The sequence below is a fragment of the Sorex fumeus genome, unplaced genomic scaffold (genome assembly GCF_029834395.1).
Source record: "Sorex fumeus unplaced genomic scaffold, SorFum_2.1 ptg000021l, whole genome shotgun sequence".
NCBI classification, from domain to species: domain Eukaryota; kingdom Metazoa; phylum Chordata; class Mammalia; order Eulipotyphla; family Soricidae; genus Sorex; species Sorex fumeus.
Window position 1 is genome coordinate 1 of NW_026606078.1, and position 134,360 is coordinate 134,360.

At 59.9% G+C, this 134,360-nt stretch overlaps 1 protein-coding gene and 41 non-coding genes across 43 annotated transcripts in view; 1 reads left to right on the top strand and 41 right to left on the bottom strand.

Moving 5' to 3' along the window:
* Positions 1-220: 220 nt before the first annotated feature.
* LOC130022961 (5S ribosomal RNA) lies at positions 221-339 on the bottom strand. Its single transcript, XR_008792342.1, has one exon. It is a non-coding gene; the product is annotated as a 5S ribosomal RNA (ribosomal RNA).
* Positions 340-1,956: 1,617 nt separating this feature from the next.
* Positions 1,957-2,075, bottom strand: LOC130023059 (5S ribosomal RNA). The gene has a single exon (XR_008792376.1). It is a non-coding gene; the product is annotated as a 5S ribosomal RNA (ribosomal RNA).
* Positions 2,076-3,690: 1,615 nt separating this feature from the next.
* Positions 3,691-3,809, bottom strand: LOC130023071 (5S ribosomal RNA). The gene has a single exon (XR_008792389.1). It is a non-coding gene; the product is annotated as a 5S ribosomal RNA (ribosomal RNA).
* Positions 3,810-5,428: 1,619 nt separating this feature from the next.
* LOC130023084 (5S ribosomal RNA) lies at positions 5,429-5,547 on the bottom strand. Its single transcript, XR_008792401.1, has one exon. It is a non-coding gene; the product is annotated as a 5S ribosomal RNA (ribosomal RNA).
* Positions 5,548-7,162: 1,615 nt separating this feature from the next.
* LOC130023093 (5S ribosomal RNA) lies at positions 7,163-7,281 on the bottom strand. Its single transcript, XR_008792408.1, has one exon. It is a non-coding gene; the product is annotated as a 5S ribosomal RNA (ribosomal RNA).
* A 1,613-nt stretch (positions 7,282-8,894) lies between these two features.
* On the bottom strand, positions 8,895-9,013 carry LOC130022968 (5S ribosomal RNA). The gene has a single exon (XR_008792348.1). It is a non-coding gene; the product is annotated as a 5S ribosomal RNA (ribosomal RNA).
* A 1,613-nt stretch (positions 9,014-10,626) lies between these two features.
* LOC130022980 (5S ribosomal RNA) lies at positions 10,627-10,745 on the bottom strand. The gene has a single exon (XR_008792351.1). It is a non-coding gene; the product is annotated as a 5S ribosomal RNA (ribosomal RNA).
* Positions 10,746-12,360: 1,615 nt separating this feature from the next.
* Positions 12,361-12,479, bottom strand: LOC130022992 (5S ribosomal RNA). Its single transcript, XR_008792353.1, has one exon. It is a non-coding gene; the product is annotated as a 5S ribosomal RNA (ribosomal RNA).
* A 1,614-nt stretch (positions 12,480-14,093) lies between these two features.
* On the bottom strand, positions 14,094-14,212 carry LOC130023004 (5S ribosomal RNA). The gene has a single exon (XR_008792355.1). It is a non-coding gene; the product is annotated as a 5S ribosomal RNA (ribosomal RNA).
* A 1,613-nt stretch (positions 14,213-15,825) lies between these two features.
* Positions 15,826-15,944, bottom strand: LOC130023016 (5S ribosomal RNA). Its single transcript, XR_008792358.1, has one exon. It is a non-coding gene; the product is annotated as a 5S ribosomal RNA (ribosomal RNA).
* Positions 15,945-17,557: 1,613 nt separating this feature from the next.
* LOC130023028 (5S ribosomal RNA) lies at positions 17,558-17,676 on the bottom strand. The gene has a single exon (XR_008792360.1). It is a non-coding gene; the product is annotated as a 5S ribosomal RNA (ribosomal RNA).
* Positions 17,677-19,288: 1,612 nt separating this feature from the next.
* Positions 19,289-19,407, bottom strand: LOC130023040 (5S ribosomal RNA). Its single transcript, XR_008792364.1, has one exon. It is a non-coding gene; the product is annotated as a 5S ribosomal RNA (ribosomal RNA).
* Positions 19,408-21,020: 1,613 nt separating this feature from the next.
* On the bottom strand, positions 21,021-21,139 carry LOC130023052 (5S ribosomal RNA). Its single transcript, XR_008792371.1, has one exon. It is a non-coding gene; the product is annotated as a 5S ribosomal RNA (ribosomal RNA).
* A 1,612-nt stretch (positions 21,140-22,751) lies between these two features.
* LOC130023057 (5S ribosomal RNA) lies at positions 22,752-22,870 on the bottom strand. The gene has a single exon (XR_008792374.1). It is a non-coding gene; the product is annotated as a 5S ribosomal RNA (ribosomal RNA).
* Positions 22,871-24,483: 1,613 nt separating this feature from the next.
* On the bottom strand, positions 24,484-24,602 carry LOC130023058 (5S ribosomal RNA). The gene has a single exon (XR_008792375.1). It is a non-coding gene; the product is annotated as a 5S ribosomal RNA (ribosomal RNA).
* Positions 24,603-26,214: 1,612 nt separating this feature from the next.
* Positions 26,215-26,333, bottom strand: LOC130023060 (5S ribosomal RNA). Its single transcript, XR_008792378.1, has one exon. It is a non-coding gene; the product is annotated as a 5S ribosomal RNA (ribosomal RNA).
* A 1,613-nt stretch (positions 26,334-27,946) lies between these two features.
* On the bottom strand, positions 27,947-28,065 carry LOC130023061 (5S ribosomal RNA). Its single transcript, XR_008792379.1, has one exon. It is a non-coding gene; the product is annotated as a 5S ribosomal RNA (ribosomal RNA).
* A 1,613-nt stretch (positions 28,066-29,678) lies between these two features.
* LOC130023062 (5S ribosomal RNA) lies at positions 29,679-29,797 on the bottom strand. Its single transcript, XR_008792380.1, has one exon. It is a non-coding gene; the product is annotated as a 5S ribosomal RNA (ribosomal RNA).
* A 1,614-nt stretch (positions 29,798-31,411) lies between these two features.
* On the bottom strand, positions 31,412-31,530 carry LOC130023063 (5S ribosomal RNA). The gene has a single exon (XR_008792381.1). It is a non-coding gene; the product is annotated as a 5S ribosomal RNA (ribosomal RNA).
* Positions 31,531-33,143: 1,613 nt separating this feature from the next.
* On the bottom strand, positions 33,144-33,262 carry LOC130023064 (5S ribosomal RNA). Its single transcript, XR_008792382.1, has one exon. It is a non-coding gene; the product is annotated as a 5S ribosomal RNA (ribosomal RNA).
* A 1,613-nt stretch (positions 33,263-34,875) lies between these two features.
* Positions 34,876-34,994, bottom strand: LOC130023066 (5S ribosomal RNA). Its single transcript, XR_008792383.1, has one exon. It is a non-coding gene; the product is annotated as a 5S ribosomal RNA (ribosomal RNA).
* Positions 34,995-36,611: 1,617 nt separating this feature from the next.
* LOC130023067 (5S ribosomal RNA) lies at positions 36,612-36,730 on the bottom strand. Its single transcript, XR_008792384.1, has one exon. It is a non-coding gene; the product is annotated as a 5S ribosomal RNA (ribosomal RNA).
* A 1,613-nt stretch (positions 36,731-38,343) lies between these two features.
* On the bottom strand, positions 38,344-38,462 carry LOC130023068 (5S ribosomal RNA). Its single transcript, XR_008792385.1, has one exon. It is a non-coding gene; the product is annotated as a 5S ribosomal RNA (ribosomal RNA).
* A 1,613-nt stretch (positions 38,463-40,075) lies between these two features.
* LOC130023069 (5S ribosomal RNA) lies at positions 40,076-40,194 on the bottom strand. Its single transcript, XR_008792386.1, has one exon. It is a non-coding gene; the product is annotated as a 5S ribosomal RNA (ribosomal RNA).
* Positions 40,195-41,808: 1,614 nt separating this feature from the next.
* LOC130023070 (5S ribosomal RNA) lies at positions 41,809-41,927 on the bottom strand. Its single transcript, XR_008792387.1, has one exon. It is a non-coding gene; the product is annotated as a 5S ribosomal RNA (ribosomal RNA).
* Positions 41,928-43,540: 1,613 nt separating this feature from the next.
* LOC130023072 (5S ribosomal RNA) lies at positions 43,541-43,659 on the bottom strand. The gene has a single exon (XR_008792390.1). It is a non-coding gene; the product is annotated as a 5S ribosomal RNA (ribosomal RNA).
* Positions 43,660-45,273: 1,614 nt separating this feature from the next.
* On the bottom strand, positions 45,274-45,392 carry LOC130023073 (5S ribosomal RNA). Its single transcript, XR_008792391.1, has one exon. It is a non-coding gene; the product is annotated as a 5S ribosomal RNA (ribosomal RNA).
* A 1,613-nt stretch (positions 45,393-47,005) lies between these two features.
* LOC130023074 (5S ribosomal RNA) lies at positions 47,006-47,124 on the bottom strand. Its single transcript, XR_008792392.1, has one exon. It is a non-coding gene; the product is annotated as a 5S ribosomal RNA (ribosomal RNA).
* Positions 47,125-48,740: 1,616 nt separating this feature from the next.
* Positions 48,741-48,859, bottom strand: LOC130023075 (5S ribosomal RNA). The gene has a single exon (XR_008792393.1). It is a non-coding gene; the product is annotated as a 5S ribosomal RNA (ribosomal RNA).
* A 1,613-nt stretch (positions 48,860-50,472) lies between these two features.
* On the bottom strand, positions 50,473-50,591 carry LOC130023077 (5S ribosomal RNA). Its single transcript, XR_008792394.1, has one exon. It is a non-coding gene; the product is annotated as a 5S ribosomal RNA (ribosomal RNA).
* A 1,613-nt stretch (positions 50,592-52,204) lies between these two features.
* On the bottom strand, positions 52,205-52,323 carry LOC130023078 (5S ribosomal RNA). Its single transcript, XR_008792395.1, has one exon. It is a non-coding gene; the product is annotated as a 5S ribosomal RNA (ribosomal RNA).
* A 1,614-nt stretch (positions 52,324-53,937) lies between these two features.
* On the bottom strand, positions 53,938-54,056 carry LOC130023079 (5S ribosomal RNA). The gene has a single exon (XR_008792396.1). It is a non-coding gene; the product is annotated as a 5S ribosomal RNA (ribosomal RNA).
* A 1,614-nt stretch (positions 54,057-55,670) lies between these two features.
* Positions 55,671-55,789, bottom strand: LOC130023080 (5S ribosomal RNA). Its single transcript, XR_008792397.1, has one exon. It is a non-coding gene; the product is annotated as a 5S ribosomal RNA (ribosomal RNA).
* A 1,614-nt stretch (positions 55,790-57,403) lies between these two features.
* Positions 57,404-57,522, bottom strand: LOC130023081 (5S ribosomal RNA). Its single transcript, XR_008792398.1, has one exon. It is a non-coding gene; the product is annotated as a 5S ribosomal RNA (ribosomal RNA).
* A 1,614-nt stretch (positions 57,523-59,136) lies between these two features.
* Positions 59,137-59,255, bottom strand: LOC130023089 (5S ribosomal RNA). Its single transcript, XR_008792405.1, has one exon. It is a non-coding gene; the product is annotated as a 5S ribosomal RNA (ribosomal RNA).
* A 1,614-nt stretch (positions 59,256-60,869) lies between these two features.
* Positions 60,870-60,988, bottom strand: LOC130023083 (5S ribosomal RNA). The gene has a single exon (XR_008792400.1). It is a non-coding gene; the product is annotated as a 5S ribosomal RNA (ribosomal RNA).
* Positions 60,989-62,602: 1,614 nt separating this feature from the next.
* Positions 62,603-62,721, bottom strand: LOC130023090 (5S ribosomal RNA). Its single transcript, XR_008792406.1, has one exon. It is a non-coding gene; the product is annotated as a 5S ribosomal RNA (ribosomal RNA).
* Positions 62,722-64,334: 1,613 nt separating this feature from the next.
* LOC130023091 (5S ribosomal RNA) lies at positions 64,335-64,453 on the bottom strand. Its single transcript, XR_008792407.1, has one exon. It is a non-coding gene; the product is annotated as a 5S ribosomal RNA (ribosomal RNA).
* Positions 64,454-66,066: 1,613 nt separating this feature from the next.
* On the bottom strand, positions 66,067-66,185 carry LOC130023085 (5S ribosomal RNA). The gene has a single exon (XR_008792402.1). It is a non-coding gene; the product is annotated as a 5S ribosomal RNA (ribosomal RNA).
* Positions 66,186-67,806: 1,621 nt separating this feature from the next.
* LOC130023086 (5S ribosomal RNA) lies at positions 67,807-67,925 on the bottom strand. The gene has a single exon (XR_008792403.1). It is a non-coding gene; the product is annotated as a 5S ribosomal RNA (ribosomal RNA).
* Positions 67,926-69,542: 1,617 nt separating this feature from the next.
* Positions 69,543-69,661, bottom strand: LOC130023087 (5S ribosomal RNA). Its single transcript, XR_008792404.1, has one exon. It is a non-coding gene; the product is annotated as a 5S ribosomal RNA (ribosomal RNA).
* Positions 69,662-92,067: 22,406 nt separating this feature from the next.
* CAPN9 (calpain 9) overlaps positions 92,068-134,360 on the top strand; it is a 56,650-nt gene continuing 14,357 nt past the window's right edge. Inside the window, exons 1-12 of one of the 2 annotated variants that reach the window (XM_056113630.1) lie at positions 92,068-92,280; positions 99,802-99,871; positions 103,416-103,534; positions 104,302-104,435; positions 110,591-110,759; positions 111,934-112,017; positions 116,860-116,945; positions 120,580-120,657; positions 125,094-125,254; positions 126,763-126,920; positions 127,072-127,280; positions 133,468-133,504. In XM_056113630.1, coding sequence (XP_055969605.1) covers positions 92,068-92,280; positions 99,802-99,871; positions 103,416-103,534; positions 104,302-104,435; positions 110,591-110,759; positions 111,934-112,017; positions 116,860-116,945; positions 120,580-120,657; positions 125,094-125,254; positions 126,763-126,920; positions 127,072-127,280; positions 133,468-133,504 — 1,518 coding nt within the window. The remainder of the gene's footprint in view (positions 92,281-99,801; positions 99,872-103,415; positions 103,535-104,301; positions 104,436-110,590; positions 110,760-111,933; positions 112,018-116,859; positions 116,946-120,579; positions 120,658-125,093; positions 125,255-126,762; positions 126,921-127,071; positions 127,281-133,467; positions 133,505-134,360) is intronic. The other variant, XM_056113631.1, reaches the window with a different exon arrangement.

The window sequence follows — 134,360 nt, forward strand, 5'->3', positions numbered from 1 at the left end:
GGTGGGAGCTCAGGCCAGGCCTCAGGCAGCCCAGGCCTGGGGGCCGGGCGCAGGGGAGTGGCAGGGCACCTGGGCACCTGGGTTGTGGGGGCCCGGAGGCTATGGGCAGGACCAGGGCCAGGGGCTAGGGCCCAGCCCCCCACCCCTCCCTTCCCCGCGTCCAAAGCCAAAGGCCAGGGGGAGAAAAGTAAAGAAGCAAATGCCCCACGCCCCCACAAAAGGCCTACAGCACCCGGTATTCCCAGGCGGTCTCCCATCCAAGTACTAACCAGGCCCGACCCTGCTTAGCTTCCGAGATCAGACGAGATCGGGCGCGTTCAGGGTGGTATGGCCGTAGACGGAGGCGCGGCTCTCCCGCCGCCCTCAAGAAGTGGCCCGGCCGCCCGCGGCCAGCCCCGTCCGCCCCGCGCCCCCGCCCCCGCCCCCGCTGGCCCCGACGCCTGCCCTCCCGCACCGCACCGCGCACGGCTGCTCCGCTGCACAGCCCGCCTGCGCCCGGATCCCGGATGGGCGCACACAAGGCCACCCAGGGCGGGCGCAGGCGCGCGGCTGTGGCTGCACGGCTCCCAGTGTGTGCGCCCGCCCACCGGCCGCAGGGGCTCCCAGTGCCTGCGTGTGAGCCTGTGAGCCGCCGGAGGGCGGGACAGCCGCGCGCGCGCGCACACACCCACACGCACCCGCGCCTTAGGGACAGGGTCGGGGCGCCTCCGGTGGGGCCCCGCTGCGAGTGGCCGCGGTTCTGGGAGCAGGTGTGCGCGGCAGGGGGCGGAGCGTGGCCGTGGGGTCCGCGGCCCACGCCGGGGAGGGCCCCGGGAGCAGCTTTGCCCAGCGCCCCCGGACCCTGTCTGTCGGCCTGCCCCTGCGCGGTGCGCGGGTCCGCTTCCGCGTGGCGGACGGGTTCGTGGTGCCTTTGGCCAGGCGGGCGCCGGGGCTCTCCTGCGGGCTCTTGCCCAGGGCGCCGCCAAGGGCCGGGTGCGGGGGCGGGGCCCAGCGCCTTTGGGAATCGCAAGATGGGGGGACTCCCGTCGCGTGGGGCCAGGAGATCCGGGTGCCCCCGGCCTCAGTGCTCGCCCGACGGTGCTCTCTGCACCCGGGCTCCCACGGAGCTCGCGTGGGTGCGTGCGCGCCGGCCGGCCGGCCGGGGTGCGCCTTGGGGCCCCCCACCCCCCGCGGCTTCCGGCGGGGCTCCCCTCTGGGTCTCTCGGGAGGGTTGAATGAAGGACAGGGGACAGCTCGCCCCCGCCTCCCGGTGAGCGGGGGCGCGCGCGTTGTGTGTGTGTGTGGGGGGGGGGGCGCGCTGTGGCCTGGGGTGGGTGCAGGTGAGGGGCACGCTGGCAGGGGCGCTGGGAGCTGGGCGCGGGGGCAGCGGCCACTGGGACCGCCACCTCGGGGAGGAGCAGGGGCCGCCCGGGGCCCCCACTCAGCCCCTCACCACCGCCACCCCGCGGCCCCGCTCCCTGCACAGCCCCGCCCCCACCGCGTTCCCCCACCCTCCCCGTGAGGATGTCCCTGCGGGACGGGAGCCCCCGGGCGTACTCCTTTATGCCCCAGGAGGCCCCCCCAAGCCCCCGGGCGGCTGGCCGAGCGGCCCCGCCCCGCCCTGGCCCTCAGCAAGGCCTTGGGGCCGGCCGGCCGGCCGGGAGCCGGGGCAGGCAGGCCCTGGAGAGGGGCTGGGCGCGGGGCTGGACGGTCTTGGTGAGGAGCTGTGGGAGGGGGGCGGGGAGGGCAGTGGGCAGGGGTGGGAGCTCAGGCCAGCCTCAGGCAGCCCAGGCCTGGGGGCCGGGCGCAGGGGAGTGGCAGGGCACCTGGGCACCTGGGTTGTGGGGGCCCGGAGGCTATGGGCAGGACCAGGGCCAGGGGCTAGGGCCCAGCCCCCCACCCCTCCCTTCCCCGCGTCCAAAGCCAAAGGCCAGGGGGAGAAAAGTAAAGAAGCAAATGCCCCACGCCCCCACAAAAGGCCTACAGCACCCGGTATTCCCAGGCGGTCTCCCATCCAAGTACTAACCAGGCCCGACCCTGCTTAGCTTCCGAGATCAGACGAGATCGGGCGCGTTCAGGGTGGTATGGCCGTAGACGGAGGCGCGGCTCTCCCGCCGCCCTCAAGAAGTGGCCCGGCCGCCCGCGGCCAGCCCCGTCCGCCCGCGCCCCCGCCCCCGCCCCCGCTGGCCCCGACGCCTGCCCTCCCGCACCGCACCGCGCACGGCTGCTCCGCTGCACAGCCCGCCTGCGCCCGGATCCCGGATGGGCGCACACAAGGCCACCCAGGGCGGGCGCAGGCGCGCGGCTGTGGCTGCACGGCTCCCAGTGTGTGCGCCCGCCCACCGGCCGCAGGGGCTCCCAGTGCCTGCGTGTGAGCCTGTGAGCCGCCGGAGGCCGGGACAGCCGCGCGCGCGCGCACACACCCACACGCACCCGCGCCTTAGGGACAGGGTCGGGGCGCCTCCGGTGGGGCCCCGCTGCGAGTGGCCGCGGTTCTGGGAGCAGGTGTGCGCGGCAGGGGGCGGAGCGTGGCCGTGGGGTCCGCGGCCCACGCCGGGGAGGCCCCGGGAGCAGCTTTGCCCAGCGCCCCCGGACCCTGTCTGTCGGCCTGCCCCTGCGCGGTGCGCGGGTCCGCTTCCGCGTGGCGGACGGGTTCGTGGTGCCTTTGGCCAGGCGGGCGCCGGGGCTCTCCTGCGGGCTCTTGCCCAGGGCGCCGCCAAGGGCCGGGTGCGGGGGCGGGCCCAGCGCCTTTGGGAATCGCAAGATGGGGGACTCCCGTCGCGTGGGCCAGGAGATCCGGGTGCCCCCGGCCTCAGTGCTCGCCCGACGGTGCTCTCTGCACCCGGGCTCCCACGGAGCCTCGCGTGGGTGCGTGCGCGCCGGCCGGCCGGCCGGGGTGCGCCTTGGGGCCCCCCACACCCCCCGCGGCTTCCGGCGGGGCTCCCCTCTGGGTCTCTCGGGAGGGTTGAATGAAGGACAGGGGACAGCTCGCCCCCGCCTCCCGGTGAGCGGGGGCGCGCGCGTTGTGTGTGTGTGTGTGGGGGGGGCGCGCTGTGGGCCTGGGGTGGGTGCAGGTGAGGGGCACGCTGGCAGGGGCGCTGGGAGCTGGGCGCGGGGGCAGCGGCCACTGGGACCGCCACCTCGGGGAGGAGCAGGGGCCGCCCGGGGCCCCCACTCAGCCCCTCACCACCGCCACCCCCGCGGCCCCGCTCCCTGCACAGCCCCGCCCCCACCGCGTTCCCCCACCCTCCCCGTGAGGATGTCCCTGCGGGACGGGAGCCCCCGGCGTACTCCTTTATGCCCCAGGAGGCCCCCCCAAGCCCCCGGGCGGCTGGCCGAGCGGCCCCCGCCCCGCCCTGGCCCTCGGCAAGGCCTTGGGCCGGCCGGCCGGCCGGGAGCCGGGGCAGGCAGGCCCTGGAGAGGGGGCTGGGCGCGGGGCTGGACGGTCTTGGTGAGGAGCTGTGGGAGGGGGCGGGGAGGGCAGTGGGGCAGGGGTGGGAGCTCAGGCCAGCCTCAGGCAGCCCAGGCCTGGGGGCCGGGCGCAGGGAGTGGCAGGGCACCTGGGCACCTGGGTTGTGGGGGCCCGGAGGCTATGGGCAGGACCAGGGCCAGGGGCTAGGGCCCAGCCCCCCACCCCTCCCTTCCCCGCGTCCAAAGCCAAAGGCCAGGGGGAGAAAAGTAAAGAAGCAAATGCCCCACGCCCCCACAAAAGGCCTACAGCACCCGGTATTCCCAGGCGGTCTCCCATCCAAGTACTAACCAGGCCCGACCCTGCTTAGCTTCCGAGATCAGACGAGATCGGGCGCGTTCAGGGTGGTATGGCCGTAGACGGAGGCGCGGCTCTCCCGCCGCCCTCAAGAAGTGGCCCGGCCGCCCGCGGCCAGCCCCGTCCGCCCGCGCCCCCGCCCCCCGCCCCCGCTGGCCCCGACGCCTGCCCTCCCGCACCGCACCGCGCACGGCTGCTCCGCTGCACAGCCCGCCTGCGCCCGGATCCCGGATGGGCGCACACAAGGCCACCCAGGGCGGGCGCAGGCGCGCGGCTGTGGCTGCACGGCTCCCAGTGTGTGCGCCCGCCCACCGGCCGCAGGGGCTCCCAGTGCCTGCGTGGTGAGCCTGTGAGCCGCCGGAGGGCGGGACAGCCGCGCGCGCGCACACTCACCCACACGCACCCGCGCCTTAGGGACAGGGTCGGGGCGCCTCCGGTGGGGCCCCGCTGCGAGTGGCCGCGGTTCTGGGAGCAGGTGTGCGCGGCAGGGGGCGGAGCGTGGCCGTGGGGTCCGCGGCCCACGCCGGGGGAGGCCCCGGGAGCAGCTTTGCCCAGCGCCCCCGGACCCTGTCTGTCGGCCTGCCCCTGCGCGGTGCGCGGGTCCGCTTCCGCGTGGCGGACGGGTTCGTGGTGCCTTTGGCCAGGCGGGCGCCGGGGCTCTCCTGCGGGCTCTTGCCCAGGGCGCCGCCAAGGGCCGGGTGCGGGGGCGGGCCCAGCGCCTTTGGGAATCGCAAGATGGGGGACTCCCGTCGCGTGGGCCAGGAGATCCGGGTGCCCCCGGCCTCAGTGCTCGCCCGACGGTGCTCTCTGCACCCGGGCTCCCACGGAGCCTCGCGTGGGTGCGTGCGCGCCGGCCGGCCGGCCGGGGTGCGCCTTGGGGCCCCCCACCCCCCCGCGGCTTCCGGCGGGGCTCCCCTCTGGTCTCTCGGGAGGGTTGAATGAAGGACAGGGGACAGCTCGCCCCCGCCTCCCGGTGAGCGCGGGCGCGCGCGTTGTGTGTGTGTGGTCTGGGGGGGGGCGCGCTGTGGGCCTGGGGTGGGTGCAGGTGAGGGGGCACGCTGGCAGGGGCGCTGGGAGCTGGGCGCGGGGGGAGCGGCCACTGGGACCGCCACCTCGGGGAGGAGCAGGGGCCGCCCGGGGCCCCCACTCAGCCCCTCACCACCGCCACCCCCGCGGCCCCGCTCCCTGCACAGCCCCGCCCCCACCGCGTTCCCCCACCCTCCCCGTGAGGATGTCCCTGCGGGACGGGAGCCCCCGGCGTACTCCTTTATGCCCCAGGAGGCCCCCCCAAGCCCCCGGGCGGCTGGCCGAGCGGCCCCCGCCCCGCCCTGGCCCTCGGCAAGGCGTTGGGGCCGGCCGGCCGGCCGGGAGCCGGGGCAGGCAGGCCCTGGAGAGGGGCTGGGCGCGGGGCTGGACGGTCTTGGTGAGGAGCTGTGGGAGGGGGCGGGGAGGGCAGTGGGCAGGGGTGGGAGCTCAGGCCAGCCTCAGGCAGCCCAGGCCTGGGGGCCGGGCGCAGGGGAGTGGCAGGGCACCTGGGCACCTGGGTTGTGGGGGCCCGGAGGCTATGGGCAGGACCAGGGCCAGGGGCTAGGGCCCAGCCCCCCACCCCTCCCTTCCCCGCGTCCAAAGCCAAAGGCCAGGGGGAGAAAAGTAAAGAAGCAAATGCCCCACGCCCCCACAAAAGGCCTACAGCACCCGGTATTCCCAGGCGGTCTCCCATCCAAGTACTAACCAGGCCCGACCCTGCTTAGCTTCCGAGATCAGACGAGATCGGGCGCGTTCAGGGTGGTATGGCCGTAGACGGAGGCGCGGCTCTCCCGCCGCCCTCAAGAAGTGGCCCGGCCGCCCGCGGCCAGCCCCCGTCCGCCCGCGCCCCCGCCCCCGCCCCCGCTGGCCCCGACGCCTGCCCTCCCGCACCGCACCGCGCACGGCTGCTCCGCTGCACAGCCCGCCTGCGCCCGGATCCCGGATGGGCGCACACAAGGCCACCCAGGGCGGGCGCAGGCGCGCGGCTGTGGCTGCACGGCTCCCAGTGTGTGCGCCCGCCCACCGGCCGCAGGGGCTCCCAGTGCCTGCGTGTGAGCCTGTGAGCCGCCGGAGGCCGGGACAGCCGCGCGCGCGCGCACACACCCACACGCACCCGCGCCTTAGGGACAGGGGTCGGGGCGCCTCCGGTGGGGCCCCGCTGCGAGTGGCCGCGGTTCTGGGAGCAGGTGTGCGCGGCAGGGGGCGGAGCGTGGCCGTGGGGTCCGCGGCCCACGCCGGGGAGGCCCCGGGAGCAGCTTTGCCCAGCGCCCCCGGACCCTGTCTGTCGGCCTGCCCCTGCGCGGTGCGCGGGTCCGCTTCCGCGTGGCGGACGGGTTCGTGGTGCCTTTGGCCAGGCGGGCGCCGGGGCTCTCCTGCGGGCTCTTGCCCAGGGCGCCGCCAAGGGCCGGGTGCGGGGGCGGGCCCAGCGCCTTTGGGAATCGCAAGATGGGGGACTCCCGTCGCGTGGGCCAGGAGATCCGGGTGCCCCCGGCCTCAGTGCTCGCCCGACGGTGCTCTCTGCACCCGGGCTCCCACGGAGCCTCGCGTGGGTGCGTGCGCGCCGGCCGGCCGGCCGGGGTGCGCCTTGGGGCCCCCCACCCCCCGCGGCTTCCGGCGGGGCTCCCCTCTGGGTCTCTCGGGAGGGTTGAATGAAGGACAGGGGACAGCTCGCCCCCGCCTCCCGGTGAGCGGGGGCGCGCGCGTTGTGTGTGTGTGTGGGGGGGGGGGCGCGCTGTGGGCCTGGGGTGGGTGCAGGTGAGGGGCACGCTGGCAGGGGCGCTGGGAGCTGGGCGCGGGGGCAGCGGCCACTGGGAACGCCACCTCGGGGAGGAGCAGGGGCCGCCCGGGGCCCCCACTCAGCCCCTCACCACCGCCACCCCCGCGGCCCCGCTCCCTGCACAGCCCCGCCCCCACCGCGTTCCCCCACCCTCCCCGTGAGGATGTCCCTGCGGGACGGGAGCCCCCGGCGTACTCCTTTATGCCCCAGGAGGCCCCCCCAAGCCCCCGGGCGGCTGGCCGAGCGGCCCCGCCCCGCCCTGGCCCTCAGCAAGGCCTTGGGGCCGGCCGGCCGGCCGGGAGCCGGGGCAGGCAGGCCCTGGAGAGGGGCTGGGCGCGGGGCTGGACGGTCTTGGTGAGGAGCTGTGGGAGGGGGCGGGGAGGGCAGTGGGCAGGGGTGGGAGCTCAGGCCAGCCTCAGGCAGCCCAGGCCTGGGGGCCGGGCGCAGGGGAGTGGCAGGGCACCTGGGCACCTGGGTTGTGGGGGCCCGGAGGCTATGGGCAGGACCAGGGCCAGGGGCTAGGGCCCAGCCCCCCACCCCTCCCTTCCCCGCGTCCAAAGCCAAAGGCCAGGGGGAGAAAAGTAAAGAAGCAAATGCCCCACGCCCCCACAAAAGGCCTACAGCACCCGGTATTCCCAGGCGGTCTCCCATCCAAGTACTAACCAGGCCCGACCCTGCTTAGCTTCCGAGATCAGACGAGATCGGGCGCGTTCAGGGTGGTATGGCCGTAGACGGAGGCGCGGCTCTCCCGCCGCCCTCAAGAAGTGGCCCGGCCGCCCGCGGCCAGCCCCGTCCGCCCGCGCCCCCGCCCCCGCCCCCGCTGGCCCCGACGCCTGCCCTCCCGCACCGCACCGCGCACGGCTGCTCCGCTGCACAGCCCGCCTGCGCCCGGATCCCGGATGGGCGCACACAAGGCCACCCAGGGCGGGCGCAGGCGCGCGGCTGTGGCTGCACGGCTCCCAGTGTGTGCGCCCGCCCACCGGCCGCAGGGGCTCCCAGTGCCTGCGTGTGAGCCTGTGAGCCGCCGGAGGGCGGGACAGCCGCGCGCGCGCACACTCACCCACACGCACCCGCGCCTTAGGGACAGGGTCGGGGCGCCTCCGGTGGGGCCCCGCTGCGAGTGGCCGCGGTTCTGGGAGCAGGTGTGCGCGGCAGGGGGCGGAGCGTGGCCGTGGGGTCCGCGGCCCACGCCGGGGAGGCCCCGGGAGCAGCTTTGCCCAGCGCCCCCGGACCCTGTCTGTCGGCCTGCCCCTGCGCGGTGCGCGGGTCCGCTTCCGCGTGGCGGACGGGTTCGTGGTGCCTTTGGCCAGGCGGGCGCCGGGGCTCTCCTGCGGGCTCTTGCCCAGGGCGCCGCCAAGGGCCGGGTGCGGGGGCGGGCCCAGCGCCTTTGGGAATCGCAAGATGGGGGACTCCCGTCGCGTGGGCCAGGAGATCCGGGTGCCCCCGGCCTCAGTGCTCGCCCGACGGTGCTCTCTGCACCCGGGCTCCCACGGAGCCTCGCGTGGGTGCGTGCGCGCCGGCCGGCCGGCCGGGGTGCGCCTTGGGGCCCCCCACCCCCCGCGGCTTCCGGCGGGGCTCCCCTCTGGGTCTCTCGGGAGGGTTGAATGAAGGACAGGGGACAGCTCGCCCCCGCCTCCCGGTGAGCGCGGGCGCGCGCGTTGTGTGTGTGTGTCTGGGGGGGGGCGCGCTGTGGGCCTGGGGTGGGTGCAGGTGAGGGGCACGCTGGCAGGGGCGCTGGGAGCTGGGCGCGGGGGGAGCGGCCACTGGGACCGCCACCTCGGGGAGGAGCAGGGGCCGCCCGGGGCCCCCACTCAGCCCCTCACCACCGCCACCCCCGCGGCCCCGCTCCCTGCACAGCCCCGCCCCCACCGCGTTCCCCCACCCTCCCCGTGAGGATGTCCCTGCGGGACGGGAGCCCCCGGCGTACTCCTTTATGCCCCAGGAGGCCCCCCCAAGCCCCCGGGCGGCTGGCCGAGCGGCCCCGCCCCGCCCTGGCCCTCGGCAAGGCGTTGGGGCCGGCCGGCCGGCCGGGAGCCGGGGCAGGCAGGCCCTGGAGAGGGGCTGGGCGCGGGGCTGGACGGTCTTGGTGAGGAGCTGTGGGAGGGGGCGGGGAGGGCAGTGGGCAGGGGTGGGAGCTCAGGCCAGCCTCAGGCAGCCCAGGCCTGGGGGCCGGGCGCAGGGGAGTGGCAGGGCACCTGGGCACCTGGGTTGTGGGGGCCCGGAGGCTATGGGCAGGACCAGGGCCAGGGGCTAGGGCCCAGCCCCCCACCCCTCCCTTCCCCGCGTCCAAAGCTAAAGGCCAGGGGGAGAAAAGTAAAGAAGCAAATGCCCCACGCCCCCACAAAAGGCCTACAGCACCCGGTATTCCCAGGCGGTCTCCCATCCAAGTACTAACCAGGCCCGACCCTGCTTAGCTTCCGAGATCAGACGAGATCGGGCGCGTTCAGGGTGGTATGGCCGTAGACGGAGGCGCGGCTCTCCCGCCGCCCTCAAGAAGTGGCCCGGCCGCCCGCGGCCAGCCCCGTCCGCCCGCGCCCCCGCCCCCGCCCCCGCTGGCCCCGACGCCTGCCCTCCCGCACCGCACCGCGCACGGCTGCTCCGCTGCACAGCCCGCCTGCGCCCGGATCCCGGATGGGCGCACACAAGGCCACCCAGGGCGGGCGCAGGCGCGCGGCTGTGGCTGCACGGCTCCCAGTGTGTGCGCCCGCCCACCGGCCGCAGGGGCTCCCAGTGCCTGCGTGTGAGCCTGTGAGCCGCCGGAGGCCGGGACAGCCGCGCGCGCGCGCACACACCCACACGCACCCGCGCCTTAGGGACAGGGTCGGGGCGCCTCCGGTGGGGCCCCGCTGCGAGTGGCCGCGGTTCTGGGAGCAGGTGTGCGCGGCAGGGGGCGGAGCGTGGCCGTGGGGTCCGCGGCCCACGCCGGGGAGGCCCCGGGAGCAGCTTTGCCCAGCGCCCCCGGACCCTGTCTGTCGGCCTGCCCCTGCGCGGTGCGCGGGTCCGCTTCCGCGTGGCGGACGGGTTCGTGGTGCCTTTGGCCAGGCGGGCGCCGGGGCTCTCCTGCGGGCTCTTGCCCAGGGCGCCGCCAAGGGCCGGGTGCGGGGGCGGGCCCAGCGCCTTTGGGAATCGCAAGATGGGGGACTCCCGTCGCGTGGGCCAGGAGATCCGGGTGCCCCCGGCCTCAGTGCTCGCCCGACGGTGCTCTCTGCACCCGGGCTCCCACGGAGCCTCGCGTGGGTGCGTGCGCGCCGGCCGGCCGGCCGGGGTGCGCCTTGGGGCCCCCCACCCCCCGCGGCTTCCGGCGGGGCTCCCCTCTGGGTCTCTCGGGAGGGTTGAATGAAGGACAGGGGACAGCTCGCCCCCGCCTCCCGGTGAGCGGGGGCGCGCGCGTTGTGTGTGTGTGTGGGGGGGGGGGCGCGCTGTGGGCCTGGGGTGGGTGCAGGTGAGGGGCACGCTGGCAGGGGCGCTGGGAGCTGGGCGCGGGGGCAGCGGCCACTGGGACCGCCACCTCGGGGAGGAGCAGGGGCCGCCCGGGGCCCCCACTCAGCCCCTCACCACCGCCACCCCCGCGGCCCCGCTCCCTGCACAGCCCCGCCCCCACCGCGTTCCCCCACCCTCCCCGTGAGGATGTCCCTGCGGGACGGGAGCCCCCGGCGTACTCCTTTATGCCCCAGGAGGCCCCCCCAAGCCCCCGGGCGGCTGGCCGAGCGGCCCCGCCCCGCCCTGGCCCTCAGCAAGGCCTTGGGGCCGGCCGGCCGGCCGGGAGCCGGGGCAGGCAGGCCCTGGAGAGGGGCTGGGCGCGGGGCTGGACGGTCTTGGTGAGGAGCTGTGGGAGGGGGCGGGGAGGGCAGTGGGCAGGGGTGGGAGCTCAGGCCAGCCTCAGGCAGCCCAGGCCTGGGGGCCGGGCGCAGGGGAGTGGCAGGGCACCTGGGCACCTGGGTTGTGGGGGCCCGGAGGCTATGGGCAGGACCAGGGCCAGGGGCTAGGGCCCAGCCCCCCACCCCTCCCTTCCCCGCGTCCAAAGCCAAAGGCCAGGGGGAGAAAAGTAAAGAAGCAAATGCCCCACGCCCCCACAAAAGGCCTACAGCACCCGGTATTCCCAGGCGGTCTCCCATCCAAGTACTAACCAGGCCCGACCCTGCTTAGCTTCCGAGATCAGACGAGATCGGGCGCGTTCAGGGTGGTATGGCCGTAGACGGAGGCGCGGCTCTCCCGCCGCCCTCAAGAAGTGGCCCGGCCGCCCGCGGCCAGCCCCGTCCGCCCGCGCCCCCGCCCCCGCCCCCGCTGGCCCCGACGCCTGCCCTCCCGCACCGCACCGCGCACGGCTGCTCCGCTGCACAGCCCGCCTGCGCCCGGATCCCGGATGGGCGCACACAAGGCCACCCAGGGCGGGCGCAGGCGCGCGGCTCTGGCTGCACGGCTCCCAGTGTGTGCGCCCGCCCACCGGCCGCAGGGGCTCCCAGTGCCTGCGTGTGAGCCTGTGAGCCGCCGGAGGCCGGGACAGCCGCGCGCGCGCGCGCACACACCCACACGCACCCGCGCCTTAGGGACAGGGTCGGGGCGCCTCCGGTGGGGCCCCGCTGCGAGTGGCCGCGGTTCTGGGAGCAGGTGTGCGCGGCAGGGGGCGGAGCGTGGCCGTGGGGTCCGCGGCCCACGCCGGGGAGGCCCCGGGAGCAGCTTTGCCCAGCGCCCCCGGACCCTGTCTGTCGGCCTGCCCCTGCGCGGTGCGCGGGTCCGCTTCCGCGTGGCGGACGGGTTCGTGGTGCCTTTGGCCAGGCGGGCGCCGGGGCTCTCCTGCGGGCTCTTGCCCAGGGCGCCGCCAAGGGCCGGGTGCGGGGGCGGGCCCAGCGCCTTTGGGAATCGCAAGATGGGGGACTCCCGTCGCGTGGGCCAGGAGATCCGGGTGCCCCCGGCCTCAGTGCTCGCCCGACGGTGCTCTCTGCACCCGGGCTCCCACGGAGCCTCGCGTGGGTGCGTGCGCGCCGGCCGGCCGGCCGGGGTGCGCCTTGGGGCCCCCCACCCCCCGCGGCTTCCGGCGGGGCTCCCCTCTGGGTCTCTCGGGAGGGTTGAATGAAGGACAGGGGACAGCTCGCCCCCGCCTCCCGGTGAGCGGGGGCGCGCGCGTTGTGTGTGTGTGTGTGGGGGGGGGCGCGCTGTGGGCCTGGGGTGGGTGCAGGTGAGGGGCACGCTGGCAGGGGCGCTGGGAGCTGGGCGCGGGGGCAGCGGCCACTGGGACCGCCACCTCGGGGAGGAGCAGGGGCCGCCCGGGGCCCCCACTCAGCCCCTCACCACCGCCACCCCCGCGGCCCCGCTCCCTGCACAGCCCCGCCCCCACCGCGTTCCCCCACCCTCCCCGTGAGGATGTCCCTGCGGGACGGGAGCCCCCGGCGTACTCCTTTATGCCCCAGGAGGCCCCCCCAAGCCCCCGGGCGGCTGGCCGAGCGGCCCCGCCCCGCCCTGGCCCTCGGCAAGGCGTTGGGGCCGGCCGGCCGGCCGGGAGCCGGGGCAGGCAGGCCCTGGAGAGGGGCTGGGCGCGGGGCTGGACGGTCTTGGTGAGGAGCTGTGGGAGGGGGCGGGGAGGGCAGTGGGCAGGGGTGGGAGCTCAGGCCAGCCTCAGGCAGCCCAGGCCTGGGGGCCGGGCGCAGGGGAGTGGCAGGGCACCTGGGCACCTGGGTTGTGGGGGCCCGGAGGCTATGGGCAGGACCAGGGCCAGGGGCTAGGGCCCAGCCCCCCACCCCTCCCTTCCCCGCGTCCAAAGCCAAAGGCCAGGGGGAGAAAAGTAAAGAAGCAAATGCCCCACGCCCCCACAAAAGGCCTACAGCACCCGGTATTCCCAGGCGGTCTCCCATCCAAGTACTAACCAGGCCCGACCCTGCTTAGCTTCCGAGATCAGACGAGATCGGGCGCGTTCAGGGTGGTATGGCCGTAGACGGAGGCGCGGCTCTCCCGCCGCCCTCAAGAAGTGGCCCGGCCGCCCGCGGCCAGCCCCGTCCGCCCGCGCCCCCGCCCCCGCCCCCGCTGGCCCCGACGCCTGCCCTCCCGCACCGCACCGCGCACGGCTGCTCCGCTGCACAGCCCGCCTGCGCCCGGATCCCGGATGGGCGCACACAAGGCCACCCAGGGCGGGCGCAGGCGCGCGGCTGTGGCTGCACGGCTCCCAGTGTGTGCGCCCGCCCACCGGCCGCAGGGGCTCCCAGTGCCTGCGTGTGAGCCTGTGAGCCGCCGGAGGCCGGGACAGCCGCGCGCGCGCGCGCACACACCCACACGCACCCGCGCCTTAGGGACAGGGTCGGGGCGCCTCCGGTGGGGCCCCGCTGCGAGTGGCCGCGGTTCTGGGAGCAGGTGTGCGCGGCAGGGGGCGGAGCGTGGCCGTGGGGTCCGCGGCCCACGCCGGGGAGGCCCCGGGAGCAGCTTTGCCCAGCGCCCCCGGACCCTGTCTGTCGGCCTGCCCCTGCGCGGTGCGCGGGTCCGCTTCCGCGTGGCGGACGGGTTCGTGGTGCCTTTGGCCAGGCGGGCGCCGGGGCTCTCCTGCGGGCTCTTGCCCAGGGCGCCGCCAAGGGCCGGGTGCGGGGGCGGGCCCAGCGCCTTTGGGAATCGCAAGATGGGGGACTCCCGTCGCGTGGGCCAGGAGATCCGGGTGCCCCCGGCCTCAGTGCTCGCCCGACGGTGCTCTCTGCACCCGGGCTCCCACGGAGCCTCGCGTGGGTGCGTGCGCGCCGGCCGGCCGGCCGGGGTGCGCCTTGGGGCCCCCCACCCCCCGCGGCTTCCGGCGGGGCTCCCCTCTGGGTCTCTCGGGAGGGTTGAATGAAGGACAGGGGACAGCTCGCCCCCGCCTCCCGGTGAGCGGGGGCGCGCGCGTTGTGTGTGTGTGTGTGGGGGGGGCGCGCTGTGGGCCTGGGGTGGGTGCAGGTGAGGGGCACGCTGGCAGGGGCGCTGGGAGCTGGGCGCGGGGGCAGCGGCCACTGGGACCGCCACCTCGGGGAGGAGCAGGGGCCGCCCGGGGCCCCCACTCAGCCCCTCACCACCGCCACCCCCGCGGCCCCGCTCCCTGCACAGCCCCGCCCCCACCGCGTTCCCCCACCCTCCCCGTGAGGATGTCCCTGCGGGACGGGAGCCCCCGGCGTACTCCTTTATGCCCCAGGAGGCCCCCCCAAGCCCCCGGGCGGCTGGCCGAGCGGCCCCGCCCCGCCCTGGCCCTCAGCAAGGCCTTGGGGCCGGCCGGCCGGCCGGGAGCCGGGGCAGGCAGGCCCTGGAGAGGGGCTGGGCGCGGGGCTGGACGGTCTTGGTGAGGAGCTGTGGGAGGGGGCGGGGAGGGCAGTGGGCAGGGGTGGGAGCTCAGGCCAGCCTCAGGCAGCCCAGGCCTGGGGGCCGGGCGCAGGGGAGTGGCAGGGCACCTGGGCACCTGGGTTGTGGGGGCCCGGAGGCTATGGGCAGGACCAGGGCCAGGGGCTAGGGCCCAGCCCCCCACCCCTCCCTTCCCCGCGTCCAAAGCCAAAGGCCAGGGGGAGAAAAGTAAAGAAGCAAATGCCCCACGCCCCCACAAAAGGCCTACAGCACCCGGTATTCCCAGGCGGTCTCCCATCCAAGTACTAACCAGGCCCGACCCTGCTTAGCTTCCGAGATCAGACGAGATCGGGCGCGTTCAGGGTGGTATGGCCGTAGACGGAGGCGCGGCTCTCCCGCCGCCCTCAAGAAGTGGCCCGGCCGCCCGCGGCCAGCCCCGTCCGCCCGCGCCCCCGCCCCCGCCCCCGCTGGCCCCGACGCCTGCCCTCCCGCACCGCACCGCGCACGGCTGCTCCGCTGCACAGCCCGCCTGCGCCCGGATCCCGGATGGGCGCACACAAGGCCACCCAGGGCGGGCGCAGGCGCGCGGCTGTGGCTGCACGGCTCCCAGTGTGTGCGCCCGCCCACCGGCCGCAGGGGCTCCCAGTGCCTGCGTGTGAGCCTGTGAGCCGCCGGAGGGCGGGACAGCCGCGCGCGCGCACACTCACCCACACGCACCCGCGCCTTAGGGACAGGGTCGGGGCGCCTCCGGTGGGGCCCCGCTGCGAGTGGCCGCGGTTCTGGGAGCAGGTGTGCGCGGCAGGGGGCGGAGCGTGGCCGTGGGGTCCGCGGCCCACGCCGGGGAGGCCCCGGGAGCAGCTTTGCCCAGCGCCCCCGGACCCTGTCTGTCGGCCTGCCCCTGCGCGGTGCGCGGGTCCGCTTCCGCGTGGCGGACGGGTTCGTGGTGCCTTTGGCCAGGCGGGCGCCGGGGCTCTCCTGCGGGCTCTTGCCCAGGGCGCCGCCAAGGGCCGGGTGCGGGGGCGGGCCCAGCGCCTTTGGGAATCGCAAGATGGGGGACTCCCGTCGCGTGGGCCAGGAGATCCGGGTGCCCCCGGCCTCAGTGCTCGCCCGACGGTGCTCTCTGCACCCGGGCTCCCACGGAGCCTCGCGTGGGTGCGTGCGCGCCGGCCGGCCGGCCGGGGTGCGCCTTGGGGCCCCCCACCCCCCGCGGCTTCCGGCGGGGCTCCCCTCTGGGTCTCTCGGGAGGGTTGAATGAAGGACAGGGGACAGCTCGCCCCCGCCTCCCGGTGAGCGCGGGCGCGCGCGTTGTGTGTGTGTGTCTGGGGGGGGGCGCGCTGTGGGCCTGGGGTGGGTGCAGGTGAGGGGCACGCTGGCAGGGGCGCTGGGAGCTGGGCGCGGGGGGAGCGGCCACTGGGACCGCCACCTCGGGGAGGAGCAGGGGCCGCCCGGGGCCCCCACTCAGCCCCTCACCACCGCCACCCCCGCGGCCCCGCTCCCTGCACAGCCCCGCCCCCACCGCGTTCCCCCACCCTCCCCGTGAGGATGTCCCTGCGGGACGGGAGCCCCCGGCGTACTCCTTTATGCCCCAGGAGGCCCCCCCAAGCCCCCGGGCGGCTGGCCGAGCGGCCCCGCCCCGCCCTGGCCCTCGGCAAGGCGTTGGGGCCGGCCGGCCGGCCGGGAGCCGGGGCAGGCAGGCCCTGGAGAGGGGCTGGGCGCGGGGCTGGACGGTCTTGGTGAGGAGCTGTGGGAGGGGGCGGGGAGGGCAGTGGGCAGGGGTGGGAGCTCAGGCCAGCCTCAGGCAGCCCAGGCCTGGGGGCCGGGCGCAGGGGAGTGGCAGGGCACCTGGGCACCTGGGTTGTGGGGGCCCGGAGGCTATGGGCAGGACCAGGGCCAGGGGCTAGGGCCCAGCCCCCCACCCCTCCCTTCCCCGCGTCCAAAGCCAAAGGCCAGGGGGAGAAAAGTAAAGAAGCAAATGCCCCACGCCCCCACAAAAGGCCTACAGCACCCGGTATTCCCAGGCGGTCTCCCATCCAAGTACTAACCAGGCCCGACCCTGCTTAGCTTCCGAGATCAGACGAGATCGGGCGCGTTCAGGGTGGTATGGCCGTAGACGGAGGCGCGGCTCTCCCGCCGCCCTCAAGAAGTGGCCCGGCCGCCCGCGGCCAGCCCCGTCCGCCCGCGCCCCCGCCCCCGCCCCCGCTGGCCCCGACGCCTGCCCTCCCGCACCGCACCGCGCACGGCTGCTCCGCTGCACAGCCCGCCTGCGCCCGGATCCCGGATGGGCGCACACAAGGCCACCCAGGGCGGGCGCAGGCGCGCGGCTGTGGCTGCACGGCTCCCAGTGTGTGCGCCCGCCCACCGGCCGCAGGGGCTCCCAGTGCCTGCGTGTGAGCCTGTGAGCCGCCGGAGGGCGGGACAGCCGCGCGCGCGCGCACACACCCACACGCACCCGCGCCTTAGGGACAGGGTCGGGGCGCCTCCGGTGGGGCCCCGCTGCGAGTGGCCGCGGTTCTGGGAGCAGGTGTGCGCGGCAGGGGGCGGAGCGTGGCCGTGGGGTCCGCGGCCCACGCCGGGGAGGCCCCGGGAGCAGCTTTGCCCAGCGCCCCCGGACCCTGTCTGTCGGCCTGCCCCTGCGCGGTGCGCGGGTCCGCTTCCGCGTGGCGGACGGGTTCGTGGTGCCTTTGGCCAGGCGGGCGCCGGGGCTCTCCTGCGGGCTCTTGCCCAGGGCGCCGCCAAGGGCCGGGTGCGGGGGCGGGCCCAGCGCCTTTGGGAATCGCAAGATGGGGGACTCCCGTCGCGTGGGCCAGGAGATCCGGGTGCCCCCGGCCTCAGTGCTCGCCCGACGGTGCTCTCTGCACCCGGGCTCCCACGGAGCCTCGCGTGGGTGCGTGCGCGCCGGCCGGCCGGCCGGGGTGCGCCTTGGGGCCCCCCACCCCCCGCGGCTTCCGGCGGGGCTCCCCTCTGGGTCTCTCGGGAGGGTTGAATGAAGGACAGGGGACAGCTCGCCCCCGCCTCCCGGTGAGCGCGGGCGCGCGCGTTGTGTGTGTGTGTCTGGGGGGGGGCGCGCTGTGGGCCTGGGGTGGGTGCAGGTGAGGGGCACGCTGGCAGGGGCGCTGGGAGCTGGGCGCGGGGGGAGCGGCCACTGGGACCGCCACCTCGGGGAGGAGCAGGGGCCGCCCGGGGCCCCCACTCAGCCCCTCACCACCGCCACCCCCGCGGCCCCGCTCCCTGCACAGCCCCGCCCCCACCGCGTTCCCCCACCCTCCCCGTGAGGATGTCCCTGCGGGACGGGAGCCCCCGGCGTACTCCTTTATGCCCCAGGAGGCCCCCCCAAGCCCCCGGGCGGCTGGCCGAGCGGCCCCGCCCCGCCCTGGCCCTCGGCAAGGCGTTGGGGCCGGCCGGCCGGCCGGGAGCCGGGGCAGGCAGGCCCTGGAGAGGGGCTGGGCGCGGGGCTGGACGGTCTTGGTGAGGAGCTGTGGGAGGGGGCGGGGAGGGCAGTGGGCAGGGGTGGGAGCTCAGGCCAGCCTCAGGCAGCCCAGGCCTGGGGGCCGGGCGCAGGGGAGTGGCAGGGCACCTGGGCACCTGGGTTGTGGGGGCCCGGAGGCTATGGGCAGGACCAGGGCCAGGGGCTAGGGCCCAGCCCCCCACCCCTCCCTTCCCCGCGTCCAAAGCCAAAGGCCAGGGGGAGAAAAGTAAAGAAGCAAATGCCCCACGCCCCCACAAAAGGCCTACAGCACCCGGTATTCCCAGGCGGTCTCCCATCCAAGTACTAACCAGGCCCGACCCTGCTTAGCTTCCGAGATCAGACGAGATCGGGCGCGTTCAGGGTGGTATGGCCGTAGACGGAGGCGCGGCTCTCCCGCCGCCCTCAAGAAGTGGCCCGGCCGCCCGCGGCCAGCCCCGTCCGCCCGCGCCCCCGCCCCCGCCCCCGCTGGCCCCGACGCCTGCCCTCCCGCACCGCACCGCGCACGGCTGCTCCGCTGCACAGCCCGCCTGCGCCCGGATCCCGGATGGGCGCACACAAGGCCACCCAGGGCGGGCGCAGGCGCGCGGCTGTGGCTGCACGGCTCCCAGTGTGTGCGCCCGCCCACCGGCCGCAGGGGCTCCCAGTGCCTGCGTGTGAGCCTGTGAGCCGCCGGAGGCCGGGACAGCCGCGCGCGCGCGCACACACCCACACGCACCCGCGCCTTAGGGACAGGGTCGGGGCGCCTCCGGTGGGGCCCCGCTGCGAGTGGCCGCGGTTCTGGGAGCAGGTGTGCGCGGCAGGGGGCGGAGCGTGGCCGTGGGGTCCGCGGCCCACGCCGGGGAGGCCCCGGGAGCAGCTTTGCCCAGCGCCCCCGGACCCTGTCTGTCGGCCTGCCCCTGCGCGGTGCGCGGGTCCGCTTCCGCGTGGCGGACGGGTTCGTGGTGCCTTTGGCCAGGCGGGCGCCGGGGCTCTCCTGCGGGCTCTTGCCCAGGGCGCCGCCAAGGGCCGGGTGCGGGGGCGGGCCCAGCGCCTTTGGGAATCGCAAGATGGGGGACTCCCGTCGCGTGGGCCAGGAGATCCGGGTGCCCCCGGCCTCAGTGCTCGCCCGACGGTGCTCTCTGCACCCGGGCTCCCACGGAGCCTCGCGTGGGTGCGTGCGCGCCGGCCGGCCGGCCGGGGTGCGCCTTGGGGCCCCCCACCCCCCGCGGCTTCCGGCGGGGCTCCCCTCTGGGTCTCTCGGGAGGGTTGAATGAAGGACAGGGGACAGCTCGCCCCCGCCTCCCGGTGAGCGGGGGCGCGCGCGTTGTGTGTGTGTGTGTGGGGGGGGCGCGCTGTGGGCCTGGGGTGGGTGCAGGTGAGGGGCACGCTGGCAGGGGCGCTGGGAGCTGGGCGCGGGGGCAGCGGCCACTGGGACCGCCACCTCGGGGAGGAGCAGGGGCCGCCCGGGGCCCCCACTCAGCCCCTCACCACCGCCACCCCCGCGGCCCCGCTCCCTGCACAGCCCCGCCCCCACCGCGTTCCCCCACCCTCCCCGTGAGGATGTCCCTGCGGGACGGGAGCCCCCGGCGTACTCCTTTATGCCCCAGGAGGCCCCCCCAAGCCCCCGGGCGGCTGGCCGAGCGGCCCCGCCCCGCCCTGGCCCTCAGCAAGGCCTTGGGGCCGGCCGGCCGGCCGGGAGCCGGGGCAGGCAGGCCCTGGAGAGGGGCTGGGCGCGGGGCTGGACGGTCTTGGTGAGGAGCTGTGGGAGGGGGCGGGGAGGGCAGTGGGCAGGGGTGGGAGCTCAGGCCAGCCTCAGGCAGCCCAGGCCTGGGGGCCGGGCGCAGGGGAGTGGCAGGGCACCTGGGCACCTGGGTTGTGGGGGCCCGGAGGCTATGGGCAGGACCAGGGCCAGGGGCTAGGGCCCAGCCCCCCACCCCTCCCTTCCCCGCGTCCAAAGCCAAAGGCCAGGGGGAGAAAAGTAAAGAAGCAAATGCCCCACGCCCCCACAAAAGGCCTACAGCACCCGGTATTCCCAGGCGGTCTCCCATCCAAGTACTAACCAGGCCCGACCCTGCTTAGCTTCCGAGATCAGACGAGATCGGGCGCGTTCAGGGTGGTATGGCCGTAGACGGAGGCGCGGCTCTCCCGCCGCCCTCAAGAAGTGGCCCGGCCGCCCGCGGCCAGCCCCGTCCGCCCGCGCCCCCGCCCCCGCCCCCGCTGGCCCCGACGCCTGCCCTCCCGCACCGCACCGCGCACGGCTGCTCCGCTGCACAGCCCGCCTGCGCCCGGATCCCGGATGGGCGCACACAAGGCCACCCAGGGCGGGCGCAGGCGCGCGGCTGTGGCTGCACGGCTCCCAGTGTGTGCGCCCGCCCACCGGCCGCAGGGGCTCCCAGTGCCTGCGTGTGAGCCTGTGAGCCGCCGGAGGGCGGGACAGCCGCGCGCGCGCACACTCACCCACACGCACCCGCGCCTTAGGGACAGGGTCGGGGCGCCTCCGGTGGGGCCCCGCTGCGAGTGGCCGCGGTTCTGGGAGCAGGTGTGCGCGGCAGGGGGCGGAGCGTGGCCGTGGGGTCCGCGGCCCACGCCGGGGAGGCCCCGGGAGCAGCTTTGCCCAGCGCCCCCGGACCCTGTCTGTCGGCCTGCCCCTGCGCGGTGCGCGGGTCCGCTTCCGCGTGGCGGACGGGTTCGTGGTGCCTTTGGCCAGGCGGGCGCCGGGGCTCTCCTGCGGGCTCTTGCCCAGGGCGCCGCCAAGGGCCGGGTGCGGGGGCGGGCCCAGCGCCTTTGGGAATCGCAAGATGGGGGACTCCCGTCGCGTGGGCCAGGAGATCCGGGTGCCCCCGGCCTCAGTGCTCGCCCGACGGTGCTCTCTGCACCCGGGCTCCCACGGAGCCTCGCGTGGGTGCGTGCGCGCCGGCCGGCCGGCCGGGGTGCGCCTTGGGGCCCCCCACCCCCCGCGGCTTCCGGCGGGGCTCCCCTCTGGGTCTCTCGGGAGGGTTGAATGAAGGACAGGGGACAGCTCGCCCCCGCCTCCCGGTGAGCGCGGGCGCGCGCGTTGTGTGTGTGTGTCTGGGGGGGGGCGCGCTGTGGGCCTGGGGTGGGTGCAGGTGAGGGGCACGCTGGCAGGGGCGCTGGGAGCTGGGCGCGGGGGGAGCGGCCACTGGGACCGCCACCTCGGGGAGGAGCAGGGGCCGCCCGGGGCCCCCACTCAGCCCCTCACCACCGCCACCCCCGCGGCCCCGCTCCCTGCACAGCCCCGCCCCCACCGCGTTCCCCCACCCTCCCCGTGAGGATGTCCCTGCGGGACGGGAGCCCCCGGCGTACTCCTTTATGCCCCAGGAGGCCCCCCCAAGCCCCCGGGCGGCTGGCCGAGCGGCCCCGCCCCGCCCTGGCCCTCGGCAAGGCGTTGGGGCCGGCCGGCCGGCCGGGAGCCGGGGCAGGCAGGCCCTGGAGAGGGGCTGGGCGCGGGGCTGGACGGTCTTGGTGAGGAGCTGTGGGAGGGGGCGGGGAGGGCAGTGGGCAGGGGTGGGAGCTCAGGCCAGCCTCAGGCAGCCCAGGCCTGGGGGCCGGGCGCAGGGGAGTGGCAGGGCACCTGGGCACCTGGGTTGTGGGGGCCCGGAGGCTATGGGCAGGACCAGGGCCAGGGGCTAGGGCCCAGCCCCCCACCCCTCCCTTCCCCGCGTCCAAAGCCAAAGGCCAGGGGGAGAAAAGTAAAGAAGCAAATGCCCCACGCCCCCACAAAAGGCCTACAGCACCCGGTATTCCCAGGCGGTCTCCCATCCAAGTACTAACCAGGCCCGACCCTGCTTAGCTTCCGAGATCAGACGAGATCGGGCGCGTTCAGGGTGGTATGGCCGTAGACGGAGGCGCGGCTCTCCCGCCGCCCTCAAGAAGTGGCCCGGCCGCCCGCGGCCAGCCCCGTCCGCCCGCGCCCCCGCCCCCGCCCCCGCTGGCCCCGACGCCTGCCCTCCCGCACCGCACCGCGCACGGCTGCTCCGCTGCACAGCCCGCCTGCGCCCGGATCCCGGATGGGCGCACACAAGGCCACCCAGGGCGGGCGCAGGCGCGCGGCTGTGGCTGCACGGCTCCCAGTGTGTGCGCCCGCCCACCGGCCGCAGGGGCTCCCAGTGCCTGCGTGTGAGCCTGTGAGCCGCCGGAGGCCGGGACAGCCGCGCGCGCGCGCACACACCCACACGCACCCGCGCCTTAGGGACAGGGTCGGGGCGCCTCCGGTGGGGCCCCGCTGCGAGTGGCCGCGGTTCTGGGAGCAGGTGTGCGCGGCAGGGGGCGGAGCGTGGCCGTGGGGTCCGCGGCCCACGCCGGGGAGGCCCCGGGAGCAGCTTTGCCCAGCGCCCCCGGACCCTGTCTGTCGGCCTGCCCCTGCGCGGTGCGCGGGTCCGCTTCCGCGTGGCGGACGGGTTCGTGGTGCCTTTGGCCAGGCGGGCGCCGGGGCTCTCCTGCGGGCTCTTGCCCAGGGCGCCGCCAAGGGCCGGGTGCGGGGGCGGGCCCAGCGCCTTTGGGAATCGCAAGATGGGGGACTCCCGTCGCGTGGGCCAGGAGATCCGGGTGCCCCCGGCCTCAGTGCTCGCCCGACGGTGCTCTCTGCACCCGGGCTCCCACGGAGCCTCGCGTGGGTGCGTGCGCGCCGGCCGGCCGGCCGGGGTGCGCCTTGGGGCCCCCCACCCCCCGCGGCTTCCGGCGGGGCTCCCCTCTGGGTCTCTCGGGAGGGTTGAATGAAGGACAGGGGACAGCTCGCCCCCGCCTCCCGGTGAGCGGGGGCGCGCGCGTTGTGTGTGTGTGTGTGGGGGGGGCGCGCTGTGGGCCTGGGGTGGGTGCAGGTGAGGGGCACGCTGGCAGGGGCGCTGGGAGCTGGGCGCGGGGGCAGCGGCCACTGGGACCGCCACCTCGGGGAGGAGCAGGGGCCGCCCGGGGCCCCCACTCAGCCCCTCACCACCGCCACCCCCGCGGCCCCGCTCCCTGCACAGCCCCGCCCCCACCGCGTTCCCCCACCCTCCCCGTGAGGATGTCCCTGCGGGACGGGAGCCCCCGGCGTACTCCTTTATGCCCCAGGAGGCCCCCCCAAGCCCCCGGGCGGCTGGCCGAGCGGCCCCGCCCCGCCCTGGCCCTCAGCAAGGCCTTGGGGCCGGCCGGCCGGCCGGGAGCCGGGGCAGGCAGGCCCTGGAGAGGGGCTGGGCGCGGGGCTGGACGGTCTTGGTGAGGAGCTGTGGGAGGGGGCGGGGAGGGCAGTGGGCAGGGGTGGGAGCTCAGGCCAGCCTCAGGCAGCCCAGGCCTGGGGGCCGGGCGCAGGGGAGTGGCAGGGCACCTGGGCACCTGGGTTGTGGGGGCCCGGAGGCTATGGGCAGGACCAGGGCCAGGGGCTAGGGCCCAGCCCCCCACCCCTCCCTTCCCCGCGTCCAAAGCCAAAGGCCAGGGGGAGAAAAGTAAAGAAGCAAATGCCCCACGCCCCCACAAAAGGCCTACAGCACCCGGTATTCCCAGGCGGTCTCCCATCCAAGTACTAACCAGGCCCGACCCTGCTTAGCTTCCGAGATCAGACGAGATCGGGCGCGTTCAGGGTGGTATGGCCGTAGACGGAGGCGCGGCTCTCCCGCCGCCCTCAAGAAGTGGCCCGGCCGCCCGCGGCCAGCCCCGTCCGCCCGCGCCCCCGCCCCCGCCCCCGCTGGCCCCGACGCCTGCCCTCCCGCACCGCACCGCGCACGGCTGCTCCGCTGCACAGCCCGCCTGCGCCCGGATCCCGGATGGGCGCACACAAGGCCACCCAGGGCGGGCGCAGGCGCGCGGCTGTGGCTGCACGGCTCCCAGTGTGTGCGCCCGCCCACCGGCCGCAGGGGCTCCCAGTGCCTGCGTGTGAGCCTGTGAGCCGCCGGAGGGCGGGACAGCCGCGCGCGCGCACACTCACCCACACGCACCCGCGCCTTAGGGACAGGGTCGGGGCGCCTCCGGTGGGGCCCCGCTGCGAGTGGCCGCGGTTCTGGGAGCAGGTGTGCGCGGCAGGGGGCGGAGCGTGGCCGTGGGGTCCGCGGCCCACGCCGGGGAGGCCCCGGGAGCAGCTTTGCCCAGCGCCCCCGGACCCTGTCTGTCGGCCTGCCCCTGCGCGGTGCGCGGGTCCGCTTCCGCGTGGCGGACGGGTTCGTGGTGCCTTTGGCCAGGCGGGCGCCGGGGCTCTCCTGCGGGCTCTTGCCCAGGGCGCCGCCAAGGGCCGGGTGCGGGGGCGGGCCCAGCGCCTTTGGGAATCGCAAGATGGGGGACTCCCGTCGCGTGGGCCAGGAGATCCGGGTGCCCCCGGCCTCAGTGCTCGCCCGACGGTGCTCTCTGCACCCGGGCTCCCACGGAGCCTCGCGTGGGTGCGTGCGCGCCGGCCGGCCGGCCGGGGTGCGCCTTGGGGCCCCCCACCCCCCGCGGCTTCCGGCGGGGCTCCCCTCTGGGTCTCTCGGGAGGGTTGAATGAAGGACAGGGGACAGCTCGCCCCCGCCTCCCGGTGAGCGCGGGCGCGCGCGTTGTGTGTGTGTGTCTGGGGGGGGGCGCGCTGTGGGCCTGGGGTGGGTGCAGGTGAGGGGCACGCTGGCAGGGGCGCTGGGAGCTGGGCGCGGGGGGAGCGGCCACTGGGACCGCCACCTCGGGGAGGAGCAGGGGCCGCCCGGGGCCCCCACTCAGCCCCTCACCACCGCCACCCCCGCGGCCCCGCTCCCTGCACAGCCCCGCCCCCACCGCGTTCCCCCACCCTCCCCGTGAGGATGTCCCTGCGGGACGGGAGCCCCCGGCGTACTCCTTTATGCCCCAGGAGGCCCCCCCAAGCCCCCGGGCGGCTGGCCGAGCGGCCCCGCCCCGCCCTGGCCCTCGGCAAGGCGTTGGGGCCGGCCGGCCGGCCGGGAGCCGGGGCAGGCAGGCCCTGGAGAGGGGCTGGGCGCGGGGCTGGACGGTCTTGGTGAGGAGCTGTGGGAGGGGGCGGGGAGGGCAGTGGGCAGGGGTGGGAGCTCAGGCCAGCCTCAGGCAGCCCAGGCCTGGGGGCCGGGCGCAGGGGAGTGGCAGGGCACCTGGGCACCTGGGTTGTGGGGGCCCGGAGGCTATGGGCAGGACCAGGGCCAGGGGCTAGGGCCCAGCCCCCCACCCCTCCCTTCCCCGCGTCCAAAGCCAAAGGCCAGGGGGAGAAAAGTAAAGAAGCAAATGCCCCACGCCCCCACAAAAGGCCTACAGCACCCGGTATTCCCAGGCGGTCTCCCATCCAAGTACTAACCAGGCCCGACCCTGCTTAGCTTCCGAGATCAGACGAGATCGGGCGCGTTCAGGGTGGTATGGCCGTAGACGGAGGCGCGGCTCTCCCGCCGCCCTCAAGAAGTGGCCCGGCCGCCCGCGGCCAGCCCCGTCCGCCCGCGCCCCCGCCCCCGCCCCCGCTGGCCCCGACGCCTGCCCTCCCGCACCGCACCGCGCACGGCTGCTCCGCTGCACAGCCCGCCTGCGCCCGGATCCCGGATGGGCGCACACAAGGCCACCCAGGGCGGGCGCAGGCGCGCGGCTGTGGCTGCACGGCTCCCAGTGTGTGCGCCCGCCCACCGGCCGCAGGGGCTCCCAGTGCCTGCGTGTGAGCCTGTGAGCCGCCGGAGGCCGGGACAGCCGCGCGCGCGCGCACACACCCACACGCACCCGCGCCTTAGGGACAGGGTCGGGGCGCCTCCGGTGGGGCCCCGCTGCGAGTGGCCGCGGTTCTGGGAGCAGGTGTGCGCGGCAGGGGGCGGAGCGTGGCCGTGGGGTCCGCGGCCCACGCCGGGGAGGCCCCGGGAGCAGCTTTGCCCAGCGCCCCCGGACCCTGTCTGTCGGCCTGCCCCTGCGCGGTGCGCGGGTCCGCTTCCGCGTGGCGGACGGGTTCGTGGTGCCTTTGGCCAGGCGGGCGCCGGGGCTCTCCTGCGGGCTCTTGCCCAGGGCGCCGCCAAGGGCCGGGTGCGGGGGCGGGCCCAGCGCCTTTGGGAATCGCAAGATGGGGGACTCCCGTCGCGTGGGCCAGGAGATCCGGGTGCCCCCGGCCTCAGTGCTCGCCCGACGGTGCTCTCTGCACCCGGGCTCCCACGGAGCCTCGCGTGGGTGCGTGCGCGCCGGCCGGCCGGCCGGGGTGCGCCTTGGGGCCCCCCACCCCCCGCGGCTTCCGGCGGGGCTCCCCTCTGGGTCTCTCGGGAGGGTTGAATGAAGGACAGGGGACAGCTCGCCCCCGCCTCCCGGTGAGCGGGGGCGCGCGCGTTGTGTGTGTGTGTGTGGGGGGGGCGCGCTGTGGGCCTGGGGTGGGTGCAGGTGAGGGGCACGCTGGCAGGGGCGCTGGGAGCTGGGCGCGGGGGCAGCGGCCACTGGGACCGCCACCTCGGGGAGGAGCAGGGGCCGCCCGGGGCCCCCACTCAGCCCCTCACCACCGCCACCCCCGCGGCCCCGCTCCCTGCACAGCCCCGCCCCCACCGCGTTCCCCCACCCTCCCCGTGAGGATGTCCCTGCGGGACGGGAGCCCCCGGCGTACTCCTTTATGCCCCAGGAGGCCCCCCCAAGCCCCCGGGCGGCTGGCCGAGCGGCCCCGCCCCGCCCTGGCCCTCAGCAAGGCGTTGGGGCCGGCCGGCCGGCCGGGAGCCGGGGCAGGCAGGCCCTGGAGAGGGGCTGGGCGCGGGGCTGGACGGTCTTGGTGAGGAGCTGTGGGAGGGGGCGGGGAGGGCAGTGGGCAGGGGTGGGAGCTCAGGCCAGCCTCAGGCAGCCCAGGCCTGGGGGCCGGGCGCAGGGGAGTGGCAGGGCACCTGGGCACCTGGGTTGTGGGGGCCCGGAGGCTATGGGCAGGACCAGGGCCAGGGGCTAGGGCCCAGCCCCCCACCCCTCCCTTCCCCGCGTCCAAAGCCAAAGGCCAGGGGGAGAAAAGTAAAGAAGCAAATGCCCCACGCCCCCACAAAAGGCCTACAGCACCCGGTATTCCCAGGCGGTCTCCCATCCAAGTACTAACCAGGCCCGACCCTGCTTAGCTTCCGAGATCAGACGAGATCGGGCGCGTTCAGGGTGGTATGGCCGTAGACGGAGGCGCGGCTCTCCCGCCGCCCTCAAGAAGTGGCCCGGCCGCCCGCGGCCAGCCCCGTCCGCCCGCGCCCCCGCCCCCGCCCCCGCTGGCCCCGACGCCTGCCCTCCCGCACCGCACCGCGCACGGCTGCTCCGCTGCACAGCCCGCCTGCGCCCGGATCCCGGATGGGCGCACACAAGGCCACCCAGGGCGGGCGCAGGCGCGCGGCTGTGGCTGCACGGCTCCCAGTGTGTGCGCCCGCCCACCGGCCGCAGGGGCTCCCAGTGCCTGCGTGTGAGCCTGTGAGCCGCCGGAGGGCGGGACAGCCGCGCGCGCGCACACTCACCCACACGCACCCGCGCCTTAGGGACAGGGTCGGGGCGCCTCCGGTGGGGCCCCGCTGCGAGTGGCCGCGGTTCTGGGAGCAGGTGTGCGCGGCAGGGGGCGGAGCGTGGCCGTGGGGTCCGCGGCCCACGCCGGGGAGGCCCCGGGAGCAGCTTTGCCCAGCGCCCCCGGACCCTGTCTGTCGGCCTGCCCCTGCGCGGTGCGCGGGTCCGCTTCCGCGTGGCGGACGGGTTCGTGGTGCCTTTGGCCAGGCGGGCGCCGGGGCTCTCCTGCGGGCTCTTGCCCAGGGCGCCGCCAAGGGCCGGGTGCGGGGGCGGGCCCAGCGCCTTTGGGAATCGCAAGATGGGGGACTCCCGTCGCGTGGGCCAGGAGATCCGGGTGCCCCCGGCCTCAGTGCTCGCCCGACGGTGCTCTCTGCACCCGGGCTCCCACGGAGCCTCGCGTGGGTGCGTGCGCGCCGGCCGGCCGGCCGGGGTGCGCCTTGGGGCCCCCCACCCCCCGCGGCTTCCGGCGGGGCTCCCCTCTGGGTCTCTCGGGAGGGTTGAATGAAGGACAGGGGACAGCTCGCCCCCGCCTCCCGGTGAGCGCGGGCGCGCGCGTTGTGTGTGTGTGTCTGGGGGGGGGCGCGCTGTGGGCCTGGGGTGGGTGCAGGTGAGGGGCACGCTGGCAGGGGCGCTGGGAGCTGGGCGCGGGGGGAGCGGCCACTGGGACCGCCACCTCGGGGAGGAGCAGGGGCCGCCCGGGGCCCCCACTCAGCCCCTCACCACCGCCACCCCCGCGGCCCCGCTCCCTGCACAGCCCCGCCCCCACCGCGTTCCCCCACCCTCCCCGTGAGGATGTCCCTGCGGGACGGGAGCCCCCGGCGTACTCCTTTATGCCCCAGGAGGCCCCCCCAAGCCCCCGGGCGGCTGGCCGAGCGGCCCCGCCCCGCCCTGGCCCTCGGCAAGGCGTTGGGGCCGGCCGGCCGGCCGGGAGCCGGGGCAGGCAGGCCCTGGAGAGGGGCTGGGCGCGGGGCTGGACGGTCTTGGTGAGGAGCTGTGGGAGGGGGCGGGGAGGGCAGTGGGCAGGGGTGGGAGCTCAGGCCAGCCTCAGGCAGCCCAGGCCTGGGGGCCGGGCGCAGGGGAGTGGCAGGGCACCTGGGCACCTGGGTTGTGGGGGCCCGGAGGCTATGGGCAGGACCAGGGCCAGGGGCTAGGGCCCAGCCCCCCACCCCTCCCTTCCCCGCGTCCAAAGCCAAAGGCCAGGGGGAGAAAAGTAAAGAAGCAAATGCCCCACGCCCCCACAAAAGGCCTACAGCACCCGGTATTCCCAGGCGGTCTCCCATCCAAGTACTAACCAGGCCCGACCCTGCTTAGCTTCCGAGATCAGACGAGATCGGGCGCGTTCAGGGTGGTATGGCCGTAGACGGAGGCGCGGCTCTCCCGCCGCCCTCAAGAAGTGGCCCGGCCGCCCGCGGCCAGCCCCGTCCGCCCGCGCCCCCGCCCCCGCCCCCGCTGGCCCCGACGCCTGCCCTCCCGCACCGCACCGCGCACGGCTGCTCCGCTGCACAGCCCGCCTGCGCCCGGATCCCGGATGGGCGCACACAAGGCCACCCAGGGCGGGCGCAGGCGCGCGGCTGTGGCTGCACGGCTCCCAGTGTGTGCGCCCGCCCACCGGCCGCAGGGGCTCCCAGTGCCTGCGTGTGAGCCTGTGAGCCGCCGGAGGGCGGGACAGCCGCGCGCGCGCACACTCACCCACACGCACCCGCGCCTTAGGGACAGGGTCGGGGCGCCTCCGGTGGGGCCCCGCTGCGAGTGGCCGCGGTTCTGGGAGCAGGTGTGCGCGGCAGGGGGCGGAGCGTGGCCGTGGGGTCCGCGGCCCACGCCGGGGAGGCCCCGGGAGCAGCTTTGCCCAGCGCCCCCGGACCCTGTCTGTCGGCCTGCCCCTGCGCGGTGCGCGGGTCCGCTTCCGCGTGGCGGACGGGTTCGTGGTGCCTTTGGCCAGGCGGGCGCCGGGGCTCTCCTGCGGGCTCTTGCCCAGGGCGCCGCCAAGGGCCGGGTGCGGGGGCGGGCCCAGCGCCTTTGGGAATCGCAAGATGGGGGACTCCCGTCGCGTGGGCCAGGAGATCCGGGTGCCCCCGGCCTCAGTGCTTGCCCGACGGTGCTCTCTGCACCCGGGCTCCCACGGAGCCTCGCGTGGGTGCGTGCGCGCCGGCCGGCCGGCCGGGGTGCGCCTTGGGGCCCCCCACCCCCCGCGGCTTCCGGCGGGGCTCCCCTCTGGGTCTCTCGGGAGGGTTGAATGAAGGACAGGGGACAGCTCGCCCCCGCCTCCCGGTGAGCGCGGGCGCGCGCGTTGTGTGTGTGTGTCTGGGGGGGGGCGCGCTGTGGGCCTGGGGTGGGTGCAGGTGAGGGGCACGCTGGCAGGGGCGCTGGGAGCTGGGCGCGGGGGGAGCGGCCACTGGGACCGCCACCTCGGGGAGGAGCAGGGGCCGCCCGGGGCCCCCACTCAGCCCCTCACCACCGCCACCCCCGCGGCCCCGCTCCCTGCACAGCCCCGCCCCCACCGCGTTCCCCCACCCTCCCCGTGAGGATGTCCCTGCGGGACGGGAGCCCCCGGCGTACTCCTTTATGCCCCAGGAGGCCCCCCCAAGCCCCCGGGCGGCTGGCCGAGCGGCCCCGCCCCGCCCTGGCCCTCGGCAAGGCGTTGGGGCCGGCCGGCCGGCCGGGAGCCGGGGCAGGCAGGCCCTGGAGAGGGGCTGGGCGCGGGGCTGGACGGTCTTGGTGAGGAGCTGTGGGAGGGGGCGGGGAGGGCAGTGGGCAGGGGTGGGAGCTCAGGCCAGCCTCAGGCAGCCCAGGCCTGGGGGCCGGGCGCAGGGGAGTGGCAGGGCACCTGGGCACCTGGGTTGTGGGGGCCCGGAGGCTATGGGCAGGACCAGGGCCAGGGGCTAGGGCCCAGCCCCCCACCCCTCCCTTCCCCGCGTCCAAAGCCAAAGGCCAGGGGGAGAAAAGTAAAGAAGCAAATGCCCCACGCCCCCACAAAAGGCCTACAGCACCCGGTATTCCCAGGCGGTCTCCCATCCAAGTACTAACCAGGCCCGACCCTGCTTAGCTTCCGAGATCAGACGAGATCGGGCGCGTTCAGGGTGGTATGGCCGTAGACGGAGGCGCGGCTCTCCCGCCGCCCTCAAGAAGTGGCCCGGCCGCCCGCGGCCAGCCCCGTCCGCCCGCGCCCCCCGCCCCCGCCCCCGCTGGCCCCGACGCCTGCCCTCCCGCACCGCACCGCGCACGGCTGCTCCGCTGCACAGCCCGCCTGCGCCCGGATCCCGGATGGGCGCACACAAGGCCACCCAGGGCGGGCGCAGGCGCGCGGCTGTGGCTGCACGGCTCCCAGTGTGTGCGCCCGCCCACCGGCCGCAGGGGCTCCCAGTGCCTGCGTGTGAGCCTGTGAGCCGCCGGAGGGCGGGACAGCCGCGCGCGCGCACACTCACCCACACGCACCCGCGCCTTAGGGACAGGGTCGGGGCGCCTCCGGTGGGGCCCCGCTGCGAGTGGCCGCGGTTCTGGGAGCAGGTGTGCGCGGCAGGGGGCGGAGCGTGGCCGTGGGGTCCGCGGCCCACGCCGGGGAGGCCCCGGGAGCAGCTTTGCCCAGCGCCCCCGGACCCTGTCTGTCGGCCTGCCCCTGCGCGGTGCGCGGGTCCGCTTCCGCGTGGCGGACGGGTTCGTGGTGCCTTTGGCCAGGCGGGCGCCGGGGCTCTCCTGCGGGCTCTTGCCCAGGGCGCCGCCAAGGGCCGGGTGCGGGGGCGGGCCCAGCGCCTTTGGGAATCGCAAGATGGGGGACTCCCGTCGCGTGGGCCAGGAGATCCGGGTGCCCCCGGCCTCAGTGCTCGCCCGACGGTGCTCTCTGCACCCGGGCTCCCACGGAGCCTCGCGTGGGTGCGTGCGCGCCGGCCGGCCGGCCGGGGTGCGCCTTGGGGCCCCCCACCCCCCGCGGCTTCCGGCGGGGCTCCCCTCTGGGTCTCTCGGGAGGGTTGAATGAAGGACAGGGGACAGCTCGCCCCCGCCTCCCGGTGAGCGCGGGCGCGCGCGTTGTGTGTGTGTGTCTGGGGGGGGGCGCGCTGTGGGCCTGGGGTGGGTGCAGGTGAGGGGCACGCTGGCAGGGGCGCTGGGAGCTGGGCGCGGGGGGAGCGGCCACTGGGACCGCCACCTCGGGGAGGAGCAGGGGCCGCCCGGGGCCCCCACTCAGCCCCTCACCACCGCCACCCCCGCGGCCCCGCTCCCTGCACAGCCCCGCCCCCACCGCGTTCCCCCACCCTCCCCGTGAGGATGTCCCTGCGGGACGGGAGCCCCCGGCGTACTCCTTTATGCCCCAGGAGGCCCCCCCAAGCCCCCGGGCGGCTGGCCGAGCGGCCCCGCCCCGCCCTGGCCCTCGGCAAGGCGTTGGGGCCGGCCGGCCGGCCGGGAGCCGGGGCAGGCAGGCCCTGGAGAGGGGCTGGGCGCGGGGCTGGACGGTCTTGGTGAGGAGCTGTGGGAGGGGGCGGGGAGGGCAGTGGGCAGGGGTGGGAGCTCAGGCCAGCCTCAGGCAGCCCAGGCCTGGGGGCCGGGCGCAGGGGAGTGGCAGGGCACCTGGGCACCTGGGTTGTGGGGGCCCGGAGGCTATGGGCAGGACCAGGGCCAGGGGCTAGGGCCCAGCCCCCCACCCCTCCCTTCCCCGCGTCCAAAGCCAAAGGCCAGGGGGAGAAAAGTAAAGAAGCAAATGCCCCACGCCCCCACAAAAGGCCTACAGCACCCGGTATTCCCAGGCGGTCTCCCATCCAAGTACTAACCAGGCCCGACCCTGCTTAGCTTCCGAGATCAGACGAGATCGGGCGCGTTCAGGGTGGTATGGCCGTAGACGGAGGCGCGGCTCTCCCGCCGCCCTCAAGAAGTGGCCCGGCCGCCCGCGGCCAGCCCCGTCCGCCCGCGCCCCCGCCCCCGCCCCCGCTGGCCCCGACGCCTGCCCTCCCGCACCGCACCGCGCACGGCTGCTCCGCTGCACAGCCCGCCTGCGCCCGGATCCCGGATGGGCGCACACAAGGCCACCCAGGGCGGGCGCAGGCGCGCGGCTGTGGCTGCACGGCTCCCAGTGTGTGCGCCCGCCCACCGGCCGCAGGGGCTCCCAGTGCCTGCGTGTGAGCCTGTGAGCCGCCGGAGGGCGGGACAGCCGCGCGCGCGCACACTCACCCACACGCACCCGCGCCTTAGGGACAGGGTCGGGGCGCCTCCGGTGGGGCCCCGCTGCGAGTGGCCGCGGTTCTGGGAGCAGGTGTGCGCGGCAGGGGGCGGAGCGTGGCCGTGGGGTCCGCGGCCCACGCCGGGGAGGCCCCGGGAGCAGCTTTGCCCAGCGCCCCCGGACCCTGTCTGTCGGCCTGCCCCTGCGCGGTGCGCGGGTCCGCTTCCGCGTGGCGGACGGGTTCGTGGTGCCTTTGGCCAGGCGGGCGCCGGGGCTCTCCTGCGGGCTCTTGCCCAGGGCGCCGCCAAGGGCCGGGTGCGGGGGCGGGCCCAGCGCCTTTGGGAATCGCAAGATGGGGGACTCCCGTCGCGTGGGCCAGGAGATCCGGGTGCCCCCGGCCTCAGTGCTCGCCCGACGGTGCTCTCTGCACCCGGGCTCCCACGGAGCCTCGCGTGGGTGCGTGCGCGCCGGCCGGCCGGCCGGGGTGCGCCTTGGGGCCCCCCACCCCCCGCGGCTTCCGGCGGGGCTCCCCTCTGGGTCTCTCGGGAGGGTTGAATGAAGGACAGGGGACAGCTCGCCCCCGCCTCCCGGTGAGCGCGGGCGCGCGCGTTGTGTGTGTGTGTCTGGGGGGGGGCGCGCTGTGGGCCTGGGGTGGGTGCAGGTGAGGGGCACGCTGGCAGGGGCGCTGGGAGCTGGGCGCGGGGGGAGCGGCCACTGGGACCGCCACCTCGGGGAGGAGCAGGGGCCGCCCGGGGCCCCCACTCAGCCCCTCACCACCGCCACCCCCGCGGCCCCGCTCCCTGCACAGCCCCGCCCCCACCGCGTTCCCCCACCCTCCCCGTGAGGATGTCCCTGCGGGACGGGAGCCCCCGGCGTACTCCTTTATGCCCCAGGAGGCCCCCCCAAGCCCCCGGGCGGCTGGCCGAGCGGCCCCGCCCCGCCCTGGCCCTCGGCAAGGCGTTGGGGCCGGCCGGCCGGCCGGGAGCCGGGGCAGGCAGGCCCTGGAGAGGGGCTGGGCGCGGGGCTGGACGGTCTTGGTGAGGAGCTGTGGGAGGGGGCGGGGAGGGCAGTGGGCAGGGGTGGGAGCTCAGGCCAGCCTCAGGCAGCCCAGGCCTGGGGGCCGGGCGCAGGGGAGTGGCAGGGCACCTGGGCACCTGGGTTGTGGGGGCCCGGAGGCTATGGGCAGGACCAGGGCCAGGGGCTAGGGCCCAGCCCCCCACCCCTCCCTTCCCCGCGTCCAAAGCCAAAGGCCAGGGGGAGAAAAGTAAAGAAGCAAATGCCCCACGCCCCCACAAAAGGCCTACAGCACCCGGTATTCCCAGGCGGTCTCCCATCCAAGTACTAACCAGGCCCGACCCTGCTTAGCTTCCGAGATCAGACGAGATCGGGCGCGTTCAGGGTGGTATGGCCGTAGACGGAGGCGCGGCTCTCCCGCCGCCCTCAAGAAGTGGCCCGGCCGCCCGCGGCCAGCCCCGTCCGCCCGCGCCCCCGCCCCCGCCCCCGCTGGCCCCGACGCCTGCCCTCCCGCACCGCACCGCGCACGGCTGCTCCGCTGCACAGCCCGCCTGCGCCCGGATCCCGGATGGGCGCACACAAGGCCACCCAGGGCGGGCGCAGGCGCGCGGCTGTGGCTGCACGGCTCCCAGTGTGTGCGCCCGCCCACCGGCCGCAGGGGCTCCCAGTGCCTGCGTGTGAGCCTGTGAGCCGCCGGAGGGCGGGACAGCCGCGCGCGCGCACACTCACCCACACGCACCCGCGCCTTAGGGACAGGGTCGGGGCGCCTCCGGTGGGGCCCCGCTGCGAGTGGCCGCGGTTCTGGGAGCAGGTGTGCGCGGCAGGGGGCGGAGCGTGGCCGTGGGGTCCGCGGCCCACGCCGGGGAGGCCCCGGGAGCAGCTTTGCCCAGCGCCCCCGGACCCTGTCTGTCGGCCTGCCCCTGCGCGGTGCGCGGGTCCGCTTCCGCGTGGCGGACGGGTTCGTGGTGCCTTTGGCCAGGCGGGCGCCGGGGCTCTCCTGCGGGCTCTTGCCCAGGGCGCCGCCAAGGGCCGGGTGCGGGGGCGGGCCCAGCGCCTTTGGGAATCGCAAGATGGGGGACTCCCGTCGCGTGGGCCAGGAGATCCGGGTGCCCCCGGCCTCAGTGCTTGCCCGACGGTGCTCTCTGCACCCGGGCTCCCACGGAGCCTCGCGTGGGTGCGTGCGCGCCGGCCGGCCGGCCGGGGTGCGCCTTGGGGCCCCCCACCCCCCGCGGCTTCCGGCGGGGCTCCCCTCTGGGTCTCTCGGGAGGGTTGAATGAAGGACAGGGGACAGCTCGCCCCCGCCTCCCGGTGAGCGCGGGCGCGCGCGTTGTGTGTGTGTGTCTGGGGGGGGGCGCGCTGTGGGCCTGGGGTGGGTGCAGGTGAGGGGCACGCTGGCAGGGGCGCTGGGAGCTGGGCGCGGGGGGAGCGGCCACTGGGACCGCCACCTCGGGGAGGAGCAGGGGCCGCCCGGGGCCCCCACTCAGCCCCTCACCACCGCCACCCCCGCGGCCCCGCTCCCTGCACAGCCCCGCCCCCACCGCGTTCCCCCACCCTCCCCGTGAGGATGTCCCTGCGGGACGGGAGCCCCCGGCGTACTCCTTTATGCCCCAGGAGGCCCCCCCAAGCCCCCGGGCGGCTGGCCGAGCGGCCCCGCCCCGCCCTGGCCCTCGGCAAGGCGTTGGGGCCGGCCGGCCGGCCGGGAGCCGGGGCAGGCAGGCCCTGGAGAGGGGCTGGGCGCGGGGCTGGACGGTCTTGGTGAGGAGCTGTGGGAGGGGGCGGGGAGGGCAGTGGGCAGGGGTGGGAGCTCAGGCCAGCCTCAGGCAGCCCAGGCCTGGGGGCCGGGCGCAGGGGAGTGGCAGGGCACCTGGGCACCTGGGTTGTGGGGGCCCGGAGGCTATGGGCAGGACCAGGGCCAGGGGCTAGGGCCCAGCCCCCCACCCCTCCCTTCCCCGCGTCCAAAGCCAAAGGCCAGGGGGAGAAAAGTAAAGAAGCAAATGCCCCACGCCCCCACAAAAGGCCTACAGCACCCGGTATTCCCAGGCGGTCTCCCATCCAAGTACTAACCAGGCCCGACCCTGCTTAGCTTCCGAGATCAGACGAGATCGGGCGCGTTCAGGGTGGTATGGCCGTAGACGGAGGCGCGGCTCTCCCGCCGCCCTCAAGAAGTGGCCCGGCCGCCCGCGGCCAGCCCCGTCCGCCCGCGCCCCCGCCCCCGCCCCCGCTGGCCCCGACGCCTGCCCTCCCGCACCGCACCGCGCACGGCTGCTCCGCTGCACAGCCCGCCTGCGCCCGGATCCCGGATGGGCGCACACAAGGCCACCCAGGGCGGGCGCAGGCGCGCGGCTGTGGCTGCACGGCTCCCAGTGTGTGCGCCCGCCCACCGGCCGCAGGGGCTCCCAGTGCCTGCGTGTGAGCCTGTGAGCCGCCGGAGGCCGGGACAGCCGCGCGCGCGCGCACACACCCACACGCACCCGCGCCTTAGGGACAGGGTCGGGGCGCCTCCGGTGGGGCCCCGCTGCGAGTGGCCGCGGTTCTGGGAGCAGGTGTGCGCGGCAGGGGGCGGAGCGTGGCCGTGGGGTCCGCGGCCCACGCCGGGGAGGCCCCGGGAGCAGCTTTGCCCAGCGCCCCCGGACCCTGTCTGTCGGCCTGCCCCTGCGCGGTGCGCGGGTCCGCTTCCGCGTGGCGGACGGGTTCGTGGTGCCTTTGGCCAGGCGGGCGCCGGGGCTCTCCTGCGGGCTCTTGCCCAGGGCGCCGCCAAGGGCCGGGTGCGGGGGCGGGCCCAGCGCCTTTGGGAATCGCAAGATGGGGGACTCCCGTCGCGTGGGCCAGGAGATCCGGGTGCCCCCGGCCTCAGTGCTCGCCCGACGGTGCTCTCTGCACCCGGGCTCCCACGGAGCCTCGCGTGGGTGCGTGCGCGCCGGCCGGCCGGCCGGGGTGCGCCTTGGGGCCCCCCACCCCCCGCGGCTTCCGGCGGGGCTCCCCTCTGGGTCTCTCGGGAGGGTTGAATGAAGGACAGGGGACAGCTCGCCCCCGCCTCCCGGTGAGCGGGGGCGCGCGCGTTGTGTGTGTGTGTGTGGGGGGGGGCGCGCTGTGGGCCTGGGGTGGGTGCAGGTGAGGGGCACGCTGGCAGGGGCGCTGGGAGCTGGGCGCGGGGGCAGCGGCCACTGGGACCGCCACCTCGGGGAGGAGCAGGGGCCGCCCGGGGCCCCCACTCAGCCCCTCACCACCGCCACCCCCGCGGCCCCGCTCCCTGCACAGCCCCGCCCCCACCGCGTTCCCCCACCCTCCCCGTGAGGATGTCCCTGCGGGACGGGAGCCCCCGGCGTACTCCTTTATGCCCCAGGAGGCCCCCCCAAGCCCCCGGGCGGCTGGCCGAGCGGCCCCGCCCCGCCCTGGCCCTCAGCAAGGCCTTGGGGCCGGCCGGCCGGCCGGCCGGGAGCCGGGGCAGGCAGGCCCTGGAGAGGGGCTGGGCGCGGGGCTGGACGGTCTTGGTGAGGAGCTGTGGGAGGGGGCGGGGAGGGCAGTGGGCAGGGGTGGGAGCTCAGGCCAGCCTCAGGCAGCCCAGGCCTGGGGGCCGGGCGCAGGGGAGTGGCAGGGCACCTGGGCACCTGGGTTGTGGGGGCCCGGAGGCTATGGGCAGGACCAGGGCCAGGGGCTAGGGCCCAGCCCCCCACCCCTCCCTTCCCCGCGTCCAAAGCCAAAGGCCAGGGGGAGAAAAGTAAAGAAGCAAATGCCCCACGCCCCCACAAAAGGCCTACAGCACCCGGTATTCCCAGGCGGTCTCCCATCCAAGTACTAACCAGGCCCGACCCTGCTTAGCTTCCGAGATCAGACGAGATCGGGCGCGTTCAGGGTGGTATGGCCGTAGACGGAGGCGCGGCTCTCCCGCCGCCCTCAAGAAGTGGCCCGGCCGCCCGCGGCCAGCCCCGTCCGCCCGCGCCCCCGCCCCCGCCCCCGCTGGCCCCGACGCCTGCCCTCCCGCACCGCACCGCGCACGGCTGCTCCGCTGCACAGCCCGCCTGCGCCCGGATCCCGGATGGGCGCACACAAGGCCACCCAGGGCGGGCGCAGGCGCGCGGCTGTGGCTGCACGGCTCCCAGTGTGTGCGCCCGCCCACCGGCCGCAGGGGCTCCCAGTGCCTGCGTGTGAGCCTGTGAGCCGCCGGAGGGCGGGACAGCCGCGCGCGCGCACACTCACCCACACGCACCCGCGCCTTAGGGACAGGGTCGGGGCGCCTCCGGTGGGGCCCCGCTGCGAGTGGCCGCGGTTCTGGGAGCAGGTGTGCGCGGCAGGGGGCGGAGCGTGGCCGTGGGGTCCGCGGCCCACGCCGGGGAGGCCCCGGGAGCAGCTTTGCCCAGCGCCCCCGGACCCTGTCTGTCGGCCTGCCCCTGCGCGGTGCGCGGGTCCGCTTCCGCGTGGCGGACGGGTTCGTGGTGCCTTTGGCCAGGCGGGCGCCGGGGCTCTCCTGCGGGCTCTTGCCCAGGGCGCCGCCAAGGGCCGGGTGCGGGGGCGGGCCCAGCGCCTTTGGGAATCGCAAGATGGGGGACTCCCGTCGCGTGGGCCAGGAGATCCGGGTGCCCCCGGCCTCAGTGCTCGCCCGACGGTGCTCTCTGCACCCGGGCTCCCACGGAGCCTCGCGTGGGTGCGTGCGCGCCGGCCGGCCGGCCGGGGTGCGCCTTGGGGCCCCCCACCCCCCGCGGCTTCCGGCGGGGCTCCCCTCTGGGTCTCTCGGGAGGGTTGAATGAAGGACAGGGGACAGCTCGCCCCCGCCTCCCGGTGAGCGCGGGCGCGCGCGTTGTGTGTGTGTGTCTGGGGGGGGGCGCGCTGTGGGCCTGGGGTGGGTGCAGGTGAGGGGCACGCTGGCAGGGGCGCTGGGAGCTGGGCGCGGGGGGAGCGGCCACTGGGACCGCCACCTCGGGGAGGAGCAGGGGCCGCCCGGGGCCCCCACTCAGCCCCTCACCACCGCCACCCCCGCGGCCCCGCTCCCTGCACAGCCCCGCCCCCACCGCGTTCCCCCACCCTCCCCGTGAGGATGTCCCTGCGGGACGGGAGCCCCCGGCGTACTCCTTTATGCCCCAGGAGGCCCCCCCAAGCCCCCGGGCGGCTGGCCGAGCGGCCCCGCCCCGCCCTGGCCCTCGGCAAGGCGTTGGGGCCGGCCGGCCGGCCGGGAGCCGGGGCAGGCAGGCCCTGGAGAGGGGCTGGGCGCGGGGCTGGACGGTCTTGGTGAGGAGCTGTGGGAGGGGGCGGGGAGGGCAGTGGGCAGGGGTGGGAGCTCAGGCCAGCCTCAGGCAGCCCAGGCCTGGGGGCCGGGCGCAGGGGAGTGGCAGGGCACCTGGGCACCTGGGTTGTGGGGGCCCGGAGGCTATGGGCAGGACCAGGGCCAGGGGCTAGGGCCCAGCCCCCCACCCCTCCCTTCCCCGCGTCCAAAGCCAAAGGCCAGGGGGAGAAAAGTAAAGAAGCAAATGCCCCACGCCCCCACAAAAGGCCTACAGCACCCGGTATTCCCAGGCGGTCTCCCATCCAAGTACTAACCAGGCCCGACCCTGCTTAGCTTCCGAGATCAGACGAGATCGGGCGCGTTCAGGGTGGTATGGCCGTAGACGGAGGCGCGGCTCTCCCGCCGCCCTCAAGAAGTGGCCCGGCCGCCCGCGGCCAGCCCCGTCCGCCCGCGCCCCCGCCCCCGCCCCCGCTGGCCCCGACGCCTGCCCTCCCGCACCGCACCGCGCACGGCTGCTCCGCTGCACAGCCCGCCTGCGCCCGGATCCCGGATGGGCGCACACAAGGCCACCCAGGGCGGGCGCAGGCGCGCGGCTGTGGCTGCACGGCTCCCAGTGTGTGCGCCCGCCCACCGGCCGCAGGGGCTCCCAGTGCCTGCGTGTGAGCCTGTGAGCCGCCGGAGGGCGGGACAGCCGCGCGCGCGCACACTCACCCACACGCACCCGCGCCTTAGGGACAGGGTCGGGGCGCCTCCGGTGGGGCCCCGCTGCGAGTGGCCGCGGTTCTGGGAGCAGGTGTGCGCGGCAGGGGGCGGAGCGTGGCCGTGGGGTCCGCGGCCCACGCCGGGGAGGCCCCGGGAGCAGCTTTGCCCAGCGCCCCCGGACCCTGTCTGTCGGCCTGCCCCTGCGCGGTGCGCGGGTCCGCTTCCGCGTGGCGGACGGGTTCGTGGTGCCTTTGGCCAGGCGGGCGCCGGGGCTCTCCTGCGGGCTCTTGCCCAGGGCGCCGCCAAGGGCCGGGTGCGGGGGCGGGCCCAGCGCCTTTGGGAATCGCAAGATGGGGGACTCCCGTCGCGTGGGCCAGGAGATCCGGGTGCCCCCGGCCTCAGTGCTCGCCCGACGGTGCTCTCTGCACCCGGGCTCCCACGGAGCCTCGCGTGGGTGCGTGCGCGCCGGCCGGCCGGCCGGGGTGCGCCTTGGGGCCCCCCACCCCCCGCGGCTTCCGGCGGGGCTCCCCTCTGGGTCTCTCGGGAGGGTTGAATGAAGGACAGGGGACAGCTCGCCCCCGCCTCCCGGTGAGCGCGGGCGCGCGCGTTGTGTGTGTGTGTCTGGGGGGGGGCGCGCTGTGGGCCTGGGGTGGGTGCAGGTGAGGGGCACGCTGGCAGGGGCGCTGGGAGCTGGGCGCGGGGGGAGCGGCCACTGGGACCGCCACCTCGGGGAGGAGCAGGGGCCGCCCGGGGCCCCCACTCAGCCCCTCACCACCGCCACCCCCGCGGCCCCGCTCCCTGCACAGCCCCGCCCCCACCGCGTTCCCCCACCCTCCCCGTGAGGATGTCCCTGCGGGACGGGAGCCCCCGGCGTACTCCTTTATGCCCCAGGAGGCCCCCCCAAGCCCCCGGGCGGCTGGCCGAGCGGCCCCGCCCCGCCCTGGCCCTCGGCAAGGCGTTGGGGCCGGCCGGCCGGCCGGGAGCCGGGGCAGGCAGGCCCTGGAGAGGGGCTGGGCGCGGGGCTGGACGGTCTTGGTGAGGAGCTGTGGGAGGGGGCGGGGAGGGCAGTGGGCAGGGGTGGGAGCTCAGGCCAGCCTCAGGCAGCCCAGGCCTGGGGGCCGGGCGCAGGGGAGTGGCAGGGCACCTGGGCACCTGGGTTGTGGGGGCCCGGAGGCTATGGGCAGGACCAGGGCCAGGGGCTAGGGCCCAGCCCCCCACCCCTCCCTTCCCCGCGTCCAAAGCCAAAGGCCAGGGGGAGAAAAGTAAAGAAGCAAATGCCCCACGCCCCCACAAAAGGCCTACAGCACCCGGTATTCCCAGGCGGTCTCCCATCCAAGTACTAACCAGGCCCGACCCTGCTTAGCTTCCGAGATCAGACGAGATCGGGCGCGTTCAGGGTGGTATGGCCGTAGACGGAGGCGCGGCTCTCCCGCCGCCCTCAAGAAGTGGCCCGGCCGCCCGCGGCCAGCCCCGTCCGCCCGCGCCCCCGCCCCCGCTGGCCCCGACGCCTGCCCTCCCGCACCGCACCGCGCACGGCTGCTCCGCTGCACAGCCCGCCTGCGCCCGGATCCCGGATGGGCGCACACAAGGCCACCCAGGGCGGGCGCAGGCGCGCGGCTGTGGCTGCACGGCTCCCAGTGTGTGCGCCCGCCTACCGGCCGCAGGGGCTCCCAGTGCCTGCGTGTGAGCCTGTGAGCCGCCGGAGGGCGGGACAGCCGCGCGCGCGCGCGCGCGCACACACACACACACGCACCCGCGCCTTAGGGACAGGGTCGGGCGCCTCCGGTGGGGCCCCGCTGCGAGTGGCCGCGGTTCTGGGAGCAGGTGTGCGCGGCAGGGGGCGGAGCGTGGCCGTGGGGTCCGCGGCCCACGCCGGGGAGGCCCCGGGAGCAGCTTTGCCCAGCGCCCCCGGACCCTGTCTGTCGGCCTGCCCCTGCGCGGTGCGCGGGTCCGCTTCCGCGTGGCGGACGGGTTCGTGGTGCCTTTGGCCAGGCGGGCGCCGGGGCTCTCCTGCGGGCTCTTGCCCAGGGCGCCGCCAAGGACCGGGTGCGGGGGCGGGCCCAGCGCCTTTGGGAATCGCAAGATGGGGGACTCCCGTCGCGTGGGCCAGGAGATCCGGGTGCCCCCGGCCTCAGTGCTCGCCCGACGGTGCTCTCTGCACCCGGGCTCCCACGGAGCCTCGCGTGGGTGCGTGCGCGCCGGCCGGCCGGCCGGGGTGCGCCTTGGGGCCCCCCACCCCCCGCGGCTTCCGGCGGGGCTCCCCTCTGGGTCTCTCGGGAGGGTTGAATGAAGGACAGGGGACAGCTCGCCCCCGCCTCCCGGTGAGCGCGGGCGCGCGCGTTGTGTGTGTGTGTCTGGGGGGGGGCGCGCTGTGGGCCTGGGGTGGGTGCAGGTGAGGGGCACGCTGGCAGGGGCGCTGGGAGCTGGGCGCGGGGGGAGCGGCCACTGGGACCGCCACCTCGGGGAGGAGCAGGGGCCGCCCGGGGCCCCCACTCAGCCCCTCACCACCGCCACCCCCGCGGCCCCGCTCCCTGCACAGCCCCGCCCCCACCGCGTTCCCCCACCCTCCCCGTGAGGATGTCCCTGCGGGACGGGAGCCCCCGGCGTACTCCTTTATGCCCCAGGAGGCCCCCCCAAGCCCCCGGGCGGCTGGCCGAGCGGCCCCGCCCCGCCCTGGCCCTCGGCAAGGCGTTGGGGCCGGCCGGCCGGCCGGGAGCCGGGGCAGGCAGGCCCTGGAGAGGGGCTGGGCGCGGGGCTGGACGGTCTTGGTGAGGAGCTGTGGGAGGGGGCGGGGAGGGCAGTGGGCAGGGGTGGGAGCTCAGGCCAGCCTCAGGCAGCCCAGGCCTGGGGGCCGGGCGCAGGGGAGTGGCAGGGCACCTGGGCACCTGGGTTGTGGGGGCCCGGAGGCTATGGGCAGGACCAGGGCCAGGGGCTAGGGCCCAGCCCCCCACCCCTCCCTTCCCCGCGTCCAAAGCCAAAGGCCAGGGGGAGAAAAGTAAAGAAGCAAATGCCCCACGCCCCCACAAAAGGCCTACAGCACCCGGTATTCCCAGGCGGTCTCCCATCCAAGTACTAACCAGGCCCGACCCTGCTTAGCTTCCGAGATCAGACGAGATCGGGCGCGTTCAGGGTGGTATGGCCGTAGACGGAGGCGCGGCTCTCCCGCCGCCCTCAAGAAGTGGCCCGGCCGCCCGCGGCCAGCCCCGTCCGCCCGCGCCCCCGCCCCCGCCCCCGCTGGCCCCGACGCCTGCCCTCCCGCACCGCACCGCGCACGGCTGCTCCGCTGCACAGCCCGCCTGCGCCCGGATCCCGGATGGGCGCACACAAGGCCACCCAGGGCGGGCGCAGGCGCGCGGCTGTGGCTGCACGGCTCCCAGTGTGTGCGCCCGCCCACCGGCCGCAGGGGCTCCCAGTGCCTGCGTGTGAGCCTGTGAGCCGCCGGAGGGCGGGACAGCCGCGCGCGCGCACACTCACCCACACGCACCCGCGCCTTAGGGACAGGGTCGGGGCGCCTCCGGTGGGGCCCCGCTGCGAGTGGCCGCGGTTCTGGGAGCAGGTGTGCGCGGCAGGGGGCGGAGCGTGGCCGTGGGGTCCGCGGCCCACGCCGGGGAGGCCCCGGGAGCAGCTTTGCCCAGCGCCCCCGGACCCTGTCTGTCGGCCTGCCCCTGCGCGGTGCGCGGGTCCGCTTCCGCGTGGCGGACGGGTTCGTGGTGCCTTTGGCCAGGCGGGCGCCGGGGCTCTCCTGCGGGCTCTTGCCCAGGGCGCCGCCAAGGGCCGGGTGCGGGGGCGGGCCCAGCGCCTTTGGGAATCGCAAGATGGGGGACTCCCGTCGCGTGGGCCAGGAGATCCGGGTGCCCCCGGCCTCAGTGCTCGCCCGACGGTGCTCTCTGCACCCGGGCTCCCACGGAGCCTCGCGTGGGTGCGTGCGCGCCGGCCGGCCGGCCGGGGTGCGCCTTGGGGCCCCCCACCCCCCGCGGCTTCCGGCGGGGCTCCCCTCTGGGTCTCTCGGGAGGGTTGAATGAAGGACAGGGGACAGCTCGCCCCCGCCTCCCGGTGAGCGCGGGCGCGCGCGTTGTGTGTGTGTGTCTGGGGGGGGGCGCGCTGTGGGCCTGGGGTGGGTGCAGGTGAGGGGCACGCTGGCAGGGGCGCTGGGAGCTGGGCGCGGGGGGAGCGGCCACTGGGACCGCCACCTCGGGGAGGAGCAGGGGCCGCCCGGGGCCCCCACTCAGCCCCTCACCACCGCCACCCCCGCGGCCCCGCTCCCTGCACAGCCCCGCCCCCACCGCGTTCCCCCACCCTCCCCGTGAGGATGTCCCTGCGGGACGGGAGCCCCCGGCGTACTCCTTTATGCCCCAGGAGGCCCCCCCAAGCCCCCGGGCGGCTGGCCGAGCGGCCCCGCCCCGCCCTGGCCCTCGGCAAGGCGTTGGGGCCGGCCGGCCGGCCGGGAGCCGGGGCAGGCAGGCCCTGGAGAGGGGCTGGGCGCGGGGCTGGACGGTCTTGGTGAGGAGCTGTGGGAGGGGGCGGGGAGGGCAGTGGGCAGGGGTGGGAGCTCAGGCCAGCCTCAGGCAGCCCAGGCCTGGGGGCCGGGCGCAGGGGAGTGGCAGGGCACCTGGGCACCTGGGTTGTGGGGGCCCGGAGGCTATGGGCAGGACCAGGGCCAGGGGCTAGGGCCCAGCCCCCCACCCCTCCCTTCCCCGCGTCCAAAGCCAAAGGCCAGGGGGAGAAAAGTAAAGAAGCAAATGCCCCACGCCCCCACAAAAGGCCTACAGCACCCGGTATTCCCAGGCGGTCTCCCATCCAAGTACTAACCAGGCCCGACCCTGCTTAGCTTCCGAGATCAGACGAGATCGGGCGCGTTCAGGGTGGTATGGCCGTAGACGGAGGCGCGGCTCTCCCGCCGCCCTCAAGAAGTGGCCCGGCCGCCCGCGGCCAGCCCCGTCCGCCCGCGCCCCCGCCCCCGCTGGCCCCGACGCCTGCCCTCCCGCACCGCACCGCGCACGGCTGCTCCGCTGCACAGCCCGCCTGCGCCCGGATCCCGGATGGGCGCACACAAGGCCACCCAGGGCGGGCGCAGGCGCGCGGCTGTGGCTGCACGGCTCCCAGTGTGTGCGCCCGCCTACCGGCCGCAGGGGCTCCCAGTGCCTGCGTGTGAGCCTGTGAGCCGCCGGAGGGCGGGACAGCCGCGCGCGCGCGCGCGCGCACACACACACACACGCACCCGCGCCTTAGGGACAGGGTCGGGCGCCTCCGGTGGGGCCCCGCTGCGAGTGGCCGCGGTTCTGGGAGCAGGTGTGCGCGGCAGGGGGCGGAGCGTGGCCGTGGGGTCCGCGGCCCACGCCGGGGAGGCCCCGGGAGCAGCTTTGCCCAGCGCCCCCGGACCCTGTCTGTCGGCCTGCCCCTGCGCGGTGCGCGGGTCCGCTTCCGCGTGGCGGACGGGTTCGTGGTGCCTTTGGCCAGGCGGGCGCCGGGGCTCTCCTGCGGGCTCTTGCCCAGGGCGCCGCCAAGGACCGGGTGCGGGGGCGGGCCCAGCGCCTTTGGGAATCGCAAGATGGGGGACTCCCGTCGCGTGGGCCAGGAGATCCGGGTGCCCCCGGCCTCAGTGCTCGCCCGACGGTGCTCTCTGCACCCGGGCTCCCACGGAGCCTCGCGTGGGTGCGTGCGCGCCGGCCGGCCGGCCGGGGTGCGCCTTGGGGCCCCCCACCCCCCGCGGCTTCCGGCGGGGCTCCCCTCTGGGTCTCTCGGGAGGGTTGAATGAAGGACAGGGGACAGCTCGCCCCCGCCTCCCGGTGAGCGCGGGCGCGCGCGTTGTGTGTGTGTGTCTGGGGGGGGGCGCGCTGTGGGCCTGGGGTGGGTGCAGGTGAGGGGCACGCTGGCAGGGGCGCTGGGAGCTGGGCGCGGGGGGAGCGGCCACTGGGACCGCCACCTCGGGGAGGAGCAGGGGCCGCCCGGGGCCCCCACTCAGCCCCTCACCACCGCCACCCCCGCGGCCCCGCTCCCTGCACAGCCCCGCCCCCACCGCGTTCCCCCACCCTCCCCGTGAGGATGTCCCTGCGGGACGGGAGCCCCCGGCGTACTCCTTTATGCCCCAGGAGGCCCCCCCAAGCCCCCGGGCGGCTGGCCGAGCGGCCCCGCCCCGCCCTGGCCCTCGGCAAGGCGTTGGGGCCGGCCGGCCGGCCGGGAGCCGGGGCAGGCAGGCCCTGGAGAGGGGCTGGGCGCGGGGCTGGACGGTCTTGGTGAGGAGCTGTGGGAGGGGGCGGGGAGGGCAGTGGGCAGGGGTGGGAGCTCAGGCCAGCCTCAGGCAGCCCAGGCCTGGGGGCCGGGCGCAGGGGAGTGGCAGGGCACCTGGGCACCTGGGTTGTGGGGGCCCGGAGGCTATGGGCAGGACCAGGGCCAGGGGCTAGGGCCCAGCCCCCCACCCCTCCCTTCCCCGCGTCCAAAGCCAAAGGCCAGGGGGAGAAAAGTAAAGAAGCAAATGCCCCACGCCCCCACAAAAGGCCTACAGCACCCGGTATTCCCAGGCGGTCTCCCATCCAAGTACTAACCAGGCCCGACCCTGCTTAGCTTCCGAGATCAGACGAGATCGGGCGCGTTCAGGGTGGTATGGCCGTAGACGGAGGCGCGGCTCTCCCGCCGCCCTCAAGAAGTGGCCCGGCCGCCCGCGGCCAGCCCCGTCCGCCCGCGCCCCCGCCCCCGCCCCCGCTGGCCCCGACGCCTGCCCTCCCGCACCGCACCGCGCACGGCTGCTCCGCTGCACAGCCCGCCTGCGCCCGGATCCCGGATGGGCGCACACAAGGCCACCCAGGGCGGGCGCAGGCGCGCGGCTGTGGCTGCACGGCTCCCAGTGTGTGCGCCCGCCCACCGGCCGCAGGGGCTCCCAGTGCCTGCGTGTGAGCCTGTGAGCCGCCGGAGGGCGGGACAGCCGCGCGCGCGCACACTCACCCACACGCACCCGCGCCTTAGGGACAGGGTCGGGGCGCCTCCGGTGGGGCCCCGCTGCGAGTGGCCGCGGTTCTGGGAGCAGGTGTGCGCGGCAGGGGGCGGAGCGTGGCCGTGGGGTCCGCGGCCCACGCCGGGGAGGCCCCGGGAGCAGCTTTGCCCAGCGCCCCCGGACCCTGTCTGTCGGCCTGCCCCTGCGCGGTGCGCGGGTCCGCTTCCGCGTGGCGGACGGGTTCGTGGTGCCTTTGGCCAGGCGGGCGCCGGGGCTCTCCTGCGGGCTCTTGCCCAGGGCGCCGCCAAGGGCCGGGTGCGGGGGCGGGCCCAGCGCCTTTGGGAATCGCAAGATGGGGGACTCCCGTCGCGTGGGCCAGGAGATCCGGGTGCCCCCGGCCTCAGTGCTTGCCCGACGGTGCTCTCTGCACCCGGGCTCCCACGGAGCCTCGCGTGGGTGCGTGCGCGCCGGCCGGCCGGCCGGGGTGCGCCTTGGGGCCCCCCACCCCCCGCGGCTTCCGGCGGGGCTCCCCTCTGGGTCTCTCGGGAGGGTTGAATGAAGGACAGGGGACAGCTCGCCCCCGCCTCCCGGTGAGCGCGGGCGCGCGCGTTGTGTGTGTGTGTCTGGGGGGGGGCGCGCTGTGGGCCTGGGGTGGGTGCAGGTGAGGGGCACGCTGGCAGGGGCGCTGGGAGCTGGGCGCGGGGGGAGCGGCCACTGGGACCGCCACCTCGGGGAGGAGCAGGGGCCGCCCGGGGCCCCCACTCAGCCCCTCACCACCGCCACCCCCGCGGCCCCGCTCCCTGCACAGCCCCGCCCCCACCGCGTTCCCCCACCCTCCCCGTGAGGATGTCCCTGCGGGACGGGAGCCCCCGGCGTACTCCTTTATGCCCCAGGAGGCCCCCCCAAGCCCCCGGGCGGCTGGCCGAGCGGCCCCGCCCCGCCCTGGCCCTCGGCAAGGCGTTGGGGCCGGCCGGCCGGCCGGGAGCCGGGGCAGGCAGGCCCTGGAGAGGGGCTGGGCGCGGGGCTGGACGGTCTTGGTGAGGAGCTGTGGGAGGGGGCGGGGAGGGCAGTGGGCAGGGGTGGGAGCTCAGGCCAGCCTCAGGCAGCCCAGGCCTGGGGGCCGGGCGCAGGGGAGTGGCAGGGCACCTGGGCACCTGGGTTGTGGGGGCCCGGAGGCTATGGGCAGGACCAGGGCCAGGGGCTAGGGCCCAGCCCCCCACCCCTCCCTTCCCCGCGTCCAAAGCCAAAGGCCAGGGGGAGAAAAGTAAAGAAGCAAATGCCCCACGCCCCCACAAAAGGCCTACAGCACCCGGTATTCCCAGGCGGTCTCCCATCCAAGTACTAACCAGGCCCGACCCTGCTTAGCTTCCGAGATCAGACGAGATCGGGCGCGTTCAGGGTGGTATGGCCGTAGACGGAGGCGCGGCTCTCCCGCCGCCCTCAAGAAGTGGCCCGGCCGCCCGCGGCCAGCCCCGTCCGCCCGCGCCCCCGCCCCCGCCCCCGCTGGCCCCGACGCCTGCCCTCCCGCACCGCACCGCGCACGGCTGCTCCGCTGCACAGCCCGCCTGCGCCCGGATCCCGGATGGGCGCACACAAGGCCACCCAGGGCGGGCGCAGGCGCGCGGCTGTGGCTGCACGGCTCCCAGTGTGTGCGCCCGCCCACCGGCCGCAGGGGCTCCCAGTGCCTGCGTGTGAGCCTGTGAGCCGCCGGAGGCCGGGACAGCCGCGCGCGCGCGCACACACCCACACGCACCCGCGCCTTAGGGACAGGGTCGGGGCGCCTCCGGTGGGGCCCCGCTGCGAGTGGCCGCGGTTCTGGGAGCAGGTGTGCGCGGCAGGGGGCGGAGCGTGGCCGTGGGGTCCGCGGCCCACGCCGGGGAGGCCCCGGGAGCAGCTTTGCCCAGCGCCCCCGGACCCTGTCTGTCGGCCTGCCCCTGCGCGGTGCGCGGGTCCGCTTCCGCGTGGCGGACGGGTTCGTGGTGCCTTTGGCCAGGCGGGCGCCGGGGCTCTCCTGCGGGCTCTTGCCCAGGGCGCCGCCAAGGGCCGGGTGCGGGGGCGGGCCCAGCGCCTTTGGGAATCGCAAGATGGGGGACTCCCGTCGCGTGGGCCAGGAGATCCGGGTGCCCCCGGCCTCAGTGCTCGCCCGACGGTGCTCTCTGCACCCGGGCTCCCACGGAGCCTCGCGTGGGTGCGTGCGCGCCGGCCGGCCGGCCGGGGTGCGCCTTGGGGCCCCCCACCCCCCGCGGCTTCCGGCGGGGCTCCCCTCTGGGTCTCTCGGGAGGGTTGAATGAAGGACAGGGGACAGCTCGCCCCCGCCTCCCGGTGAGCGGGGGCGCGCGCGTTGTGTGTGTGTGTGTGGGGGGGGCGCGCTGTGGGCCTGGGGTGGGTGCAGGTGAGGGGCACGCTGGCAGGGGCGCTGGGAGCTGGGCGCGGGGGCAGCGGCCACTGGGACCGCCACCTCGGGGAGGAGCAGGGGCCGCCCGGGGCCCCCACTCAGCCCCTCACCACCGCCACCCCCGCGGCCCCGCTCCCTGCACAGCCCCGCCCCCACCGCGTTCCCCCACCCTCCCCGTGAGGATGTCCCTGCGGGACGGGAGCCCCCGGCGTACTCCTTTATGCCCCAGGAGGCCCCCCCAAGCCCCCGGGCGGCTGGCCGAGCGGCCCCGCCCCGCCCTGGCCCTCAGCAAGGCCTTGGGGCCGGCCGGCCGGCCGGCCGGGAGCCGGGGCAGGCAGGCCCTGGAGAGGGGCTGGGCGCGGGGCTGGACGGTCTTGGTGAGGAGCTGTGGGAGGGGGCGGGGAGGGCAGTGGGCAGGGGTGGGAGCTCAGGCCAGCCTCAGGCAGCCCAGGCCTGGGGGCCGGGCGCAGGGGAGTGGCAGGGCACCTGGGCACCTGGGTTGTGGGGGCCCGGAGGCTATGGGCAGGACCAGGGCCAGGGGCTAGGGCCCAGCCCCCCACCCCTCCCTTCCCCGCGTCCAAAGCCAAAGGCCAGGGGGAGAAAAGTAAAGAAGCAAATGCCCCACGCCCCCACAAAAGGCCTACAGCACCCGGTATTCCCAGGCGGTCTCCCATCCAAGTACTAACCAGGCCCGACCCTGCTTAGCTTCCGAGATCAGACGAGATCGGGCGCGTTCAGGGTGGTATGGCCGTAGACGGAGGCGCGGCTCTCCCGCCGCCCTCAAGAAGTGGCCCGGCCGCCCGCGGCCAGCCCCGTCCGCCCGCGCCCCCGCCCCCGCCCCCGCTGGCCCCGACGCCTGCCCTCCCGCACCGCACCGCGCACGGCTGCTCCGCTGCACAGCCCGCCTGCGCCCGGATCCCGGATGGGCGCACACAAGGCCACCCAGGGCGGGCGCAGGCGCGCGGCTGTGGCTGCACGGCTCCCAGTGTGTGCGCCCGCCCACCGGCCGCAGGGGCTCCCAGTGCCTGCGTGTGAGCCTGTGAGCCGCCGGAGGGCGGGACAGCCGCGCGCGCGCACACTCACCCACACGCACCCGCGCCTTAGGGACAGGGTCGGGGCGCCTCCGGTGGGGCCCCGCTGCGAGTGGCCGCGGTTCTGGGAGCAGGTGTGCGCGGCAGGGGGCGGAGCGTGGCCGTGGGGTCCGCGGCCCACGCCGGGGAGGCCCCGGGAGCAGCTTTGCCCAGCGCCCCCGGACCCTGTCTGTCGGCCTGCCCCTGCGCGGTGCGCGGGTCCGCTTCCGCGTGGCGGACGGGTTCGTGGTGCCTTTGGCCAGGCGGGCGCCGGGGCTCTCCTGCGGGCTCTTGCCCAGGGCGCCGCCAAGGGCCGGGTGCGGGGGCGGGCCCAGCGCCTTTGGGAATCGCAAGATGGGGGACTCCCGTCGCGTGGGCCAGGAGATCCGGGTGCCCCCGGCCTCAGTGCTCGCCCGACGGTGCTCTCTGCACCCGGGCTCCCACGGAGCCTCGCGTGGGTGCGTGCGCGCCGGCCGGCCGGCCGGGGTGCGCCTTGGGGCCCCCCACCCCCCGCGGCTTCCGGCGGGGCTCCCCTCTGGGTCTCTCGGGAGGGTTGAATGAAGGACAGGGGACAGCTCGCCCCCGCCTCCCGGTGAGCGCGGGCGCGCGCGTTGTGTGTGTGTGTCTGGGGGGGGGCGCGCTGTGGGCCTGGGGTGGGTGCAGGTGAGGGGCACGCTGGCAGGGGCGCTGGGAGCTGGGCGCGGGGGGAGCGGCCACTGGGACCGCCACCTCGGGGAGGAGCAGGGGCCGCCCGGGGCCCCCACTCAGCCCCTCACCACCGCCACCCCCGCGGCCCCGCTCCCTGCACAGCCCCGCCCCCACCGCGTTCCCCCACCCTCCCCGTGAGGATGTCCCTGCGGGACGGGAGCCCCCGGCGTACTCCTTTATGCCCCAGGAGGCCCCCCCAAGCCCCCGGGCGGCTGGCCGAGCGGCCCCGCCCCGCCCTGGCCCTCGGCAAGGCGTTGGGGCCGGCCGGCCGGCCGGGAGCCGGGGCAGGCAGGCCCTGGAGAGGGGCTGGGCGCGGGGCTGGACGGTCTTGGTGAGGAGCTGTGGGAGGGGGCGGGGAGGGCAGTGGGCAGGGGTGGGAGCTCAGGCCAGCCTCAGGCAGCCCAGGCCTGGGGGCCGGGCGCAGGGGAGTGGCAGGGCACCTGGGCACCTGGGTTGTGGGGGCCCGGAGGCTATGGGCAGGACCAGGGCCAGGGGCTAGGGCCCAGCCCCCCACCCCTCCCTTCCCCGCGTCCAAAGCCAAAGGCCAGGGGCAGAAAAGTAAAGAAGCAAATGCCCCACGCCCCCACAAAAGGCCTACAGCACCCGGTATTCCCAGGCGGTCTCCCATCCAAGTACTAACCAGGCCCGACCCTGCTTAGCTTCCGAGATCAGACGAGATCGGGCGCGTTCAGGGTGGTATGGCCGTAGACGGAGGCGCGGCTCTCCCGCCGCCCTCAAGAAGTGGCCCGGCCGCCCGCGGCCAGCCCCGTCCGCCCGCGCCCCCGCCCCCGCCCCCGCTGGCCCCGACGCCTGCCCTCCCGCACCGCACCGCGCACGGCTGCTCCGCTGCACAGCCCGCCTGCGCCCGGATCCCGGATGGGCGCACACAAGGCCACCCAGGGCGGGCGCAGGCGCGCGGCTGTGGCTGCACGGCTCCCAGTGTGTGCGCCCGCCCACCGGCCGCAGGGGCTCCCAGTGCCTGCGTGTGAGCCTGTGAGCCGCCGGAGGGCGGGACAGCCGCGCGCGCGCACACTCACCCACACGCACCCGCGCCTTAGGGACAGGGTCGGGGCGCCTCCGGTGGGGCCCCGCTGCGAGTGGCCGCGGTTCTGGGAGCAGGTGTGCGCGGCAGGGGGCGGAGCGTGGCCGTGGGGTCCGCGGCCCACGCCGGGGAGGCCCCGGGAGCAGCTTTGCCCAGCGCCCCCGGACCCTGTCTGTCGGCCTGCCCCTGCGCGGTGCGCGGGTCCGCTTCCGCGTGGCGGACGGGTTCGTGGTGCCTTTGGCCAGGCGGGCGCCGGGGCTCTCCTGCGGGCTCTTGCCCAGGGCGCCGCCAAGGGCCGGGTGCGGGGGCGGGCCCAGCGCCTTTGGGAATCGCAAGATGGGGGACTCCCGTCGCGTGGGCCAGGAGATCCGGGTGCCCCCGGCCTCAGTGCTCGCCCGACGGTGCTCTCTGCACCCGGGCTCCCACGGAGCCTCGCGTGGGTGCGTGCGCGCCGGCCGGCCGGCCGGGGTGCGCCTTGGGGCCCCCCACCCCCCGCGGCTTCCGGCGGGGCTCCCCTCTGGGTCTCTCGGGAGGGTTGAATGAAGGACAGGGGACAGCTCGCCCCCGCCTCCCGGTGAGCGCGGGCGCGCGCGTTGTGTGTGTGTGTCTGGGGGGGGGCGCGCTGTGGGCCTGGGGTGGGTGCAGGTGAGGGGCACGCTGGCAGGGGCGCTGGGAGCTGGGCGCGGGGGGAGCGGCCACTGGGACCGCCACCTCGGGGAGGAGCAGGGGCCGCCCGGGGCCCCCACTCAGCCCCTCACCACCGCCACCCCCGCGGCCCCGCTCCCTGCACAGCCCCGCCCCCACCGCGTTCCCCCACCCTCCCCGTGAGGATGTCCCTGCGGGACGGGAGCCCCCGGCGTACTCCTTTATGCCCCAGGAGGCCCCCCCAAGCCCCCGGGCGGCTGGCCGAGCGGCCCCGCCCCGCCCTGGCCCTCGGCAAGGCGTTGGGGCCGGCCGGCCGGCCGGGAGCCGGGGCAGGCAGGCCCTGGAGAGGGGCTGGGCGCGGGGCTGGACGGTCTTGGTGAGGAGCTGTGGGAGGGGGCGGGGAGGGCAGTGGGCAGGGGTGGGAGCTCAGGCCAGCCTCAGGCAGCCCAGGCCTGGGGGCCGGGCGCAGGGGAGTGGCAGGGCACCTGGGCACCTGGGTTGTGGGGGCCCGGAGGCTATGGGCAGGACCAGGGCCAGGGGCTAGGGCCCAGCCCCCCACCCCTCCCTTCCCCGCGTCCAAAGCCAAAGGCCAGGGGGAGAAAAGTAAAGAAGCAAATGCCCCACGCCCCCACAAAAGGCCTACAGCACCCGGTATTCCCAGGCGGTCTCCCATCCAAGTACTAACCAGGCCCGACCCTGCTTAGCTTCCGAGATCAGACGAGATCGGGCGCGTTCAGGGTGGTATGGCCGTAGACGGAGGCGCGGCTCTCCCGCCGCCCTCAAGAAGTGGCCCGGCCGCCCGCGGCCAGCCCCGTCCGCCCGCGCCCCCGCCCCCGCTGGCCCCGACGCCTGCCCTCCCGCACCGCACCGCGCACGGCTGCTCCGCTGCACAGCCCGCCTGCGCCCGGATCCCGGATGGGCGCACACAAGGCCACCCAGGGCGGGCGCAGGCGCGCGGCTGTGGCTGCACGGCTCCCAGTGTGTGCGCCCGCCTACCGGCCGCAGGGGCTCCCAGTGCCTGCGTGTGAGCCTGTGAGCCGCCGGAGGGCGGGACAGCCGCGCGCGCGCGCGCGCGCACACACACACACACGCACCCGCGCCTTAGGGACAGGGTCGGGCGCCTCCGGTGGGGCCCCGCTGCGAGTGGCCGCGGTTCTGGGAGCAGGTGTGCGCGGCAGGGGGCGGAGCGTGGCCGTGGGGTCCGCGGCCCACGCCGGGGAGGCCCCGGGAGCAGCTTTGCCCAGCGCCCCCGGACCCTGTCTGTCGGCCTGCCCCTGCGCGGTGCGCGGGTCCGCTTCCGCGTGGCGGACGGGTTCGTGGTGCCTTTGGCCAGGCGGGCGCCGGGGCTCTCCTGCGGGCTCTTGCCCAGGGCGCCGCCAAGGGCCGGGTGCGGGGGCGGGCCCAGCGCCTTTGGGAATCGCAAGATGGGGGACTCCCGTCGCGTGGGCCAGGAGATCCGGGTGCCCCCGGCCTCAGTGCTCGCCCGACGGTGCTCTCTGCACCCGGGCTCCCACGGAGCCTCGCGTGGGTGCGTGCGCGCCGGCCGGCCGGCCGGGGTGCGCCTTGGGGCCCCCCACCCCCCGCGGCTTCCGGCGGGGCTCCCCTCTGGGTCTCTCGGGAGGGTTGAATGAAGGACAGGGGACAGCTCGCCCCCGCCTCCCGGTGAGCGCGGGCGCGCGCGTTGTGTGTGTGTGTCTGGGGGGGGGCGCGCTGTGGGCCTGGGGTGGGTGCAGGTGAGGGGCACGCTGGCAGGGGCGCTGGGAGCTGGGCGCGGGGGGAGCGGCCACTGGGACCGCCACCTCGGGGAGGAGCAGGGGCCGCCCGGGGCCCCCACTCAGCCCCTCACCACCGCCACCCCCGCGGCCCCGCTCCCTGCACAGCCCCGCCCCCACCGCGTTCCCCCACCCTCCCCGTGAGGATGTCCCTGCGGGACGGGAGCCCCCGGCGTACTCCTTTATGCCCCAGGAGGCCCCCCCAAGCCCCCGGGCGGCTGGCCGAGCGGCCCCGCCCCGCCCTGGCCCTCGGCAAGGCCTTGGGGCCGGCCGGCCGGCCGGGAGCCGGGGCAGGCAGGCCCTGGAGAGGGGCTGGGCGCGGGGCTGGACGGTCTTGGTGAGGAGCTGTGGGAGGGGGCGGGGAGGGCAGTGGGCAGGGGTGGGAGCTCAGGCCAGCCTCAGGCAGCCCAGGCCTGGGGGCCGGGCGCAGGGGAGTGGCAGGGCACCTGGGCACCTGGGTTGTGGGGGCCCGGAGGCTATGGGCAGGACCAGGGCCAGGGGCTAGGGCCCAGCCCCCCACCCCTCCCTTCCCCGCGTCCAAAGCCAAAGGCCAGGGGGAGAAAAGTAAAGAAGCAAATGCCCCACGCCCCCACAAAAGGCCTACAGCACCCGGTATTCCCAGGCGGTCTCCCATCCAAGTACTAACCAGGCCCGACCCTGCTTAGCTTCCGAGATCAGACGAGATCGGGCGCGTTCAGGGTGGTATGGCCGTAGACGGAGGCGCGGCTCTCCCGCCGCCCTCAAGAAGTGGCCCGGCCGCCCGCGGCCAGCCCCGTCCGCCCGCGCCCCCGCCCCCGCTGGCCCCGACGCCTGCCCTCCCGCACCGCACCGCGCACGGCTGCTCCGCTGCACAGCCCGCCTGCGCCCGGATCCCGGATGGGCGCACACAAGGCCACCCAGGGCGGGCGCAGGCGCGCGGCTGTGGCTGCACGGCTCCCAGTGTGTGCGCCCGCCTACCGGCCGCAGGGGCTCCCAGTGCCTGCGTGTGAGCCTGTGAGCCGCCGGAGGGCGGGACAGCCGCGCGCGCGCGCGCGCGCACACACACACACACGCACCCGCGCCTTAGGGACAGGGTCGGGCGCCTCCGGTGGGGCCCCGCTGCGAGTGGCCGCGGTTCTGGGAGCAGGTGTGCGCGGCAGGGGGCGGAGCGTGGCCGTGGGGTCCGCGGCCCACGCCGGGGAGGCCCCGGGAGCAGCTTTGCCCAGCGCCCCCGGACCCTGTCTGTCGGCCTGCCCCTGCGCGGTGCGCGGGTCCGCTTCCGCGTGGCGGACGGGTTCGTGGTGCCTTTGGCCAGGCGGGCGCCGGGGCTCTCCTGCGGGCTCTTGCCCAGGGCGCCGCCAAGGGCCGGGTGCGGGGGCGGGCCCAGCGCCTTTGGGAATCGCAAGATGGGGGACTCCCGTCGCGTGGGCCAGGAGATCCGGGTGCCCCCGGCCTCAGTGCTCGCCCGACGGTGCTCTCTGCACCCGGGCTCCCACGGAGCCTCGCGTGGGTGCGTGCGCGCCGGCCGGCCGGCCGGGGTGCGCCTTGGGGCCCCCCACCCCCCGCGGCTTCCGGCGGGGCTCCCCTCTGGGTCTCTCGGGAGGGTTGAATGAAGGACAGGGGACAGCTCGCCCCCGCCTCCCGGTGAGCGCGGGCGCGCGCGTTGTGTGTGTGTGTCTGGGGGGGGGCGCGCTGTGGGCCTGGGGTGGGTGCAGGTGAGGGGCACGCTGGCAGGGGCGCTGGGAGCTGGGCGCGGGGGGAGCGGCCACTGGGACCGCCACCTCGGGGAGGAGCAGGGGCCGCCCGGGGCCCCCACTCAGCCCCTCACCACCGCCACCCCCGCGGCCCCGCTCCCTGCACAGCCCCGCCCCCACCGCGTTCCCCCACCCTCCCCGTGAGGATGTCCCTGCGGGACGGGAGCCCCCGGCGTACTCCTTTATGCCCCAGGAGGCCCCCCCAAGCCCCCGGGCGGCTGGCCGAGCGGCCCCGCCCCGCCCTGGCCCTCGGCAAGGCCTTGGGGCCGGCCGGCCGGCCGGGAGCCGGGGCAGGCAGGCCCTGGAGAGGGGCTGGGCGCGGGGCTGGACGGTCTTGGTGAGGAGCTGTGGGAGGGGGCGGGGAGGGCAGTGGGCAGGGGTGGGAGCTCAGGCCAGCCTCAGGCAGCCCAGGCCTGGGGGCCGGGCGCAGGGGAGTGGCAGGGCACCTGGGCACCTGGGTTGTGGGGGCCCGGAGGCTATGGGCAGGACCAGGGCCAGGGGCTAGGGCCCAGCCCCCCACCCCTCCCTTCCCCGCGTCCAAAGCCAAAGGCCAGGGGGAGAAAAGTAAAGAAGCAAATGCCCCACGCCCCCACAAAAGGCCTACAGCACCCGGTATTCCCAGGCGGTCTCCCATCCAAGTACTAACCAGGCCCGACCCTGCTTAGCTTCCGAGATCAGACGAGATCGGGCGCGTTCAGGGTGGTATGGCCGTAGACGGAGGCGCGGCTCTCCCGCCGCCCTCAAGAAGTGGCCCGGCCGCCCGCGGCCAGCCCCGTCCGCCCGCGCCCCCGCCCCCGCTGGCCCCGACGCCTGCCCTCCCGCACCGCACCGCGCACGGCTGCTCCGCTGCACAGCCCGCCTGCGCCCGGATCCCGGATGGGCGCACACAAGGCCACCCAGGGCGGGCGCAGGCGCGCGGCTGTGGCTGCACGGCTCCCAGTGTGTGCGCCCGCCTACCGGCCGCAGGGGCTCCCAGTGCCTGCGTGTGAGCCTGTGAGCCGCCGGAGGGCGGGACAGCCGCGCGCGCGCGCGCGCGCACACACACACACACGCACCCGCGCCTTAGGGACAGGGTCGGGCGCCTCCGGTGGGGCCCCGCTGCGAGTGGCCGCGGTTCTGGGAGCAGGTGTGCGCGGCAGGGGGCGGAGCGTGGCCGTGGGGTCCGCGGCCCACGCCGGGGAGGCCCCGGGAGCAGCTTTGCCCAGCGCCCCCGGACCCTGTCTGTCGGCCTGCCCCTGCGCGGTGCGCGGGTCCGCTTCCGCGTGGCGGACGGGTTCGTGGTGCCTTTGGCCAGGCGGGCGCCGGGGCTCTCCTGCGGGCTCTTGCCCAGGGCGCCGCCAAGGGCCGGGTGCGGGGGCGGGCCCAGCGCCTTTGGGAATCGCAAGATGGGGGACTCCCGTCGCGTGGGCCAGGAGATCCGGGTGCCCCCGGCCTCAGTGCTCGCCCGACGGTGCTCTCTGCACCCGGGCTCCCACGGAGCCTCGCGTGGGTGCGTGCGCGCCGGCCGGCCGGCCGGGGTGCGCCTTGGGGCCCCCCACCCCCCGCGGCTTCCGGCGGGGCTCCCCTCTGGGTCTCTCGGGAGGGTTGAATGAAGGACAGGGGACAGCTCGCCCCCGCCTCCCGGTGAGCGCGGGCGCGCGCGTTGTGTGTGTGTGTCTGGGGGGGGGCGCGCTGTGGGCCTGGGGTGGGTGCAGGTGAGGGGCACGCTGGCAGGGGCGCTGGGAGCTGGGCGCGGGGGGAGCGGCCACTGGGACCGCCACCTCGGGGAGGAGCAGGGGCCGCCCGGGGCCCCCACTCAGCCCCTCACCACCGCCACCCCCGCGGCCCCGCTCCCTGCACAGCCCCGCCCCCACCGCGTTCCCCCACCCTCCCCGTGAGGATGTCCCTGCGGGACGGGAGCCCCCGGCGTACTCCTTTATGCCCCAGGAGGCCCCCCCAAGCCCCCGGGCGGCTGGCCGAGCGGCCCCGCCCCGCCCTGGCCCTCGGCAAGGCGTTGGGGCCGGCCGGCCGGCCGGGAGCCGGGGCAGGCAGGCCCTGGAGAGGGGCTGGGCGCGGGGCTGGACGGTCTTGGTGAGGAGCTGTGGGAGGGGGCGGGGAGGGCAGTGGGCAGGGGTGGGAGCTCAGGCCAGCCTCAGGCAGCCCAGGCCTGGGGGCCGGGCGCAGGGGAGTGGCAGGGCACCTGGGCACCTGGGTTGTGGGGGCCCGGAGGCTATGGGCAGGACCAGGGCCAGGGGCTAGGGCCCAGCCCCCCACCCCTCCCTTCCCCGCGTCCAAAGCCAAAGGCCAGGGGGAGAAAAGTAAAGAAGCAAATGCCCCACGCCCCCACAAAAGGCCTACAGCACCCGGTATTCCCAGGCGGTCTCCCATCCAAGTACTAACCAGGCCCGACCCTGCTTAGCTTCCGAGATCAGACGAGATCGGGCGCGTTCAGGGTGGTATGGCCGTAGACGGAGGCGCGGCTCTCCCGCCGCCCTCAAGAAGTGGCCCGGCCGCCCGCGGCCAGCCCCGTCCGCCCGCGCCCCCGCCCCCGCTGGCCCCGACGCCTGCCCTCCCGCACCGCACCGCGCACGGCTGCTCCGCTGCACAGCCCGCCTGCGCCCGGATCCCGGATGGGCGCACACAAGGCCACCCAGGGCGGGCGCAGGCGCGCGGCTGTGGCTGCACGGCTCCCAGTGTGTGCGCCCGCCTACCGGCCGCAGGGGCTCCCAGTGCCTGCGTGTGAGCCTGTGAGCCGCCGGAGGGCGGGACAGCCGCGCGCGCGCGCGCGCGCGCACACTCACACACACGCACCCGCGCCTTAGGGACAGGGTCGGGCGCCTCCGGTGGGGCCCCGCTGCGAGTGGCCGCGGTTCTGGGAGCAGGTGTGCGCGGCAGGGGGCGGAGCGTGGCCGTGGGGTCCGCGGCCCACGCCGGGGAGGCCCCGGGAGCAGCTTTGCCCAGCGCCCCCGGACCCTGTCTGTCGGCCTGCCCCTGCGCGGTGCGCGGGTCCGCTTCCGCGTGGCGGACGGGTTCGTGGTGCCTTTGGCCAGGCGGGCGCCGGGGCTCTCCTGCGGGCTCTTGCCCAGGGCGCCGCCAAGGGCCGGGTGCGGGGGCGGGCCCAGCGCCTTTGGGAATCGCAAGATGGGGGACTCCCGTCGCGTGGGCCAGGAGATCCGGGTGCCCCCGGCCTCAGTGCTCGCCCGACGGTGCTCTCTGCACCCGGGCTCCCACGGAGCCTCGCGTGGGTGCGTGCTAGCCGGCCGGCCGGCCGGGGTGCGCCTTGGGGCCCCCCACCCCCCGCGTCTTCCGGCGGGGCTCCGCTCTGGGTCTCTCGGGAGGGTTGAATGAAGGACAGGGGACAGCTCGCCCCCACCTCCCGGTGAGCATGGGCGCGCGCGTTGTGTGTGTGTCTGGGGGGGGGCGCGCTGTGGGCCTGGGGTGGGTGCAGGTGAGGGGCACGCTGGCAGGGGCGCTGGGAGCTGGGCGCGGGGGGAGCGGCCACTGGGACCGCCACCTCGGGGAGGAGCAGGGGCCGCCCGGGGCCCCCACTCAGCCCCTCACCACCGCCACCCCCGCGGCCCCGCTCCCTGCACAGCCCCGCCCCCACCGCGTTCCCCCACCCTCCCCGTGAGGATGTCCCTGCGGGACGGGAGCCCCCGGCGTACTCCTTTATGCCCCAGGAGGCCCCCCCAAGCCCCCGGGCGGCTGGCCGAGCGGCCCCGCCCCGCCCTGGCCCTCGGCAAGGCGTTGGGGCCGGCCGGCCGGCCGGGAGCCGGGGCAGGCAGGCCCTGGAGAGGGGCTGGGCGCGGGGCTGGACGGTCTTGGTGAGGAGCTGTGGGAGGGGGCGGGGAGGGCAGTGGGCAGGGGTGGGAGCTCAGGCCAGCCTCAGGCAGCCCAGGCCTGGGGGCCGGGCGCAGGGGAGTGGCAGGGCACCTGGGCACCTGGGTTGTGGGGGCCCGGAGGCTATGGGCAGGACCAGGGCCAGGGGCTAGGGCCCAGCCCCCCACCCCTCCCTTCCCCGCGTCCAAAGCCAAAGGCCAGGGGGAGAAAAGTAAAGAAGCAAATGCCCCACGCCCCCACAAAAGGCCTACAGCACCCGGTATTCCCAGGCGGTCTCCCATCCAAGTACTAACCAGGCCCGACCCTGCTTAGCTTCCGAGATCAGACGAGATCGGGCGCGTTCAGGGTGGTATGGCCATAGACGGAGGCGCGGCTCTCCCGCCGCCCTCAAGAAGTGGCCCGGCCGCCCGCGGCCAGCCCCGTCCGCCCGCGCCCCCGCCCCCGCTGGCCCCGACGCCTGCCCTCCCGCACCGCACCGCGCACGGCTGCTCCGCTGCACAGCCCGCCTGCGCCCGGATCCCGGATGGGCGCACACAAGGCCACCCAGGGCGGGCGCAGGCGCGCGGCTGTGGCTGCACGGCTCCCAGTGTGTGCGCCCGCCTACCGGCCGCAGGGGCTCCCAGTGCCTGCGTGTGAGCCTGTGAGCCGCCGGAGGGCGGGACAGCCGCGCGCGCGCGCGCGCGCACACTCACACACACGCACCCGCGCCTTAGGGACAGGGTCGGGCGCCTCCGGTGGGGCCCCGCTGCGAGTGGCCGCGGTTCTGGGAGCAGGTGTGCGCGGCAGGGGGCGGAGCGTGGCCGTGGGGTCCGCGGCCCACGCCGGGGAGGCCCCGGGAGCAGCTTTGCCCAGCGCCCCCGGACCCTGTCTGTCGGCCTGCCCCTGCGCGGTGCGCGGGTCCGCTTCCGCGTGGCGGACGGGTTCGTGGTGCCTTTGGCCAGGCGGGCGCCGGGGCTCTCCTGCGGGCTCTTGCCCAGGGCGCCGCCAAGGGCCGGGTGCGGGGGCGGGCCCAGCGCCTTTGGGAATCGCAAGATGGGGGACTCCCGTCGCGTGGGCCAGGAGATCCGGGTGCCCCCGGCCTCAGTGCTCGCCCGACGGTGCTCTCTGCACCCGGGCTCCCACGGAGCCTCGCGTGGGTGCGTGCGCGCCGGCCGGCCGGCCGGGGTGCGCCTTGGGGCCCCCCACCCCCCGCGGCTTCCGGCGGGGCTCCCCTCTGGGTCTCTCGGGAGGGTTGAATGAAGGACAGGGGACAGCTCGCCCCCGCCTCCCGGTGAGCGCGGGCGCGCGCGTTGTGTGTGTGTGTCTGGGGGGGGGCGCGCTGTGGGCCTGGGGTGGGTGCAGGTGAGGGGCACGCTGGCAGGGGCGCTGGGAGCTGGGCGCGGGGGGAGCGGCCACTGGGACCGCCACCTCGGGGAGGAGCAGGGGCCGCCCGGGGCCCCCACTCAGCCCCTCACCACCGCCACCCCCGCGGCCCCGCTCCCTGCACAGCCCCGCCCCCACCGCGTTCCCCCACCCTCCCCGTGAGGATGTCCCTGCGGGACGGGAGCCCCCGGCGTACTCCTTTATGCCCCAGGAGGCCCCCCCAAGCCCCCGGGCGGCTGGCCGAGCGGCCCCGCCCCGCCCTGGCCCTCGGCAAGGCGTTGGGGCCGGCCGGCCGGCCGGGAGCCGGGGCAGGCAGGCCCTGGAGAGGGGCTGGGCGCGGGGCTGGACGGTCTTGGTGAGGAGCTGTGGGAGGGGGCGGGGAGGGCAGTGGGCAGGGGTGGGAGCTCAGGCCAGCCTCAGGCAGCCCAGGCCTGGGGGCCGGGCGCAGGGGAGTGGCAGGGCACCTGGGCACCTGGGTTGTGGGGGCCCGGAGGCTATGGGCAGGACCAGGGCCAGGGGCTAGGGCCCAGCCCCCCACCCCTCCCTTCCCCGCGTCCAAAGCCAAAGGCCAGGGGGAGAAAAGTAAAGAAGCAAATGCCCCACGCCCCCACAAAAGGCCTACAGCACCCGGTATTCCCAGGCGGTCTCCCATCCAAGTACTAACCAGGCCCGACCCTGCTTAGCTTCCGAGATCAGACGAGATCGGGCGCGTTCAGGGTGGTATGGCCGTAGACGGAGGCGCGGCTCTCCCGCCGCCCTCAAGAAGTGGCCCGGCCGCCCGCGGCCAGCCCCGTCCGCCCGCGCCCCCGCCCCCGCTGGCCCCGACGCCTGCCCTCCCGCACCGCACCGCGCACGGCTGCTCCGCTGCACAGCCCGCCTGCGCCCGGATCCCGGATGGGCGCACACAAGGCCACCCAGGGCGGGCGCAGGCGCGCGGCTGTGGCTGCACGGCTCCCAGTGTGTGCGCCCGCCTACCGGCCGCAGGGGCTCCCAGTGCCTGCGTGTGAGCCTGTGAGCCGCCGGAGGGCGGGACAGCCGCGCGCGCGCGCGCGCGCGCACACTCACACACACGCACCCGCGCCTTAGGGACAGGGTCGGGCGCCTCCGGTGGGGCCCCGCTGCGAGTGGCCGCGGTTCTGGGAGCAGGTGTGCGCGGCAGGGGGCGGAGCGTGGCCGTGGGGTCCGCGGCCCACGCCGGGGAGGCCCCGGGAGCAGCTTTGCCCAGCGCCCCCGGACCCTGTCTGTCGGCCTGCCCCTGCGCGGTGCGCGGGTCCGCTTCCGCGTGGCGGACGGGTTCGTGGTGCCTTTGGCCAGGCGGGCGCCGGGGCTCTCCTGCGGGCTCTTGCCCAGGGCGCCGCCAAGGGCCGGGTGCGGGGGCGGGCCCAGCGCCTTTGGGAATCGCAAGATGGGGGACTCCCGTCGCGTGGGCCAGGAGATCCGGGTGCCCCCGGCCTCAGTGCTCGCCCGACGGTGCTCTCTGCACCCGGGCTCCCACGGAGCCTCGCGTGGGTGCGTGCTAGCCGGCCGGCCGGCCGGGGTGCGCCTTGGGGCCCCCCACCCCCCGCGTCTTCCGGCGGGGCTCCGCTCTGGGTCTCTCGGGAGGGTTGAATGAAGGACAGGGGACAGCTCGCCCCCACCTCCCGGTGAGCATGGGCGCGCGCGTTGTGTGTGTGTCTGGGGGGGGGCGCGCTGTGGGCCTGGGGTGGGTGCAGGTGAGGGGCACGCTGGCAGGGGCGCTGGGAGCTGGGCGCGGGGGGAGCGGCCACTGGGACCGCCACCTCGGGGAGGAGCAGGGGCCGCCCGGGGCCCCCACTCAGCCCCTCACCACCGCCACCCCCGCGGCCCCGCTCCCTGCACAGCCCCGCCCCCACCGCGTTCCCCCACCCTCCCCGTGAGGATGTCCCTGCGGGACGGGAGCCCCCGGCGTACTCCTTTATGCCCCAGGAGGCCCCCCCAAGCCCCCGGGCGGCTGGCCGAGCGGCCCCGCCCCGCCCTGGCCCTCGGCAAGGCGTTGGGGCCGGCCGGCCGGCCGGGAGCCGGGGCAGGCAGGCCCTGGAGAGGGGCTGGGCGCGGGGCTGGACGGTCTTGGTGAGGAGCTGTGGGAGGGGGCGGGGAGGGCAGTGGGCAGGGGTGGGAGCTCAGGCCAGCCTCAGGCAGCCCAGGCCTGGGGGCCGGGCGCAGGGGAGTGGCAGGGCACCTGGGCACCTGGGTTGTGGGGGCCCGGAGGCTATGGGCAGGACCAGGGCCAGGGGCTAGGGCCCAGCCCCCCACCCCTCCCTTCCCCGCGTCCAAAGCCAAAGGCCAGGGGGAGAAAAGTAAAGAAGCAAATGCCCCACGCCCCCACAAAAGGCCTACAGCACCCGGTATTCCCAGGCGGTCTCCCATCCAAGTACTAACCAGGCCCGACCCTGCTTAGCTTCCGAGATCAGACGAGATCGGGCGCGTTCAGGGTGGTATGGCCATAGACGGAGGCGCGGCTCTCCCGCCGCCCTCAAGAAGTGGCCCGGCCGCCCGCGGCCAGCCCCGTCCGCCCGCGCCCCCGCCCCCGCTGGCCCCGACGCCTGCCCTCCCGCACCGCACCGCGCACGGCTGCTCCGCTGCACAGCCCGCCTGCGCCCGGATCCCGGATGGGCGCACACAAGGCCACCCAGGGCGGGCGCAGGCGCGCGGCTGTGGCTGCACGGCTCCCAGTGTGTGCGCCCGCCTACCGGCCGCAGGGGCTCCCAGTGCCTGCGTGTGAGCCTGTGAGCCGCCGGAGGGCGGGACAGCCGCGCGCGCGCGCGCGCGCACACTCACACACACGCACCCGCGCCTTAGGGACAGGGTCGGGCGCCTCCGGTGGGGCCCCGCTGCGAGTGGCCGCGGTTCTGGGAGCAGGTGTGCGCGGCAGGGGGCGGAGCGTGGCCGTGGGGTCCGCGGCCCACGCCGGGGAGGCCCCGGGAGCAGCTTTGCCCAGCGCCCCCGGACCCTGTCTGTCGGCCTGCCCCTGCGCGGTGCGCGGGTCCGCTTCCGCGTGGCGGACGGGTTCGTGGTGCCTTTGGCCAGGCGGGCGCCGGGGCTCTCCTGCGGGCTCTTGCCCAGGGCGCCGCCAAGGGCCGGGTGCGGGGGCGGGCCCAGCGCCTTTGGGAATCGCAAGATGGGGGACTCCCGTCGCGTGGGCCAGGAGATCCGGGTGCCCCCGGCCTCAGTGCTCGCCCGACGGTGCTCTCTGCACCCGGGCTCCCACGGAGCCTCGCGTGGGTGCGTGCGCGCCGGCCGGCCGGCCGGGGTGCGCCTTGGGGCCCCCCACCCCCCGCGGCTTCCGGCGGGGCTCCCCTCTGGGTCTCTCGGGAGGGTTGAATGAAGGACAGGGGACAGCTCGCCCCCGCCTCCCGGTGAGCGCGGGCGCGCGCGTTGTGTGTGTGTGTCTGGGGGGGGGCGCGCTGTGGGCCTGGGGTGGGTGCAGGTGAGGGGCACGCTGGCAGGGGCGCTGGGAGCTGGGCGCGGGGGGAGCGGCCACTGGGACCGCCACCTCGGGGAGGAGCAGGGGCCGCCCGGGGCCCCCACTCAGCCCCTCACCACCGCCACCCCCGCGGCCCCGCTCCCTGCACAGCCCCGCCCCCACCGCGTTCCCCCACCCTCCCCGTGAGGATGTCCCTGCGGGACGGGAGCCCCCGGCGTACTCCTTTATGCCCCAGGAGGCCCCCCCAAGCCCCCGGGCGGCTGGCCGAGCGGCCCCGCCCCGCCCTGGCCCTCGGCAAGGCGTTGGGGCCGGCCGGCCGGCCGGGAGCCGGGGCAGGCAGGCCCTGGAGAGGGGCTGGGCGCGGGGCTGGACGGTCTTGGTGAGGAGCTGTGGGAGGGGGCGGGGAGGGCAGTGGGCAGGGGTGGGAGCTCAGGCCAGCCTCAGGCAGCCCAGGCCTGGGGGCCGGGCGCAGGGGAGTGGCAGGGCACCTGGGCACCTGGGTTGTGGGGGCCCGGAGGCTATGGGCAGGACCAGGGCCAGGGGCTAGGGCCCAGCCCCCACCCCTCCCTTCCCCGCGTCCAAAGCCAAAGGCCAGGGGGAGAAAAGTAAAGAAGCAAATGCCCCACGCCCCCACAAAAGGCCTACAGCACCCGGTATTCCCAGGCGGTCTCCCATCCAAGTACTAACCAGGCCCGACCCTGCTTAGCTTCCGAGATCAGACGAGATCGGGCGCGTTCAGGGTGGTATGGCCATAGACGGAGGCGCGGCTCTCCCGCCGCCCTCAAGAAGTGGCCCGGCCGCCCGCGGCCAGCCCCGTCCGCCCGCGCCCCCGCCCCCGCTGGCCCCGACGCCTGCCCTCCCGCACCGCACCGCGCACGGCTGCTCCGCTGCACAGCCCGCCTGCGCCCGGATCCCGGATGGGCGCACACAAGGCCACCCAGGGCGGGCGCAGGCGCGCGGCTGTGGCTGCACGGCTCCCAGTGTGTGCGCCCGCCTACCGGCCGCAGGGGCTCCCAGTGCCTGCGTGTGAGCCTGTGAGCCGCCGGAGGGCGGGACAGCCGCGCGCGCGCGCGCGCGCACACTCACACACACGCACCCGCGCCTTAGGGACAGGGTCGGGCGCCTCCGGTGGGGCCCCGCTGCGAGTGGCCGCGGTTCTGGGAGCAGGTGTGCGCGGCAGGGGGCGGAGCGTGGCCGTGGGGTCCGCGGCCCACGCCGGGGAGGCCCCGGGAGCAGCTTTGCCCAGCGCCCCCGGACCCTGTCTGTCGGCCTGCCCCTGCGCGGTGCGCGGGTCCGCTTCCGCGTGGCGGACGGGTTCGTGGTGCCTTTGGCCAGGCGGGCGCCGGGGCTCTCCTGCGGGCTCTTGCCCAGGGCGCCGCCAAGGGCCGGGTGCGGGGGCGGGCCCAGCGCCTTTGGGAATCGCAAGATGGGGGACTCCCGTCGCGTGGGCCAGGAGATCCGGGTGCCCCCGGCCTCAGTGCTCGCCCGACGGTGCTCTCTGCACCCGGGCTCCCACGGAGCCTCGCGTGGGTGCGTGCGCGCCGGCCGGCCGGCCGGGGTGCGCCTTGGGGCCCCCCACCCCCCGCGGCTTCCGGCGGGGCTCCCCTCTGGGTCTCTCGGGAGGGTTGAATGAAGGACAGGGGACAGCTCGCCCCCGCCTCCCGGTGAGCGCGGGCGCGCGCGTTGTGTGTGTGTGTCTGGGGGGGGGCGCGCTGTGGGCCTGGGGTGGGTGCAGGTGAGGGGCACGCTGGCAGGGGCGCTGGGAGCTGGGCGCGGGGGGAGCGGCCACTGGGACCGCCACCTCGGGGAGGAGCAGGGGCCGCCCGGGGCCCCCACTCAGCCCCTCACCACCGCCACCCCCGCGGCCCCGCTCCCTGCACAGCCCCGCCCCCACCGCGTTCCCCCACCCTCCCCGTGAGGATGTCCCTGCGGGACGGGAGCCCCCGGCGTACTCCTTTATGCCCCAGGAGGCCCCCCCAAGCCCCCGGGCGGCTGGCCGAGCGGCCCCGCCCCGCCCTGGCCCTCGGCAAGGCGTTGGGGCCGGCCGGCCGGCCGGGAGCCGGGGCAGGCAGGCCCTGGAGAGGGGCTGGGCGCGGGGCTGGACGGTCTTGGTGAGGAGCTGTGGGAGGGGGCGGGGAGGGCAGTGGGCAGGGGTGGGAGCTCAGGCCAGCCTCAGGCAGCCCAGGCCTGGGGGCCGGGCGCAGGGGAGTGGCAGGGCACCTGGGCACCTGGGTTGTGGGGGCCCGGAGGCTATGGGCAGGACCAGGGCCAGGGGCTAGGGCCCAGCCCCCACCCCTCCCTTCCCCGCGTCCAAAGCCAAAGGCCAGGGGGAGAAAAGTAAAGAAGCAAATGCCCCACGCCCCCACAAAAGGCCTACAGCACCCGGTATTCCCAGGCGGTCTCCCATCCAAGTACTAACCAGGCCCGACCCTGCTTAGCTTCCGAGATCAGACGAGATCGGGCGCGTTCAGGGTGGTATGGCCGTAGACGGAGGCGCGGCTCTCCCGCCGCCCTCAAGAAGTGGCCCGGCCGCCCGCGGCCAGCCCCGTCCGCCCGCGCCCCCGCCCCCGCCCCCGCTGGCCCCGACGCCTGCCCTCCCGCACCGCACCGCGCACGGCTGCTCCGCTGCACAGCCCGCCTGCGCCCGGATCCCGGATGGGCGCACACAAGGCCACCCAGGGCGGGCGCAGGCGCGCGGCTGTGGCTGCACGGCTCCCAGTGTGTGCGCCCGCCCACCGGCCGCAGGGGCTCCCAGTGCCTGCGTGTGAGCCTGTGAGCCGCCGGAGGGCGGGACAGCCGCGCGCGCGCACACTCACACACACGCACCCGCGCCTTAGGGACAGGGTCGGGGCGCCTCCGGTGGGGCCCCGCTGCGAGTGGCCGCGGTTCTGGGAGCAGGTGTGCGCGGCAGGGGGCGGAGCATGGCCGTGGGGTCCGCGGCCCACGCCGGGGAGGCCCCGGGAGCAGCTTTGCCCAGCGCCCCCGGACCCTGTCTGTCGGCCTGCCCCTGCGCGGTGCGCGGGTCCGCTTCCGCGTGGCGAACGGGTTCGTGGTGCCTTTGGCCAGGCGGGCGCCGGGGCTCTCCTGCGGGCTCTTGCCCAGGGCGCCGCCAAGGGCCGGGTGCGGGGGCGGGCCCAGCGCCTTTGGGAATCGCAAGATGGGGGACTCCCGTCGCGTGGGCCAGGAGATCCGGGTGCCCCCGGCCTCAGTGCTCGCCCGACGGTGCTCTCTGCACCCGGGCTCCCACGGAGCCTCGCGTGGGTGCGTGCGCGCCGGCCGGCCGGCCGGGGTGCGCCTTGGGGCCCCCCACCCCCCGCGGCTTCCGGCGGGGCTCCCCTCTGGGTCTGTCGGGAGGGTTGAATGAAGGACAGGGGACAGCTCGCCCCCGCCTCCCGGTGAGCGCGGGCGCGCGCGTTGTGTGTGTGTGTCTGGGGGGGGGCGCGCTGTGGGCCTGGGGTGGGTGCAGGTGAGGGGCACGCTGGCAGGGGCGCTGGGAGCTGGGCGCGGGGGGAGCGGCCACTGGGACCGCCACCTCGGGGAGGAGCAGGGGCCGCCCGGGGCCCCCACTCAGCCCCTCACCACCGCCACCCCCGCGGCCCCGCTCCCTGCACAGCCCCGCCCCCACCGCGAACCCGCACCCTCCCCGTGAGGATGTCCCTGCGGGACGGGTGCCCCCCGCGTCCTCCTTTATGCCCCAGGAGGCCCCCCCAAGCCCCCGGGCGGCTGGCCAAGCGGCCCCGCCCCGCCCTGGCCCTCGGCAAGGCGTTGGGGCCGGCCGGCCGGCCGGCCGGCCGGGAGCCGGGGCAGGCAGGCCCTGGAGAGGGGCTGGGCGCGGGGCTGGACGGTCTTGGTGAGGAGCTGTGGGAGGGGGCGGGGAGGGCAGTGGGCAGGGGTGGGAGCTCAGGCCAGCCTCAGGCAGCCCAGGCCTGGGGGCCGGGCGCAGGGGAGTGGCAGGGCACCTGGGCACCTGGGTTGTGGGGGCCCGGAGGCTATGGGCAGGACCAGGGCCAGGGGCTAGGGCCCAGCCCCCCACCCCTCCCTTCCCCGCGTCCAAAGCCAAAGGCCAGGGGGAGAAAAGTAAAGAAGCAAATGCCCCACGCCCCCACAAAAGGCCTACAGCACCCGGTATTCCCAGGCGGTCTCCCATCCAAGTACTAACCAGGCCCGACCCTGCTTAGCTTCCGAGATCAGACGAGATCGGGCGCGTTCAGGGTGGTATGGCCGTAGACGGAGGCGTGGCTCTCCCGCCGCCCTCAAGAAGTGGCCCGGCCGCCCGCGGCCAGCCCCGTCCGCCCGCGCCCCCGCCCCCGCCCCCGCTGGCCCCGACGCCTGCCCTCCCGCACCGCACCGCGCACGGCTGCTCCGCTGCACAGCCCGCCTGCGCCCGGATCCCGGATGGGCGCACACAAGGCCACCCAGGGCGGGCGCAGGCGCGCGGCTGTGGCTGCACGGCTCCCAGTGTGTGCGCCCGCCCACCGGCCGCAGGGGCTCCCAGTGCCTGCGTGTGAGCCTGTGAGCCGCCGGAGGGCGGGACAGCCGCGCGCGCGCACACTCACACAGACGCACCCGCGCCTTAGGGACAGGGTCGGGGCGCCTCCGGTGGGGCCCCGCTGCGAGTGGCCGCGGTTCTGGGAGCAGGTGTGCGCGGCAGGGGGCGGAGCGTGGCCGTGGGGTCCGCGGCCCACGCCGGGGAGGCCCCGGGAGCAGCTTTGCCCAGCGCCCCCGGACCCTGTCTGTCGGCCTGCCCCTGCGCGGTGCGCGGGTCCGCTTCCGCGTGGCGGACGGGTTCGTGGTGCCTTTGGCCAGGCGGGCGCCGGGGCTCTCCTGCGGGCTCTTGCCCAGGGGGCCGCCAAGGGCCGGGTGCGGGGGCGGGCCCAGCGCCTTTGGGAATCGCAAGATGGGGGACTCCCGTCGCGTGGGCCAGGAGATCTGGGTGCCCCCGGCCTCAGTGCTCGCCCGACGGTGCTCTCTGCACCCGGGCTCCCACGGAGCCTCGCGTGGGTGCGTGCGCGCCGGTCGGCCGGCCGGCCGGGGTGCGCCTTGGGGCCCCCCACCCCCCGCGGCTTCCGGCGGGGCTCCCCTCTGGGTCTGTCGGGAGGGTTGAATGAAGGACAGGGGACAGCTGGCCCCCGCCTCCCGGTGAGCGCGGGCGCGCGCGTTGTGTGTGTGTGTCTGGGGGGGGGCGCGCTGTGGGCCTGGGGTGGGTGCAGGTGAGGGGCACGCTGGCAGGGGCGCTGGGAGCTGGGCGCGGGGGGAGCGGCCACTGGGACCGCCACCTCGGGGAGGAGCAGGGGCCGCCCGGGGCCCCCACTCAGCCCCTCACCACCGCCACCCCCGCGGCCCCGCTCCCTGCACAGCCCCGCCCCCACCGCGTTCCCCCACCCTCCCCGTGAGGATGTCCCTGCGGGACGTGTGCCCCCCGCGTCCTCCTTTATGCCCCAGGAGGCCCCCCCAAGCCCCAGGGCGGCTGGCCGAGCGGCCCCGCCCCGCCCTGGCCCTCGGCAAGGCGTTGTTGCCGGCCGGCCGGCCGGGAGCCGGGGCAGGCAGGCCCTGGAGAGGGGCTGGGCGCGGGGCTGGACGGTCTTGGTGAGGAGCTGTGGGAGGGGGCGGGGAGGGCAGTGGGCAGGGGTGGGAGCTCAGGCCAGCCTCAGGCAGCCCAGGCCTGGGGGGCGGGCGCAGGGGAGTGGCAGGGCACCTGGGCACCTGGGTTGTGGGGGCCCGGAGGCTATGGGCAGGACCAGGGCCAGGGGCTAGGGCCCAGCCCCCCACCCCTCCCTTCCTTGCGTCCAAAGCCAAAGGCCAGGGGGAGAAAAGTAAAGACGCAAATGCCCCACGCCCCCACAAAAGGCCTACAGCACCCGGTATTCCCAGGCGGTCTCCCATCCAAGTACTAACCAGGCCCGACCCTGCTTAGCTTCCGAGATCAGACGAGATCGGGCGCGTTCAGGGTGGTATGGCCGTAGACGGAGGCGCGGCTCTCCCGCCGCCCTCAAGAAGTGGCCCGGCCGCCCGCGGCCAGCCCCGTCCGCCCGCGCCCCCGCCCCCGCCCCCGCTGGCCCAGACGCCTGCCCTCCCGCACCGCACCGCGCACGGCTGCTCCGCTGCACAGCCCGCCTGTGCCCGGATCCCGGATGGGCGCACACAAGGCCACCCAGGGTAGGAGCAGGCGCGCGGCTGTGGCTGCAGGGCTCCCAGTGTGTGCGCCCGCCCACCGGCCGCAGGGGCTCCCAGTGCCTGTGTGTGAGCCTGTGAGCCTTAGCGATAGGTATGGGGCACCTCAGTATGTCTCTGGTAGTGGCTGTGGTTCTTGGTGAGGGGCGGGTGGCGGGTGTGTCGGGTCCAGGCTGGGCATGGTGGCCTTGGCAGATCCTTAGGCCACCCTGGGATCCACCTTGCCCAGAGCTCCTGGACCCTATCTGTTGGCCTGCCTTGGGTTTCAGCTTCACCGGGCCGGAGTGGGTCTTGCTGACTTTGGTCCGGCGGGTCAATGTATATGTATAAGGAGTTACAGATTTGAATTTATTTTTGCTGGGAGCATGTAAAACACCTATCTCAAACACCCTCCCCCCCCCGTTTTTTTTAAGTATTTAGCGTACCTCTTACCAGGGATTACTCTGTGTTTACACTTAGTAATTATTCAATTAGTTCTGGTGGGGTTGGGGGACCTCTCGGAATGGTGGGGCTCAAGTGTTCCGGCAACATGCATGGCAAACATCCTACCCATCGTATTATCGTTTTGGGCTCTTAGACACTCACTTTTTGAGACTAGATCCTAACTTGTTTATTCTACCTAATAGATACTTATGAATAATCTATTTTTCCTTTCTTATCTGATTATTAGCATATTAAGTTCTTTTTATTTTAGTTTTGTTTTGGGGCTAGATGTAGCTGTGCTCAAGGATTACTCCTTGCTATTGGCTCAGAGACTCCTCCTTGGCAGGTTCGAGGTGCCAGGGATCACACCTGGGTTGGCCATTTTCAAGGCAAGCTCCTTGTCCACTATAGTGTTGCTCCCACTCTACCAGTATTAAGGTGTTAAACCTAACAAACAGTGTCCCAATTATTTTTTGTTTTTATGTGATAGGTTACCAAGTTGTTTGTGGGAACTTTAAGCACAATATATATTCTAGAAAGCAGATCATTCTAGGTAAATCTTTTAGTTTCATCCCAGCATTGAAAGACAGAGGGTACGTGTAAGATAGCCAATCATCAATCATCCTTTTTGGCTTTTCAAAACTCACAAATATAGGATGAACTCAGTTTAAGATCACTGTTTCTTCAGTAAAAATAGAGCCATTTTCCCATCTCACATTTTCTTCTAAGGTTGCTTAAAAATTATAAAACATATAAATAAATACAACATATATAATTTGGTATTGACTGGTATAGGAATTTAGGCCAAGTTTTAGACTAACAGTTGAGTTAGTTTGGGTATATCATGTTTCCTCTTATTATATACAATATATACATCAAAAACAAAATGCTATAGTTGTTTCTATTAGTATCCATAGAAGGGAAACTGTTATAAGTATCAGTAAAGGTTTACTAGAACCAAATTAAGTAACTAAATATCTTTTTGATGCTTCAAAACCCTGGGCGGTTAGAGAGAGTATAAACTGTAGGGCACTTGCCTTGCATGCAGCTAAACCAGGTTCTATCCCCAGCATTGCATACAGTCCCCCAAGAACCACCAGGAATAATTCTTGAGTGTAGAGTCGAATAAGTCCTGAGCATCACTTGGTCTGGCCCACCCCCCAAAAAAAACATTCAAAAACAGACAAAGAAGTCTAAGGTTACACAGGCTCTGAAGAGGAGCCAGTAGTTAGAAGACCTGGTAATAGGAAGATTTTCGTATGATCCACTGAGCCTGTCAAAGGGTAAGTGTCTTCCAGGTTTACAGTCTTCTCTGGCTGGGCCTTGGGATGCTGTTACCTGTTGAGCTTGCCTCTGTAGTCCATGCCCTCTTCCTTCTGCCTGATCTTCCATTGCAGTTTCATTAAGTATGTGTGGCTCCTACCAAGAGCCTCTCAGTATATACCCTCATATGACATTGTTTCTCAGCTGGGAGATCAAATTCCAGACCTTCACCTCAAAGCTTACAGGCTAAAAAGTGCCTCAATAAAAGTTAAATTAAGTGGAGTTCATGCCCAGTTCAATCAGCTTAATCAATGGCTGAATAAATAGCAGTACTTCTACACTAAAAATAAAAAAAAAAGTTCAAACAAACAAACAAACAAACATAAGAAAAGAACTGCCACTTCCCTGGGCTTCTCGCAGGCTCCTGAGCTGAATATTGTCCTCTACATAAACCAACCTCCCCAGCTGCGAAGTTCTGCAGCTTGAATGCTTTCAGCTTGGAATTACTGTAATGGCTTAACAGCAGTGTGTGTACATCTAAGGAGGTGTCTTTGCATGTGAATGTAGAGGCCAAGAGTCAAAGGTCCTTAGAAAAGAGGGCAGGTGGGGGCAGGTGAAGTGAAAGCCTAGGGATTCAACATTGTACCTGGTGTCCAGTCAGTGGACAAAGTGACACAATTTAAGTTTCTTATATTTGGGGAAATCTGGCAAATTCAACATCTGTATAGAGCTGCAGTGGAGACACCCTAGACTCTGGCACACACACACAGACCACTCCACTATCAAGTGCCCAGCTGATCTTTGCCAGTAGGATGGTGCTCCATTATTACCAGTTCAGCTTATATCTGTCATCCATGTCCTAGTCACTGAGACGAATTAGCTGTTGCAGTTTCCTGAATTCATTCATGATACTGCTTTCTGCATGCTGTTAAGATCACTTACTTGCAGTGTACACTCTGGAGTGTCATCATCTCTCATCTGTTTAACTGAATTCCGGATCTTTAATTCAGAGTCTACAAAATTCAATGTTCCCATTTAAAGTTAGATTTTAAATAAAAGAGGCTAAGAGGGGGCGACGGAGGTTGGGAGGGATACTGGGATCAGTGGTGGTGGAGAATGGGCACTGGTGGAGGGATGGGTACTCGATCATTGTATAACTGAAACCCAAGCACAAAAATTTGTAAGTCTACAACTCTACTTCCTGGTGTTTCACTAATAAAAATTTTTAAAAAAAAGACGTTAGAGAGAGAATAAAGATGGAGCATGTCACATCCAGCAATAACAGGATTTTCTCCTATATCTGTTTTCAGGGATTACTCATGGTAGGGTTTGGCTGTTATGCCCAAGTTCATCAGAACTCAAATGAAACAACCGAGACACAGAAGGGGAGTAGGACATAAGTTTATTTCATCACAATGGGCAAAGGGACACTGCAATGGGTCAGAAACTGAGGTTGCAGTTATACTCTGAAACTACATTTCAGAGTGTCAATTAAGATCATGCAAGATTCGCTATGGTTTTTACTTATGTTTAAAACAAGATATTGTTTAAAGACACACATCAATAAAGCTTAACTTCAGTTATAGCCACATCTCAAGCAGGAGGAAACTGTTTCTTTCTAAGACTCAGGATCAGGGTATGCTCTTTGCCACCCCTTATCAGCACATATGGTTGTAAATCTCAGCTTCTCTGAGGAATTTATGTAGCTAGCACAGTTGATTGCTCTTAAATTTTTAGGGTCTGATTTTTATAAACTTTTCACCTTTTCTTGGTCCAAAAGTATCTGAATATTTTCTCAAACTACGTATTACAGCAGATTATAACAATAACTTAAATGTGTACATAACATTTACAGGACTATATGTGATTATAGGGATTGGACCCAAGTTTGCTGCATGCAAGGCAATGCCCTACTTATATTTCCCACCTGATAATTGTTTAAAGCTTTTTATCTGGTATATAGTTCTTTTTATTTATTTTTTTGCTTTTTTTGGGGAGAGAGGATCACACCTGGTGATGCACAGGGGTTACTTCTGGCTCTGCACTGAGGTATTACTCCTGGTGGTGCTCCAGGGACCATATGGGATGCTGGGGATCAAACCTGGGTGAGCAGTGTGCAAGAAAATGCCCTACTCAATGTGTTATTGCTCCAGCCGATATATAATTATTGTGTAAAACTTTAACCTGAATAGATTATGATAGGTATTTGGCTAAGGAATACTGTTCTCCTTCTCATTATTACTCATTTTAAGCAATAAATATTGTATGTGGAGGGCAGCTGAGGCTCTCAGACTGTGATCTAAGACTTGAGGTCGTTATCCGCGCCCAGCACACACACAGCTTTCCTCTCTTATTTAGCCTCTTCTAATCCTTGCAGCGTCCCTAATTCAGATCTGTTCATCTGGGGCCAGTCTGGCATTTCTCCAAATTAAGATTTTTACTTTGGATTTGATAGTTAAAGTCATACAATTCCCTATCTTGATTTGGACATCTTCTTAGGACCCCAATCTAACAATTTTTTTCTACAGAATATGCATCCTCACTAGTCAAACTTTTTGCTTGCTAGCGACCTGGCTCTCTTACTGCCACTCTAAAGCTCCCTGGACTGAATTATGAAATCACTTCTGTTACAAGAGAAGTAATAAGCAAATTACTGTAGATCCTGGTTTACTGAGTATCAATAATTATCTTGGAATACTATCCACAAAACTATGTTCTATTGTAGTCCATTCTAAGATATCAATGCCATAGATATCACTCTCTTATTTCAAAGGCTGACTGGCCAAAGAGATAGAAAGGGGAGTAAACTTGCCTTCCATATCCACATATGGTCCCCTGATCACTGTCAGGGCTGATCCATAAGCACCACCAAGAGTGCCCCCACAAAAAACAAATCTGACTAAATCTGACTAAATTGTCAGTAAGCATGATGGCATTTTTAAATGACAAGAGATTACTTCACTATTTGGAATTTTGATAAAGGATTCTAAATAGATAATTTAAAAAATTTTACTGAGTTTCTCTCTTGTCTATGTAGAACTGCCTGCTTGTATGCTTGTGTTCACCTATGTAAATTACCTTTAAGAACAAAATGAAGTTGCTTTTTCCACAAATTCCACAGTAGAAATTGCTTATCTTTTGACACAACATACTGCCTTGATGTCATTTTTCTGAAGAAAGGATTGAATGAAGAGATTCCTTTTTCTTCCTTTGCTGTAGTTTTCAGTATGTTATAATTCATGTAAATAAAATTTATGCAAGATCAAAATTGTACTAATAATATTGGTGATAATATTCAGGTGTCTATTAATGATAGCAATGCAAACTGTAGCACTGTCCTCAGTTGTTCATCAATTTGCTCGAGTGGGCCCAGTAATGTCTCTACTGTGAGACTTGTTACTGTGTTTGGCATATTGAATATGCCACGGGGAGCTTGCCAGGCTTTGCCGTGCAGACAAGATACTCTCTGTAGCTTGATGGGCTCTCTGAGAGGGCGGAGGAATCGAACCCGGGTCTGCCGGATCAGTTGCGTGCAAGACAACCACCCTACCTGCGGTGCTATCGCTCCAGCCCATCTATTAATGATAATAACAAATATTGTGTGCTATACACTAAATTAAATGTTATGTTTAATCGTCCTCTCACACAACAGCAACTCAAGAATATTTAGCTGACTCTCAAAGAGAATGACATTTGGGGCACCAATACATTTGCACTAAGAAATCAATGTTTTGAAATTTCCTTATACACGGATCAATATGGGGAGTATCATTGTTGAGTGAAATCTGTCAGAGAGGGATTGGCATAGAATGATCCCACTCATTTGATGACACAAATAAGACAACAACATGGTATGTCCTGTTGTTCGATTTGCTCGAGTGGGTCCAGTAACATCTCCATCGTGAGACTTGTTGTTACTGTGTGTGGCATATCAAATACATCACGGGTAGCTTGCCAGGCTCTGGCGTGCGGGCAAGATACTCTCGGTAGCTTGCCAGGCTCCCAGAGAGGGGCGGAGGAATCGAACTCGGGTCGCCCATGTTGGCCACATGGGCGCTTGTAAGGCAAGCGCCCTACCTCTGTGCTATTGCTCCAGCCCATGTGAATAATACCCAAAGATAATAGAAGCAAAGGCCAACACGGTTGGTCCACGATTGGAAGCTTGCACATGGGTGTGGGTGGGGTGGAGAGCATTTTAGGACAGAGAAAGAACACTGTGACAATGATAGTTGAAAATGATCACTCTGGACAAGAACTTGATACTGAAAGGAGGTAAAGAGATACACATGATAATCCTTCAGTAACAGTATTACAAACCAGTCTAAAAGAAGAAGTGGGGCTGAAGCAATGGCACAGTGGGGAGGGCGTTTGCCTTACACGAAGCTGACCTGGGTTCGATTCCCAGCATCCCATATGGTCCAGCCAAGAGTAATTCCTGAGTGCAGAGCCAGGAGTAACCCCTGAGCAACGTGGGATATAAACCAAAAAGAAAAAAAAAAGGGAAATGGGGAAGGGGGTGTAGGAGAGAAGAAAGAGAATCTGAGAGCAGGAGAGGCACCATAACCTACCAGAACCAGAATTTCCATCCAAAGTTCCTTCCAAATGGAGATGTGTCCCAAAGCTTACCTCAAGTAAGCCTCTCACACGGGACGCCGACTGCCGCAGAAATACCAGTTCTACTTTTCCCTCAGAATGAGCCACTCACCCACCGGAGAGAACCTGAGACTCAGAAATCCGTTGTCTACCTCTTCACAGACAAGGAGTCAAATCCTCTGTGACTCGCCACAGCTCGGCTCACTCGGGCGCTTTGGCGAAGGAGAAAACAGGGCGCTCACGTCACTTCCGGGACCGCCCCCTGCGGCCTCCTATTGTGTTGCGGAAGTGACAGGGGGAACAGCCAAAGCGATCCTCCGCCTACAGTGGGCGGAGCTGACGGATACTGGTGTGGCTCTAGTGGCTTCAAGGAAAAGGCTTCTCGCGTGAGAATCGCTTCGTAGTTCTCAGCTGAAAAAAAAAGAACACCGGAAGGGCCGGAGCCGTAGGGGAGGGCGTTTACCTTCCACGCCGCTGACTGGGGTTAGATCCCCAGCATCCCATAAGGTTCGCCAAGCGTCGCCAGGAGTAACCCCTGAGCATTGCTGGGTGTGACCCAAAAAGCGAAAAAAATAAATAAACAAAAGTACCGGAAAAGTGACACCTCTTTTTTAATCTAAAGATTTTTGAGGAGTCTTTAAACAAATACTCCGAAGAATACTGGATAAAATAGACGCAGTCTTTGCAAAAATACTTGCCCATCTCGTTCCTTTTGTTACGTGCATCTTGATTTTTATTTCTTACTTTGTTTTTCTGACGAAATGGCGTGTCGGATTTCGGAAGGGAGAACGTTGGGAACGACATACCCATCCTGTGGAATTTGGTACGTCGGCAAGTGGACATGGCTATCGAAGAGATTTGAGTAGAAGTCATGGATAATCTTCTCCATTGCCGTTCTGGAGGATGTGATGGATCCATCAGGACGTCGGAGGGCAGTCATCTTGGTCTTATAGTTGGCGAAGGACAGGCGGGCGTTACGAATACTTTTCCCGGCTTCTGCCGCATCTACCAGTACTTCTGCTCTTCTCTCTTTGAGGTCTTCCTTGATCGCATCTCTGCACTGCTTTGCAAGCTCGGACGTTAGCTTGCGGTTGCCTGAGGCATGCGCCAAACCACGCTGGCGAATTAGCTCAAGAGTTTTCGAAGATAGGCGACTTTTTGTGGCTATCTCTCTCTTGGCGTTCCTCGCACATTCATGGAGGTGCTGAACCAGTCGATCGTATTCCTCGTCAATGTTGTCAACAATGGCATCTTCCCATGTTGCCGCAATAGTACCAAAGAGTTCCCAGTTGGTGGTCGTTCTGGGAGTTCTCTTTTTGAACTTTGCAGCCCTTTCTCCCCGCTCTGTGAAGTAGAATTTTGCACGAAGGAGACGGTGGTCCGATCCCGTTCGAAATTTTGGGACAACAGCGACATCAGTCAGGCAAAACCGTTGATTGAATATGATGTGGTCTATTTCGTTGTGGAATCGTCCACCGGGAGACTCCCATGTCTATCGTTTAGATTCTGCCTTCTGGAACTGTGAGTTACCATGAATGGTCTTGGTCGACATGATGAACTCAGACAGTCTCTCACCCTGTTCGTTCCATTCTAGGCCATGGGTTCCGATGTGAAGTTCTTCAGCTGATCTTCTCGGTCCTATCTTGGCATTAAAATCACCCACAATGATCTTGTAGAAGGTGTGGTCTTCTTTATAGAACTTCTCTAGCTCCATATAGAACTTCTCGATTTCTCTTTCATCATAATGAGATGTTGGTGCGTAGACAACGAAGATAGAAACTGCAGGCAGTGAGCCACATCTATTCAAATGTAAACGTCCGATTCGGGTTGTTAGGCATTCAAATGAATCAATGCTCTTGGCCAAGTTTGTGTTGACAAGGACACCGACGCCTCCAACACCTCTTTTATCGCATGTTCCGAGGAACAATTCTTCTCCAGTGTCGAAAACGGCATGGTGAGATTCGTGTCTTCTTGTCTCGGTCAGACCAATGATGTCGTACTTGATCATTCGCGCTTGTACCATCAGGTCCTCGATGGATGCATCTGATGCTAGCGTACGTGCATTGAAAGTACAGACGATCATTTTTGTCTTCCTTCGTTGTGGCAGCCTAGGTCGGCCTTGAGATTTTGTCGGCCTCTCCTTTCTCATCCTTCTCAGTGCTGCCATGTCGGTGAAGCCTTCAGGGTCAGGTGAATGAGACCAGTTGTAGTTACTGGTTTTGGCATATCGAATACACAGCGGATAGCTTGCCAGGCTCTTCCGTGCGGGCGGAATACTCTCGGTAGCTTGCCAGTCTTTCCGAGAGGTATAGAGGCTTTTGGGGTGACCTCTAATCCCCCTTGTAGGTGTTACCATATTTGAACCCTATCAAATATGGTACGACAATTCCAGAAGACGGGTATTTAGTGTCTTATGTTCAGGTCAGACCTGAACACCTGAAGAACCTGCCGTCAGTACTCATCAATACACTGGCTCGGCTCTTCACTCGCTACCTGTCTGAATGCAAGGTTCCATCTCAATGGAAAACCAGCAGGACCGTACTACTGTTCAAGAAGGGAGACATCCATGACATTGGCAACTATCGCCCGATCTGCCTATTGTCTGTCATCTACAAGCTGTTCACTCGAGTCATCCTGAATAGGATTGGCAGAACACTAGATGAAGGACAACCATGCGAGCAAGCAGGGTTCCGCAAAGGATTCAGCACCATCGACCATATCCACACGGTAACCAAGCTCATTGAGGTTTCTCGGGAGTTCAAGATGCCGCTCTGCTTAAAGTTCATTGATTTAAAGAAGGCCTTTGATTCTGTTGAGACGGAAGCGGTCATTGAAGCCCTAGCCAATCAGGGCATTCAAGCCCAATACATCAGGATCCTCCGTGAGCTGTATTGCGGATTCACTACCAGGATCTCACCATTCTACAAAGAAGTGATCGTTGATGTCAAGAGAGGGGTGCGGCAGGGTGATACCATTTCACCAAAACTCTTCAGTGCCACCCTTGAGAACATCATGCGACGACTGGAATGGGAAGGAATGGGAGTGAAGATAGATGGTCGGCAACTACACCACCTCCGCTTTGCTGATGACATTGTTTTAATAACACCAAACATCAGCCAAGCGGCACAAATGCTGGCCGACTTTGACCGTGAGTGTGGAAAGGTAGGACTACAGCTGAATCTTACGAAGACAATGTTTATGAGAAACAGCCTTGTTCCTGATGCCCCATTCGCTCTCAATGGAACGACCATCTCCGAATGCAACAGCTATGTGTACCTAGGTCGAGAGGTCAACATGACAAATGACCTGGCACCCGAGCTGCGCAGGAGGAAGAGAGCGGCTTGGAACGCCTTCAAGAACGTCGAAGAAATAGCTAAGAGGACGAAGAACCTCCGGCTCCGGGCACATCTCTTTGATTCCACTGTTCTTCCTGCATTAACATATGCCTCAGAGACCTGGGCCCTACGCAAACAAGATGAGAACGCCATTCAGGTCTCCCAAAGAAGAATAGAAAGAGCTATGCTTGGAATATCACGTTTCACTCAAATGAGAGAACGAATCCGGAGTTCTGACATCCGTCGACGATCAAGGATCAGGGACGCTGTCTCATTTGCCAAGGTGTCGAAAATCAGATGGGCTGGTCACGTAATGAGATTTAAAGACGACCGTTGGACTAGAGCTGTTACTGATTGGATTCCACGGGATGTCAAGAGACCGCGTGGCCGCCCACCTACCAGATGGTCAGACTTCTTTGTCAAGGTCATGAACGATCGGTTTGAGGCCCTCCATGTTCCCGGAGCGAAGAGATGCCATTGGGCTACACTAGCACGCGACAGGGACAAATGGAGATGTTACTGGCGCCCGCTCGAGCAAATCGACGACTAACGGGAAGTTAAGTGATTAAGTGACTTTGTTTTTGGCAGTGCCAGAGTCGAACCAAAGATCTCACATCTGCGAGGCAAGTGCTCCACCACACCCTGAGGAATTAATACTTGCGTTTTAAGTCTGCACGTTGGAAGGGCGCTCCTTGATGCCCATGCAAATAACACACACTGGAGGGGGGGAGGGGGTAAGAAGACTATTGAGCTGCCTGATGGAATACTAAAAGCGGAACTGAAGGTGGAAAGTCTGTACTGAACTAAAGCATACGGATTTCTGCATTTTCACGATTCTTGGACTGTGCTAAGTGGAAGAGGTTTCAAGCTGTTTTTAAGTGCAGATGTTAGTTTACTTGTCTCTGTCTGGGTTAACCTTAATGGATCAGGGGACGTCCTCCTGTTCTTTACAAATAGAGAATGTTGTATTATGAAAGTGGATGTATAAAATAACACTTGACATTCCAAACTCTGTATTTTCTGAGTGAAGTGGTGGGTTTAGCCATAGTTAAAAGGTTCCTACTAATGTTTTCATGTCGCCCTCAGAACACATTTTTGAGAAGTGCTCTGAGCTGCTGCTTTTAACTATAGTTACACAGAGATAAAATCCTTTAAGAGGAAATAGAGCTACCAGCCTTGTTTCTGCCCTCCAAGGTCTTTCTAATAGAGCCCTCCATTCATACATTTTAATGGAGCGCCTCCATTCATATGTCTGTATAGATTTTAAAAGTGCTTGCATAGGTATTAGTATTAGACAAACACTGTCCTCCCATTGTTCATCAATTTGCTCTAGTGGGCCCAGTAACGTCTCCATTTTGAGACTTCTTGTTACTGTGTTTGGCATATTGAATATGTCACGGGTAGCTTGCCAGGCTTTGCTGTGCCCGCGAGATACTCTCGGTAGCTTGTCGGGCTCTCCGAGAGAGGCTGAGGAATCGAACCTGGGTGGGTCGGGCTGGCTGTGCACAAGGCAAATGCCCTACCCCTATGGAATTTAAAAGGCAGTAATGTGCGTATTAAATCAAAACACTACCTGCTAGCCTGATAACAGTGGCATTTATAATGCACATCGTCCTAAACCAGTACTCAGTTGACATGTTCTTTTACTTCAAATTAAAAAAAAAGACAAATCTCCAGTGAGCAAGCATTATGACAATAATTGGAGGTATAAAGACAAAACAATCAAGAGAAAAGCTTTCATAAACTCAATAAAGTTAGATAGTATCATCTAAGCTCAGAAAAGCAATTCCAAGAAAAGCTACAAGAACTCCAGAGTTCTTCACTAAGGAGAATAAAGATATTAAAAACTCCAATTTAGGGGCTGTTTTTTTCATATTATTCTAACCACAATAATTGTTATTTGCTTTTTCTCATGCAGTTGTTGATTTATTTCACCATATATCAATGATTATGTTAATCTTCATTCAAATTTAATCTTGCTGATTTGTGATTGCTTGCACTCTGGAAAAACATGATTTTTTTCTAGAAAAAAACATATCTTCTCATTTTATCTAATGAATGTGTATTTCCCTTATTAAAATGTCTATGAATTTTTCATGTTTTTTTTAATAGCTGGAGCGATAAAACAGTGGGTAGGGCGTTTGCCTTGCATGCGGACGATCTGGTCGGCCCAGGTTCAATTCTTCTGCCCCTCTCAGAGAGCCTGGCAAGCTACCAAAAGTATCTCGCCCGCAAGGCAAAGCCTGGCAAGCTCCCCATGACGTATACAACATGCCAAACACAGTAACAAGTCTCACAATGGAGACGGTACTGGACCTGCTCGAGCAAATCGATGAACAAAGGGAGGACAGTGCTACAGTGCAGTGTTTCTTTACTAGCAAGTTAAAGGATTGTGTTCATCCTACAAAATAGCAAAAGCATTTTATGATTTATAAAACCACGTAATTATTTAATCAAATTAACAAAGTTTATTAGCAAACCTCTGAAGTAAAACTTAAAATACAGATATTAAAATCAAATTTTTATTTTGTTTTATTCTCATTCTTTTAATTTCAAATGTGTTTCTTCTCTTCTTTAAAATGCTCCTACTCTTGGGGGTATGGCGCCGCCAGCTGGTCAGTCTGTACCTGTGAGGCGAGTGCATTAGCAGCCTGATGTCGCCATCAGACTTCCTGATACTCCAAAATTGCTGCTGTGCCTTTGGCCAGACCCCAAAAACTTGGGGCAAAGTTTACCAAGAAAGTAAGTGGCCAAAAGTTAGGTATATGGGAGACACACCAACAAACCACCTCTGGCTCAGCTATATAATTGGAAACAAGGCCTCTCTGGTTCCTGATCAAACTGCTTAACGGCCATGGTCCCAGAGACTCAGAGACAAATCTCCGAACCCAGTGGCTTTTGGCAGAGATGTGTCCAGTCCTCACAATGGGTTACCGGCGCCAAACCACCCCAGGGGGGGAAGGGTGTTGTCCCTCCGCCTGCTCCCTGTTGGCAGCTCAGTGGCCGCCACCTTCCAGAGGCCGTTGGACAGTCAAGTTTGGGTCCACAGTGACGAGACACATGGGACCTCACCGGATGGGGGTGGAGCTGGCCCTTTTCTCCCCGCCCCAACGAGACCCCCGAGTCGCCACCCACCAACGACCTCTCTGGCTCCTGATCGAGCTGCTTAATGGCCAATATCCCAGAGACTCAGAAACAAATCTTGGAACCCAGAGGCTTTTGGCAGAAATGCGTCTGGATCACGCAGTAGGTTACCGGTGCCGGACCACCCCAGGTGGGAATAGGTTTCGTGCCTTGGCCTGTTCCTCCTGGTGGCTTGGTGGCCTCCATTCTCCAGAGGCCATTGGATGGTCAGTTTTGGGCCCACAGTGACGAGACACGTGGGGCCTCTCAGGATGAGGGTGGAGCCTGCCCTTTCATCCCCACCCCAATGAGACCCCGAGTCGCTGCGCACAAACGGCCTCTCTGGCTCCTGATCAAGCTGCTTAACGGCCATGATCCCAGAGAAACAAATCTCAAAACCGAGTGGCTTTTGGTAGAAATGCGTCCAGACCCCATAGTAGGTTACTGTTGCTGGACCACCCCAGGGGGGAAAGGGTGCTGTCCCTCCGCCTGCTCCCCCTTGGCGTCTCCGTGGCTGCCATCCTCCAGAGGTCGTTGGATAGTTAGGATTGGGATGAGACATGCATGGCCTCACGGGGTGGGGGTAGAGCCAGCCCTTTCCTCCCCACCCAATCAAGATCCTGAGTCGTTGCCCACGAACGGCCTCTCTGGCTCCTGATCAAGCTGCTTAATGGCCATGATCCAAGAGACTCAGGAACAAATCTCGGATCCCAGCAGGTTTGGGCAGAAATCCCTCCAGATTTAATTGTTAAAATTTTGGAATTCCAAAATCGCACAGCCTTTACTGCAGCCGCGCAACATCATATGTTATTCATAACCATCAATAGAAAACAAATTGTCTACTGTTGCCTTTGCAGCAGATCTGAATGTTGGGGTAAAATCCCAAATAATAATGGTGGGTCTGGTGTCAAAATATTGAGTGTAATCAAAGTAGAGAGAGAGAGTAATGTGGAAGTCATCTGTCCCACAGGTAGAGGGAGGGTGTGGGATGGGCGGTATACTGGGGTTCTTGGTGGTAGAGAATGGGTACTGGTAGGGACGAGTGTTTCATTATATGACTGAATCTTAAACCCGAAAGCTTTGTAACTGCTCTCATAGTGATTCAATAAATAAAATTATAAAAAAAGGGGAAAAAAAAGTAATGTGGAGTTCATGGCCAACTCAATCAGCCTAATCAATGGCTGAATAAATAGCAATACTCCTACATAAAAAAATGCTCCTACTCTTATGTCTCCGTAAAGTACTGTAATTTACAATGTTGTTCATAGTTAAGTTTCAGGCACACAGTGTTCCAGCACAAGTTCTACCACCAATGTTAAGTTCCCTTCACCAATGTCCCCGTTCTGATCCTTACCTTCTACCAGCTCCCACCCCAGCTGACCTTTTTGACAAGTACATTTTAGGTTTGCTTGTTGTAGTTTGAATCAGATTGATTTTGTGTTTTGAAGATATAACTTCTCTCTGCCACTGATGTATTCAGAGCCCTTGATTCCTGTCCCTTGAATTTCCCATTCACTTCTTTCTACCCACCCCCTCCAATTTCTTTCTTTCTTTGTCCTTCCTATATTCTGGGATCAAGCGTTACCCCCCTTTAATATCTTGCGTTTCTTTGTCCAGTTATTCTATAAATTAGAGATAAGTGAAATCATACTTTATTTGTCATTGTTTTGACTTATTTCAGTTTACATGATATTCTTCAATTCTATCTGACTTGCAGCAAAGTGAATGATTGTATAATTTCTTACAGCTGCATCATATTCCATTTTGTATTTATCATACCTTCATTATCTACTCATCTGTTGCTAGCGCCTAGGTTGATTTTATAACCTAGCTACTTCACTAAGTACTGTGATAAATAATAATGCACATATATCCTTTTGAATGAATGTTTTTGTGTCCTGGGGGTAGGTGGCCAGAAGTGGAATTGCTGGGTCTTGTGGCAGCTCAATTTTTAGTTGACTGAGAGATCTCCACATTGTTTTCCATAGGTGTTGAATGTTTACTTTGTGGGGGGTGTTAGAGCTACATCCTGCAGTGTCAGGGATTACTTCTAACTCAGCATTCAGGAATCACTCCTTGTGGTTCTCAAGGGAACATATGGGGCACTGAGAATTGAGCCAGGGTCGGCCACTTGCAAGGCAGATGCCCTACCTGTTTTAATTTCTCTGCACTCTCTGAATGTTTACTTTTTGAAGTAGGTTTTTATTTTTGTGCGTAGATGATTAGGCAGTGTTCTTGAGGCTGGAAAAGGTGGGTGGAGTGATGGAGGGGCTTCCCCTCAATTCTTGGTTAGATGGATGTGTAGTGGTGCTGATGTCATGGTGGCTGATTCAGGCCTAGTAGTAGCAGGGATTACCCAGTCATCCCAGCGGTGTTTACAGACCTTCAGAGTCCACCCAGACACATTTCAGGACCTCCAGGACTGCACTGGTGCTTAGTGAACCATGTGGTGGCAGGGATCAAACTAGAATTGGCTGCATGCCATGATTGTATCTTTACTATCTCTTTGGCCCTTACTTTTCGGTGTTTTAAAGTAATATGTTAGTAAATGAATCTGTTATTACTTCATCTTTAAAATAAAAACTATTTCAAAAAGTCTATAAATATGCAATATTGAAAACCTACTCTACAATAAACTAAATATTTGCTTTTATGATGAAACTCACAAAGGCAATTATCCATGCAACTGTTTGTGCATTCAATATATACTTGTTGAGCATACAGTATATATCAATGATACTAAATCTACAAGAATCATGACTCTTGTACTTTTTAATCTCCAAATAATTGATTATAAATTATTAATAGTTTATTTTTTTTATCATACATGAATGAATGTTTCCACTTTTCTTAAGGATCTAAATAACTATATTGAAACCTGAAGGTACTTGATCATTGTATACAGAAACCCAAGCACAAAAAAAATTTTTAAAAAAATGAAACCTGATAATTGTTAGAGTACCTTATAAAATCATAGTTGCTTAGAATTATTCTCTCAAAGGCACTGCAATATCTGTAATTATCAAGGAATCAGTGCTTAAGGTTTACTCCTGGCTCTGCATTCAGGAATCAGTCATGGTGGTGTTTAGGGATCAAGTTGGGGTAGGCTGTGTGGCAGGCAAACGCCCTAACCAGGAATACTCATATTTTATGTGGCATCAACTAATTGATATGTATTATTATTTAACTTTTCAAAGACTATACATGTAGCACTGTAGCACTGTCCTTCATTGATTTGTTCTAGTGGGCACCAGTAACGTCTCTATTGTGAGACTTGTTGTTACTGTTTTTGGCCTATCAAACACTCCACGGGGAACTTGCCAGGCTCTGTCGTGTCGGCGGGATACTCTCAGTAGCTTGCTGGGCTCTCCGAGAGGGACAAAGGAATCGAACCCAGGTCATCCAGGTGAGGATTTTTATCTAATAAAATTAACAGAGGAGGTCGCAAGGAAAATATTGTAGAAAACTTTTATACTTAGAGATTATAATATAAGCAAAATTATAAAGCACACTGTGTTTAGATAATGCAAGTCTTTTTTTGTTTGTTTGTTTTTGCTTTTTGGGTCACACCTGGCGATGCTCAGGGGTTACTCCTGGCCTTACACTCAGAAATTACTCAGAGGAGAAAAAGAAAGAGAGATGTGTTCAAGAAAGAAGGACTTGAAAAAGCATCATAGAGCATTTGGGAGAACATTATATATAATTAGTCCAAATTGTATGCGTTTGGAGAGAAGGATTTTTTTTTAATGTCGGAGTACTGCTTTTTATTCAGCCACTGATTAGCTGATTGAATTGGCCATGAACTCCACATTACTTTTTTAAATTTTATAATTTTATTTATTGAATCATTGTGAGAGTAGTTACAAAGCTTTCGGGGTTAAATCTCGGTCATACAGTGAAACACCCGTACCTTCACCAGTGCCCATTCTCCACCACCAAAAACCCCAGTATACCCCCATCCCACACTCTCCCTCTACCTGTGGGGCAGATGATTTCCACATTACTCTCTCTCTACTTTGATTACATTCAATATTTTGACACCAGACCCACCATTATTATTTGGGATTTTACCCCAATACTCAGATCTGCTGAAAAGGCAACAGTAGACAATTTGTATTCTATTGCTAGTTATGAATAACATATGATGTTGCGTGGCTGCAGTAGTTGCTGCGTGATTTTGAAATTCCAAAATTTTAACAATAAAATCTGGAGGGACTTCTGCCCAAACCTGCTGGGTTCTGAGATTTGTTTCTGAGTCTCTTGGATCATGGCGGTTAAGCACTTTGATCAGAAGCCAGAAAGGCTGTTTGTGGGCGGCAACTCGATATCTCGTTGGGGTGGGGAGGAAAACTGCCGGCTCCACCCCCATCCCATGAGGACCCACGTGTCTTGTCACTGTGGGCCCAAACCTGACTGTCCAGTGGCCTCTGGAAGATGGTGGCCACTGGGTCGCCGGGGGGAACAGGCAGAGGGACAACACCCTTTTCCCCCTGGGGTGGCCCGGTGACAGTAACCTACTGCAGGTCCGGACACATTTCTGCTAAAAGCCACTGGGTTCTGAGATTTGTTTCTAAGTCTCTGGGATTATGGCTATTAAGCAGCTTGATCAGGAGCCAGAGAGGCCATTCATGGGTGGCGACTCAGGGTCTCGTTGGGACAGGGAGGAAAGGGCCGGCTCCGCCTCCATCCTGTGAGGCCCCACGTGTCTCGTCACTGCGGGACCAAACCTGACTGTCCAGTGACCTCTGGAGGATGGCAGTCACTGGGCCGCCAGGGGGAACAGGCCAAGGCACGAAACCTATTTCCACCTGGAGTAGCCCAGCGCCAGTAACCTACTGCAGGAACAGGACACATTTCTGCTAAAAGCCCTTGGGTTCCAAGATTTGTTTCTGAGTCTCTGGGATCATGGCCATTAAGCAGTTCAATCAGGAACCAGAGACGCCCTGACTCCAATTATATAGCGGAGTCCGAGGTGGTTTGTGGGTCTGTCTCCCATGTACCTAACTTTTGGCCGTTTACTTTCTTGGTAAACTTTGCGCCAAGTTTTTCGGGTCTGGCCAAAGGTACAGCAGCAATTTTGGGGTATCTGAAAGTCTGACGGCGCCATCAGGCTGCTGATGCACTCGCCAGACAGGTACAGATTGACCTGCTGGCAGCACCATACCCGCTAGAGAAGGATCTTTTAAACTTTTATTTAATTTTATTTAGTCACTATGGATTACGTGGATTACTTCTTGAAATAATACTTCTTGGCATCTACCCACCCCCCAAACATATATACATTAATTTGAAAGGATACATACACATCTAGTTAATTGCTGCATTTAGTACTATAACCGTGGATTATGGATTATGATAATTTTGGGCATGCAATGTTCCAACACCAATCACTTCACCCGTGTCTACTTACTTCTGCCAATGTTCCTGCTTTCCTCCCACCCATTAGTCTGCTTCTATGACAGGCACATTAAAAAAATAACTTGGCACTGTGATTTACAATACTTTTACTTATAGGGTTTCATGCATAGTACTTTATGGCCTTTCAGAAACCCTCCTTCTACCAGTTGACCACTTTACCATTGTTGTAGTGTCCTACCAGTTCTTATGTTCCTTGTTTATATTGCCTTTGTGCAATTGTTACTTCTTTACTATGTTTCTTTATATCCTGGATATAAGAGAGATCATTCTGTATTAATTTCTTTCCCTCTGCCTGATTTCTCTTAGATGATAATTCACATAGCAACAAATTGCATGGTTTTATCTTTTCTCATAGCAAGTAATATAAGAATCATTTAGAATAGGTAAACACAAACAGGCATTTGAATTTGGAATACCAAAATCTTGAAACCAAAATGTTGAATCAGTTGATGTTCTCTATGATGGATGTGGGTTGTTTCTTCCCTACATCCATGCCAACACTGTTTTTCCCCCATGTTTCTGCTGTGTACCAATCTCAGAAATTACATTGCTGATTTGAATTTCCCTAATGACCAGTGATGCAGGGCAATTTTTTTGTATATCTATTCACCATTTACTTGTTTGCTTTGAGTAAACTTCTGTTCATCACTTCTCCCCAATTTTAAACTTTTTTTTGTTAGAAAATATAAAAAATAAGTGCTCATTCTTACTCAGAAGTAGAGAAATGCCAATAAAAAGAACAGTGAGATTTCATTTCATATTTTTGAGAATAATGCCATATTAAAAAATGGAAATAGTCAGTATTGACAGGGTTGTGGTGAGGAAGGAACCATGATTCACCATTGGTGGGAACCTCTATGAAAGCAATATGGATATTTCTCAGAAAAAATTAGACTAGAACTCCCATATGATTCAGAAATAATACTTCTTGGCATCTACCCACCCCCCAAACATATATACATTAATTTGAAAGGATACATACACATCTAGTTAATCGCTGCACTTAGTACTATAACCAAAATATGGAAAAAGCCCAAATGCCCAATTTGTGGCACACGCACGCACGCACACACACACACACACACACACACACACACACACACACACACAGACACATGAATACTATGCAACTCCAATAAAGAATAAAATCGCACAATTTCCAGAAACATGAATGGAACTAGAGGATATGCTGAGTGAAGTCAGTCAGAATGAAAAGGGCAGATACAGAATGATCTCTCTCATAGATGGGACTTAAAATACACAGCAAGTTAGCAATAAATATCCAAAGGCAACCTAACTTATTCACACAACTGAATTGGGAGGTGGTGAAGAGTGATTGGGTTTTTTTGGGAGGGAAGATCAGAAAAACCCTCAAACACATAGAAATAAAACAACTTATTCCTGGGTGTGGATCAAAAAATTAAATGTAAATAAAAATATTCCTGGAAACAAATGAAAATGAAGGCACAAGTTACCAGCATTACCTTAATAAAGCTGTATTTGTATCACATATTTTAAAAAAAGTCAATTCAAAGTGGATCAAAGACCTTGAGATCAGACTAGAATCCATAAAATACACAGAGGTAAATATGGGTAGAACAGTACAAGATTTGGACCTCAAAAGGTCTTCAATGATGTGATGTCATTGGTAAAGGCATAGAATAAACAAATGGAAATACATCAAGTTAAACTGTTTTTGCATTGCAAAAGAAACAATGGCTAACGCTAAAAGGCACCTGACTAAATGAGAGAAAATATTTGCACTCAATCAGATAAAGGGTTGCTATTCAAGATATGTAAAGTATACTCCCAAAGATCAACAATAAAAGTTCAAAAACCCTAACAAAAATGGGGGGAGGAAATGAGCAGACACTTGTCTCAAGAAAACAATCAGATTGCCAACACGAAAAAGTGTTCATCATCACATATTATCAGTGAAATCCAAATCAAGATAACAATGAGATATCATCTTAAACCGGTGAGAATATCACATTTCAAAAAAGAAAAAAACAACAAAAATGAGGAATAATCTGTTTTGGCAGGCACGAGGTAAAAAAGGAACCCTCATCTGCCACTGGTGTGAGTATTGTCTGGTTTAATCCCTTTGGAATAGAGTATAAAGACTTTTTTTGTGTGTGTCACACCTGGTGATGCACAGGGGTTTCTTCTGGTTCATGCATTCAGAGATTACTCCTGGCGGTGCTCAGGGGACCATATGGAATGCTGGGAATTGAACCCGGGTCAGCTGTGGGCAAGGCAACCGCCCTACCTGCTGTGCTATCGCTCCAGCCCCGAGTACAGAGACTTTTCAGAAAAGAAAACAGTCACCCTGTGACACTGCAATTTCACTTTTTTTTTTGTTCGAAGGAAATATCAGCAGACAATAACCTGGCAACATAGGGTACTGCTGTCCACCTGTGCTCAGGTCATAGTGCTCCTCAAGGTCAGGAATAGGGGTGAAAGATCACTGACACAAAAAGACCTACTCACGACATCCAGAATAAATCTCCCTAGGATATTTCACTTGGACTGTGGATTGTTTTATAGCTAAGTATAATAGAGTTTTCGCAGGTTCAGAAATAACTTTTGCCACAGAAAATGTGTGAAACTAATTAAATATTGGGTATTCTGAGTCCATGTAAATATTTAAAAATATTTAACAATTGTGAGGAAATTTATTTAAAAAGTGGTGACCATTTGTGCCCTAGAGGAAAAGCAGAGTGCTCTGTGAGGTCAGTAGTATCACATATGAGTCACCAAATTCCAATAGTATGAGAATTAGCCTCTCCTTACTTTTGTAAATAAGGTTTTATTAGCACATAATACATTCATTTACATAGTATACGCAAAGGAAAGGAGATTCTTCTATGCCCTATCTGTTCTTCTTGACTGACATACTTTTTAAATGTAAGAATTAAATGTAACAGGCCAGTTTAGCAGGGAAAAGAACCAATTTGATACATATACATGAGATCATGGGCTGGAGTGATAGCACAGTGGGTAGGGCATTTGCCTTGCACGTGGCCAACCCAGGTTCGAATCCCAGCATCTCATATGGTCCCCCGACTCACCGCCAGGAGTAATTCCTGTGCAGAGCCAGGAGTAACTCCTGTGCATCGCTGGGTATGACCCAAAAAGAAAAAAATGTGAGGAAAAGGCAGGATCAAAAACTTCTTGATTTAAATATAATATACAAATAAATTTAGCATGATTTTTTTAAAACAGAGGATAAACCCTCATAATCATAGTTTCAGGTGATAAGACAGTTTCCAGCTTCCAGGTGCAGGCAGAAAAGGATATATTTTCTGTTTTTAAGAAGACAGGTAATTGGGCAGAACATACTTCTTGGTTATGTTACTCTTCAATAACCTTCAGTTCTAAATAATCAGTATGCCACTTGGGCACATTTTGTTATAGCCTGTCCTGGGTCCTGACTTACCCAAGTCTACTTTCACGCTATATCTACAAGGTACAGTACTTGCAACACAGGTGATCTGTACCAAGGAGATAAGAACATTGACTATATATCTCTTGATAGATAAAGTTGGCTAAACCTGCTCCAAATAGAAATGAAATAATCTTTGAGAATGCTTTGTCAACTCTATTCATGTCTTACATATTATAAGGATTCACTAAGCTTCCTTTCATCTCTAAAGTTCACAATTTTAAAATTTAAGGTGTAATTCAAGATCATATAGTGCAATTTTCCCATTTGCAGAACAAATGCATCCTGCCGCCTATTTGATTAATTTGATTTCTTGCTCTCCTTTCTTAGAAAAGACCCAGAAGCTCTCTCAGGAGGCTCTCCCAGTTTAGGCGTGGACTCACAGCTCTTCTGGGTCTGCACCAGTTTCTGTGAGAGCAGTGGACTATCCTTACAGTTTGCCATCAGGGTGTGCACCATGTCAGTCTGTCAGGGAGGTTCCTGAGTAAAAAAAGTAGAGACCAAAGGTCACTCAGCCCAGGTCACCTGGTTCCTTCCTCACTGGCATTCATATCTCACTTCTTTTCACCTATTACCACAAGCTTGCCAGCCAAAGCAATCATGCCTTACCTCTACCGGACCTCAAGACTAAAGGAGCACCAAACTCCCAAGGATGCCCGCATTACTCACTCTTCAGGCCAGAGCTTTGAGCAGCTGAGGCAAGAATCCCTACAGAAGGGCATCTTGTTTGAGGATGTAGACTTTCCAGCAAACAACTCCTCTCTTTTCTACAGCGAGAGACCCCAGATCCCCTTCGTGTGGAAAAGGCCATGGGTGAGTGCAGCAAGTAGTGATAGTCATGGAGGCTGCGAGACCCAGAGAAAGAGAGCAGCAAGAAAAAGAGGAGTGTGAGGTTTTCATTGAATTCGATTTAGGCCGTCTTTCAAGTTGACTGTTGAGAGATATGTTATGAGAGACTCTTGAGAGATAATAAATGATGCAAGGAAAATGCCAGTAAACTGAGGGTGCTCTGTGTGTGTGTGTGTGTGTGTGCGCGCACATGTGTTCATGCCTAAGGTATCTGTCTGAACTATGTTCTCTATTCTCTGACTCCCACTGAAGTTGGCACAAAGAGGGTCTTAGTAGGTAATGAGTGGGAGTCAAAGTTTCAGCCAGGATAAGTCAGATATTGTTTCAAATGATAGGTCCAGCCTTGGGCAAAACATGAGAGGAGGTGGCAGCCCCTCATTTCTCACAAAAGGGATGTGCTAACATGGGAAACATATAAAATGTTCATAGCTTCCTGTTCTAAGTCCAGGATACTGTGGTGGATGGTTGCTGAGTGCTGATAAATATGTGATGTGCATTAGAATGCACATAAACAGAATTCTCTCCCCAATCACATATCTCCTTTCTAAAGGGGTGCCAGCATTCATGTCACTCAGTTCCAACAGCCTTAAGGTGTTGGTTCCAAGTGCTACTAACTGGTATCTTCAATATCTACTGCTCTGAGTCAACAAGGGTTTGACCTCTGAATGGGCACTGGTGGCCCTTCCTCTTTTGGGAAGAGGATCTACCTAGCTAAAGCTCTTTGCAGGGTCAGGCTGTGGTGGGTAGTGAAGAGACTGCAAAGAGGACTGGACCTGTTATTACATATTGCATGTTGGTCCCACACTATCACCCATTTTTCTCTGACTTTCAACATAATATTAGCTTCCACAAGCCTCAGTCTCTTCACCTATGGAAACCATAGGTGGGACTCATAACTAAAGTGGGAACCATAATTGTTACTGTCCCTGATGTTGGACACATAGGTTTACAATAAATGAGTTTCACTATGACTGGCGTCATCATCATCTTCATTTGCTCTTAAACATTAGATTGTCCATGACACAGGGACTGCTATACTACCTCACTAGTAGCTTGCATAAAATAGTGTTGTTGTCTTAAATATATACCTGTCCATATTATTTTTAACCTGTCTATATATTTGAAACAAACAAAAACCCTCTGGCACTTCAGACGGTGAAGTGTTTCCCTGTAGGGCAGAGTAAACGCAGGACAGAGGTCCAAGTTTCCTAGTATGGACTGAGGGGAGCAACAGAATTATGGTGAGAGTTGTCAGTATTCTTCCAGAAGAACTTTATGGCTTGGGTGCTGTTTACATTTCTGCTCAGCACTTGAGTAGTGCATGAGACTCTGAGGCAGGACCCTAGTACCACCTTCTTGTCAAACACAGCTGTGTTTGGAAGCAGGGGAGAGGCACACAAGAGGTGAATCAGTGATGTCAACAGGACAGGAAGGTGGGAGCCAGCGAGCCCTAGAGAGTGTCCAGGGAGGATAATCTGCTGGCACATAGGGAGCCTACAGGCTCAACTCAAAGAAATGAGAATGTCCCCAGAGTGTAGTCCGCACTATCCTTCTTGGAGGATTGTTTACCTAAGAAAAATTAAATGTATCTCAAATGATGGGGGATCCTAGACTGATTGGTGATGGGGAAAATGACCACAATGCAGTTCATACAAGGCCCCTGATTCCTGGGTGTCTTTTTTTTTTTTTCCTTTTTGGGTTGCACTCTGCGATGCACAGGGCTTACTCCTGGCTCATGTACTTAGGAATTACTCCTGGCAGTGCTCGAGGCACCATATAGGATGCTGGGAATCCGGCCACATGCAAGGCAAACGCCCTACCCGCTGTGCTATCACTCCAGCCCCAATTCCTGGGTGCCTTGACTTCCTTTCTCGTCCCATCTCTCTGTCAGCCAATATCTATCCTCTTTCTTTCATAAACTTCTTCCCCCAACTTCCAAGCCTAAACCTGACACTTTCAAACTAGAAGGAATGAATGTCCCTTTAGTTCAGACTATGGTCCCCTGGCAGACTGCACATAGCCCTCATCCACAGGCTCAAGTTTCCTTTGCATCTATACTTACTCCCACCCATAGCAGGCACACACACACATATCTTGAGAGTAACACACAGCTTTCGATCATAGCCTTGTTAGAAAGGTGAATTTTCCCTTTCCAAATAATTGCTTAGTAGAGGAAATTATGTGTATCTGAACGAGTCCTTGATCATGCACAGTTACAGTCTCTAAGGACAGAATTTCCTTCTTGCTTCATTCTTGGTCTTCCTAGAAAATCAGCTCTTGTGCTGAAACCTGCTCCTTCATTCCTGGGTTTCCAAGCTGTACTCTGGATTCACTTCAGATTTACCTCTCAACTCAGATTTAAGTTTCAGGAAAACCTTATCCTCTAATGCTAAATAATATTACCTCTGGGGTCTACACAAATATTTACGACTCCCTGGCTCAAATGTTATGCACTCAGAGTAGTCATACGCACAGAGTACTCATGGTATGTGTAACATACACACAGATGGGTATATTCCACATTCCTACACAAGTAATACATGTGTGGTCTCAGAGGAACCACAACTTTATTTATTTATTTTTATTTTTTATTTTATTTTTTAAATTTTTTATTAGTGAAACATCATGGGGTACAGTTGTAGACTTACAATTTTTTGTGCTTGGGTTTCAGTTATACAATGATCAAGTACCCATCCCTCTACCAGTGCCCATTCTCCACATCCAGTGCTCCTGGTATCCCTCCCACTCCCTACCCCCCTATCCCACCCCACCCCTGTGGCAGGGCATTCCCTTTTGTTTTCTCTCTCCTTTTGGGTGCTGTGGTTTGCAAAAGAGGCATTGAGTGGCAATTATGTTCTGTCTATAGTCTACTTTCAGCATGCATTTCTTATCCTGGGAGGCTCCTCCCAACACCCTTTATTTGGTGCTCCCTTCTCTATCTGAGCTGCCTTTTCCCCTAGCATGTGCGGCTGGCCTTCAAGCCATGGAGTGAACCTCCTGGTACTTATCTTAGCTATTCTTGGGTGTTAGTCTCCTATTTTGTTACTTTATATTCCCCAGATGAATGCAGTCTTTCTATGTCTGTCCCTCTCTTTCTGACTCATTTCACTTAGCATGATATTTTCCATGTAGTACCACTTGTATGTAAATTTCATGACTTCATCTTTTTTAACAGCTGCATCCTACTCCACTGTGTAGATGTACCAAAGTTTCTTTAACCAGTCATCTGTTCTCGGGCACTCTTTTATTTCCAGATTTTGGCTATCGTGAATAGTGCAGCAATGAACATAGAAGTGCAAATGTCATTTCGACTGTACTTTTTTGCCTCTCCAGGATATATTCCTAGGAATGGTATTGCTGGGTCAAATGGAAGCTCAATTTCTAATTTTTTGAGAATCGTCCATACTGTTTTCCAAAAGGGCCGAACCAGTTGGCATTCCCACCAACAGTGAAGGGGAGTCCCTTTCTTGCCACCTCCATGCCAACACAGGCTTTTATTCTTTTGGATGTGGGCCAGTCTCTGTGGTGTGAGATGATATCTCATTGTTGTTTTTATCTGCATCTCCCTGATGATTAATGATGTAGAGCATTTTCTCATGTGCCTTTTAGCCATTTGGATTTCTTCTTTGGAAAGTGTCTGTTCATTTCATCACCCCATTTTTTGATGGGGTTAGATGTTTTCTTCTTGTAGAGTTCAACCAGTGCTTTGTATATCCTTGATACCACAACTTTAAATATACACCACTTCATGGCACGAGGCACATGGGTGTAGAACACGGTCTTCATTCACAACACAACTGTGCCTTCAGTATGCATATACCGAACTCTCTGAATGAGGTCCATGAACATGCCTCCTCACAGAAACACTGGTTTTACCGATGTATGTTACATATCCAGGGATGGATCTGATGACTAGTGTTCACTAAATGAGACTGAGTTTCCCCCTTTTATACTTCCCATCAGTCTGTAGTTGGGTAATTTATGATAAAACAAAAATGCTCCTGTAAAAAACCCAAACAGAATCAATTATAACACAGTGCTGAGAAGCTGTGGCAGCTGCAGCTACAGAGGGATGCTGCAGCCAAGGTGGGAAGGAAGGCATCTCCACACTCCGATCATACAGCTGCCTAAGCACGGGGCCCTCCCAGACTTCTGTATCTATTTTTAGGTCCCCTTTAAGAATAATTATCAGTGGGGCTGGAATGACAGTACAGTGTGTAATGTGCTTGGCCTACCTGGGTTCTAACCCTGGGCCCCCATGTGGTTCTCCAGGAGTGATCTTTCAGTGCAGAACTGATAGTGTGAAAGTGGATTTTCCTGCACTGATGGGTTCTTGAGAATTGTATGAAAGATTTGCACCCAAAACTCAAAAGATTAAAAGAAATAAAGCAGTTTGGTACAGCATCCTCTCCAGATGTCCAGATCTCACCTTTACCCTTGAATAATGTCATTGGTCCTGTCCCTGATGTTGCCCTTTCCAGTGAACATCCTCTTCTCTCCTCCTGTCTCATTCAAGAGTTCACTAGCTCCCATGAATGATGGCCAGGTATTAATTCTGCATCATTTTCTCTCTCTTTTATGCTTTTCCCAATCTCCAGCCATGACAACATATTCTGTACCTGTCACTGGACCTTCAAACTGTACCCCAAAATTCCTGTCATCATGTCCCAGATTTCTTAGGCCATGGCTACTTGTGTTTGGTGTGACTCCAGTGTTCAGCACCTTATCAGTAACTGGGCATCAGAGCCCTGCCTGAAACTGAACTTTCTTGGGCATCTGAGCCTTGCCTGTATTCTGGAGATTCAGTCCTGGAATCTGCATACCTGGACCTTGCTTGTGGAAACTCTTGATCACCGGTATTTCATCTGGAGTAGGCAGGGAGACTGCACCTGCTCCATTTGGGGTGCACCAGTGAAATTTGCCTGGTATGGGGCCTGGAGAGATCTCTGGCGCTGTGGTATCTTCTGAGACTTGCTGCTATGTTTTTGGGTCAGAGCTGTTGGTGTGCTAAGATCCACATTACAAAATTTTCAGCAGATTATGTCTTGGTGAGGTCCATCCTGAGACAGTGGAGTCAGGCTGGGGGTATTGCGGCGATTTTGGATTGTAGAAACAAGTGGCTGCTGGGGGCTCTGCTTAGACAGGCAGGGGTCAACCCGCCCCCCTCCAATTTACCCCGGTCTGTTCAGCCATGCATGGGTCCAAGCTTTTCTGTGGCTTTTGATCTCTTTTGAGATTTATTTAGGGGTCTCTAAAGCAAGGTCAGCAGTAGAGCTTTCAGGGTGGTGCTGGAGTTGGCTCGTGGGGGTTACTGCCAGTGCTTCCATGTGTATTGGGAAGTAGGGGGAGGTAGCCCACCCCAACTCTGATAAAGCCTGGAGATTTCAGTCATGGAACCCACATACCAGAATTTTCAGCAGATTATATCTTGGTGAGGTTCGTCCTGAGATGGTAAAGTCAGGCCGGGGATATGGCAGGGATTTTGGACTGTGGAAGCAAGCGACTGCTGGAGTTCTGCTTGGGTGGGCCACCAGGCCAACCCGTCCCTTTCAGACTTACCCCAGTCTGTCCAGCCATGTGCGGGTCTGAGATTAACTGTGGCTTTGGATCTCTTTCGAAATTTATCTATGGGTCTCTGAAGTAAGGCCAATAAACAAACTTGTATAGCTGAGCTGGAGGTGGTTTGTGGGTGTGGCTCCCACATACCTAACTTTTGGTTGTCTAATTTCTTGGTAAACTTGATCCCAAGTTGTTGGGGACTGGCCATAGACGCAGTGGCAATTTTGGGGTATCAGGAAGCCTGAAGGCACAATCAGGTTGCTGATGCACTTGCCCCGCAGGTACAGATTGACCAGCTGGTGGCATCATACCCCCCAAGGGAATATTTTAAAAGCTTAAAAGATCCTAAGTGTACTCTCTGATAAGATTTCTGTGTGCCTATAACCCACAAGTCTGACACATTCTAGTGTTTGCAAATCTAGTACCATTATTAGGCACTTAGCTTTTACCCCTGAGAATCCCTCTTCCTCCAAAGAAATAACCATTTTCCCCAGATTCTTTGGGACACAGACCAGAGGAATAAAAAGGATTTGGGGAGCTAGAAGAAGAAAATTCAAGGCAGAGCTCTCCCCAAAGTCTTTGCCCAGATAACGGTGAGGTGTTTCTTGTTTCCGTTGCTGGTATATACAATTAGGTAGGAAAAGTTTGTAATCTGCATACAAATCCAACAAATGGGGGAGCATCTGCTGAGCTGCAGAACTTTCATCTATAAATCAAGACTTGTTACTCCCTCTTCCAACCTTCACAGGCTATCAGTTCAACTGGCTTCTTCTTTGGATAACCATTTCTAACTGTTCTGAGAGAGGTCCTCGCACGCCATCTCTCCATCCTAGCCTTAGGGGACCTACATGCCTTTCCTCCTGCTTATGGTCACTCATAACCCCAGAAGTTACCTTCTTTTTCTACTGTTCTGACAGCAGTCTATGCCAGAAATGGAATCTGGGTCCTCTCCTTACAAAACACAAAGGAATGCATAGGTCTTATATGTTTTCTAACATATCTTCATTAAAGTTTTCTACACCACCTTTCATGTTATTTACAAATGTATTGATGATTATATACATATACTATTTTATATATAGTATACAAATTATAGGAAAGATATGTGCATATATATCTTAATATATATAAATGCATATTTTAAAAGTTGGGCAGGAAGTGGGAATTCATACTTAATCCTAAACATGTGTATTACCCCATTAATTTTTTTCTCCTTCCCCACCTTATCCTTCTTGTTGCTGCTGTATTTGTTACAAAGAGTAGGAGTCACACACAAGCCTGCCATGGTTCTCATTCTTTTTGGTTGTGGTTCTGACTGGGGATCATTATGCCATTTACATGTGTGCTATGTAGGGTAAATTTGGGGTAAACGTGTACATCTGACTGCAGTTGACCGGAGATCACACACTTGGTTGTAGCACCAGGAATTCCCTAACCTGGATAGGTAGATGTGAGCAGCACCACAAAATAAACTCTCATCCTTATTCTTTCCAGCCACTTTGTGACACTGAGCTATCCCTACAGTCTTTACTACTTTCTTTTATATAGAGGAATTTAAAGGTCACCGGGACTAAGATGCTCATAATTGAGGGGGAAGGTATCAAAGCAATGGGTTTAGACTCCTGGATCAAGGCCCAAAAACCATGGGAAATCCTCAGTGTTTGGCTAACAGAGGCAAAGTTGGAGTCTATTTGATTGGAAGGTGGTACTCAATGGTTGGTCAAAAAAGGAGGATTTCTCCCTGGGGGATTGATCTACTAAAGATAATCTCAGGGAGTAGAGTCCCCACAGCCTTATATCCATTCACCAGGAGAAAAAATAAAAGAAAAAAACCCTTTATTCCAAGGAAGCAAAGGGATCCTGAGCCTGCTCCATCATGCTGCAAAAGAGTAGAGGCCCACTTTAACACTGTTTTTGTTCTTGTAGGAAATAGTGAAAAACCCAGAATTTATTCTTGGACGGGCCACCAGAACTGATATCTGCCAAGGAGAACTTGGTAAGTGGGGGGAGATGAGCCTAAAGAGGTAGAGGTGGAACTGACCACCTTGTGGAGGCCAGTGAGATGAGGCATCTGAGCTGCCACCACAGCCAAAATATCTGAGAGTCCTGGACATTTACAAAGAATGGGAGAGAGTCACTGCTACCACACTGCTTCCTCCTTCTCCAGTCTGCTGCTCTATTCCCTGACTTAACAGAATTCAGTGAACCCAAAACCCCTAAAACATTTGTAAATGAATGTATGCGTGGTCTTGGGCTCAAAAATAACAGAGATATCCAGATGAATTAATCTGTATTTCTAATTTCAGAACACATACACTAACTTGGCTATCTTAGACATGTATTCTTCTTCTAAGCATGTATTGACTCATTTTATCATCCTAAATTACCCTCCTGATTCTACAGATTCAGAGATGAATCATTCAACCGATTTCAGAGATGAGGACTCATCTACATAAGTCATTCAATGTCATGGAAGTGATAAATAAGCAGAGTCAACATCCAAATATATGCCTATGTCACACTGTCACACCATGGGGATTCATACATTGGGGAAGACCACCCAACTTCAGATCAACCTAATATTCTTCCTACAATTTATCTGAATGCCTCCAGATAGGGAACATTTCAGGTTTGGTCCAAAATTGGGCTTGGTTTACTTTTGTTTTATCTGAAAAAAGTAACACTGCAATTAATGAAAGATGTCAAACTTGTCAGTAACATTGATCAGACTCAGACATTTATTCAGTTGTTAATAACATGGACCATAATGAAACGTTTGTGCTGATGTTTACACTGCATGCAAGACAAACTGTTAACTTAAACACAGAATCCCAGAGTCACTGTGGGCAAATAGATTGCCTATAAGGAGTTTGGTATGAACATTTGGTGCTTAACTTCAGTTATTAGTTTTCCTAGATATATATTAACATGAAAGAGAACTGGGGAAAAAGTGAATCATTAACAAATCATAGAACTAAAAACCGATTGAAAGCAGATGCAGTTTGAATTGTTATGTACAACTAAACTGAGTCTGGATTAGTGAAAGGCACCAGTTCCCCAAAAGTACTACAAGACGACACAAAGTTATTTATTTTCTGAACTTTTATTTTATATTTAAGCACCATGATTTATAAAATTATTAATAATTGAGTCTCTGGCATATAATATTTCAACTCCAGTCCCACCACCAGTGTCAACATCCCTCTACCAGTGCACTCAGATTCCCTCCAATCTCTCAGCAAAATACTTAATAGAAAGATTATTAGCTTTAATTGTAGTTTGGGTACCATACTTGAGGTATTGTTGGTCATAGTGGTTTTGAGGTACACAAGTACCTCACATTTATACCACTATTGCATCAAAGACCTTCAGTCATTTTCCCAATGTTACCTCAAGATCACCAATTTTTTTCTTCCTCAATTTCTCTCCTTCCTTGACATTTTCATTTCTGTAATCTAGGGCCAAAGTTTGCCCATTTTTGATTCCCTTGTCTATGTTGTTATATGTACTATAGATAAGTGAGAACATCCAGTATTTGTCCTCCTCTGGCTTACTTCAGTTAATGTGACATACTCCAGGCCCACAGAGGTTGCAATATATGTCAGGATTTCATCATTCCTGTAACTTCACAGCATTCCATTGTGTATGTACACCACAAATTCATTATCCAATGCCAGAGTGATAGTACTGAATGCAGGATGCTGGCCTTGCATGCAGCTTGCCCGGGTTCAATCCCTTCAACCCATATGGTCCTCTGACTCCATCAGGAATGATTCTTGAGTCTGCATTGAGTAAACTCTGAGTACATGTAGGATATGTCCCATAAAAAACAAAAATACTCATTATTCATTCATCTATGAGACTTTTGGATTGGTTCCAAATTATGGCCATTATACTAGTGCTGGGGCTGGAGCGATAGCACAGCGGGTAGGGCGTTCGCCTTACACGCAGCCAACATGGCCAACCCGAGTTCGATTCCTCCACCCCTCTCGGAGAGCCCGGCAAGCTACCGAGAGTACTCGATATGCCAGACACAGTAACAACAAAGTCTCCAATGGAGACGTTACTGGGCCCGCTCGAGCAAATCGACGATCAACGGGAGGGCCTTTACCTTTTACCTTATACTAGTGCTGAAATAAACATAGGTGTGTATGTATCTGTGTGGATAAATTTTTTGGTTTTGAGAGGTAGACATCAAGAAGTGAAGTAGCTGGATTACCTCAGGGCTCTATTCTTATTGCTTTTTTAATTTTGTAAAGTTTTAGTTTAATCTTTTTTATTAATTTACTGTGAATTACAAAGTTATTAATGACTGGGTTTTAGGAATATAATATTTCAACACCCATCCTTTCACCCCTCTCCACCTCTCTCCTCCAGTGTCCCCACAGCCTCGTTTTCTTCCCACCCACCCACTGCTTCTATGAGAGGCACTAAAAAATCACTTTTGACACTTTGGTTTATACTTCTGTTCCAAATAGGGTTTCATGCATACTTTCAGCTTCCTCTTCCTCTTCCTTTCCCTGTCCAATCCTCCCACTCCCCTAAGTGTCATGCTTCCTACTGGAGACCAGTTTCCCTGTTCTTTGTTTTTGTTGCTTTTGGGTATTAGTATTATCCCACAAATGAATGCATTTATTCTATACCTGTCCCTCTCTTTCTGATTCATTTCATTCAGCAGGATACTCTACATTTCCTCCCATTTATAAGCAAATTTTATAACTTTCTTCTTCCTCATGGCTGCAAAATATTCCATTTTGTAGATGTACCATAGTTTCTTTATCCAGTCATCTGTTCTCGGGGACTCGGGTTATATCCAGATTTTGGCTATGGTGAATAGTGCTGCAATGAACATTGGGGTCAGAACTAGAACCCTCTGTTTAAATGATAGCAATTTTTGTGTGGGTAGTCAGACTCTAATGTTTTATAGCCATCTCCACAGCATTGTGAAGGAATTTCAGTAGAATAAGCTGGGTTAGCTCTATTTTAATGATGAAGACTGTTGTGAGAATATTTCTGCAGATAACTAGAGTATTACCACCTGGAATTAGTTTGTGTGAGGTGAATAAAGGACAACATGGGGTAAGGCACTCCTCTAATTATAAAATGATACAGGGAGATAGAACCTAGTTTCCCTCCAGGCACACCTAGTACCTCAATGCAAAGTTCTTTCTGAGCACCCTCCCCAAGCAGGTACAAATATCTGCTTACTGCCCTCCTTCCCCAAACCCACACCACTTTTGCATCCTTGGTCTTCTAGAAGGAAACTCACTGGAATTTCAAATAGCTGATGCATATGCAACCTGAAATCCAGATAAGCATATCCTGCAATAAGGCCAAGACAATGACAGCTGCTTGTGCTAAACTGAGAAGGGAAGAGGAATCAGGAGAAGAAAAATTACTTGTTGATAATCTTTCTATTTTTAAAAAGTAATTCACAAGGCACAGCCATATCTGGAATTCTCTATGTAGTCTGACATAGGGTTTCCCATTCACCATTAATTATACGTGAAAACTCTGATTTATGAATTTCCATTTTTCAGGTGATTGCTGGTTATTGGCTGCCATTGCTTCCCTTACACTTAATGAAAAAGCTCTGGCTAGAGTTGTTCCTCAGGACCAAAGCTTTGGCCCTGGTTATGCAGGAATATTCCATTTCCAGGTAAGGAAGCATCTTGGTCAGTGGACTGCCTCTTTCGGACCAGTGACCATGTGTTTTTGTAACTGCCTGATAATCTGGGAGGAATGTGATTCTCTTCTATGTGACATTTTGTCAAAATTCATGCTCAAATCTTGTGTTGTTACAGAATAATCTCTGAATGTATTGTAAGAGAACAGAATGAAGCAAAAATTTAAATTCTAGAGGTCCATTTGTCCAGGATTTTATTATTTGAGATTTATCTCCCTTCTAAATCGCTTGTTAGAGAGGTTATATAGCTTCACTCACTAAGCTTGTGGGTTTCTGCGTTGCTTTACCACTGTGAATTGTGTGGTTTGGACTTTTACCGCTGGACCTAACACCTCCAAATACAGGTCAGAGACCTGATGGGAGTGGCTTCCGGAGCCTCAGCGGGTGGGGTGGAGGTCAATGACAGAGCTCCATGGGATTGGCGAGACCCAGGCAGAAAACAGCCTCACTTACAGAAGAGGTATTAGGTCCTTGCACCTCAAACCTGGAAATGGGTCTGTCACCTGCCTGGGTCCTGCATGTCCCAAGACCCTCTGCTCTGTCCTTGATTTCAACCCCGGCCTGCACCGCCATGGCTTCAGAAGTCCCCAAATTGCAATTTTCATCAAGATTCTCCATTTAGTCTGGAGGGGAAAAAAACCAACAAACTGATATGCATTACAACGGGATTAACCCTCTGTATGGGTTAGCCCTCCATATGACACATCATCATAATTTCTGTTTCTTTCCTTGGCCAACAGTTCTGGCAATACAATGAGTGGTTGGATGTGGTGATTGATGATCGGCTGCCCACATTCAAGGACCGTTTAATTTTTCTCCACTCTGCTGATCAAAACGAGTTCTGGAGCGCCTTGCTGGAAAAAGCCTATGCCAAGTGAGTGCTAGCATCCAAGCTTCTGCAGACCCTTGTCTCAGGGACTCTATATTCCCCAGAATCCTTTCAGAGGGCTTGGGAGCAGGAGATAGAGGCACCATATTACAAGTGCTACAGTAGGGATTTCCTGCTGGGGGTTTGGTTAAGATTAGGCACTAATGGAGCAACCACAACAGTTTTCTCTCTAATACGTGATCATAATGGAAGCACTCATCCTCTTTCTCCACCTGCATTCAAATGTGACTTTTGACAAGATCCAGCAACCGTTCATGATAAAAACTGTCAACAAAATGGGAACTAAAGGAACTTTCCTCAATATAGTAAAAAAATATCTATCATAAACCCACAGTAAGCATTATTCTAATGGGAGAAAACGAAAAGCCTTCTCTCTAAGATCAGTCACAAGACAAAGTTGCCCAGTATTGCCACTCTTATTCAATATAGTACTGGAAATACTGACCATAGTAGTTAGGCAAGAAAAAGTATATCAAGGGAATCCAGATAGGAAAGGAAGTCGTCAAGCTTTCAGTATTTGCAGATGACATGAGAAGACATGATAATATACTTAGAAAATCTTTAAGACTCTACAAAAAAGCTTCTAGAATATATATATATATATATAATATAATATATATAGTAAAGTGTCAGGTTACAAAATCAATAAGGAAAAGTCAATGGTTTTTCTTTGTACAAAAAATAAAACCAAAAAATAGATGTTAAAAATCCCATTTACAATTATGTTGCAGAAAACTGTTACTTCAGAATAAGTTTAATTAAAGAGATGAAGGACCTATATGAAGAAAACTATAAAATAGTACTTCAGGAAATAAAAGAGGACACTAGGAAATGGAGACACATACTTTGCTCATGGATTGGGAGGATTAACACCACCAAAATGGCAATACTTCCCAAAGCATTATACAGATTCAGTGCAATCCTTATAAGGATACCTATGACATTTTTTCAAATAAATAGAGCAAACACTCCTGAAATTCATATGGAACAATAGGTAAAAGGTAAAATAAACCCCCTTATTTATAGCTAAAGCAATCCTTGGGCAAAAGAATATGGGAGGCATCCATCACTTTCCCCACTTCAAACTGTAATACAAAGCAATAGTAATTAAAACAGCATGATCTTGGAACAAAGATGACTATCTTGGCACAGATTCTCAAACATATGATCTTTGATAAAGAAGCACGAAATATGAAGTGGATCAAAAAACCCTCTTCAACAAGTGGTGCTTGGAGAAAAGGACAACTACATGCAAACTCCTCCTTCCCCCGCCAAAAGAACCCCTCAGACCTCTTTCTAACACCAGGCACAAAAGTCAGATCAAAATCGATTAAAGACCTCAATATCAGACCTGAATCCATAAGTTATATAGAAGGAAAGATAGGCAAAACCCTCCCTGACGCTGAAGCTAAAGGCATCTTCATAGATGAAACACCACTGACCAAGTGGAGGCAAAGATAAACATACACTAAACTAAGAAGCTTCTGCACCTCAAGGAAATGGTGACCAAGATACAAATACAGCCTACAGAATGGGAGAAATTGTTTACCCAGTACCCATCTGATAAGTGGCTAATATCAAAGATATGCAAGTACTGGTAGAACTTCATAAGAAAAAAGCACCCAAGCCCATCAAAAAATGGGGAGAGGAAATGAACAGAAACTTTGTCCAAGAAGAAATTACAAATGACCAAGAGGCACATGAAAAACTGCTCTACATTACTGATTATCAAGTAGATGCAAACCAAAAACACCAACGAGATATCATCTTTCACTACAGAGACTGGAACATATAAAAAAGAACAAGAACAATCATTGTTGACATGAATGCAGGAAAAAGGGACACTCATTTATTTTTTATGGGAATGCCAGCTTGTTTGGAAAACAATATTGACATTCCTCAAAGAACTAGAGATTTAGCCTCCATATAAATCAGCAAAACCACTCCTGGGAATATACCCTAGGGGCCCAAAATCGCATCCCAGAAAAGTCATCTGCACTTGACTTTTACAGCACTATCCACAATAGCCAGAATCTGGAAATAACATGAATGCCCAAGAACAGAATACTGGATAAAGAAATGATGCTACATCTACACAATGGAATACAACCAGTGCCAGGAAAAATAAAGTAATGAGATTTGCTTATAAATGGATAAACATGAAGAGTATCATGCTAGTCAGGACAGGGACAGACATATACTGATTGCATTCATATATAGTATATAAAAGAATATTGTATGAGATTAATACACAAGGACAGTAGAAACAAGGGCCAGGAGGTCTCGTCCTTGGTAGGAAGTTTGCCATAACTGTGTGTGTGTGTGGGAGGGGGGGCAGAACAGAAAAGAGACCACTATGACAATGATAACTGGAGATACTACTCTGGACAAGAACTGAGTGCTGAAATTAGGTAAAGGGGTATACATGATAACTTTCAGTACCTGTATTGCAAATCATAATTCCCAAAAGGAGAGAGACAGAGAGAAAGAAAGAACAGGGAGAGAGAGGGAGGGAGAGAGGGAGAGGAGTAAAGTGTCTGCCATAGAGGTAGGCTAGGGGTAGAGTGCTGGGAGGGCAACTGGAGACATTGGTGGTGGGAAATGTACCTGGTGAAGGGATGGTTGTTGGAACATTGTATGACTGAAACACAATCATGAACTTCTTTGTAACTGTGTATCTCATGGTGAGTTAAATTTTTTTAAAAAGAAAAAAATTAAGAAAAGAGCAAGTAGGATAAGTGGATGAATATTCTGGATGTGTTAGCAGTACTTGATTCTCCAGACTTTCCAACAAGCCCTGCCAGAACTGAAAGACTTGAGATTTAGAGATTAAAAGATTGAGGCAGTAACTTCTGCTGCCCACTGTCTTGTAATGTTTCTTTCTTTTATTTTAAGAAAAACGTAAATTTATTATCTTAACCATTTTAAGTATAAAATCGGAAGAAAGTGCAAGTACATTCACTGAGTTTTGCAAACATATTAATCATCCATATCCAGAACTTTTATTTTTCAAAACTAAAACTCTGCACAAATTAAACACCAGCTACCTATTCCTCTTTTTCTAAGTCTGTCCAGCAACCTGTCTAACTTAGGAATGCCATCAATGCCCAAAGGAAATAGAAATCGACAACTGGTCTTAAGTAGGAAGCTTATCATGGGTGGGGAAATGTCGAGTGGGGGGAATAAGATGGGGAGACACTAGGAAAATGGTTGAGGGAAGCAAACACTCTGCTGGAGAGTGTGATGCTGGAATAATTTATGCAAGAAACCACACCATTAATAGTATTATAAAGTATGGTGCCTAAAAAGTATAAGAATAATTTTTTTAAAAGTAGAATAAAGGATATTATCATATTTATGCTTATATTTGTATTATTGTTGTAGTTAAGATACCATATTTATAATAGTAAACAATCACTATATCTCACCACCACCAAAACAAACGCCACCATTTTTATTCATGAGTCAACTAGCCTTATTATCCTCCTGCACTCCTAATTCCCAGTTCATCAACTTGCCAGCAAAAGGCCACAGAAGCCTTCTGTGCTCAATGACAATAGAGTTATCCTGGAAATCCCTCTTGAGTTCAACCTTGATATTAAAACCATGTCATAAAAAAAAGCCAATATAATAGGATTAAACCATATGTGCAAATACTCGTGTCACTGATGATTCAGTGTCATTAATATTCTTGAAATAACAAAAAGAAATTACTTCCAGGCATATCATCTCATGTCCTCATTAGGAAGTGTTCTTCAGGGCCAGCTCTTTTAAAAAATAAAATAACCAGAACTTAAAAAATCAAGAACAAGGGGGTATGGTGCCGCCAGCAGGTCAATCTGTACCTGTGAGGTGAGTGCATCAGCAGTCTGATGGCAACGTCAGACTTTCAGATACCCCAAAATTGCTGCTGTGCCTTCGACCAGACCCCAAAAACTTGGGGCAAAGTTTACCAAGAAAGTAAACGGCCAAAAGTTAGGTATGTGGAAGACACACCCACAAACCATCTCTGGCTCAGCTATATAATTGGAGGCATGGCCTCTCTGGTTCCTGATCAAACTGCTTAATGGCCATGATCCCAAAGTCTCAGAGACGAATCTCGGAACCCAAAGGCTTTTGGCAGAAATCCGTCCTGTTCCTGCAGTAGGTTACTGGTGCTGGGCCACTCCAGGTGGGAATAGGTTTCGTGCCTTGGCCTGTTTCCCCGGCGGTCCAGTGACCACCATCCTCTAGAGGCCACTGGACAGTCAGGTTTGGGCCTGCAGTGACGAGACACATGGGGCCTCAACACATGGGGGTGGAGCCGACTCTTTCTCCCCATCCTAACAAGACTCCGAGCCACTGTCTACTAACGGCCTCTCTGGCTCCTGATCAAGCTGATTAATAGCCATGATACCGGAGACTCAGAAACAAATCTTGAAACCCAGCAGCTTTTGGCAGAAATGCATCTGGACTGCATACAAGGTGGCCGCCGGCTCAGAGCTTATAGGAAAGCCAGGTATGAGCCGGCGGACGGGGCAACTGCAGTCTCATGGGAAGGGGGACAGTACTGGCTCGTCATTCACGCCCTACCGAGGTCATGAGTAGCCCCCACAAGCGGCTCTCTGGCATGGCCATGGCTCCAGAGGCAAAAGGACTTAGTCCAGAGCCCAGCAGCTTGCAGAAGAAAAGTGAATGGACCATGTGTTAAACTACAGTGACATGCCTCCCCAGGAGGGAAAGGGTGTTGCTCCCTTCCGCCTTTTCCCTCTCTGGCAGCAAAGTGGCCGCCACCTCAGAGTGTATTGGAAAGCCAGGTATGAGCCGGCGGTGACGGGGCAACTGCAGTTTCATGGGAAGGGAGGGCGGTACCAACACATCCTTCACGCCCTACTGAGGTCACGAGTTACCCCCCACGAGTGGCTCTCCGGCACAGCCATAACACCATACACACAGAAACCAATCTTGTAATTATCTGGCTCTTTGCAGAAATCCAAAATTGTGTGACATTATATGATTCTCATAACCAGCTATAGAAAACAAAATATTTCACAATGCCTTTTCAGAAATTCTGATTGTTTGGGGGGAAATTCTAAACAATAATGATGCATCTTTTGTCTAAATAATGAATGTAATCAATGTAGAGAAGAGTTAAGTAGAAATCATCTGCCTCACAGGCATTTGGAGGGGTGGGAGGGGGGTATATTGGGGTTCTTGGTGGTGAAAAATGAATACTGGTGAAGGGAAAGGTGTTTGATCATTGTATGACTGAGACTTAAACCTGAAATCTTAGTAACTTTTCCCACAGTGATTCAATAAATAAATATAAAAAGAAAAAAATCAAGGTAGAGTTCATGCCCAATTCAATCAGATAATCAGTGGCTGAATAAATAGCAGTACTCCTACAAAAAAAAATCAAGAACACTGAATAAACCTGCTTCCACACAATCCAGAACAAGGCATAAGGGATAGTTCCTATTAAGTTGGTCAGTGGTACTTTTATTTTTGTTTTGTGCTTTTATTAATATAAAATCCTTTAATTAATTAATTTATTTATATTTTTTATTAGTGAATCGGGGACTGAACGATAGCACAGCGGGTAGGGCGTTCGCCTTACAAGCGGCCAACATGGCCGACCCGAGTTCGATTCCTCTGCCCCTCTCGGAGAGCCCGGCAAGCTACCGAGAGTATTCGATATGCCAGACACAGGAACAACAAAGTCTCCAATGGAGACGTTACAGGGCCCGCTCGAGCAAATCGACGATCAACAGGAGGGCCTTTACCTTTTCCTTTACCTATTAGCGAATTATCATGAGGTACAGTTATAAACTTACAAACTTTTGTGTTTGCATTTCAGTCATACAATGATCATTTACCCATCTCTCCACCGGTGACCATTCTCCTCCACCAATGTTCCCAGTATCCCTCCCACCACCCCCAGCCCATCCCCCCATTCCAACTCACCTCTGTGGCAGGACATTCCCTTTTGCTCTCTCTCCTTTTGTGGTTTGCAACAGAGGTATTGAGTGGCCAACGTGTTCGGTCTATAGTCTACTTTCAGCACACACCTTTCAACCTGAATAGGTCCTCCCAACATCCTTTATTTTGTGGTATTTTTAATTCCCTGCATCAGTTTCCAAGCTTTCTTGTCTGCTTTTCAGGTTAAATGGGAGCTACGAGGCTCTGAAGTGGGGCAGCGCCATTGAGGCAATGGAAGACTTCACTGGGGGTGTGGCTGAGACCTTCACAACTAAAGAAATTCCAGACAACTTCTACGAGATACTAGAGAAGGCCTTGAAGAGGGGCTCCCTTGTGAGCTGTTCCATCGATGTAAGAAGTCACTTACTTGCTGGTATTAAAAGTTACTGTGATAGAGCTAGAGATTTGGGAAGGTGCCCTGGTGACATAGGAGGATCATGAGTTTGGGGGTGGGAGTGGAGAAAGAGCGTGTTACTTATTTTAATTAAAACAAAAGTTTTTAAGTTTTTTTAAATTATAAAGATAAAACATACTTGTTGTACCAGATGAAACAATCCTGAGATATTTAAAGGTATTTTTCTCTCTTCCTCTTACATATTAATTGCTCCTGGCATGTGTCCTTCACATTTCTCTCTTTCTACATAAAAGTAAGCATACACATAAATATACACAAACATAGGGATAGGTCAATTTTATTTTATTAAGCAGAATCTTATTATATACTTTTATAGTTCTTTTATTTCATTTTTCATAAAAACATAGCACTGTAGCACTGTCCTCCTGTTGTTCATTGATTTGTTCGAGAGGGCCCAATAACATCTCCATTGTGAGACTTGTTGTTGCTGTTTTTGGCATAATGAATACGCTACGGGTAGCTTGCCAGGCTTTGCTGAGTAGGTGAGATACTCTCGGTAGCTTGCCAGGCTCTCTGAGAGGGGCGGAGGAATTGAACCTGGGTCAGCTGGGCACGTGCAAGGCAAATGCCCTACCCGCTGTGCTATTGCTCCAGCCCATAAAACATAAGTAGATACAAATCTATCACTTTTTTCTAATTTCATTTGCAAACACTAGATGTACTTTACCTAGTCTAATTATGAAACCTGTTAGTTTTACTTTTCTTTTGAAATCAATTTATACTTTGCTACTAAATTATTCATTTCCTCTTAGTTTTCAGGTATATCACATAAAGTTGTAAGGTAATACAATTTTCTGCTTCTTATTCTCTCCTCGTGTTTATTTTTTTTATCTTGCTACATGATGGGGATAGTCAAGTTGTTCTATTTGTGGTCAGAAAAAAAATTCCTCACTGGAGTCTGATTGAGGGGCTTCTCACCTTGGGCTGAGACTAGGAACCGATATCCATTTGTGACATGGATGTCTTATATAGTAATTTGACATATTCCAGGTCCACAGTTGGGGGAAAAGTAGTGCAGGCAAAGAGCTGGGAGGGAGAGGCGCTAGACCCTAATAGAGCAAGCCGGGAAAGGAAGGTTTGACTTACAATGCTACTCTTTTCATGTTTTAGGTAAACAGTGCTGCTGAATCTGAAGCCAGGACACCTTTAGGTCTCATTAAGGGTCATGCCTACACTGTGACGGGAATTGACCAGGTAGGCAACATAAATCCCTATTGACAGGATGATGCAGAGATAGACTTGGCATGTTCATCTATTTACTTATTCTGTGCTTTGTAGTTTCATCAACACTTTCAGGCATTTCAGAGAATGCTGCATCTAGATGAAGCAGACTGTAATTCAAAACAGAAAACAGAAATGTGCTTCTCTCACACATTCCAACATCTTATGCCTGTTTAGCAGGTAAACGAAACTGGTCTTTGTTTTGACTTTTTTTTCCTTTCAAATTCCACATTTAGTACCATTGCAAGGTTTTGCAGAGAAACAGAATGTATAGCACATGCATATATGTGTGTGATCATGGATATTGAGGTCAGTGGTCATCCATCTGTCAAGTGGCAGTTCTAGTCCAGGTAGATACAATTCTAGTTAACATTCCTAAAGAACCAATAGAACCAATAGTGCAAGTTCCAATCCAAGAGCAGAAGAGGACCAAAGTCCTAGCTTTGCTATGAGGCAGAGAGCAAAATTTCCTTTTCTTCTTGTTCTATTCAGAATTTCAATTGATTACACATGACCCATATACATTGGGAAGTTCATCTCATTTATTCACTCTATTCAAATGCTAACTTCATCCAAAAGCACATTCACAGACATAGCCAGGTAACATATAACCAAATACACGAGCATCCCATGGCATTGTCAAATTGACAAATAAAATTAACATTCAGGGGTCAGGGAGATTTTGCAGGCAGGAGACTTGTGCTTGATCCCTGGAACCATAAGTTTCAATAAGCACCCGTGGGAGTGACCCCTGAGTATTGTGTTAGTAGTAGCTCCCAAAAATGCCTCAAAAATTTACTTTCACAAGTTCAACCCTCCTTAGTTCTAGTTCAGGGATCCCCAGGGATCATTATACAACACTGGCACTGTTCTTCCTTCTGTTGAGTTTGGAGTTTGGAATTTGGAGGAGAGCTCCTTGAAAGATGTGTGAAGGGGGGAGGGAGGGAAAGGATGAGAAAATGAAGGAAGGAAGGAAGGAAGGAAGGAAGGAAAAAGATGAAGAAAATAAGAAGCAAAATACTTGACTTTCTCAGATTTAAGTCTAATGAACTTCAAAACTCTGTCTTTGCCTAGTCTGGGATTCTGGGAGGTGAGTTCCAAACTCAGTTTGTAGAGGACTCAGGCATCTCTGAACTCCTCCTGTTGCTGCCCACATTTTGAGAAGCACTACAAATGAGTGGGGAGTAAAGAGTACAGATGGAATGCCCATTCATTCCTTCTCACAAAGATATTGTGGGCAGAGCATCTCTAGGGTGACACATATAGGATTCTTTTAGCTACATTTTTCCCTATCTATACATAACTTGCCAATCGTACACTTGAGTAGACATGTGATTTAAAAAAAAATATTTCATAAGGTTGCTCACATTACTTGATTACATTCAATATTTCAACACCAATCCCACCACCTTTACACCTTCCCACCACCATCATTTTGAATTTTCCCAACACCATTCAAGCCTGCCTGCCAGGGGCAGATGCTAGATAATTTATTTTCTTTTGCTTACTATGAATATTATAAGAGGTTACGCGGCCACTTTTGCAACCGTGCACTCCTGGAATTGTAAAATTGTAAATCGTTGGGATTCAAAGACATCTCTATAGGGAGCTAATCTATTTTGAAATTCATTTTGGACTTTCGGGATGAAGGCCGTTGATGCGCTGAGATGGAGCCGGGAGGCAGAGGAAGATCATGGGCGTAACAACCAGGACCCCAAGTGGGCGGGGAGATGTGAATGGCCAGCAAGTATTTGCTGCCACCATGTGGCCTGGACATCCATTTGCTGCCACCATGTGGCTGCGCAACATCCTATTATAACATCTTATTATCTCATTCCTACTTTGGACAAACTGGCAGGCTACCGAATGTAGCCTGCCCACACGGCAGAGTCTGGCAAACTCCCCGTGACGTACCCAATATGCCAAATAGCAGTAACAATGATGGGTCTCATTCTCCTAAAGAGCTTTGAATATAATCTCAGGGCTAGGATGAAGGAGATGTTACTGGGGCCTGCTCGAGGCAATCGACGATTAACAGGATGATTTGTGATTTGTGATTTGATGTGGCCTGGAGTCTTAGTCCCTGAATCCGCACTACCTGGGTTTTTCTTATCGTGGCTTATTGGGGTTTCATCTGGAGTGGGTGGAAGGGGCACCCCCGCTCCATCTGAGGTGCCCCAGTGAGACTGGTTCAGAACGGGGTCCGGAGAGATCTCCAGTGAACTGCTGTCTTTTGGGATTCACTCAGGCATGTGATTTTTAATGTTAAATCTTCTTCCCAAGCACAATTCCAAGTAACAACAAAAACCTCCATTATCTGTTCATTGCTTCTGCTTTCTACTTTAAAGAATTTATCTCCCGACACATTTATATTAATAAACATCATACACTGTAAGCCTTGTAGTAACTTATTTTCACACATCAAAAACACAATTTGTGTCAAATGAATAGGACAAATACACATGATTTCTGATTAGTTGGTGAACAGAAGCTTTTGTCTCCACTCTCTTTCTCTCACAATCCTCATAATGTGTACCAGTTCTCTCTCTTGCTCCAGATCAGATCATGAAGGACATGGCAGAATAAACTTTCTTTTTCTTTTTCTTTCTTTTTTTTAAATGTAGGAGTACTGCTATTGATTCAGCCACTGATTAGGCTGATTGAATTGAGTATGAAATCCACCTTACTTTTTTTTTTCATTTTTTATAATTTTATTTATTGAATCACCATGAGAGCAGTTACAAAGCTTTTGGGTTTAAGTCTCGGTCATACAACGAAACACCCGTACCTTCACCATTCTCCACCACCAAAAACCCTAGTATACCCCCATACCACACCCTCCCTCTACCTGTGGGGCAGATGACTTCCACATTACTCTCTCTCTACTTTGATTACATTCAATATTTTGACACCAGACCCACATTATTGTTTGGGATTTTACCCCAACACTCAGATTTGCCGAAAAGGCAACAGTAGACAGTTTGTTTTCTATTGCTGGTTATAAATAACATATGATGTCGTACGGCTGCAGTAGTGGCTGCGTGATTTTGAAATTCCAAAATTTTAACAATTAGGGCTGGAGAGATAGCACAGCGGGTAGAGTGTTTGCCTTGCACGCGACCACCCGGGTTCGATTCCCAGCATTCCATATGGTTCCCTGAGCACCACCAGGAGTAACTCCTGAGTGCAGAGCCAGGAGTAACCCCTGTGTATTGCCAGGTGTGGCCCAAAAAGCAAAAACAAAACAAAAAACCCCAAAATTTTAACAATTAAATCTGGATGGAGTTCTTCCAAAACCTGCTGGGTTCCAACATTTGTTCCTGAGTCTCTTGGATCATGGCCGTTAATCAGCTTGATCAGGAGCCAGAGAGGCTGTTTGTGGGTGGCGACTCGGGGTCTTGTTGGGATGAGGAGGAAAGGGCCGGCTCCACGCACATCCCATGAGGCCCCACATGTCTTGTCACTGAGGGCCCAAATCTGATTGTCGAATGGCCTCTGGAGGATGGTGGCCACTGAGCCACCAAGAGGGAGCAGGCGAGGGACAGCACCCTTTTCCCCTGGAATGGCCCAGCGACAGTAACCTACTGCGGGATCCGGATGCATTTCCGCCAAAAGCCACTGGATTTTGAGATTTGTTTATGAGTCTCTGGGATCATTGCTATTAAGCAGCTTGATCAGGAGCCAGAGAGGCAGTTTGTGGGCGGTGACTTGGGGTCTCGTTGGAATGGGGAGGAAAGTGCCGGCTCCACCCCCATCCCATGAGACCCCATGTGTCTCATCACTGTGGGCCCAAACCTGACTGTCCAGTGGCCTCTGGAGGATGGCGGCCACCGGGCTGCCAGGGGGAACAGACCAAGGCACGAAACCTATTCCCACCTGGGGTGGCCCGGCACCGGTGACCTACTGCAGGGACCAGACGCATTTCTGCCAAAAACCGTTGGGTTTTGAGATTTGTTTCTGAGTCTCTGGGATCATGGCCGTTAAGCAGTTCGATCAGGAACCAGAGAAGCCATGCTTCCAATTATATAGCTGAACTGGAGGTGGTTTGTGGGTGTGTCTCCCACATACCTAACTTTTGGCCATTACTTTCTTGGTAAACTTTGCCCCAAGTTTTTGGGGTCTGGCCAAAGGCACAACAGCAATTTTGGGGTATCTGGAAGTCTGAAGGCACCATCAGGCTGCTGATGCACTCACCTCACAGGTACAGATTGACCAGCTGGTGAAAACCATCCCCCTGAGAATCAACTTTCTTCACTAACTCAAGGGTTAACAATGCAGAGAGTTTTATATGATACCTGAAATAAGAAGAATATTAGATTTAGAATATTTAGAGATAGTTTTATTATTACTGCTTAAATTTCTAACATAGACTCATGTGCACACTCATCAGCAAGATGCTAAGGATGAAGAAAACCTATCACCAGTTTTCTAAGCACTTCTGAGAACCTTTTGCTGTTCTAGATTTTTTAGCATCATGGGAAAAATAAGCCTCTATATCCATCTCTGAAAAGATGCCATTTAGAAAAAAAATCATTCATTTTTGTGGATAAATTTCTCGTTAATTACAATTCTACTTTATTTCACAGATGCAGCATAAACACCTCGGTGTGATTAATAGAACATCTCTGGTAATGATAGCCACTATGTTGAATAGTAATTAGAAAAATCCAAGGACTGATTAAAAATGGATAAATTTTTTCATGCTTTCAAGGTGTTGTAGTCAAGAACTCCAGTACTGACTAGAGTTAAACTATCTATCGAATTTATACATGAATTTATACTTTCACATTTTTCTGATTTTTTTTGTCTTCTTAGGTAAGTTTTCAAGGCCATAGAACCAAACTCATCAGAATCCGGAACCCTTGGGGCCAGGTGGAATGGAATGGGTCTTGGAGTGACAGGTAGTTCCCACCTTCTTGTAGGTGAGGTTTATAGAACCAGGGCTGACTTGTGAAGATATGTGAAGGAGGAAGTTTATCTACAGTTTTTTTCCTGCTTCTGGGTGACCTTACTTCCTCCCCTTTCAGTCCCTAAGGCCACCTTGCTTTCCACCTTGGTTCTCAAGGATGATTCTTTAATGAATTGTTAAATGTTATATAATTATATTTATGCTACTGAAACACTATTTCCTGTAGGGATGTTTTGTTACCCGCAACGTTGTGAAAGGCTTTATCTCCAGTTATGAATAAGTTGTGTATGTCCATGTGTGCATATGTGTGGGAATTTCGGGTGGAAGAAAAGATGGCAATGAGTATTTTGGGTGTGCAAATTCTTGAAATATTGCCAAAGCGGGTATTCTGAACGTCAGCCAGAGGCCTAGTTACCTGGTTATGAAATAGAGGAAATGGAATAGGAAATTTGTGCATTACGTAGTAATTGACCACAAATATTTATTTAACCTCAACCATAAAGAAAGGTCTGCCTTTCTAGATCGTGTACCACCTGTTCCTCAAGAAGTAGCTGATTGTGATGAGGGTATGCTTAAGTGTGCATAAGCAGGATCCTCCCTAAGATACCTCTTCATTCCCTCCTTCCTCAATCACAACTCTCTTATCTTTTGTTCCAGCTACCTCCTCTGCTCACCCAAGGCTCAGGTATTATAGAAAGTCTAGAACTTAAACACAGCAATAATGCCAATCAGGTATTTGTCAGCATCTCAGACAGACAAGGCTGCCAGGTTGCCAAATATCAGTGGGTTGGTGAGATTTGTTAGCCAACCTAACCTGAGGACACAGAACACATTTTAGAGGCTGTTGGTATCCCCATGATTGCTCTTGTCCTGCCACCACTGGATATCCCAACCCACACCTCTCCCTGCCCATATCTCCTTTGTCTTCAGTATACTTAAAAGGAAGGGCCTTGGTTGAGACCTGACTACAGGATATCAGGGAAGGTACGGACTCCCTCTTCTGGTGGAAATGGAAATGATGGAAATAATGAAACCAAGATTAATGAAATTGCTTCATCTTATAAGATGTTTAGAATTGCTTGATTTCAAGAGTATACAGCTTGTAGAGGACAGTGGTGCTTTGGATACAAGAGTGTCAGGTCTCTGCAGTGATTGTTTAATTCCCAAGTTCTCAGTGTTTCCAAGAATGAAAAAGGTCAGAATAATTACTTCAGACTGAAATTTGAAGCATGTAGAAAGTTTTATTAAAAGTAATGACAAGAAGAGAAATAACCTCTCACATGGAGGGACTTTAGCATATATGACACTAAAGTCAAAATACAGGCTATTGTCCGAGGCCTTGAAGGGTAAAAAAAAATTTTTTTTTAACAGCAAATGAATCATTGTTTCTAATGAGGCCTGGAAGATTGTCACAAAACAGCTTAGGACTCCCATTTGTTCACCTCAGATGTTCTCTTAAATTAGGCACCTATTATTTTTATAAAATAAGGCATACTGTGTTTCCAATTGGGCTAGTGGAGCTGGAAACTTCATTTCCACAGAAGTTTTGATTATTTCAGGTCATAGGATTATTTGATTTAACGGTTTGTTCTGCCTCTGCCTAAACATGGATTTAAATTGGAGTCAAAGTTGGAGAAAACTTTGCTGTTGCACCTGGTGAGAGATGACTTGCCAGAAAAAGCAGGGTTCCCTGGGTGGTCCATACATCATACTGCAGGTCACAAACTCCTGGCAGTGTCACCGTAAGTGACAGGTGACTTGGGTGAAGTGAGGAGGTAGACGCCTAGAGAAAAGAGTGCTTCCATCCTCTCCACTCATCCTACCTGAGTCACCCAGGGAAGTTCCTAGTACAGGTTAGGACTAATAAAGTCACTATAAACAACTATGCAGTGCGGACGCTGTTGTACCACCAGACCCACAGGCAGTTGTCAAGCTGAGCTTGAATCTTTCTTGGTATCTACAGCACAGAAACTGGTCTTCATTACCCATGTTTTTTTGGGAGTCGTGGATTGGGGCTGAAGCAAGGAATTGACTCTTCGTGAAAGAAAGAAAGTTAGCCCTAACTTCTGTTCATGCCTCCTCTCAGTCTCTAGAAGTCACAGGTTCAGGATCTGGAGTGATAGTACAGCGAGAAGGGCATTTGACTTACTTGCACGCGGCCAACTTGGTTTTGGTCCCTGACAACCCATAAGGTCTGCCAAGAATGATCCCGGAGCGCAAAGCCAGGAATTCAGCTCTGACTCCCCAACCAAAAATAGAACCACCAAAACCAAAAACATATCACAGGCAGAAATGTGGGCCATTTCCTCAGAATGGGGAGATGTGAGCAATGTGCACCTTTTCCTATGCCATGTTAATTTATATACTTTTCCCAAAGTGCCCCACCAAATGTAGTTCTTGTTGATGATCTTCTTTCAATTTTTTTTTAAGTCAGGAGTAAGTCCTGGAACTTACTCCTGACTCTGCACTCAGGATACACTTTTGGTGGTTTTAGGGGACTATGTGTGGTGTTGGGATTAAACCCAGTTTGGCCATGTACCCTTTGTTCAACAGCGGAGCCTTTCTTCCCAAGGATTTCAGCCATGCTCTGAACCTGGAATTTTGTATCTCTGTGGTTTTCCAGGTTTCCTCAAATGGGTTCTCTATCTCAAAGGCTTCTTGCCATTGGGTTTGTTTAGGCTCTAGATAATTTTTTTCCCAATATACTTTACCAGGAGTACTCTATTTCTTGGTCTGCAACAACATGTTTTACCTGCATCATCCCCCAGAAGTCCAGAATCTCAGGTTTTGAATAAAGTAGACACAATAGTTATAGCACCGCAGTGATGGCAACTTAATATGAACTACAAGAGTTCACTGATCGTAGGATTCTTTCTTTTCTATCAACATGTTGTACATTCTCAAATTCGAACAACCTTGGATGTGGGTTCACTGAATATGAAGATGCAGCATCCAGAAATAAGGAGTGGAGTGTGTGTGTGTGTGTGTGTGTGTTTTATATACAGATTTTCAACTATGTGGGATGTCAATCACCTATAATTCCTGAGTTTTTCAAGGGTTGGTTATATTTTGAGGTGACTGTGTATAGTCACAGAACACCATGAACTATGAGGCAGAACTCCTGTTTTGGAATATGATTGACAGCTCTTCCTCTGAGCCCTCTTTTCCATAGGATGGGCACATCTAACTTACAGTATCTTTCCTGACTCCTAGAAAGGACAGATAAAGAAGGTACATGGTGGTTACATTCACAGACTCTGTGTAAGGTGCACTTTTCAAAGTACGAGCTTACAATGGAGAGGTTAAGTGAGTGGTCTGAGACACTTCAATGCACTTCATGCACGGTGGCTTCCAGCTGGGAATTTTTCATTACTCTGGTGGTATTCTATCCTATTTATGATCCCATGATAATCTCCTATAAAGGAAGTACCAATGGCCACCAGGTTTATTCATTCAGCCATATTTGAAAATGTATTTTTCAACTGGTTTCTAAGTCCCCTGGCACAGTTCTGGGGTTCAGTTAGTAAATATATATTATAGTTTGCAGAGAGTGTGTTTCTCCCCTACGTTTATTCTGTTACTGGCTCTTGACCTTGTATCTAAATTCTGACTTTGTTTATTTCTAGTTCTTATGAGTGGCATTCTGTTGATCCGGTTGAGCAGAAGCGGCTATGTCATGCTGCTCTCGATGATGGGGAATTCTGGTATGGTTCTTATCTACTTATGTTTTGTATAAATTGAATTGCCTCACAGATATGATTGTGTCCCCATGGTTCTTCATTATAAACAAATCTACCTTTCTTCCTATGTTTTATTTTATTTCTCAAACATCAGACATTTATTTCAAACATCTTACTCATGCCCTGGTAGGCGTGGAGTTTAATTGCAATATTTGGAATAGTCACCACTTCTCTATGTTCAGTTGTTTAAGAATCTCAAGGAAGTTAGTGTGATGCGGAAAATGTGGGTTCTCAAGCCCAGCTTCCCTCCTCTAAGCTATCTATGGTCCAAGTTGAATAGTGAGTTTGAAGACAGTCAGCCCTGCATCAACACACCCATTTCCTTCATGCCTTGCTTGAGAAGAAGAATCCTTAAAGACAACCGTGAACCATTCATCCTGGCCCTTGTTTCTACTTGTTTCTACTGTTCTTGGGTATTAGTCTCATACAATGATATTTTATATATCCCACAAATGAGGGCAGTCTTTCTATGCCTGTTCCTCTCCTTCTGACTTTCTTCACTTAGCAAATTTCATGAATTCCTTTTTCTTAACAGCTGTGTAGTCGTACATTGTGTAGATGTACCTTAGTTTATTTAACCAATCATTTATCCTTCCACTCAGGTTGCTTCCAGATTCTGGCTATTGTGAATAGAGCTGTGATGAACATAGAAGTGCAGATGGCATTTCTACTGTGTGTTTTTGGGCCCCCGGGATATATTCTGAGAAGTGATATTGCTGGGTCATATGGAAGTTCAATTTCTAATTTTTTTGAGAAATATCCGTATTGTTTTTCAAAAAGGCTGGACTAGTATGCATTTCCAACAACGAGAGAGAGTCCCTTATTCTCCACATTCAAGATAGCACTTGTTACTGGTTACTCTTGTTCTTTTTTGATTCAACAGTATTTTTTAAATAGAATCAAGGACTGATGATGTAACTCAGTGATAGAGTACTTTACTTGTTTTGCATCCTTGCATGTGTGAAGCTCATAATTTAACTCCCAGCACCATGCACACCAAAGATTCAAAACTATACAATTTATTTATAATTCATTTCTTATATTTGCTCTCCCTTCCATTTTCTTTTCTTTTTTTTTTGTGTTGCGGTGATGAAGATCACACACATACCTGATGGTGATTTTGTAGTACTGATTGGGGAATTCTTTAGTTGTTAAACAGACGTTAACCAGGAATCACATTCTTCAGTTGTGATGCTCGTGTATATTTTGGTTGCAGTATTCACCAGGGATTGCACCTAGCTGCAGCATTTAGAATTTTATCTGTTATGCTTCCTCACACCTGACTACAATGTACCAGAGATGGAATACTTTGTTGTAGTTACAGGGATCTCAAACAGCAGAACCACAGAGATCATACTTCATGCAGGTGCTAGGAATTTAACCCTCAACTTCATGCTCTCCACCACTGAGTCATCCACAAGACATTTCTATTTTATGGTTGACTCTCTATACACAGTGATCTAGAGGTTCAAATTCCTTTTTCTAGAGAGGCTCTTGGGAGCATATAATTAACTGCTTGAAGATGTAGAAGATGAGAAGATTTTGTTGTTCCTCTAGGCATCTTTGTTTTAGGAAACTTTAAATAAAACTTGTGGGAAACATTGACCAGGTATTGAATTGGAAGTCAGAGTTAAATTTATGTTGAACTTTCATTGTAGAGGTTTTGGATTAGTGAGCAAAACTTCAAGAGAAAAGTTGAGATTTGTGTATAGAACCTTCACAAAAATTTGTCAAATATGAGTAGAAATAAGAACTTGATAGAGGTTCAAACTAATTAAAGGAAGTTCTGGATCAAAGAAAGGAGAAATAAGACATAGGAAATGAGGAAATCCATTGGAGATACCCAACAAGAATATATAAATGATCCATTGACTGGTCCCATATGCTCTTGTGAAAGCAGCTGCATCTACCGCAGAAGGATAAATACTGTCTGGGGAGATACTCAGAAAGCATAGTCTTTCATTCTGCAGAGACCCTTGCTCCTATAATCTTAACATAAAAATCCTCAATCTTTTTCCATTTTATCTTTCATTCACTCTAGGATCACTCTAGGAATAACCTCTACAACTCTTTCCTCTCCCCTTATCCACGATTTCTATACTTGTTTTTCTACTGAATCATTTACATTAGAGTTTCAATGCTATGTATAGTGAATCACTTATGTTAGCACTCCAATGCAGAGTTTTGCCTACTGAAGGTGAAAGGAAAGGAGGAACCTGTCAACCCACTCGAGCCACAAATCATTTCTCTTATCTATGGCAAAATTCACCCATTTCTTCTCTTTCACTTTCTGACTCCACTATTTCACTTTTTCATTCTTCAGTGCTGGTCTCAGCCAAAGACACTATTGGCTCTCGCTTTGTAAATCTAATCATCTTTCTTGAACCCTCAGTGGCAGTGACACAATGTTTCCTGCATCTTAGATTGCCTTCTAAGAGAGAATTCATTCTCTATTTATTTTCCTATCTTTCTTCGTTCCTTAGTTTGTTAGCATTGTGGTGTCCCTGGGTTCTATCTGTGGACCACTTCTTTGGTGTCTATTACCATTTCCATTTCATGACTTTAAATAGAAGTCTGCTTTGGGGTTCAAAGACCTAATTCCAACATGAGTGTGTATGGAGGATTCCCCACAACTACGAGTTCTTGATACCAGCAGGCTGTCCAAGAATTTAACTCAATTTATATCACTTTTGATATAATCTACCTGGAACTACCATAACATTCCATAGATTAAGGCTGCCTTCAATTTCAACTGCCAGTTCTAAGCCCTGTCTATTACCTGTGATTCAGACCAAATTAACTACTGATTGGAAGTTCTCACAACCTTCTCTTAGATTTGATTAATGCAGATTTTAAAAAAATCTAGAAACCCTTTTACTCTCAAATTCATTAGTTTATTATAAAGGGCAATAAAGGATATTAAAAATATCTAGATAAGAAAAATTATAGGACAAAATTTCAAACAAAAGAGCTTCTGTCCTCATGAAGCTCAGAGACTACAAGGTTCTGAGAAGAATTGAGAAGCAAGAATCTGGAAGCACTCAGATACTTCATTCCCTCTTCCCTCACTGAACAAACTGGAATTTCTGACTCTTTAATCACTTTGTTGTTTACCCAGGCCAACTTCCCCTGTCCTAAGATACTCAAAAGGCACCTCATAACAAAAGACAACTTTATTACTTTCAACAATTAAAAAATTTGAAGCTGTTGGGGCTGGAGCAATAGCACAACAGGTAGGGCGTTTGCCTTGCACGCGACTGACCCAGGTTCAATTCCCAGCATCCGATATAATCCCCTGAGCACTTCCAGGAGTAATTCCTGAGTACATCACCAGGTGTGACCCAAAAAGAAAAAAAATTGAAGCTGTAAGCAAAGAGAAACTTTGTTTCAAAGAAAAAAAGATATTTTAGTCAATCTGATAGCTCCCAGGATTTTTAAAATTTCAGCTCCTTTTCTCAAAATTCCAGATCTATTTACTCAAGTGTATACTACTCAAAATCACTCTTTGGATCTCAGAATATTATATTCAAAACTCAGTTCCTGATCTATTTCTCCAACTTGTTCTAACACAATCTTATGTATACGATCTGTTCAAGCCAAAAATTTCTACTAACCCTTCATTCCTTCCAGCATTCATTTAATCCATTGGCAGATCCTGTAGGATTAACCTTTAGAATGTGTCTCAAATGACCTCCCCTCCTACCAGGCTGGACTGAACCACTCTTACCCTGACCTAGGCAAGAACTATCCTAATTAGTGGTTTAATTTCAACTGTGCTATTGAATTCTATCTTCAACAGAACCATGGATCATGTTGCTTTTCTGTTTAATACCTACAGTGGTTCTCTTTCTTAGAATAAAGACCAAAAACCTTTTGATGACCTCCTCACTCACCATTATCTTAGGATCATCTCCCTTACTTGTGCCCCTTCATTGGCCTTCTTGATGTTCCATGAGAACTTCAAGCTCACAACCTGTCTCTCCAGAGACTCATTTTGCATATCCTCCTGGCTTCAGAGCCCTTCCTTTAATATTTCTACCCCAGGGTATGGAGTTAGAACACTATTTGCATGAAACTCTATAATTAACAGTACTGTAAACCACAGTGTCTCAAAAAATAGGAAAAATATCACTTTTCTACGTTCTTATTTTTCACCCTACTTTATTTTCTTTTGCAACACTTAAACATATAATCAATTTTTTTTCGGGGGGCTTCTTAGACCTTTTCAACTTTTTCAACCTATTTTGTCTTGATCTATTTCATGTCTCCCCATACCTGGGTTCTTCCCAGTTTTTGATTTCAGGAACAGGTACTCAGAAACCATTTGTTAAATGACTGAATAAACGAAGGGGTCATGTATCACCATCACTTCCATGTATTGTCTCTCCACTCTAATGCAGGATGGCATTGAAGGACTTCAAGAACCATTTTGACAAAATTGAGATATGCAACCTCACACCAGATGCATTGGAAGAAGATGCCCTTCACAAGTGGGAGGTGACAGTCCACCAAGGAAGCTGGGTTCGGGGCTCCACAGCTGGAGGCTGCCGCAATTTCCTGGGTTGGTAGTCTTCCTGTATCTCTCCATTACTTCAAAGTTTCCATTCTAACTCAGAGACATCAGGGGAGGAGGGCCAAGATCCTAGAGGAAACCTTAAGCATGATTTTAAAGAAAGACTATTAGTGACGAAAAAAAGGGAAAAAAAGAACTGTGGATAAAATTTGCTCAGGGAAACTCTCGTTTAACTAGTTGGATTATCTTCCATAAGTTTAGTAATAAAAATAACTTATTTCTTGGCATAATTGAAAAGTTCAGAGAGGTACCGTGGACTTCAGGTACAGCTTGTTAAGTCCTTTTTTTTTTAATTAGTGAAACACCATGAGGTACAGTTATAGACTTATAAACTTTTGTGCTTGGGTTTCAGTTATACAATGATCAAGTACCCATCCCTTCACCAGTGTCCATCCTCCACCACCACGGGTCCCAGCATCCCTCCCACCCCTCATCCCACCCATCCCACTCTGCCTCTGTGGCAGGGCATTCCCCCTGTTCTCTCTCTCTTCTTTTGGGTACTGTGTTTTGCAAGAGAGGCATTGAGTGGCAATCATGTTTGGTCTATAGACTACTTTTAGAATGCTTCTCCCACCCTGGGACGGTCCTCACAACACCCTTTATTTGGTGCTCTCTTCTCTATCTGAGCTTCCTTTTCACCTAGCACGTGTGGCTGGCCTTCAAGTCATGGAGCAAAATTCCTGGTACTAATCTCAGCCATTCCTGGGTGTTAGTCTCCCGTTTTGTTGCTTTATGTTCCCCAGATGAATGCAATCTTTCTGTGTCTATACCGCTCTTTCTGACTCATTTTGCTTAACATGATACTTTCCATGTAGTACCACTTGTATGTAAATTTCATAACTTTGTAATTCTCTATTCTTCTCTCTTTCATATGTTGACTTTTTCCTCAGTCTGTTTTTCTCAGACACAAGAGTGCTGTCAGCAGCATCCAGGGTCCTTCCTGAGTCCTCATTCATTCAAATGCTCAGTTAAAACTTCTAAAGACCATCTAATAAAAGCTCTCAGCATCTCTTTAATCGAAAATTCTTTGAGTTGGCATGGTCCAAAGAATACTATGAGCTAATGGGCTTTGTTCCAATTCTCTATGACAAGAAAGACTAGCATAAACCAGAGTTCACCCTTGGAGCTGAAAAATGAGGTCAGTTCTATTCAGTCACACAACCATTGTATGGGTGCTAGGCAACAACCACAGATGCCCTGTAATTTGAAATGAAAAAATCAAAAAAATAAAATGAAACAAAATATATTCAATTAAACCCAGAAAAAATGTTTTTTAAATGCTGCATTGAATAGAAGATGGAAGTGAATGGCGGAGAACTTTGCATTCGCACAAGGATTATTGAAAGTAGGACAAGACGGTGATCAGAATAGGGAGAAAGGGAATTATTTTTTAAGGTTTGGGAATATATATAGGAAAAATAGGTGTATGTCTATGTGGGGTTTCCCCCCCTTCATTTTAAAGGAAGAAAAAATAATCTGCCTCTTTCAAATTACAGATACCTTTTGGACTAATCCACAAATAAAATTGTCCCTGACTGAAAAAGATGAGGGGCATGAGGAGTGCTCTTATCTCATAGCCTTGATGCAGAAAGATCGAAGAAAACTCAAGAGATTTGGTGCCAATATGCTGACCATTGGCTATGCCATTTACAAGGTAGGTGGGAGCACAATTACTTTTGAATCCACCCTCTGAGCTCTGAATTCTCAGTTCCTCTTCAGTCTCACTCTGGAGAGTCAAAAGTCAGTCCCCAGATTGTGTCCAAGGCCGTCTCCCAAAGAACCACCCTCTTGTTTTTCTATTGCAGTGTCCAGGTAAAGATGAACACCTAAACAAAGACTTTTTCAGATACCATGCTTCACAGGCCAGAAGCAAAACATTCATTAATCTGAGAGAAGTTTCTGGGAGGTTTAAGCTACCCCCAGGGGAATACATACTGATTCCCAGCACCTTTGAGCCTCATCTGGAAGCTGATTTCTGCCTGAGGGTCTTTTCAGAGAAGAAAGCCATTACCCAGTAAGTAATTGTTGGAACAATCTCTCTTCATTTAATGATTCATTCCTAGGGAAGTCACCAGGACTTGTTGGGGCCATGACCCCATTCACATCTTTCCATGATCTAAGAAACTTGCAGGAGGGTTTCTTTCTCTTCCTCTCTTATTCTCTTTTTCTCTTTCTTCCTTTCTCTCTCTCTCTTTTTATGTAGGAGTACTGCTATTTATTCAGCCACTGATTAGCTGATTGAATTGGCCATAAACTCCACCTTACTTTTTTTTCATTTTTTATAATTTGATTTATTGAATCACCATGAGAGCAGTTACAAAGCTTTCGGGTTTAAGTCTCAGTCATACAATGAAACACCCGTGCCCATTCTCCACCACCAAAAACCCCAGTATACCCCCATCCCAACCCCTCCCCCTACCTGTGGGGCAGATAATTTCCACATTACTCTCTACTTTGACTACTTTCAATATTTTGACACCTGACCCACCATTATTTGGGATTTTACCCCAACTCTCAGATCTGCTGAAAAGGCAACAATAGACAATTTATTTTCTATTGCTGGTTATGAATAACATATGATGTCGCGTGGCTGCAATAGTGGCTAGGCGATTTCTGAAATTTTAACAATTAAATCTGGAGGAATTTCTGCCAAAACCTGCTAGGTTCTGAGATTTGTTCCTGAGTCTCTTGTATCAGCAGTTTGATCAGGAGCCAGAAAGGTGGTTAGTGGGCGTCGACTCGGGGTCTCATTGGGATGGGGAGAAAGGGTCGGCTCCACCCCCATCCCGTGAGGCCCCACATGTCTCGTCACTGTGGGCTCAAACCTGACTGTCCAGTGGCCTCTGGAGAATGGCAGCCACTGGGCTGCCAGGAGGAACAGGCCAAGGCACAAACCTATTCCCATTTGGGGTGGCCCAGTGCCTGTAACTTACTGCAGGAACTGGATGCATTTCTGCCAAAAGCCGTTAGGTTTGGAGGTTTGTTTCTGAGTCTCTGAGATCATGGCCATTAAGCAGTTCGATCAGGAACCAGAGAGGCCTTGCCTCCAATTACATAGCTGAGCTGGAGGTGGTTTGTGGGTGTGTCTCCCACATACTTAACTTTTGGTCATTTACTTTCTTGGTAAACTTTGCCCCAAGTTTTTGGGGTCTGGCCAAAGGCACAGCAGCATTTTTGGGGTATCTGGAAGTCTGAAGGCGCCATCAGGCTGCTGATGCACTCGCCTCACAGTGCTGCTGGCGGCACCATACCCCCACCTTTCTTTCTTTCTTTCTTTCTTTCTTTCTTTCTTTCTTTCTTTCTTTCTTTCTTTCTTTCATTTCTTTATCTTTTTTAAGAAGCTTAAGTAAATCTCATTATTGTTTTTTTTTTAAATTTTTAAAAATGAATCACTGTGAGATACAGTTACAGACTTACAAACATTCATGATTACGATTCAGTCATACAATGATCAAGTACCCATCCCTCCACCAGTGCTCATTCTCCACCACCAAGGTTCCCAGTATCCCTTCCACCACCCCCACCCCTATCCCCCTCTGCTTCTGTGGCAGGCACATTCCCTTTTACTCTCTCTCTGCTTTTAGGTGTTATGGTTTGTACTACAGGTATCAATTAAGTGGCCATCATGTTTGGTCTATAGTCTACTTTTAGCATGCATTTCTTGACCTGAGCAAGCTCTCCAAGCATCCCTTACTTGGTGGTCTCTTCTCTATCTCAGCTGCCTTTTCCCCTAGCACATGAGGCCAGCTTCCAAGCCCTGGAGCAACCCTCTTTGTCCTTATCTCTACTATCCTTGGGTGTTAGTCTCCCATTATGTTACTTTATATTCCACAAATGAGTGCAGTTATTCTATGTCTGTCCCTCCCTTTATGACTCATTTCACTTAGCATGATACTCTCTATGCCGATCCACTGATATGCAAATTTCATGACCTCGTCTTTTCTAACAGCTACATAATATTCCATTAACGTAGATGTACCAAGGTTTCTTTAAACAGTCATCTGTTCTCAGGCACTCAGTTTTTTCCAGATTCTGGCTATTATAAACAGTGCTGCAATAAACATACAAGTTCAGGTGTCATTTATACTGTACTTTTTGCCTCTCCATGATATATTCCCAGAAGTGGTATTGCTGGGGCAAATGGGAGCTCAATTTCTAATTTTTTGAGAAACATCCATATTGTTTTCCAAAAGGGCAAAACCGGTCAGCATTCCCACCAGCAGTGAAGGAGAGTCCCCTTCTCCCCACATCCACATCAACACTGGTTGCTTTTCTTCTTCTGGTTGTGTGCAATTCACATCTTTCCATGGTCTAAGAAACCTGCAGGAGGGTTTCTTTCTTTTCCTCTCTTATTCTTTCTTTCTTTCTTTCTTTCTTTCTTTCTTTCTTTCAAGGAGCTTAAGTAAAACTCCTTTTCAAAAAATTTTTTAATGAATAACCGTGAGATACAGTTACAGACTTAGAAACTTTCATGATTACGCTTCAGTCATACAATGATCAAATACCCATCCCTCCACCAGTGCCCATTTTCCATCACCAATGTTCCCAGTATCCCTTCTGCCACCCCCACCCCATCCTCTCTGTGGTAAGAGATGATATATCATTGTTGTTTTGATCTGCATCTCCCTGATCATTAATGACGAAGAGCAGTTTTTCATGTGCCTTTTGGCCATTTGGATTTCTTCTTTGAGAAAGTTTCTATTCATTTCATTGCCCCATTTTCTGATGGGGTTGGATGTTTTCTTCTTGTAGAGTTCAACCAGTGCCTTGTATATTGATATTCACCCAATACCCTTCTGATTAACCCATCAGATGGGTTAATCAGAAGGGTATTGGGTGAATATCCTTTCCCATTCCATAAGCTGTCTTTTTATCCTGGTTACTGTTTCTTTTGAGGTGCAGAAGCTTCTTAGTTTAAAATAGTCCCACTTGTTTATCTCTGATTCCACTTGCTTGGTCAGTGGCATTTAATTTTTGAAGATACTTCTTAGCTTCAATGTAGTAGAGGGTTTTGCCAACCTTGACTTCAATGTGCCTTATGGATTATGGTCTGATGTTGAGGTCTTTAATCCATCTTGATTTGACTTTTGTGCATGGTGTTAGGTAGAGGTCTGAGCCCATTTTTTTTGCATGTAGCTGTTCAGTTTTGCCAGCACCATTTGTTAAAGAGGCTTTCCTTGCTCCACTTCACATTTCTTGCTCCCTTATCAAAGATAGGATGAACATATATTTGAGGGTGTATGTAAGGATATTCAACCCTGTTCCATTGGTCTGAAGCTCTGACTTTGTTCCAATACAATGCTGTTTTAATTATTACCGCTTTGTAATAGAGTTTGAAGTTGGGCAAGGTGATGCCTCTCATCTTCTTTTCCTTGAGTTTCTTTAGCTATCTTTGGGGGTTTGTTGTTCCATATGAATTTCAGGAGTGTTTGATCAATTTCTTTGAAGAATGTCATGAATATTCTTATAGGGATCACATTAAATCTGTAGAATGCTTTGGGGAGTATTGCCATTTTGACAATGTTAATTTTCCCAATCCATGAGTAGGACTGAGCGGCTGCGAAAGCCGTGTCATAAGACACTCCTTACCCATTTTCCATAATTACCACTTCATATCTGATAGAAAAAAATACATATCTTGGAGAGGCTGGCAAGCTACTGAGAGTATCCTACCTGCATGGCAGAGCCAGGCAAGCTAGCCGTGGCATATCTGATATGCCAAAAACAGTAATAATAAAGGATCTCATTCCCATGACCCTGAAAGGGACTCCAGTATGTTGGGAAAAATGAGTAAGGAGTGGCTGCTAAAATTTCAGGGCTGGGACAAATGGAGATGTTACTGGCATCTGGTCAAGTAAATCGAAGAACAATGGGATGACAGTGATACAGTGATACAGCTTTGTGTTTTCGCTTCAAAGCGAACCATTAAAAAGTCACTTTCTCAAGCTGCTGCCAGAATTATATTCACAGACACTGTTGGATGAAGCCTTTCATTCTCCAGACCCTTATTATCAAGAAGTTTCTGGAGTGAAAGCCACTTTTGAGGATGTCAGACTTATTTCTGAAGGGATGAAATTACAAACGTCAAAGATTACATGCCTTTTCAGCTGATCTTTAAATAAATGAGGTCTTAGTGGCAAGTCTGCATTCCATTCTATACGTCACCTAACATTTTGCTAACTAAACATTCCCAGAAAAATTATTTTGTACCAGCACTTTGTTTTTGTTGTGGGGTGAGTTGGGTTGCACCTGGTAGTACTCAGAGATTACTCCTGGCTCTGTGCTCAGGGATAACTAATGTCAGTACTTGGGGGACCATATAAGGTGGCAGGAATTGAGCTTGGCATGCAAAGCAAGGCCTTACCCTCTGTACTATCTTGCTTGCTGTAGTTTTAGTACTTGAGTGTGGGGGAAAGAATTCCCCTTGCATCCCATTTGCCATTGATTATTCTATGGCAGAAGAAAAAAATGGCTTAATATTGGGGAAAAAATCTATTTCTGTTCCAATGTAGATACTCAAGGACTACATGGGTCATGTAGTCCTGTCCTTTTGAATGAATTTACTTTTTGTTTGGTGGGATAAAATTGAAATGGTGGCATGCATTGAATATTTCCATTACGAAGTCTGGATAAATTAGAGTGGTGGCATGCATTAAGAATATTTCCAATTGTAAAATCACGTTATACTGGGAATGGTGCCAGGCATTAGAAATATTTCCAAGACAAAGTCTGGCTTGGTTTTCTATGCTGACTATAAAAGGCATGGATATACTCACTGTTAAACAGAAATAATGTCTTTTGATTCTAAAAAGTTCTGTTGGAAGGGCCCAAGTGACAGTACAGCAGGTAGGGCTTTGCCTTGCACATGACCGATCTGGGTTCAATCCCTGGCACCCCATACGGTCCCCCAAGGACTTCCAAGAGTAATTTCTGAGTATAGAGCCAGGAGTAACCCCGTAAGCATCACTGGGCGTGATCCCAAAAGCAAAAAAAAAAGTTCTGCTGGAGGGGCTAAATCTATAGCCTAAAAGGAAAAGAACATGCTTATTAGCATGTGCAAGACCCTGAGTTGAATCCCTAGTATTCTATGAGCTCCTGGGCACTGTCAAACATGTCCTGCTAGCATGTAAGCACCAGAAATCTGAGTACTGCCAATTTAATAGATTGAATTCTGTTGGAAGTGGATTCTATTTAAAAAATGCTGGAATTTCTACTCTGACTAAAATCTCAGAATGATTTTCTTCATATCTATTCACACAAGGCACATCTAGTGAGATCGTTGCAAATGGCAACTCTTAACAGGTGTAAGAATAAGAGAGAGAAATCCAGGGTGTGCCAATCCTACACAAGTTACCTGACCCACTAAAGTGGTAGGTTAGGGTCCTCATCATTTGTAGATGGCTTCACACTGCAGAATGTGGTTCAGAAATCAAGGGGCGGGGGAGGAAAGTTCTGAAAGGGTTATGCATGCCCCAGAGGGTGAGGAAAAAAGGGACAACCCTGGGTTCCCTCTGATTGTTGCTTCTTTACTTTCTCTTTGAGATTTTAGTAATGTTTCATGTGGAATGATTGAGGTTTTACCCTATATGGAGTCTTTCAAATATTTACACGTTAACAAAAACTAAAGTCTCTCCTCTTCTCAATATGACAGCTTACCAACATTACAGGTTTCCCTATATACACACATATATGTATATATATGCATATATACATACATGTATCACAAATCACAAATCATCCTGTTAATCGTCGATTGCCTCGAGCAGGCCCCAGTAACATCTCCTTCATCCTAGCCCTGAGATTATATTCAAGGCTCTTTAGGAGAATGAGACCCATCATTGTTACTGGTATTTGGCATATTGGGTACGCCACAGGGAGTTTGCCAGACTCTGCCCTAATACATAGATGTATAACTAGAAAAAAAATAACAAATTTTCCATAAAAACCAGAAACTAAAGAAAGACTGCTGGTTTATTGTTGTAATTTTATAAGTTCATAAGTTGTAAATTCTCCCTTAAAGATGATTATACCTACCTTTTTCATTTTCCTGCTCAAAGTGTATAAGGGGAGAGAGGTTAATGTCTGGTGCCTGCAGACACTGTGTAATGTTGACATCATTGAAAAAGAAGAAATTCAGTGGGACAAATATTCAATGGTATACATCTGTACCACAGCTGTTAAAGTATTTTTTGCCTCCACAGGGACTTGGATGAAAATGTGGACATTTACCTTACTGAGGTGAGCATTTTTCATGTTATATGGAGGGAGGGATCCAGTAACTCCTGAAAACTTCTTTCTAAGCAAAGCAACATCTAAAACTCTGAAGTTCAAGGAACGGTTACCAACAATAAGGCATATATTTTGATTCTAAGTCCCTGGAGAAGATGATTTACAATTCTTCAAGAAAGTTTTAAGAAAAATAATAAAAATAAAATGGGAGAAGTAGGTGGATTCTTTTAACATATAATTGGGGAAACACACTACTTCCTCTATACTTTTTGTGTTGGGGGCTCACTTTTGTGCTTATCCGAGGGTTGTGAGACTTCCAAAAGTAATTGTGTGAGGTGTGGCCCTATACCTAATACCTACAAAAAGTGAGCAGAGCTCAGCTTTTAGCAGTGAACTTGCTGCTTCTTGTTTTACTATTAAGGCTGTGACTTATTTATTAACAGGGCCCCAAACCTAACAAAACACCTCCAAACATTTACTGTGCCTTACCCATATACTAGGCTCAGTATTAAAGGACCTCTTGCTCTCAAAGATTTTACCACCTACCTTGCCAGATGGGCTGGAGTGATAGCACAGTGGGTAGGGCACTGGCCTTGCACCCGGCCGACCAGGGTTTGATTCCTCCATCTCTCTTGGAGAGTCCGGCAAGCTACTGAGAGTATCCTGCCCGCATGGGCATGGCAGAGCCTGGCAAGCTCCCTGTATGTATTGATATGCAAAAACAGTAACAAATCTCACAACGGAGATGTTACTGGTGCCTGCTCGAGCAAATCGATGAACAATGGGAGAACAGTGCTACAGTGCTTCCTTGCCAGATGACTTGGCAAGTAGTTACATCCAAGAGTGAGGCACAGAAAGATTCAGA